The sequence below is a fragment of the Anticarsia gemmatalis genome, chromosome 27, assembly GCF_050436995.1.
Source record: "Anticarsia gemmatalis isolate Benzon Research Colony breed Stoneville strain chromosome 27, ilAntGemm2 primary, whole genome shotgun sequence".
Lineage (NCBI taxonomy): Eukaryota > Metazoa > Arthropoda > Insecta > Lepidoptera > Erebidae > Anticarsia > Anticarsia gemmatalis.
In genome coordinates, this window is record NC_134771.1 from 544362 (window position 1) to 674292 (window position 129931).

The 129931-nt window shown below is 36.1% G+C and overlaps 6 protein-coding genes across 10 annotated transcripts in view; 2 read left to right on the forward strand and 4 right to left on the reverse strand.

The window, feature by feature from the left end:
• The window catches only part of LOC142984354 (uncharacterized), a 26088-nt gene extending 18794 nt beyond the window's left edge, over positions 1-7294 (reverse strand). Inside the window, exons 1-5 of the mRNA XM_076131909.1 lie at positions 7224-7294; positions 5510-5638; positions 4903-5039; positions 3833-4537; positions 1-3051 (exon numbers count right to left, since the gene is read on the reverse strand). The exon at positions 1-3051 is cut by the window's left edge and continues 29 nt beyond it. Of these exons, the coding sequence (XP_075988024.1) occupies positions 1-3051; positions 3833-4537; positions 4903-5039; positions 5510-5638; positions 7224-7272 (4071 nt within the window). The 5' untranslated portion in view covers positions 7273-7294. The remainder of the gene's footprint in view (positions 3052-3832; positions 4538-4902; positions 5040-5509; positions 5639-7223) is intronic.
• Positions 7295-11929: 4635 nt separating this feature from the next.
• On the reverse strand, positions 11930-16763 carry LOC142984355 (uncharacterized). Its single transcript, XM_076131910.1, has 7 exons — positions 16365-16763; positions 15143-16223; positions 14038-14748; positions 13388-13480; positions 12927-13151; positions 12020-12304; positions 11930-11937 (listed from the first exon to the last, which is right to left on the reverse strand). Exons 1-7 carry the CDS (start codon positions 16761-16763, stop codon positions 11930-11932), a joined length of 2802 nt encoding a protein of 933 aa, XP_075988025.1.
• Positions 16764-20701: 3938 nt separating this feature from the next.
• Positions 20702-23880, forward strand: LOC142984591 (uncharacterized). The gene is made up of 2 exons (XM_076132329.1): positions 20702-21000; positions 23700-23880. Exons 1-2 carry the CDS (start codon positions 20818-20820, stop codon positions 23853-23855), a joined length of 339 nt encoding a protein of 112 aa, XP_075988444.1. The 5' UTR covers positions 20702-20817; the 3' UTR covers positions 23856-23880.
• A 654-nt stretch (positions 23881-24534) lies between these two features.
• LOC142984584 (uncharacterized) lies at positions 24535-28574 on the reverse strand. Its single transcript, XM_076132317.1, has 7 exons — positions 28409-28574; positions 27329-27707; positions 26903-27000; positions 26146-26286; positions 25414-25581; positions 24991-25141; positions 24535-24614 (listed from the first exon to the last, which is right to left on the reverse strand). The coding sequence occupies exons 1-7, from the start codon at positions 28511-28513 to the stop codon at positions 24556-24558; spliced, it is 1101 nt and encodes a 366-aa protein (XP_075988432.1). The 5' UTR covers positions 28514-28574; the 3' UTR covers positions 24535-24555.
• A 721-nt stretch (positions 28575-29295) lies between these two features.
• Positions 29296-86129, forward strand: atos (atos homolog atossa). The gene is made up of 12 exons (XM_076132320.1): positions 29296-29526; positions 74326-74493; positions 75273-75383; positions 76058-76176; positions 76637-76768; positions 77137-78394; positions 78793-78965; positions 79755-79888; positions 80640-80803; positions 81276-81409; positions 81959-82057; positions 82826-86129. The coding sequence occupies exons 2-12, from the start codon at positions 74326-74328 to the stop codon at positions 83139-83141; spliced, it is 2808 nt and encodes a 935-aa protein (XP_075988435.1). The 5' UTR covers positions 29296-29526; the 3' UTR covers positions 83142-86129.
• Positions 86130-86456: 327 nt separating this feature from the next.
• Positions 86457-120619, reverse strand: LOC142984589 (uncharacterized). Of its 5 annotated transcripts, XM_076132322.1 has the most exons (10): positions 120266-120619; positions 110160-110283; positions 103845-104209; positions 102251-102358; positions 99797-99912; positions 98943-99038; positions 92187-92282; positions 90656-90727; positions 88568-88666; positions 86457-88060 (listed from the first exon to the last, which is right to left on the reverse strand). In XM_076132322.1, exons 1-10 carry the CDS (start codon positions 120504-120506, stop codon positions 87968-87970), a joined length of 1410 nt encoding a protein of 469 aa, XP_075988437.1. In that variant the 5' UTR covers positions 120507-120619; the 3' UTR covers positions 86457-87967. The 5 variants fall into 5 exon arrangements, with proteins under 5 accessions (XP_075988437.1, XP_075988439.1, XP_075988438.1 ...); XM_076132324.1 differs by lacking the exon at positions 102251-102358; XM_076132323.1 differs by lacking the exon at positions 90656-90727.
• Between the last annotated feature and the right edge of the window lie 9312 nt (positions 120620-129931).

Genomic DNA, 129931 nt, shown 5'->3' on the forward strand with positions numbered 1-129931 from the left:
GTACCCTTCTTCATTAGCAGGTTCATTCCCATACGCAATTCTTTGCCATTCATCATTCAATCTATTGGTCTCATACTGAATTATAGATAACAACAAATTCTTATATCCATCAGGATTCTTATTGCGAGCACTCAATGCTTCATCATTCAGATTATTATCATATTCATTTATTATTAATATAGTAGGGTTTTTACAAGAAGTGCTATCTTGTAAAGTTATAATATTCATAGCATTTGTAACGTGTTCTGTATCTCGTGAATCTTTTTGAGGCTTTTTACTCAAACCAAGAAATTTCATGGTCGTCTCCAATTGTTTACTGAAAAAGCCTTTTTTACTCGGTTTGATAGTAATTGTCATTTTATTTGTCGTTGCTGTTGTTTTACCAGTTGTTCGCGGTTTTAAAGTGGTCGTTTTTGTTGTTGGTTTAGTCGTAGTCTTTTTTAAAGTAGTCGGTTTAGTACTGCGTTTTGTTGCTTTAGGCGTAGATGTACGTGTTGCACTAGTACTAGTTTCAGAGCCTGAAATTATAGCGATTTTTTCAGCTTCTTCAGCTTCAGTTTTTAATGTAGATGCTTTATTTTTTACGTTAGCAGTGGTTAACTCATTTTCTTTAGTAATATTGAACATATTTGAATGATAATGAGAGATTTTATCGTCCAAAATTTTTTGCATTTCATCCGTCGATTTTGGTATATCAAAATCGTGTTGTTTGTTTGTTTTTGTGAGTTTTTTTGTTGCCTCTGATATCATGGTCGTTTTTGTTTCAGTGACATCTGTTTTTTTACTTTCAGTCAAAGGTTTGACATCTATAGTAGTTTTAACATCGTCTTTATTGCTTACTTCAGTCATATTGGGATCAGCAGGCCTCATTTTGACTGTAGAATGTTTTTCACTTTTGTAAAGCAAAGTTGAATTTCCCAGACTGTTAATATCTGATTCTTGAAGACTGCCAAATAGATGGAGAAGTTGGTTAATGTTGTATGTTAAAAAATCCGTTGTGCTTTCGAAGTATTCTTTGTGCGTATTCTTGTAAAAACTCGGATCTTCTCTTATTGATTTTTCAGAGTACGAAACAAAATCACCATTTCCAAATGTGCTCGCTGTAACAGATTTTTCAGCATCCGTAATACTAAATTTATCACTTGTACTTTCTTCCAAAGATAATTCCGCTAATCTTGGTTTCTTAGTAGATGTGATATAATCTACCCAAAAGTTCATATTAGTGTTTTTAGACGGTGTCACCGTTCCAGATTCTATCACCGATCCTGTTACAGAATAAAAAGATTTTGGCGTTGAAGATGTTAGAACAATATCAGGTGGTTTCATATCTCTCGCTTGCCTGACTTCGTCTTTACCACGGTTGATATAATCGACCCAAAAATTACCACCAGTATCAGAAATCAAAGGCACTTCTATCTGACTCTCAGTCTCTCTTTTAAAGCTACGTTTAGATGACTTAGTGCTTTTATTCAAGCTTGTAGCACCTTTGTCTTTCTTATTACGTTTTGGAAATAAATTCCTTAAGCCTTTGCGTTTTTTCTTCTTATCAGATTTCTCGTCAACTGTATAATCGTATATCCCATCTGTAGTTCTTAAAATCTCTAAACCTGAGTTCATGGATTGTCCATAACTCTCGGTAGGATTACAAATTATATTAACATTGATACTATCTAAAGAATACACATTTTTGACAAACTTTTTCTTTTTAGTTGCGCATCGTTTTTGAAATATCCTACGAGATATACAACCGTTGAATGCACGCATCATTTTATCGCCGCCATGTTTTAATTTCTTATTGATACATGCCTTCATTGCTAATGTTTTGTTCAAATCATCTGCTACGGCTAAAAGATCACTCATAAGCTGCGTTACTACAGTTTCTTTAACAACTTTGAGCGTTTTAGTAACCTGTCGTTTGTCTATACAAGTACCAAGAGTCTTACAAGTCCTCCCTTGGCATTTACCACGAACTCGTTTCGAATAATCTTGCAAACTTCTATCAATCTTGTGAACAGCATCTCTTAACTTCAGCCCTCCACTCGGATTCATAGAGAAAAACGTTTGTATCTCAGTACAGTGGTCTTTCATATACTGTCCTAGGTTTTCAAATTCGAAAACTAGTTCTTCTATAACCGCATCACTGGCTGCGCAGGCTCTGCACATAGTTTTATTCGGCTTACATTTGCAATTACAAACACGATCGTTGTCACCAAAATATCTCTTAATAGCATCCCAATCAATAATTTTCTTGTACCTGTAGCCTTTTTTCTCAGCATCTTCATCTTTGTTACTCCTTGCTTGTCTTATATTACTGTTACGACTCCTAGTTATATTATCATACATTTCAATCAACTGTTTATTCACTGCTGCTATGAAATTCTTGCTAAGCGTCACTTTAGCTATGCTTTTCATATCGTCAGGCCTAGTCGTTTCACCATTACTTGAGCTATTAGCTAGCTGTCTAGGTTTGACATTAGATAAATCTAGTTTTGCTGTAACAGGCTTCAAAGCATACCCATCTTTAGGTTTATCAACTAGCAAATACATTCCTGGAGATAACGAATCTATAGCACTAGCATCAGTAACCGGGACTTCTCCGGAACTTTCGAAAGAATGCACTTGGTACTCCAAATCAACTGGTGTAGACATTTTTGCGGAAAAAACTTTTCTTACTCTCAAAGGTTCGAGTGGAGATCGTTTTTTACCGAATTGTGTGTCATAAGGTATTTCAATATGGACTTGGATGGAGTTGGTGCCATCTGGATGGAGAGGTACACCTTTCGTAGGTTTCCCGAAGACCCCACTGCCGCTCCAGTAAGTAGATATCTTGTCTTCATAACTGACAGTGTTTTTCATGAGGTCGACAATGACTTCTAATGCGGCGACGTCTTTTGCCGTATAAGTGTTTAATGGAGCGTCTCTTTTCTTTATAATGTTGTGTTTGTAGTGATCTGTCGTTTTTAGAGGTAGGGGAGTAGAGTATTGGCTTTTCTTTTTCTTTTGTATTCCTTCGTATATGAAGTTGTTTAGTGGGTCGCCTTCGTAGTAAACCTGGGGATGATAGGGTGGTTTTTTATTAGATAGAAGTAATCATTTTTGAATGAAAGAATTGGGGGACACAATATACAAACATAAGCGAAAACATTTTTTCGCAGAAATATGAGATCCACAAGACTGTTTTAAAGATACATGTTTCTTTAGAATATGTATATGGAAGTTACAGGCTGATTATATTACGAACTTTAATTAAACTTTAGTAATTATTTTGTAAAAATATACGTTATCATGTAGACAAAGGCTAAATAAAACTAGCTACGATTCGAACATATTATTATGTACTTTTCTTGCTTTATCTACATAATATTTATATATCTCGCTACATATACTCGCCTGTAATTTGTATAAAATAGTTGAAACAGTTTTCTAAGAAACAGCCTAAGAATCATCTTAACTATTTAACTTTCGAAAATAAAAAACTATTCTTAACAAAATCACATAGAAATAGCGCTTATCTATACTAATATTATAAAGCTGAAGAGTTTGTTGGTTTGTTTGATTGTTTGTTTGTTTGTTTGTTTGTTTGAACGCGCTAATCTCAGGAACTAGAGGTCCGATTTGGAAAATTCTTTCAGTGTTAGATAGCCCATTTATCGAGGAAGGTTATAGGCTATATATCATCACGCTACTACCAATAGGAGCAGAGTAACAGAGAAAAATGTTACAAAAACGGGGAAAATTTTGACCCATTCTCTCTTAAGTGACGCAAGCGAAGTTGCGCGGGTCAGCTGATAACTAAATTTCTACACATAAGTAAATTTAAAGTATAAATTACCTGATCATCCATCTGCTGTCCAAAATTATCCACATACATTTGCGTCTCATTAACTTTCTCGCTACCAACACGAGCCGGGAGTATAACAAACTCAGGTCTGGGACTAAATGGTACCGAACTGACACTTCTCGTCTGCCACGGGTACATTGCCCTCGTCGTACGCCACGGATACTTGTTACCTTTAGCCCCGGGAAGGGTGTATAGGGGACCCATGACTAGATCACCGTAAGATAACTTTTTAGCTACGGAGCCAAGGTCCATGAATTGTGACAAATCGAACAGCTGCGGTTGCGGTTTTGTTGAAGGTAACGCTCCAGGTCTTGTCTTGTCTTCTGCTTGAGTTGGCTGGCTCCAGCTTGGACCATGAGCGCCTACAGGTGTTTGAGGTTTTAGACTCCAACTAGGCTCTATACTCCCATTAGGTATCCCAGGGCTGAGCCCGAGATAATCGGTCGCATGGTCAGGCAGCAGTAAATCGTCATAATTGCTGAAATCTGTCTTTCCTGTAGGCTTGTATTCATGATATTTGTACTTGTATTGGTTTTTTGGTTTTACATTCAAGTTTTCTATGGGAGGTCTGATTTTCTTCATTATTTTGAAGGCGGGGGAGGGCGAGGGGGAGGGGGTTGGGCTGTATGGCACCGCGGGTTGGGAGGGGTAGTACGTGAACATGTCATAGACCAGGTCCTTCTGCTTTTCTGTTGACTGTTGGAGAAAAGTTTTTCATTAATAATAGTTAATATAGGTTGCTGGTACAATAGCAATAGTATAACAGGTGATCGAAAATTCTGGATACGAAAAAACCTAAGTTTTTTGGGTGCAGCTGAATACCAGTATTTTACATGGAGCGACTGCCTATCGGACCTTCAGAATACAGTTAAAACACGATACATCTCAGTAAGACTGGTTGTCTGACTTCCAAGCATCTGACAGCTGGTAACAGGCGGATCACAATTTAATGAGCCTTCCGAAAGCCGGAGGAACTCTGTTTGTATAATATGGCCACCCATCCACAAATTAACCTTGCCAAGCATAGCTTGACCTGTGACTACAAATGGGAATTAAATTACCGTGTACTTATCTCCTCCACTGTCTGCTATGACGTAGTCTCCGAACTTGATAACAAACTCTCCGGAGCGGTCCACGTAGAATTGTCTGGACTGTCCTAGTCTGTAGTCGGGAAACTCTTGCATTTGCATGAAGGGCTCTGTGGAATCGGAGACATTGTCTTATTACTTTTGTTACAAGAACTAATAAAAAAAAATCACCGAAATGTATTAGGTCGGGGAAAATGTCTTTTCGCATTATAGCATGTATGAAATTGTAATAAAATCTCTTTGGCTTCAAGAATCACAAATGAGTACACGGTTCATTAGGTTTCTTTCAGTGAGCTCGTGAGGTACCCAAATATCGAACTTTTTTGTGTAGAGAAAATATTATATTACAAGTTCATACATACTATAATGCGAAAAGACTTTTTCCCGACCTAATATTAGTATAGATAGGATAGCAGACAACTCGCATAACAAAAACACTAGGAACCTTTTTAAACACTAGAAGTTTGTTTATCCCGAGTTTCTATTAGAAAGCAAAATTTCATCGACATCGGTGTAGCGCTATAGTGACAGTAACGGACAAAACCTTTTGTTGCAATATTATTGAGAATATAGTTAATACCTGGATTAGGATATCTATTCGGATATCCGGGTGGATATCTAGACGGGTATCTAGTAGTTAGTAATGGTTTCTTCTTAGCAAATGTCATGTTACGAATCGCGTTTAGATTCAGTATATCGTTGTTGTTCACTGAAAAAGAAACACATCTATACTTATAATAAATCTGTAGAGAGGTCAATTCTGTACATTGAATATATTTAAAAAAAAACCAATGGGGGATGTTTAGTAACGGATACTGATACCGAATCTGCAATTTATAATTTTCTTTTCTGTCTGTCTGTCTGTCTGTCTGTCCTCCGTCTGTATGTGTCGCTATCACGTAAAAACTACCGGATATAATGCACTGAAATTTGGTATATGCATAGAATAAGTAGTGGAGCAATTTCTAGGATACTTTTTATAGCATAAAATTTCAAAGATTTTTAGAAAATTGAAAAAAATACGTAGAAATCGTTTGAACCTGCGTTTCCCTATAGAGACCATAGATGGCGTTACAATTCATTTCACAACATTCGCATAGTCGCGGCGCCTGCCGTATCGATACCTGTTGTTCGCACCAACCAATAGATGGCGTTATAAACCGCAACAAAGCATGTGTTTTCTAATTAATTTATTTTGATGGCTTTATTGTAAAAAAATTCCTTTGAAACATGCTATACATTTATAAGATTTTTAAACATAAATGTTATATGATATATTACACAAAAATGTTGGTTTACGTGGGTCCGGTGCGATCGGGATATCCTAGATGGCAAACCGAGTAATTTCGTTTGTTGTCGTTGTTCGCCGCAACTGACAGATGGCGTTGTTGTTCGAATCACGTAATATTTAATAACCAAATTATTTGGTTGCATTAAGGAAATAAATTGGATAGCTATGAAACAGACTATGTGGTAAGTTTTAAAAAATAAACAACGGAAGATATAAGTATAAAAAATAATTACGGGTTACGCGGTTTCGGACGTATCATCGCAAGTATACATTATTACGCGTCTGAAGAGCTCCGGCGCAGATAGGACCTGTAATAATATTCTGAATCCAGACGGGTAAGCAATGGTCAGTCTATTATAAGGTATTATATTTTACACTGTAAACTGCTACGGATACAGACGAGAGCGGAAAAGAAGGTAACCACAGGAAATCAGGCCTGCCTGAGCCTGTGTCACATTGTGCCTTTCGGGTCCCTTTCGTAAATAACCATTAGATGACAAAAGAGTTGTTAACATTTTTATGTGTAGGTGTATCGAGTGCTTCGCAATTCGCGTGCTCAAACGAATAAGCAACAGTACGAAATTCACGCGAGCGGAGCCGCACGGGTCAGCTAGTACATAATAGAACGACTGTTACAGCCAAAAAGTTCAGGCAAAGGCATATGAAATACACTCGTATTTCGCCATTAACAATGTTTGTCCCATGTAATAGCGAGCTTATAGCCATATACCACGTTACTAAACTCCGGACTACTATTGAGAAATATTCTAATCTATATAAGAAAATAGTCTTTCCTTCATTCTATTTTCACTAATGATTTGCCCGACCGCGCAACTAAAGCAAGCATTTTGACGGTAAAGGAAACCCTCCAGTTGAAACAGAATCGTGAAAACAGTTCTTGAATAAATGCGAGATTCCAATGTGCTTGCCAGCGTGGTAGACTATAGGCCTAATCTCTCTCTTATTCCGAGAGTGCAATGCCCAACAATTAATACAAACTCACCACTTTTAGCCCATCTGTTTCTCACCAAGCGTGCTGCATTATTGTTCATTTTATTGAGTGCGAACTGTTTCCTGAAAACTTTAAAACATGATTTACTATCAAATTCTTAAAAAAAAACAATTATAGTGGAGTAAGTAATATATAATTTTTTATCGTATGTTTAGTACCCAAAACCTAGTGTGAAATAATGCAATATCTATCTAGCCGACATTCGGCTACAGCGGCATTTCATTGAATCCAGCCAACTGTGCAGGACTTTGTATATAGTGCAGTGTGCACAATACACAGGTAAACTCTCTATTCTTTTACTCTCATAGTCCTGTAGATCGGCTAAACCGACACGACTGAGATCAGGCGCAGGACCAAAAGGTTTACGTTCTCTCCGCGACACGAAGATCTATGATCTCAACTTCGTAACTCTAAGAAATTACTTACAATACATAAAATTACCCTTCTTCCTAACAGGGTAAGCAAAGACCATAGAATTTCTTAACAGAAAAGTGCAGAAAATACGTTTAAGCCTGATTCAAACCCGGAACCTCTTGCATGGCAGTCGTATACACTACCGACCGAGCCACAAAGGCAGTCATATGCCATAACACTCGGCTTGAAAGCTAAGCCTACCCGAGGCTTCATAATTATATATCATGTAGAACTTACTTACTGTTGAAGCGGGAGTATTTTCTGTTTTTGTTCAGATGCCTTGGCGCCGGTCTTCTCTTGCGACCGTCGCAGTGTGCTGTTCTATTCGGTGATAAGTCTGTAACAAACATACATACATACAAACATACATACATAAAATCACACCTGTTATTCCCGAAGGACTTGTATGAAATACTCCTACGTTTCGCCATTAACAATGTTAGTCCCATGTAATAGGGGACGAGCCTATTGCCATTTACAAGGAACGATATCTAAGTGCGGGCTGTTATTGAGTAATATCCATACTAATATTATAAATGCGAAAGTAACTCTGTCTGTCTGTCTGTCTGTCTGTCTGTCTGCTACTCAATCACGCCTAAACTACTGAACCGATTTGCATGAAATTTGGTATGGAGATATTTTGATACTCGAGAAAGGACATAGGCTACTTTTTATCCCGGGAAAATGACGCATTTCCCGGGAAAATTCAGGTGGCGAACGAAGTCCCGAATAATCAATATTATAATGACATTAAATTAACAAAATTCCGTTGTCATGGCAACTGTTTTAATGACGGATATGCCTTAGCGCAACTTCGTTTCATATATGAAGAGATATAAATAATTTTGAGAACATTTTTCGTGAAAATAAAGCATATTTTGTATCATCACGCTACGGTCACTAGGAGCAGAGTAACAGTAAAAAGTGTTACAAAAACGTGGAAAATTCTGACCCATTCTCTCTTATGTGACGCAAGCGAAGTTGCGCGGGTCAGCTAGTCTTATATAAATTAGAAAAGACCAATAGCACTTTGCTATCGGGAATCGAACCCGAGACGTCGTGACGATCTGTTACTGTTCATTTCCAGGATAAAATCTATTCTATGTACATACTTAATAATACTTATATACTTCGGTCTCAAATAAAACAGGTAAAAGCTAATGATAGTTATTTCAAACCAAGAATACAATTTCATCAAAATCAGTTCAGTGGTTTAGGACAGACAGACAGAGTAATTTTCGCATTCATACTATAATTAATAAGAATGGTAATATAACTTACTTTCGTCTCCATCATGTTTCCCCGCATGTTCTTTCTTATCATCAAAGTAAATATCATACTTATAATGTTGACTACTAATCTGCACTCTCTTAGGATTCTGCGGCTCAATTCTGTGCATAAAATCGAAAGGACAATGACCTAACTTATATACTTCAAACGTCGGTTCCGTGAACAATGCCGGGTCATCAGTAATATTTTTAACAGTCGTAGAATTTATATCTTTTAGGATGTTTTTGTACAACAACTCATTGTGTAGAGGCGTTTCAATTTTGTACGGTTCTGTCTTACTTTCGATACTATCTTGCAAGCTCGCCGTATGGTCTTTACCCAACAGTTTAGATTCTGAATACATATTAGGATCTACTTTACTCAAATCAGACAGATCTATCCCAGTTATATCAACTTCGTTGCTGAAAGGATATCGTGTGCTAAATTTAGTATCCATTAATTTCAAATTCCTTCCCAATTTTGATTTCAAATCAGGTCCAAACGCATTAGTCTTCTTGAACAAAGTCTTTTTCTTCATTTTGTGTTGTTTGTTTTCTAGAGTGAGTCTTTTCGGCCTGTGATTTAAAACTTTCTTGGATTTAAAAACTATTGTCGTAGATGTTGGCTGTTTTACGCCCGAATGATGTCTGAATTTGTAAATTTTTGTCTGACCACCCATTTGGAGTCTCGGATTTTTCTGTCTGTATGAAGTGTGTTTCTTTAACTTCTCGTAAGGCATCCAGGTGGTCAGTGACACTAATGGGAGGGCGTTGAGTGGTGACGTCACGGACTCCACGTCCATGCCCTGGTCTTTGAGGAACTTGTTAAAAGCCATGGGTTTCATTGGCACTGGAGTCGCGTAGTACTGGATTGGGTGTTTGTTTATTTTTGCGATGGGCATGTCCTGGAAAAAGGGCTTTAGTTAAGGATTATGTTTCATAATATATGGCAACTACTTTCGTCGGATACAAAATAGCTTTTCCTCCCCGGTCGAAAACCTAGAAGACAGTTTTATACAAGAAGGGAAACTGTAGTGATGTGTATGTGTTTCAATCGATGTAATCAGGCACGGCTATCAATACCATCAGCTAAACTAACACTCGACAAATTCTTCGAGCTAACATAGATGTTTTAAATTCTTAACTTGCCTGGCCTATAGAGGAAATAAAAACTAATGATAGTTATTTAAAAATGAATACTTACAGCGGAAGTGTGTTCGAAAGCAAAACCAGGCTTATTGGACTTCTGTATAGCTTTAGCTGAAAACGTAAACGTGCATTAGAAAATGTGTAGCTGATGATAAAATAAACTAATAATATATATTACGATGTTTTCCTTCACCGTTAGAGCAAGTGATAATTATTTCTAATACACACATAACTTCGAAAAGTCATTGGTGTGTTGCCTCGGGTTTGAACCAACGATCACTTGCGTGGGAGGTACAGTCAGCTCCAAAAGTAGCTGGTCATACTCAATCTTTTGAAACCCTATATACTGAAGTGTGCACATTATTTCATGGAAAAAACATTTGCCATTGATTGAAATGTTTAATCTTAACTTGTTCTACCTGATTTTGATCAGTTATTTCTTAAAGTTACGTAGCACAGAGGTTTTGAATGATTGAGTATGATCAGGTACTTTTGGAGCTGACTGTACCAATTTATACCACTCGGCTATCGCTTATTAATTAATGAAGTCATCTACTAGTACTCACAAAGTTTCTTCAAGTTGAGGCCTTTGGTGACAGTGTCTACTTCATCATCATAAGACAGCAGAGATGTGTCTACCATTAAGGCAGGAGTTTCTTTACTGGACTGATCTCTTTTGATACCTGGATTAAACGTCAATTTAATTGTGTAGGTAGTGGTGTATGAAACACGAGCTATTCCTATTTAATACCAAAAAACGAATACCACTGGTATTAGTTAATTATCCCAGTGAATTTCTATTCCGAACGAATACCACTCAACCCTATCCCAAAATTAGTAACCTGATCTACCAACAAATACCAAAACATAACTCTAGCACAATCACAGAAAACTTTTTTTTTGCTTTTTCATAATTTAATGAAACCAACCAAGTTTTTTTGTATTCAATAGGAATAAGTCTGAATCACACTCTCGTTTCGCCATTAACAATGTTAGTCCCATGTAATAGGGGGCGAGCCTATTGTCTTATACCGGGCACGTTACCGAACTCCGGGCTACTATTGGAAATATTCTTTAATCCCCGGTTTCTGAGTACGTTTAGCGGTAGTTTATCTATTCAATAGCGTTTTTTTTTACTATGAGTTTTAACGCTATTAAATAAATAAACTACCCCTCAATGTACCTCAGAAACCGGGGGTTAAGAAATTCTCTTTATTGATGTTTGGGAAAAATACATTATCTAATAGTAAATTCAGATACTTGATAACGAAAACATTTTGTTCCCAAAATATAGGTACATACTTAAAAACATAGGCTACGAAAAATAAATTATATAACTAGAGGGCAAAGCTTCATGAATAACCAATCTGCTAAATAAATTGACAACAAATCTACAAAAACAACTGTTAACTTTAAAATATGTAAAAATGTTAAACAATTAAGTACCTTTAAGCCTAGGAATGTCTTTAGAAGATCGTCGCTCCAATACTCTCGTTTTAAACGGGAAAGGGTCTGTTTTCATAACACTCCTAGTTCTCGCCACACCATAATTATCTTCATCCATTGTTTTCACAGGGTATTTCTTAACACCAACTATATCTTTTCCATCATTATTCACAGTTATATGTCTTATAGGAATAATAGCTATTCGATTATTACTCCAACCTCTCAAATCACTCTTTTTAACCTTCAAAGCAGTTAAATTAGTCTTAGTAGTAGACTCTCCAGACGAATTAACAGTACTATAATTTGTAAAATCAGTGCTTGGTTTTTTAAATTTGAAGTATTGTGCTTCTCCTTTGATGATGAAATCATCGTTCGTGACTAACGCTGTGTCGCTCAGAGCAAAGCTTTTGATGATATTGTCTATTTCGCTGGCATGTGTCGATTTATCAGTTGGGAAATGGTTTAAAAAGCCAGATACGTCATTCAAATCGCTTATAAGGTTCCCTAGACTTGGTGTAAAGTGTAAAAAATCTGAATCTGATTTAAATTCTTTGAATAAAGGTTTAGGGACTTTGTCTAGGTGTAGTATATCGTTGTGCCACATTAGTAGGTCGTTGAAATAGTCGTAATATTTCAGTTTGGTTGTGTTTTCTTCTGTCTGGTCTAAAGGGGGGGTGGTGGGGGTGGTCGTGGTCGAGTCTGGTTTAGTCGTTTTCAGTTTGGGTGATGGCAGGTTGTCTTCTTGGAGGTAGTCGCTGATGAGACGGTCGTCGCTTACGCTTATGTAGTCGTCACCTGGTGAACAAATTAGTTTGTCTTGATGAATATTATTAAGTTAATATCTGCTGCGTAGTGGATGAGGCGCTGAGCTTTACTATTAATGAGTGGGGTCGCGCATTCAATTCCCATTGGAAGCAGATATTTATTTGCGTTATTCTCACAAGTGAGTTTTAAACTGTTTGTTGACATGTCTGTAAAAGTCTTAGGACAAATGATTTATTACACAAAAGTAATATTGAAAGGCAATGCATCTTATAAGTACCCCTCAGTTAAACGGCGTAATCATCACACTAAATAGCTCCAAGGTATCCATAATTTACTATGTAGTAAGTATATGAACGTGCTTACTCCTTGTTATATAAAACTGATGCTTTGGATAAAATTTTTGTGGGTGATAGAGTATTATTGTAAAAAAATAACAGGCAAGAGAGGCCATAGGATTTTTTTTTAAGACAACTCCCGCACAAAGAATTACTTTTGTGTCGCGGGGTCTTTTACAAACATACAAACAACGAACACAAGGAACAACCAGACCCGAAACAAATATTTGTGGAATGCACAAAAAATTGACCCGTGTTGGAATCGAACCCACGATCTCCCGACGCAATGGTAACAGCGTGACCAATAAGACACTTACTAAGCCTCTCCAAATTCTCCATCTTCTTCTTCTTATATTTCATTCTTCTGTGATAAGTCATCGGGTTGAGAGTCAGTGCGTTGATTCTGAACATTCTTCTCTCCGGCTTGTCCCGCCTTCTGGACAGCTTGTATCTAATCTTGTCTAGTTCTAAGCGAAGGTCTGCTAATGTCATGAGCCGGGGAGACTCTGTCATTGATACTGTTCGTACGAAATCCGGTTTACCTGTAATAAAAAAATATATTAGGTCGGGGAAAAAGTCTTTTCGCATTATAGTATGTATGAACTTGTAATAAAATCTTTTGTATACACAAAGAAGCTCGATACTTGGGTAGAAAGAACTCACTGAAAGAAACCTAATGAACCGTGTACTCATTTGTGATTCTTGAAGCCAAAGAGATTTTATGACAAGTTCATACATACTATAATGCGAAAAGACTTTTTCTCGAACTAATATTTACCTGGTTTTACATATACTGATAGTATTTTCCTGTCGCCTTCTTTGATACAGACTCGCTCAGCTGCTGTTGTTACCGGTGCCGCAGTTTTTATATCTGAAATTAATTTACTAAATTATGTTTGATAAAAACCATAGCTTTTACTATAATACTGTTTTTAGTAACCTCACCAAGTTTGTGACTACAGATAGTGTAACTTGCGCTGAAACGTCAAGTTAAAGGGAAAAAATTATGCAGACGTACAATTTATGCTAACACTATTTTTTACAGTATAAGTATTAAGGTAGCGAAAGTCTTATTAATTTTGGGAGCTTTAAATGTCTATAACTTTGGCCTAGCTTGGGATTTGTACCTGAAACCTTGTGATTAACGATCACACACACAGCTCTTAGGACAATCGACAGAATTGAAATACAATAATTCACATTTCCCAAACATGGAATAAAACCCGGGACCTTTTGATCAGCAATTACATAAACTACCAAACGAAAATATACCAAAATCTCCTTTGCCCAACCCCGGCATCAAACTATATCAAATTATGTAAAAAGGTTCATAAAATAAAATCAAAATTGACCCACCATCCTTCAAAATGAACTTAACCTATCGGGAATCGAACCCGAAACGTATACAATAACAACACAACAACTTACACGTTGAACCAACCGGTATAAGGCTCCGATCTGGATGTAAATGCAAGAAGTTCTTATTTTCATTCACTTTCAACAAGTATTTCTCTTTCTGCTTCGGAACGGGCAAAAAATCCGCTTTCGGCGTCGTAGTTATTGGCATACCGAAACTATCAATATTATTTATATCACTTATATTAGGCACCTGCTGTTTCATTTGCTCAATATTAATTTTATATTTCAAAGGTTTTAAATTATCAGCGTGACTCGTCAACAAATCGTAGTCTAGTGTGAAAGACGATGCGTTCGCTTTCGCTGACTTAGGTTTGAAAATCTCCTTGATTCTCTTTAAAGGATTAAACCTAGGAATCCTTGCATCTCGTTTAGGTTTCACCTTATGATGAGGAACTAATTTCTTAAAGAATTCTTTTATTCTACTCTTTTTAGTAGTCGTTGTTTTAGCTTTTTCAGCTACAGGTACCACATCTATATCCAGATAGCCGTATTTTTTTGTTGTTTCAGTCATTTTGGGTGTAGTTGAAGATTCAATGTCTTCTATAGAAGTAGCATTGTCACTTGCTCGCTTTATTCTTTCAGAATCAAATTGTGTTGATATTTCTGTGCTCAGTCTTTTGCGTTTGTGACGAAATATTTTGTGGACAAAGTTTAGTGGTATTGTGTTGAAGCCCATTATGTCTGATATGCCTTTTGTGGGACTTGTGGTTTGTGTGGTATCTGAAAGGAGAGAATAAATCTTTTAACTTTATATTGATTAGTCCGCTTCTGTTGGTCGTAGCGTGATGATAGACAGCTAAGTCAGTAGCTGTTGTAAACATTGTTTTTATTTGTTGATAATTTCAGAGTTCAGTGCATTTAAACAAACAAACTCTTTGTATTAAGTTATAAAATATAAAAACTGTGAGTTTGATTTAAGTAAAATTTTGGCAATTTGATAGCGTAGGTACGTAGAAATAGCATAGGCCAATATTTTTAAAACACCTTAAAGTATTTGAAAACGGTTCTCACCCGTAATTAGCTAACATGGTAGACTAAAGTCTCCAAACGCTTTAATTACAAGAAAATGGCCATATCAAATTGAAGACCACTAATTAATTCAATATTGTCTTACCTTCGATAGAATTCAAATTAGTTTTCCTAATCTCATCCAAAGACTTTGACAGTTCAGCCAAACTGATTTTAGGGGTCTGTTCTGGCTCCGGCGAGGTTTCTACCACATCATCATCGAACTGCATCATCATAGAACTATAAGGTTCCGTACTTGAAGCTTCAAACACACTTGTAGGAGTATCAAACGCAGTACTAGACGCCGGATATAAAAAAGTAGTCTCTACCTCATTTACAGGAGTTTTCAAAGGAACAGTTTGTGACTGATGAAATTTTTTCGTCGGGTCATTATCTATGAATATATAGAAATACTTTTTGAACCAAGACTCGTCGCTTTTTGTAGACATTTCTTGATCATCTATATACATATCTTCGAAGAATCTCCTGATTCTGGAATTAGGTATGGAAGCGTTAACTTCCGAAGGCAATTGTGGTATTTTTTCCAAGATATATTTGCCGATATCATCAACGCTGTGGTGTTTGTGCGCCTGGTACCTAACTAGAGCAGAAAAATTCTGTTTAGCTTGATCTTTTTGAAATTTTAAATAGTATTTGTATCCATTAACAAAGTCTTTATAAGAAATCTTATCACATAGTTCTTGGTAACTCGTACCGTCGGTCGTAGCGTAGTCCGATTCAGATCTTTCCGTGGGGGTATATTCAGTGTCGAAGTACGGAGAAGTAGACCCCGCGTAATCATAATCGGGTATCAAAATATCATCATCGTTTTTTTCAACATCTTCTTTTAATTTCAAATCGGTCAAAGTCTCAGAATTTCTTTTGGACAAGCCACAGTGTTGCTGCATTCGTTTCTTTAAAGGTAGTTTTGCAGTAGCAAGCATTTTCATGATGTTATCTTCATGAGTTTTTTCTAACATCTGTTCGTAAAGTGTCAGCATCATGTAATCATCCATTGTTCGAGGAGTCGGTTGAGAAGGTTTCACAGTATTCTTTGCTTTAACACTCTTCTTTTCACCTCTCATACGTTTAGGAGATGTAGTAGTTGCTATATGTGACGTCGTTTTCATCTTTGTAGCCTTGCTTGTAGAATGTTTCACCGTCAGTTTGTCCGGTTTCGTTAAATTCTTAATTTTATCCGCATATTTTTTAGTCGATGAACTTATTGTGCTTTTAGCTTTGCACACAGCTTTTGTATACTCTTTAACAACTTTATTTTTGACTTTTTTGTATATATTTTTAAGTTCTTTTTGCAATAAATCTTCTACATTATGAGCTATCGTCATTGTATCATCTTTTAACGATCTTGTAACTAAATAATGCGGCTCCGGGTCGATAACTAAGACAGGTTTGTGCAAACTGTCTGGATTTTCTCGTCCAAGTGTTCTGTGGCTGAAAATCTCTTTTTCAGTGAAACTTTGCTGTTCATCGTAGACTTCTGATCGAAGAGCTGAAGTGGATTCTTCTCTGAATATAACTTCAGTTGCAGTGTTAGTTATCATGTCAGCTAGAGTAGGCGTGTTTTCTACTACGCTTTGTAAAGCCTTAGCTTTTATATCATTGAGCAGTTCTTCAATCTCAGCCGTGCCAAGGAACTCGGGCGTCGAAGGGAACTTAGTTGTCAGTTTCGTCGTAGGTTTTGTGATGTACTCTGGCAAAGTTGACATACTATCAATCTTATATTTACCTTTCAAATGAGCTAGTCTTGTATTTATATTCGTAATCATGTCAGAAACACTTTCCTGTGATGTTGAAGATTTAGTATTCCCAATTAATTTAGAAAAAGCATGTCTCGGCGTAGGTGTTGTCTCGACTCGAGTTTTAATATTATAGAAATGTCTGATTTTCGAAGAGTTATTACGTTTAATCTCTCGTTTAGTTAGATTCGCACCCCGTCTCGATAGAAAAGGAATATTGTGTTTCTTTTTCCTGCTACTTTTACTCTCTCGCCTTTCAGAACGTGACAACCAGCCATGTTTCCCAGCTGTTTTTTTCTTATCCCTGATTTTGTCATCTTTTGTATCTTTTACTTGATCATGTCTGTGCTTCTTAATTTTACCTTTAAACCTTCGCCAGAAACCTCCCGTACGTTGTTTAGGAGTTATATTAGTGATTGTTACTGGCGTAGCTTTCACCGTTAATGGTGTTTGAACCGTCTGTGTAATAGGTATCGTAGTTTTAATAAATTTAGTCTGTTTTATCGTAGGACTTTGCGTTTTCTTCTCCTCTCTTCTGCTCTTATGGCTGTACAGTTTCTGATGTTTGTAGTTTCTGTTGCTTTCCAGGTTTATTGTGTTGGATATTTCATTCCTTTTATGGTTTTTGTCAATACTTTTAGATATAGTATAGCCGTTGCTAAGCACCATCAGATATAATAACCTGGAAATAAGAACGGCCGTTATTATTGTGGACAATATTTTAGGTCAGGAACGTAGTACTCGTACCCGGCAGTCATGACAAGATGTGTGGATGTGAATGAGGCAAGAGAAGTTTGTAAGGATTGTATCAAGCGGCGGTCTTTGATCTCTCTCTATGTGAAAAAGGCACTTAAGGAAAGGACATAAGCCTAGGTCGGGATCTTTCGTCTCTCATATTTGGTTTGTGCACTATGTAATGTAACTATTTAGTATATTAACGTCGAAAGAATAGGTAATTAATTTCTTGTTACTAAAATGTTTGAGTGTGCATGAGCATTATTTGAAATAGTACCTTTCGGACGAAATTAAGTGAAGAAGGACATTTGAGTGAAGATAATGTTTTGTGTATTTTTCGGAGTTGTAGCAATCATATATCTTTCTGTGGCCTTTTTATTTGATTTAAAAACACGTATTTCTATAGAAATAAATGCACGTTTGACGCAGTGGTGAACATGGTTACCTCGTCGCAATAACCGTTGTACCGCGTGTGGTGGGCTCAAATCCCACCCGGGACTAATATTTGTATAATATGCTCGAGGATCTGTTCTGAGTCTGTTTGTTAATTTATTTACATAAATATGTAATTAGAAGTATATAAGTATGTTGCTCATCACACAAATATTTACCCCGGATGGGATTCGAACCCACCACGTTGTTATTGCGGCGATGCCGCGATGTGACCACGTTAAGCTCTGCGCCGAACGTACCTTTGTGCCCCATCAATCACTCATTCGCTCCCCACTTTCGAGAGACATACATTTTTCAAAAATTATCTTACCATAAAAAATTGATAAATAACATTGGCTATGAATTAAAAAGCTCCTTGCTCGCATGATACCATGTAAAACACTATATTCTAACAAATAAACTAATATCAACTTTTACCGACACGATTATCTATTGTTTCTCGTTTGTGTCAAAATTTCGTGTCAAATTTAATTTTTGTCTTCTTATTTTGATCTATCTATGGACAGAAGGAGTTTAGATGGTTTGATAGAGTTTTTGAATCTATGGTTTTAGATGACGCTACGCTGAGGTCTTGGGTTCGAATCCCGTTTCAGACCAAACTTTTTGAGATATTTTTTCTCTCGCCCTAAGTATTGCTCTTGTGTCGCGGGGACTTTTACAGACAAACAGACAACGGACACAAAGTACAATTAGACAATCAAAAATAATTGTTCCGTGCGGGAATCGAAGCTCCCGACGCAATGGTAGCGGTGTGGCGACAGCTATTCCGTCAAGAAATTTCTGTCTAATTACCTATATTTAGGGTACAAATTATTGAGAATGTTCCAGACAATATTCTTCCACTGTGGCCGTATTCATTGAAACCAGCCAACTGAGCCGGACTTTGTTTATAGTATCCAAGTGTGTGCACAATACACAGGTACACTCTATTCCTTCACTCTCAAAGCCTGTTGGGAGCTGCGGAGAGCACGTAAAGCCGTCGGTCCTGCGCCTGATCTCTCACCAGTCGTGTGTAACGTCTCACCGGGCAATGAGAGTGATGTAATAGAGAGTGTACCTGTTGTTTGTTTGTTTGTCGTATGGTTAGTGGTCAACCTAGTGTCAAAGTTGTTCAAGCCGCCCGAGAGACCTTTGACGTGGCTTGACGACTGTTATCTTAGTAGACGACAGCCGGGACCGATTTTTACGTGCCCTCCGAAGCATGGAGACGCCTAGCTCAAATACCACTATGCCGTAACCTATCTATGGAATGACCGCGCCTACGGTTACTTAGCCCACAGATCGTTTACTGACCGGTGAGCGCAACTGGCCTGTGTATTGTGCACGCACTTGGGCACTATAAACAAAGTCTTGCTCAGTTTTAATGAAACTCGCCGCCATAGCCGAATATCGGCCAGGAAGGCATTACTTTATCAAAGTCAAAATAATATTATTATGTAGTGAGGAATAGATCTACGTAATTTACATATGACTAATCTAATTAATCATCTAATTCTAAGTTTTATTAGTCACGATTTTACGAGGAAAAGTGAAATAAACATATTTATAACAGAAATTGATTAATAGTTCATAAGTGTAAGGCGTTAAGGTTGATTATCGTTTGTTTTTAGTTGTTTATTCAGAATCACTGGTTATTACGTTGTTCTTTGTCTCATTTTCTTATAGTTCATGTTGTGGGAATATAATTAATGGGAGTTATTATGAAATGTCCTGTCTGAATATTAAACCTCTTATTCATAAAAATATACGAAGTTATGAAAGGCTTATAAAGTGTTTTGTTTCTTTCACTCCTTAGCGAAATGAAAAAGAGAAAACATATTATAGAAGCTTTTTAACTAAAATAGGTTTATAGTGTGTTTATGAATACGAGGGCAAAATTTTATCACTCTTAATTTTTGATTTTATCTTACTACCAGCACCTTTAAATTCCAGCATTCTAAGTGTTGATCAAAAAAAGCAAATAACCTATTCTTGATCACGTGATTTCAACTCATCATCAGTGTAGCCTTTCTTCCAACTATATTGGAGTCGGCTTCCAGTCTCACCGGATGCAGCTGAATACCAGTATTTAACATGGAGCGATTGCCTATCTGACCTCCACAACACAGTTACCCGGGTAATACCCCTCGGTAAGACTAGTTGTCAGAAAATCAAGCTTCTGACTGGTAACGACAGTCAAAGATCTATGCAAATCAATGTCAGCCAGGTCTCACAATTTAACGTGCTTTCCGAAACACGGAGGAACTTGGTATGTATAATATGATCAACCTCGGCAAGCTGTAAAAATGTAACCGACAGACATTCGCTCTTAGAAATTCTCGTAACGATTAAAATATCATTTTTGAAAGCAATTAACAATAACTAATTATAAACTACTAGCTGACCCGCGTAACTTCGCTTGCGTCACATAAGAGAGAGTGGGTCAAATTTTTTTGCCCCGTTTTTGTAACATTTTCTACTGGTACTCTGCTCCTGTAGGTCGTAGCGTGATGTTATATAGCCTATAGCCTTCCTCAATGAATAGGCTACACAACAGTAAAATATTTTTTTATTCCCACCGGTAGTTCCTGAGATTAGCGCGTTCAAACAAAGAAACAAACTCTTCAGCTTTATAATATTAGTATAGATAACATTCAAGAATGCCAGCCACATTCCTTATCAATAGCTTTAACCGCTACACACAATCAGTTGTCGATAACCAGTGGATAACTTATTAACCTATGTGCTCACAACTAAATTAACTATATAAGAGTACATACGTCTTAAGAATTTTATATAAAATAACCTAAACAACGTCAATAATTGTTTAAAAACGAAAATATAAGTAAAAATAACAATGAAAACGATATTTTTGCTAGTTTCAGTTCTTGTAGTGGTACACGCAAATCATTTAGTTATAGGAAATGTGTCTAATAGGGTAACGTTAGCAAATCATACTGTTATTGAATATAACGCGATACCTTTTGTCAAAAGAGTTAAGCAGTACTTTTATTCGCAGCCGGACCAGAGGTTGATTCAAGTGAGTACATTTATATTGATTTAAAACAGTTTTACAGCAATAGCAGTGATAGCCGAGTGGTATAAGTTGGCACCTCCCACGCAAGTGGTTGCTGGTTCGAACCCGAGGCAACACACCAATGACTTTTCCAAGTTATGTGTGTATTAGAAATAGTTGTCGCTTGTTCTAACGGTGAAGGAAAACATCGAGAGGAAACCTTGCATGCCTAAAAATTTTTCAATACATTTGTTGAGGGCATGCAAAGTCCCCAACTCGCACTCGGCCTGCGTAGTGGACTTCTAGGCCTAACCCTTCCCTCGTTTGGGAGGAGACCCTTGCCCAGCAGTGGGACAGTAATGGGTTTAAAAAATTAACGGTTTTATGGTAACGCCGTGAGGGGACGCCCTAGAAAAACATACACAGATCATATCGGTGATGTCTTGCGAAAAGGTCAGGTGCTACTCGTAACCGGCGGTTCTGTATGACAACATGTATGGATGTGAATGAGGCAAGGGAAGTTTGTAAGTATCGTACCAAGTGACGTTCTCTGCTGATGCGTGATTTTATGTGTTGTATTTATGTAAAACCGTTTTTGTAGAAATACAAAGTCTTACTTTGGTCAGTTTTCTATCATAAGTTCGAGAATTACTGTTGGAATTGTTTTCATATAAAATTATCATTAATTTTTAATTAATAAGCACCGAGAGTTATCTACTATGAAAGGTCGTTGTATGAAAACGTCATTGTCTGTTAACCTTAATAAATAACATAAATATCATTGGACAACTCACACACGGTCATCTGATTCCAAACTAAGCAGAGCTTGTACTATGGTAACCAGATAACTGATAAACATACTTATATACTTCTAAATACATACTAATACAGATAATACATTAACAGGCTCAGAACAGATACTCGTGCTCATCACACAAATATTTGTCTAGGATGGGATTGAAACCTGCCACACGTAACGCTATTGTTATTGCAGCTAGGTGGCCACGTCAACCATTGCGCCAAACGTGATGAGATGAGAGAAAGATGAGATTTGGCTAAGAAAAATAAGATATTCCGGTAAAAAAGCGGTGTGTCATGGATTCAATAGGTGCTTTTACACACACGCTCTATCGCGCGTGAAACAACAAAGGAATGCGCGTGTGGGTAAAGGCACCTAATGTTGCTGATAGGTCATACATAACTTTTTTTGTTAAGCATTTCTCAGAAATCGGAGTTAGGAAGATGAGCTCTGTGTCAGAAAAGACGTAAAGCTGTCGGTTCTGTACCTGATCTCTTAGAGCCCTGCCTCACTAGGACGCCATGGCGGCGTCGCTGGCTACGTATCCAAGTAGTTAATATTGAAATGTCACGTTGTTAAACTCTTACTAATCGTATCGGTTATCCGTCCCACCGGGTTATAAGAGTGAGGCAATAGAGAGTGTACCTGTGTATTGTGCACACACTTGGACACTATAAACAAAGTCCAGCACCTTTGACTAGTTTCAGTAAAATCGGACGCCAGAGCCATCATAGTCATCAGCTAGGGGAAAGTTATTAATATCTCAATTGGGTCACCCATTATAGAACAACTTAACAAAATTTAATGCTTCTCTTATCTTTCTTTATCTTTTCAATAGCGTTAAAACTCATATAAAAAAACGCTATTGAATAGATAAACTACCGCTAAATGTTCTTAGAAACCGGAGGTAAATAATATAATATATGTTTGTAAGTATTGGATAAAAAATCCCACGGCAATGGAATGAATGCGATAAAATTGTACTTTACCCGGACAAAGTCGGGCCTGTTTGCTAGTACTTATTATATACTTATTTAGGAATAGGTAAAACAACTCACCAGGATTTAAAAACGTAGATTCTCACCGTCCGCGGCCGAGTAGAAAGATGCTTGCCCCGTCTACCCGCGCACAAAATAAAATTGACTCCTACCCACAATAATTTGTGTCAAAATAGTTGCGTTCAGAAATTAAATAAGTATATTGATTCAATTCTCGATTGCATTCGACACATATATGTATAATGAAATAATTTTAGATAATTGTGTTAAACATATTTTTTCGATTTAGTTATTTATCATTAATTTTAATATCCAAATATTTTTTTATTAAAAATTATGTATGTGGAGAACCCAGTCCCATTTGATTTATTATATTTAGGGGGATTTGAAAGGAAAGGTTTTTGAAAGAGGCCTTTGCCCAGCAGTGGGACACTCAAGCAGTCTAAAGAGAAAAAAAAACTTATGTGCGTTGAAATGACAGATTAAGGAATAGCGTATAAGAGACTGTAGTGATTTGAACGAAGCACGAGTAACTGTTCCGAGCCTGGTTATTAATCCTACTAGTCCTACTAATATTATAAACTAGCTGACCCGCGCAACTTCGCTTGCGTCACATTAGAGAGAATAAGTCACAATTTTCCCCGTTTTTGTAACATTTTTATATAGCCTAAAATCTTCCTCGTAAGTGGTCTATTCAACACAAAAATAATTTCAATTCGAACCAGAAGTTCCTGAGATTAGCGCGTTCAAAAACTCTTCAGCTTTATAATATTAGTATAGATTTGGTTACCATAGTACAAGCTCTGCTTGATTTGGAATCAAATAGCCTTGTGTGAGTTGTCCAATGATATTTATTTACACACCTTCAGGTATAACATATACAGGCATGTATATTATTCTGTATTTAATATAGTTTCTTCTTCCAGGGTATCCAAGCACTGGACAATCTACACAGTAAAGCATCAATGAACATCACAGCGGGAGGGATCGGCTACTCGTTCGTGAATCTGCGTATGAAGAGCGAGCGGGGCCGCGGTCTGAGCTATGATGTAGGCATATATGTGCAGGATAAGAGTTGGTAGATGACAATATATTGATCAAAATATATTTATTGTGTTTTATTACATAGTTTAACTCATTAATGTCCCACTGCTGGGCAAGTGTCTTCTCCCGTAATGAGGGAGGGGTTAGACCTTGGGTCCACCACGCTGGCTAAGTACGGGTTGGGGACTTCGTACCTTCAAGAACTGTTCTAAACAACTCTCAGGCATGCTAGATTTCATCACGATGTTTTCCTTCACCGTTGGAACAAGTGATAATGATTTCTAATACAAACATGTCTTCTACTATTTATTATCTTTAAAATATATATTTATGACAAGCTTTCGATGAAGAAAATTATCGTAATGATCCCTGCATGATCAACAATTGTAAGTCATTTGATGGATCTCACAAGGTAACCCTTAACAAATTATATTCTAAAACCTTCCTCAACAATCACTTTCTGCTGGCGAAAACCGCATGTAAACTTGTTCAGCAGATTTACATATTTCGAGTCCATCACTAATAGACAGCGAGGGAACTTTATTTAATAATATGTATGTATTAGTATAAAAGATACAAAGTCTCAGGATCGATTCTCGAGTCAGGCAGCAGACATAAAAATAAAAATGTTCTATTAATGTCTGGGCTTTGGTGAATACAATAAATGCGAGTGCAGCAGATGGATAATGCTAGTTATCTGAATAAAAAGACGCAACATAATTTTAGCAGTTATTATATTTAAAAATCTCTTTGTAAATATTCACTGTACTCCTTTTCTAAGCTCTTGACTGCTGCTTCTGTAAAAGAGATAAAACATTTGGATAATAATGTATGGATGTGAACAAAGCAAAAGTATTTTGTAGGGAGTGGAGTGTTCTATAGTCTCTGCCTACTCCCATGGGGAAAAGGCGTGATTTTCTGTATATTTTGGATCAAAATCAAACATAGTTTTGAGTCTTTTAATCTTTTTGTTACTTAATGCATCTAGATAGACAAGAATCGTGCCCGAATGGACGCCAGAAGGTGAAATAAATTTTGGTGTCGCACCAAAGTTTATTTCACTTGGACTTGGACGTCAGACAGCCAATGACAGAAATAAGTTTTTAAAGAACCTTTGCCCAACAATGGGACAGTTAAGGTTAATTGAAAACGAAAGGGTTCCTTATAATATACCTGTGCTAAGTAAAACATTTTGTCGCCTTAAATTTTCTATAAGCGCCATCTGTTTGTCAATGCGGGAGGTTTGCGCTTTTAGTTTCGCTTCAAGCCGAGAGATGGCAGTCTGGTGTGATGCTGAGAGAGTGCGAGTGGAGTCACGGAATTCCTGAAATATGATAAAAAGATATTAAGAAAGTCTCTAACATTGAAATTCTTGCTTCTCTTAAAATTGCTCAAGAACGGTGGTTCCAAAAGGTTGTAATGTACAGTAAATGTTCATGCTAAATCGATTATCGTGTGTTCATTTGTCCATTTGTCACTCCAAAATAGCTGAACCGATTTGGATGGAACCTCGTAGAATGATAGATAACATTTTAATAAAGACCTAAGCTACATTTTTTACAAGTATAACTGTAGTTATAATTTAATTTATTTCACCTTTTCAGCTCTTTTGACAGTTTCGAGTTGTTGTGTTAAATGTTCAATAGTCTCCTGTTGAGTAGCGCACTTGGCTTCTAACGAGGTGGTGTGGGTTCGATTCCTTTTCACATCACAGGATAATTTGTCACATAGGCTGCGTTGTTCTAGGTAGAGCTTTTCTTTCTCCTGAAAATACAAATATATGAAATAAGATTTTTAAATACCTTTGTGGCGATGTCGGTAGAGTATCCGAATGCTGATTATGAGGTCTCGGATTCGATTACAAGGTCCAGCAAAGTAGGTACAATTTGTCTTTTTAAACATTTACAATATTTCTTAATAGTAGCTCGGAGTTTAATTTTGGAGCGGAGCTCGGAATACCTATGGCAATAGGCTTGGCCACCCATCTAAGGAATGACCGCGCCAAGGATTGCTTAACCCTCGGATAGTTTACCAACCGGTGATCGCAACTGACTATGAGCGCCTATAACAATCGTGATATTATGTATGTATACCCTATACATGCAATCTCTTTAATTTGGAAAACCGGACAAGACGCGCGAAAACCCCGGATTTAAGAGTCCGAAAGCCGGACATGTCAGCAAGAAGAGCAACCTTTTTTATTTATTGATCTTTTTAAACCCGGTCTACAAATGAAACCTTCCCCGGACGCTCCCCGGATGCCCTCTAAACTAGGACAAATCCGGGGAAACCCGGACGAATGGCAACCCTATGTATGTATGTACTTACTTCTAATTTCTTCTGTATCGCCATACACTTGGCTTTCATATCGGCCGTGCTGGATTTCATGTTGTTGCACTTGTTCAATAGTGTCATTCTCTCTCCCTCTAGTTCAGCTAGCTGGCTCAAGTGGGAGTCGCATTGGGATGCCTGGAAATTGTAACATACGAATGAATTAAACACGGTAAGGCAAACGATGTTTTGCCTTACAATTTACTAACCGTTGACGTGAAAACATTTCTTGGGATAAAACTCTCTGTGTACCTAATCTAATTAAACATTATTTACTACATTGACATTATATCTATACTAATATTATAAAGCTGAAGAGTTTGTTTGTTTGTTTGAACGCGCTAATCTCGGGAACTACTGGTTTGAAAAATTCTTTCAGTGTTATAAGCTATATATTATCACGCTATGACCAGAGAGCAGAGCAGCAATAAAAAATGTTACAAATTCCCCTACAGCGTGAATGAGCCTGTTTGAGATAAATTAAAATATACAGAACAGACTTCTAATGCCTGGTTTCTGAGGTACATTTAGCAGTAGTTTATCTATTCAAACCGTCTTGTCTATATGAGCATCAACACTATTGAATAGATAAACTATCTACTACCAGCTATATGTACCTCAGAAACTAGTTAGTGGTTTTCACCAACAGATAGAGTGACTCCCATCGGAGATTAAAGTGTTAAATAACTTATATCCTCGGCAGAAGCCAGGGCGAGACGTTAGTATGTAAGAAGTAAGGCACGATTGAGAATACCTTTTTATTAAGTGTGCTCTGCAGTCTATCAATTTGTTCTTGCATTAACTTCACTTTAGATGATAGGAACTTGCAAACACTCTCCACAGTAGGCCTGTCTGAAAATATACAAGTTAATTTATCATATGGTTTTTAAGACTTTTGATATAACTTTAATGATTACATTAATTGAAAAGAACTATGACTGACATAGCCACATACTAAGAAAAAAATAAATAATTTGATGTAATTTTAATTTCTTATTATTCAACTATAATTTTGCATTGATGACAATTGGCTCTATTTTTATAGTTTCTCATCAATAAATACTCAAAATAGCATAATAATATGGTAATTAAAGTAACAAAGGTCATCAGCCAGATTATTTTTATACCTGTCTGGACTACCTTCACTAATAATATCTACTTTTCAGTAGTAAGAACTCACCTTTCAAAAAAGACTGCGGCAAAACGTTATCCTTAACATTAACCGATACAAAAGCATATAAAAACTCTTGATCTTCTCCATTACTCTTATTTAAACAACAATCACAAACCCTACTTCTATTCTCTTCTTTTACTTCTAATTTAGTACCAATACCATCACTAGTGTCTGATTTAGTGTCATTTATCCCCGCAATATTGTCACTAGAACTTCTGTCTTCAAATTTAGTGCCATTCTTGGCTGGTTTAGTGCTACTAGTGGTCTTTTTTGCAATTTTTACTGGTTCCGGTGTAGACGGTTGATGGCATTGATGCTTTTTTTTAGTGTGAATCGGTGATAATGTTAAGCTTGAAGAGAATTCTGAGAATATGTCTTGTTTTTGCTGAAATGGTTAAAGCGGTGATGAATCAATGAAAAATATTGGTTATTGTTAGATGGACGAGGCAAAAGGTTTTCAATCCATGCATGATTAGTGATAGTGGGTCTAAAATTAAATAATAAATAACAAAAATTGGTAAAACTACTACTGGAAGTTATTTTCTTTTGTTATTAGTCCATAAAAGATTGGGATATCATAGTTTAGACTATGAAGTTTAATATCAGGTTTAAAATATGAATGATTATGCTTCAGTATAGTTAAGAAAGTTAAGCTAATAGCTTTCACAAAGGATAAGGATTGTTGCAATGAAAGGGCTAAGCTGGGTGCTTGCTTTAGGATGATAAGCATATCTCTCCTATTTTGCTCATACAACACAAAAAACTTTGATATCTAAAATATACCTAATAAGCTATTATCAAAATGATTCTGGCATTCTACATGGCTAGGAACGGGGACCATAATAAATAATTATTGCAGTAAGAAGTGGATAAGTAGTTCTTACTTCCTATTATGATTTGTATGCTAGGCTCTCGCTTTGTGCAAGACAATGGACAGCTGAATTCACATGAAACGGTTGGTAGACTACCTTTAGTGCCAATAACGTAGTTTGAACAATAAAATTAAGCTATAACACGTTGAATTCCAATGATTTGTGGTGAGATATACAAAGAAATTAATCGTAAAAATATATTCGGAATACTTACCATAGCCTGCTCGATTTCTTTCATTAAGCTTTCTGTTTTCTTTTCTAATTGTTTATTTAACTTTTTGAATTCATCTTCACGTGCTAATAAGTCCAGGGAATCCATTTTTTAAATAATTTTTCGCTGCAAAAATTACCACGAGTCAAGCAATTTGACGTTTATGTCATATGCGACTAAATTGAAATGAATGATGCGCTCTTTGTTTCAATAAATGTTATACGACTACAAAATTTGATAGGGTTATAGTGTAATCAAATAATATTCGTTTCTATGGTAACGTGTTATTCTTTGATCAAACGAAGCACTAGACACAACTTAGGCAAGCTCAAAACAGCTTCACTTTAAAGTTTTCTATCTAAATATAAGTATTTTAACAAAATTAAAACCATTATTAGTTGTTAATAATTGTATATTGATTTAATATGTAATTTTCGTGTAGATAAAATGATTGTTTTCTCTGATGTTATTCAGAATGTGCTGCCATCTATGACTGACGCTGCGAGACATGTATAAACATTACTCGTGTCAAAAACAGCTGTGCCCGGACCAATCAGAGAGCGTTTCACGGTTGTCAATATGTTTTCTTTGTTACGCACACACACACATACTCATACTTGTTGACACATTGCTTTGTTTCCCATATGATTGAGTCTGTGAAAATCCCGTTATTAATCACAAAAGAAACTTGACTCACATGAAAATATGGTCTAAAAATTATTATTTATCCAAAAGTTGTTCGAAAATATCGTTCGAATGGCTCAAAAATCTTATCAAGGTCGTTACACTATGAGGGAGAGATCCGATGTTAGAGCGAGAGGCGGATACAAATTAAAGTGTGCTACAGAGATTTTCAATCGATTTACCAATGAGAACAGACCTAACTCAGCTGACCTGACATTTTAGTGTGTTAGTGCTACGAGCGGGCATAGGACGCTCGTTGTTGCGAAAGCTCATTTTGCATATAAAATCTCAATTTTGGACAGCGTTTTCGCGTCCGGACATTGATTAAACAGTGTAATAATGTATTTTAAGAGAAAAAGAAACGATTACCGAAGTGTTATATTATAGCCCAGGTGTTTTCAAGTGGAGATAAACGGAATCGTTTGCAGCCTCATAAGGTAATTCTATTTTAAATGCAGTATGTAACATATGTTTAGTATTTTTTTCACGGTTTGTGTGTACAGTTTACGTATCGTTATTCCGTGCGTTAGAAAGTTAATAATATTTGACATGTACCTAGTTTTAATGGTATAATACTAATCATTTATGGTGTGCATCGCGTAAACGTATTTCGTCCGTGGAAAGTGGTTTTTCAAATCGGCAGTGTAAACCTGTATACAAGTTCTTTTTATTGCGTAAATAAGTTCACAAATGATATTTTACGCTTCAATTTAACTTTACAGTGTAGTTTTAAAAGGTTTTTTTGATAAATAATGAACGAAAATAATCATAATATAATCAGCTGATGCCTTCTGTATACTGAAAGGGCCATTTTGTTTTCTTTTTTTTTTATAAACAAGTCTCGGGCAGGTATTTTGGGTCCAGTTCCGTTAGTGATGTGCAACTATCGATATTCGCGTATCGATGTTTTACGGTTTTTCTTTGTTCGCGAAAACTAAAACTGTAATTTTAGATTTTTTATTTCGCGTGTGCTATTAGTGTTTTTATCTTTTATATTGACACTTGTTGAGGCGTTTTGAAGCAAAAAATTATAGGCATGGCGTCAATGTCTCGATAACTTAATTAGTGTTAAAGGCAATAAAATCTTTTATTGTTCAGTACTGGCTATTAAAGTTTTATGTTTAACTGTAAAGTCATTATACCTACCATTATCTGTTTTATGAAAACTAATTACCTACCTATATTATAAAGTGTTTTGACCGTCTTTTCGCATATTTTTACTTAACCATATTGTCCTATTTTAGGGCGATACGTTCCCTCTGTCATCGATCCCTATGGTGTCTTTCATTTCCTGTAATTGCCACATACACACAGCGTTGTACCTATGTGTCATTATGAACTGAAAAACCGTATAAATAAGTTTTTTTAATCTCGGAATGAATGACAATTGAAAACCGTACAAAATATTTAAAATTTCGTAATGATCGGTAACTATGTAATTTTTTTTAATGTTGTAGAAAAACAACTGAAAGTACATAAAAATACTAGTATTTCTATACATTTTGTTTGCTTATAGTTATTTAGTATGCCGGTTTACTATTAACTATGGTATTCCTGGTATTTTCTAGTTAAATTATGCGTTTTAACTACGACATCCTTTGTCCGAAACGGTACAAGGAAAAGGGACGGCCTGTAAATGATGAAATGTTTCATAGAATTACAGATGACTTGATGAAGTGATGTAAAAACGGTAATTTATGTTACATAATAAGTGCTTGACAAATGTACTAAGTATTTATTTAATTACGTACTAGCAGGCCACACCGGCTACGCCCGGGCTACATTTGGTCCACATTAACAAATAATATATTTAAACCTTCCTTAGAAATTTATACGTCTATTGGTGAAAATTGCATAAAAATCCGTTTAGTCCATTTGGAGTTTATGACGAACATACAGGTGAATATTGCTACTTTGGTTTCGAAGACCAAAAGTCCTTTGTTCAGTATGTGGGCTAACAATCCCCCATATTATGTGAAAATCTCTCTTTCCCTCTAAAACGCTCTTTCCCTGGTCTTTATACTGATAAAAAGTAATCCTTGATAGTCGTCATTGAATTAAACAATTCATAATATGTTATCCTTCGATGTTCATAGTTTTTATTAATTGAACCTACTGTTTTAAATATTATTTATAAGTATTATAAAACTCGCCAAGAAATTAACTGTCATACGTAATTAAAAGGCCTTCAAAAACACCACGCAACAATTCTAACAACAATTTTAATATTTGCCTTATTTTAGCTAGTTATATGGAAATATAACTATATTATTCTGTTTGTGGTTAGGCAGTTGATAAGCCGCATAAGTCCACAATGGGCTTGTACAACTTTGACACAAAGTTGACCAATAAACACCAAACTGAGCTAACAATTTCAAATACCAAAATTACATGAGGCTTATTGTCTCACAGTCAAATATCGAAATATACTCGTATTTCGGTATCTATACTCTGGCTATTGCAAAATACGAAAAAGTCTAATAGAATAACTATCTATCTATCGCCTATATAATATGACCAGCATCGGTAGAGATTGCTCAAAATAGAGAATTAGGGAAGTAAATAGTGTTTGGCATGCACTGGAACACAAAATAGGTCTGAAAAATAATGAAGGGTCTCTCACACAAAACATTATTTTTTTGCCGTTCTTATAGGCAGGGTAGGTAAGTCCCCAACACCGAATTGGCCAGCGTGGTGGACTCAAGGCCTAACACCCTTCTCATCACAGAGGAGACCCTTGCACAGCAATGGGACATTAATTGGTTTTATTTTCTTTTCTTTTCTTATAAGTAATAGTCTTTTATTCGCGAGTCCAACTCGTACTTGAGCGGTTTTATTTTGCCTTTTAGCTGCGGCTTACTTCTACTTAGAAAAACAATTTTATTCAAAGTCTCAGTTGAAAACATTACTGAATAATTATCTTTAGTGAAATGCGCTGTAAATATTTCACAAGACGTAGATTCAGCAGAATAGACGGATATGATTCAATCCAGAACTTTCTGTGACTAAGTTATCACGAGTTATCTAGTTACTGTTTATTATCTAAACAGTGTACATAAGTATTGTTATGTAATACATAAGATTAGCTTTCTCTTAGTAATTATAATTAATAAACTACTGCAAAAACTGAGTGTTCGTTTTGTTATTTATTTAATTTAATTTGTTGTTAGTGAATACGACGATATTTATTTATTTAATTGGGTAAATTATATTGCAGTTATTAAGTCTGCAGTAATTTTAAGCTCTTAAACAATGTTAATTACATACAAATTTAGTAGTTTCAACGTAGTGTGTAATACACATTTTACCTACGTTGTATGCTTGAAAAAAGCTACTTAGTTTGCCACCATAGTAATATAAGATTGTTTTGTACATTGGTATCGTAACTCCCTAAACCTGAGTTAAAGCACGATACCCCTCGGTAAGACTGGTTGTCAGACTTTCAAGCTTCTGACTACTGGTAACGACTGTCAAAAATCTTTGAAAATGACAGTCGGAACCCACAATACATCCAGGCATACATGGAATGACTGCCTATAGGACCTCCACAACCCAGTTACCCAGGTTATAACACGATTTACGTATAAAATTTAAACATAACGGAAAACATGGTTGTCGTGTTGCCGCGTCAAAAAATTCACTTTCACACTACGCTCGCGTGCATAGACATTGCTCTATACTTTCTACTTTTTGTTGCATAGGGTAAAAAACATGCCTGTATGTGAACTGGTTATTTTCAATAGAAAACAAGAACTGGATTGGAGCCATCTTTGGTGTGGTTCGTAAGAGCATATGCCGTTAAGTCCAGAAGAGATTTTACAGCCATATATATTATTATATATAGTGGTTAAGCCAAGCCTATCAATTCGCTATAACTAGTATGAGTTTAGTAGCTTTTCATTAGATACACACTTAAGTAAGTAAAAAGTATATAGATACATAAAGTCACGGCTTTTTTTCAGAGGGGTAGGCATAGACCAGAAAACGTAAAAATCCCCTGAAGTTAAGCTATAACTTCTAAATGCGGTTAATAGAGGTGCAGCTGTTTTGCTACTAAATGACTTCTTGGCCTTACTGACACATGAACTATGATATCAATGAAATTTGTACATTATGAAGGATCAATAACTATACAAAAAAGTGCACATTTCTATAAGCAATGTTTTAGTTTCTTCTCCATACATTATTTGCCAGAAATGTCAATCTTATACTTTGACAAAAGATACCTGATGGTGAAATACTGTCTGAGAGTCTATCGAGTCTTACTGCACAAATTACACTTCTAATCTCTATTACTACCAGTTACAATTTTTATATTAAAATTGTACTAAGAAGTAAACTGGTAGAAATCCATCTATATTTACCATAAATAATCATTCTAATCATTGCTTATAGCGCGAAGGGGTCGTCTATTCTTAGCGAAGACCACACGGAACGCCAATGCACTTACATTTTGTAATCTTATTACTATTTCTAATTTTACTTACACGTTTTTCTTCACAATCTTATAATAAGAGACTAGCTGACTTTTCATGTGTTGTTTTTCTGTATACTTAGACCTATTTAAAATCTACATACTAATCTTCTACAAAAAATAGTTCATTTCATTCTGAAATGTTGGACTACAAGAATTGTGACATAAGTGATTTGTATAGGTATTCTCAGTATTCATTAATTTTCTGGACTTTTTCCAGCCGGTTGGTAAAGTTTTCACTTAATAGGCTCAGATACTCATTGTAAGCTACGAGACTATGCAAATACTGATATTTTTACAGTTATAATCTGGATTATCATGTTATAAACCGGGAAATATTCCGACGCTGACGAGCCACAAGCAAAAGATAGTTAAAAATAATTTATAAAATCGCATCATATCCTAAAGAATCTTGAATCATACGAAAGGATTTTTTTAAAATCCAACAAGATTACGAAAGCTAGTTAATTTTATAAATACAACAAACATCTCTCAACCCACTTTTATCGGTATAAACCGGTAAAGGTGTCGACAAAAAGAAAAAACTATAACACTTTTACTATTCGTGCCACTTAACGAAACGTAATTGTTGTGTACAAATACCGTTATTTGCCGGAAATACCGTAAATTTCACGATGTCGATATTAATAACATGTTTTTAAGTGATTTCAGTCATTTTCAAACAGTTGTTGCGATAGTGTACTGAAGTGTTAACCGTGAGGGTCCGGGTTCAATACCCGCCTTGGGATAATATAAAGTACCTAATTGTTTTAATAGTTAATTCCCAAAAGCATTTACTTTGATAATGTATCTTGTGCTAGAAGTCGTAGGTTCGATTCCCACACAAAACATTTTTTTTGAGTCAACAATATCCAGTTCCATTTGTGTTTGTATGTTTGTATAACTCTCTGCGATATAAGAGCAGTTATTGTCAGCATCATTTATATTTTTAGAAAACAAAATGACAATAACCTCACTATGACGTCATATTATTCAAATGACCGATAAAAATTATATTGAGTCATATACACTGTTGTCTATATTTTTGTTAGAAAACAAGCTTTATATTATAGTATCATCTCCTGTTTCTGCTGAATAAGGGTTGCTGTTTTAAGAAGAAGTAGCCTATATTTGACCCCGGGTCTATAGTTATCTCCATGCAAAATTTCATCAAAATCCATTTAGTATGTTTTACGTGAAAGAATGTTTAACTTAAGTTCATTCTTACATATTCGCGTTTATAATATTACTAGCTTTTAACCACGATAACCTTCACGTGTAATTATTTTTCGGAGCAAGAAGTATTCTATATGTTAATCTAGGTTATAAACTATACTGTGCACTGATTTTCATCACAATTAGTTCAGTAGTTTTTGCGTTAAAGAATTACAAACATTCAGACTTTCGCATTTTATTAAGTAGGTTTTGTAATTAGTCATTGCAATGTAACGGATACGAATGATAAATATGTATGTTATTATTTTCATTGTAAGCAAATTTATTGCCAACTGAAGACACTACTGCCATTGTCTTAAACGGAAGTTCAAGGAACTAAAAACAATTTCGGTTCACTACGGTTTTTAAGTATCACAATGTACGGTTTGTAACCTTTGATGTTTTAAAAACCGGTAATGTATTTTTTGTTGTCGTTGCGTCATTAGTGTTAAAGTGACTTTGTCTGTACCGCTTTCCTGTCTGCATTGCTAAACGGATTTTGATTTACTTTATCAATACAATAGCTACAATCCCGGGAAAAAATGACTACCTATTTGCCAGGAATTGACCACGGGATTTATGCCCCTAGTAAACTCTATACTTTTATCGAAAAGTTGAAAATAATTTTGTCTGTGAAGAAATTTTCACCGAAATTACTGAACTGATTTTGATGAAATTACTCACTACAACAGTTTAAATCTCAGGAAAAGTTACTTAAATCCTATAGCCTATACTATAAAGAAGCACCTAAGTTATATTTTACAAAGAAATACTTAAAAACATGTAGTTATTAGCAAGTAAATTAAATGTATTTAGCAAAGCCTGTCTCGCCTTGACATCGTTAGCTAAAATGTATGGAAATGACACACTTTGTCTGGCCTGTTGCTATGTACTAGACATGTCTGGCTTATGTATTTATAAAGTTAGTTTCGTATGTGTTCTTCTAATCGTATGGTTAGTGGTCAACTTAGTGTCAAAGTTTAATGTATAATAGAATACGGGAATTAACGCGAACACGCATTTTACCTTAAAATGCCTAACGTTTCGGCGCAGGTTGCACTCGCCGTGGTCCCAGGCAGACTCCACGGCGAAACAGACCACGGCGAGTGCAACCTGCGCCGAAACGTTAGGCATTTTAAGGTAAAATGCGTGTTCGCGTTAATTCCCGTATTCTATTATACATTAAACATGCAACGCGAGAGTTTAAAAGTTATGATAGTGTCAAAGTTGTTCAAGCCGTACCCAAAGGCCTTCGAGTTTAATTTGAGTTATAGAAAACAGCCGGGACCGACTTTAAACAATCGCGGAACCGCTCTATAAAAATACCATTATACGGACACCTATCTATGAAATTACTGCGCCAAAGGTTGCTTAACCCACTGATCGTTTGTTGACCGGTAGCGCAACTTCATTCATAGCAATATATGTATTTTGATAATTAGCTATTAGAAAAACTGACCCTACTACCATAGGGGATTCATAGTATGGAAGAGAGTAGCCGCCCGCGACTTCATTCGCGTAGACTTTACTCCATTCCCATAAGTCATAGCGTGATGTTAGATATCCTATAGCCTTCCTCAATAGATGGACCATCAACACTTATATATTTTTTCCCAATAAACTCTTCAGCTTTAAATTATTAGTATAGATAATAATGTCCTTGCCGATATTCGTTAACGGGTGGGACAAGTGACAAAGTGGACTGTAAGAGTGGTAGAATAGAGAGTGTACCTGTGTATTGTACACTAGCTGACCCGCGTAACTTCGCTTGCGTTACATAAGAGAGAATGCGTCAAAATTTTCCCCGTTTTTGTTAAAAATTTTACTCGTACTCTGCTCCTATTGGTCGTAGCGTGATGATATATAGCTTATAGTCTTCCCCGATAAACAAGCTATCTAACACTGAAAGAATTTTTAAGTAAAGTAGTTCCTGAGATTAGCGCGTTCAAACAAACAAGCAAACTCTTCAGCTTTATAATATTAGTATAGATACGAAACTATGGACAAATACCTGCACAGTTTCCTTGTCGTATTAAAACAGGTTGTCGAAGCCAAATTTCGGTTAAAAGGACATTAAAGATTACTGTATTATAACTCCATCGAGGTGTTAGCAACACTTTAGTACAGAGGGAATCATCGCAAAAATCAGTCAAAACAAACTGTGAAGAACTTAAGCATAAAGTATGTCATTCGTTATCTACTGATAAGAACAAGACGAAACATTGTTATCAGTTGCTAATGATTTCCTTAATTATCATATGATTGTGACAAGTGATTAGCTAATGCATGAATCGAGGTGATTCGAGTGAATGCAATTTTTGGCTACAAACTCATGGGAAAATCGAATTATTTAGGTCAAATGCTGACACTTATGATAGTCAATGATACAGAGAGTGAATTTACCGCCAGTTCGGAAGGTAGGGCCAATGAGAAGAGCTGCCAACAAACTCCTGGCGACTCTTCTTAACTTATTGCTACGCAAACCTTTTGGTATAGCGTATAGTGACTACTTAAATTGAACATACTAATGACTTTGCCAAGTGATGTGTGTATTTAAAATAATGATTACTTGTTACAACGGTGAAGGAAAACATCGTGATGAAACCTTGCATGCCTGAGAGTTGTTTAACACAGTCCTTGAAGGTATGCTAAATCCCTAACCCGCTCTTAGCCAGCGTGGTGGACTCAAGACCTTACCCTACCCTCGTTTGGAAGGAGACCCTTGCCCAGCAGTGGGAATCACTAGTTTTAAAAAAATACCTTAAATATACCTAATAGGTAGGTTAAAATATAATTTCAAATAGGGGAAAATACCATATTGTTTTAGTGACTACATACATAGTTACTATATATGATAAGAACATGTTATATAGTACACTAGCTGACCCGCGCAACTTCGCTTGCGTCACGTAAGAGAATCATAATTTTCCCCGTTTTTGTAACAATTTTCACTGGTACTCTGCTCCTATTGGTCGTAGCGTGATGATATATAGCCTATAACCTTCCTCGATAAATAGGCTATCTAACACTGAAGAATTTTTCAAATCGGACCAGTAGTTTCTGAGATTAGCGCGTTCAAACAAACAAACAAACAAACAAACTCTTCAGCTTTATAATATTAAGTATAGATATATTTTGTATTCTATATTCTATATCTAACATGCGGATATACTCAAATAACACTTATCATTGGTCAAAGGTCATTTTGTAGGTTAATCATTGTGATTGCAGGTCCCGGGTTCAAAGTCTGGGTCGGGTAAAATTTTTCTGCTAGTTTTGTTTTGGGTCAATGAGAGAGTAGCGGGGAGGAGCTCGTGGTTAAATAACAACGCACGGATCGATCTCTGAGGTTAAGCTACGCTTGCCAAGGCTGTTTTTTGGATGGGTGACCATCTTATACATATCGAGTTTTTCTGTGTTTCGGAAGGCACGTTATATTGTAGGTCCCGGTTGTCATTTTCGAAGATCTTTGACGTCGTTACCAGTAGTCAGAAGCTTGAAAGTCTGACAACCAGTCTTACCGGAGGGTATCGTGTTATAACTCAAGTAACTGGGTTGTGTAGGTTCCATAGGTAGTTGCTCCATGTAAAATACTGGTATTCAGCTGCATCTGGTGAGACTGGAAGCCGACTCCAACATAGTTGGAAGAAAGACTTAGGCTCATGATGTATGTAAGTATGTATGTATGTATGTATGTATGTACGTATGTATGAAACCTTGAGTCTACTATATAAATAGCACTCTCTTTATCAGAGAGTCATAGTCCGGCTTCTACGCAGTGACTATTACTGTGTTTGATAACAGGTTATTGTCTTACCCGAGGATAAGTTAAGTGGTTTCTGATATGGGAGGACACAGACGAACAAATCTTATTTAAATCCGAAATGACGAAGATGTTGACGTTATTTGTGGCTCTGGCGAGCTAAAAGTGTGTTGTTGTAGGTATATCGTATATTTTAATTGATAAATAAATATCATTGGACAACCCACACATAGTCATCTGATTCCAAACTAAGCAGAGCTTGTACTATGGTAACCAAATAATTGATAAACATACTTATATACTTATACCTACATACTTATAAAGATACATTAAGAATCAGGTTCAGAACAGATACTCGTGCTCATCACACAAAGACTTGTCCCGGGTGGAATTGGAACCACACGCGACGCTACTGTTATTGCGGCGAGGTGGCCACGTTAACCACTGCGCCAAACGTGCAGTAAAAAGTATTGAATGCAATTTGATAAAATTTGGCTCGTAGGATGTTTACAAATAGGATACACGTGGGCAAATAACTACTTGTGAATGAAGTACATCATTTGCTAGCCCACTACTGGGCAAGGGTCTCCTTCTAGCTTGACGGAGGTGCCTTAAATTCACCTCTCTGGCCTAGGTAAGACCTAAGTCTATCACGCTGATTGAACACAGTTGGGGACGGGGCATTTTTTGTAATCTTTTAAGTTTCTAATGTATTGATTTAAAGATTTTTTTTTTAGCAAATGAAGGTTTAAGCCTAGTTTCAGTTTAAACTAACCTAACTCCTCATTACGGGAGCAGACCCTTGCCCAGCAGTGGGACAATAATGAGTTAAAATGTAATTTTCTAGTTTAAAGTCTCGAGAACTTTTTTCAATGTAGGTACAGTTGTGTGTTCGTGTATTAAAATATTGGAAACGTTGCCCAGCAGTGGGACATAAATGGGTTTATATTTTTATAAGTTTAAGTCCTCGAGAACTCTTTTTCAATGTGCAGTTGTGTGTTCGTGTATTAAAATATTCGAAGCGTATAACAATACGAAATGATATGTTAATTAATTAGTAACTCGACACGTGTGTGCGATGCGTAGTAACGTTCTTTGTTACGTTATAGAAAATCTATTGTTAGTTGAAGAGCGTACGTGTAAAATACTAGATTCTAGCCGCTACTTCGTTCGCGTAATTGCATTTCCTGCGGTAAAAAGTATACTATGAGTTAATATCTATACTTCTATACTAATATTATAAAGCTGACGAGTTTGTTTGTTTGTTTGAACGCGCTTATCTCAGGAACTTCTGGTCCGATTTGAGAAATTATTTCAGTATTAGATAGCCCATCTATTGAGGAAGGCTATAGGCTATAATATCATCACGCTACGACCAATAGGAGAGGAGCAGAGTAGCAATAAAAAATATAACAAAAACGGGTAAAATTGTGACCCATTCTTTCTTATGTGACGCAAGCGAAGTTGTGCGGGTCAGCTAGAAAATGTGTGCCAAATTTTAACCAAATATGTTCAGTAGTTTCGGCTATAAGAGTGACAAAAACATCCATATCTTTATGGATATACCCAAGTAAGATTTAGGGTTTTTTTTATAACAAATAAGTGACCAGGTTTATTAATTCTTAGGTTCAGTTAACTATAAGTCAAGGATTATAATAGTTATCGAGCAAAAAACACACCGACAAATTGAAAACCTTCCTCCTTTTTTTTATTCGGTTTAAATTGTATGATGTCAGTTTCTAGATAATGTAGAGTCTAGATTTATCACAGACACACCTGCACATAATTTATTATACTAACAAAAAACAAAGTTCTAAAGGTCCTCTGTCTGTGTGTTAGTCATGATATGAGTCAAATTTTGAGTCACATCCGCTATGGCTTAACGGTAAATATGTACTTGATAATTACTTGTGGGTTTGTGTGTTTGTTCAGTTAAATATCGGAAACTGAAGGACGAATAAGGATCAGTTATATGTAACTAGAAGACCAGTGCAGCTCATCTTATCTTAGGAGCTCATAGCTAGTTGTGCTCACCGGTCGGTTAACGATCGGTAGGTTAAGCAACCCTTGGCGCGGTCATTCTATAGATGGGTGACCGCGTAGTGGTAATTAAACTGAGTGTCCCCGAGCTTCGGAGGGCACGTAAAAAGTCGGTCCCGGTTGTTGTCAATTAAGATAACAGTCGTTAAGCCATGTCAAAGGCCTTACAGGCTTAAACAACTTTGACATTAGGTTGACCACTAACCATACGATTGAATGTGTCCCAAGTATGGTCAGCGCCTTGTCGCAAATATTTTTGTATGACCTGTCTTTGTTTGTTAGGTCAAACACCTTTTGACTAATGTTTTAAAGTTATAAATGTCTCGGACTGATTAGAGTTTCCTGAAAATGTGATTCAGACTTCGAAAATGGACTTCAAAAGAAAAGTGAGGATTTTCTGGAATTTTTCTCGAGCTTGGCTTGGCTTAGTTAACAACAGCCGCTCGGATCGATCTCTGAGGTTAAGCTACGGTTGCTGATTTTGTTCTGTGGATGGGTATCGAGTTGTATTATTCAAAATTGTGGGCCCCGGCTGTCATTTTCAGAGATCTTTGACAGTCGTTAACAGTAGTCAGAAGCTTGAAAGTCTGACAACCAGTTTTACCGAAGCGTATCGTGTTATTACCCAGGTAACTGTTGTGGAGGTCTGACAAGCATTCGCTCTATGTAAGCTACTGGTATTCAGCTGCATCCGGTGAGACTGGAAGCCGACTCCAACATAGTTGGAAGAAAGACTAGGCTGATATTATATCAGCTAAGACTTGGTCTTCGCATCCCTTTAAGACCTGTTTAAACGACTTATAAACGAAATATGTCCCACACATGACGCATTGATAACATTATTATCGGTACCTAATGTACCTATATTTATTTATATAAAAGCTACGAGGATAATTATGTATGTATGTATGTTTGTTAACTGTTCTGTTGCCAATTTAAAGTGTTTGTCCTTATTTCGTTATAGTTCGATTATCAGTATGTATAAAACTTTTCCGTTACTGAGTGACAACGCATGTCCGAAACTACTGAGTGTATAAATCTATACTAATCTATACTAATATTATAAAGCTGAAGAGTTTGTTTGTTTGTTTGTTTGTTTGTTTGTTTGAACGCGCTAATCTCAGGAACTACGGGTCCGATTTGAAAAATTCTTTCAGTGTTAGAGAGCTCATTTATCGAGGAAGGCTATAGGCTATATATCATCACGCTACGACCAATAGGAGCAGAGCAGCGGTAAAAAATGTTACTAAAACGGGAAACATTTTGACCCATTTGATAATGTGACGCAAGCGAAGTTGCGCGGGTCACCTAGTGTGCTATGAAGATTCCTTAGAAAGTGTAGAAAGTACTAAGAAAGGATTTTTGCAAATTCACATTCACTAGCTATAATTTCAGGAAGCCATACTCATGATGAACAGAAAATAAAAGCATCAGGCCTTTGGATAAAAATATACAAACGTTTTCAGCACTGATTCACATTTTTCAAAGAATTAGAAGTTATTTCAATACTGAGATAAGAATTTCCTGTAATCTAAAAGAGTCCTGAATTAATAAATCGCAGTCAATTCTAAGCCCTCTTTTCAGTTCTGGTTTGTTTTTAAGTTTGAGTACTTGTTATTCTGAAATCAAAATCTAAGCAGAGCTTGTACTGTAACCAGATTACTGATAAACATACCTATATACTTCTAAATACATACTTATGTAGATTAATTTTACAGCCACAAATATAAGACGGTACTCAAAACTGTTCTCAAAAGAGGCGACTACATAATACAGGTATATCATTTTCCCACTCAATGTCAAGTCTGACAATCAGTCTTACCGAAAGTATATCGTGTTACAACCCAGGTAACTGTGTTGATAGGTCTGATAGACAGTCGCTGCATGTAAAATACTGGTATTCAGCTGCATCCGGTGAGACTGGAAGCCGACTTCAACATAGTTGAAGGAAAGGCTAGACTGATGAATCAAAATTGCTCTGGAATCTAAGAGGCGACTATATTACTTTCCCACTCACAGTGTCAATCACTTAATGAGTATTGACACTGGTATTCATAATAATAAATATTATACACTACTAGAACATCAAGCAAACATTGTTCTGTTTTTATCAGAGCTCGATCATAGACTAGCTGACGCGCACAACTTTGCTTGCGACATATAAGAGAATTGGTCTTTTTTTTTCCGTTCTTGTAACATTTTTTACTGGTATCCTGCTCCTATTAGGCGTAGCGTGATGATATATAGCCTATAGCCTTCTTCGAAAAATGGGCTATCTAACAGTGAAAAAATTTTTCGAATCGGACCGGTAGTTCCTGAGATAAGCGCGTTCAAACAAACAAACAATCAAAAAAACAAACTCTTCAGCTTTATAATATTAGTATAGATATTATATCGAGTTCCACACTCTTCAGTAATTGATTCTCAAACCCCTGAAACCACTTGCTTTATTATAAAGAAGAATCTTTGTCCAGATGTGGGACGGCGACTGTTACAACTTTCTCGTAGTTGGCCATTAATCTATACTAATGTTATAAATAAGAAAATTTGGGACTGAAAATTCAAGACCAAGAGGCCTTTGCTCAGCAGAGGGACAAAGAAACAGACTAAAAAAAATATGGATGTTTGTTTATTACTCAATCAAGCAATACTACTAAAAGGATTTTAATGAATCTTGGTAGTATTGTAGCTTATATAACAGACTGTCACATATACTACTAATATACTTTTATGCCCGCAGTATGCTCCTAACATTTTAAGTTTAATCCACGCAGACAAAATCGCGGGCAAAAGCTTGTAATAACCTACTAAACACAACAAAACCTGTTTTCTGTTTAAATGAAACATAAGCCTAAATAAACCAACAAAACAAACCATTAAAATAGCCACAGAAAATAACCTGAATCAAAAACCGGTAACAATCGATTAACATCGATAATTCAGACGTATCGATTGCACATCACTACATTACATTTAGTATTAAATGTCTCATCCCTACGGGGTTTGTGACCTCTCGTGCAGTTTTTTCAACTCTCATGCGCTTATACTGACCGGCTTTTAAGACACGTTTGTATAGTGCGCCTTGTGGCTAAGTAACAACAACCGAGCGAACTCTCAGGTTAAGCAACACTTGCCAAGGTTTGTCAGTGGATGGGTGACCATCTTATACATATAAAGTAGCACGTTAAATTGTGGGCCCCGGCTGTCATTTTCAAAGATCTTTGACAGTCGTTAACAGAAGACAGAAGCTTGAAAGTCTGTCAACCAGTCTTATCGAAGGAGTATCGTGTTAAACCCAGGTGACTGTGTTGTGGAGGTCAGATAGGCAGTCGCTCCAAGTAAATTACTGGTATTCAGCTGCATCCGGTGAGACTGGAAGCCGACTCCAATATAGTTGGAAGAAAGGCTAGGCTGATTGATTGTCTAGCCGATGTTCGGCTGTCTATAAATCCGTAGGACTTTGTTTAAATTATATACTCTGGATTCGAACCCACGACTTCTGCTCGGTAGTCATACAATACCGACTCCGCCACAGAGGCCACCAGTCTATTTTTACTTGATAAAACTAATTGTAACATATTAGGTCGCGGAAAATGTCTTTTCGCATTATAGTATGTATGAAATTGTAATAAAATCTTTACTCTACACAAAAAAAGCTCGATATTTGGGTACCTCACGAGCTCACTGAAAGAAACCTAATGAACCGTGTACTCATTTGTGATTCTTGAAGCCAAAGAGATTTTATTACAAGTTCATACATACTATATTGCGAAAATACTTTTTCCCCGACCTAATATGTAGAACTATAGCCTATATACTTTTCAAAACTCATATGCTTCTACAAACTTCTGCTTGCCTAGTACATGGACAGTTATAACTGAAATACGTCATTGTAAAGAAAAACTACACAATGCCAATTGTCGCCAAGTTGTCTGGCAAAAAGATTGTATTACATCACTCGCGGTATTTTTACTTCGCGAGATAATATTTTACAATGAAGGAAAACATCGTATAGAAACTACACCCGAGAGTTGGTTATAAATGACTTTTAACTCATCCCACTGCTGGGCAAGGCAATATTAACCTAACTAAAAAAAATATATTATTGGACAACTCACACACGGTCATTTGATTCCAAACTAAGCAGAGCTTGTACTATAGTAACCAAATAACTGATAAACATACTTATATACTTTTAAATACATACTTATATAGATACATTAACATCCAGGCTCAGAACAAATACTCGTGCTCATCACACAAAGATTTGTCCCGGGTGGGATTCGAACACACCACACGCGGCGCTACGGTTGTTGCAGCGAGGTGACCGCTTAAACCACTGCGCCAAACGTGCAGTTATGAATGAATAAATGATTTGATTATGATTATCACTGCTCATCCCCTATACATTAAAAAACAAAATTGCGTCCTCTGAAAAATGCATACTCTGCTCCTATTGGTCGTAGCGTGATGATATATAGCCTATAGCCTTCCTCGATAAATGGACTGTCTAACAGTGAAAGAATTTTTCAAATCGGACCAGTAGTTCCTGAGATTAGCGCGTTCAAACAAACAAACAAACTCTTCAGCTTTATTATATTAGTATAGATAGATTGAGTAACAGACAGACAGAATTACTTTCGCATCTATTATTTTAGTATAGAGCTATTTATTTGTATATAGTATGGATACATTTCTTAAACAAATGTTCGTCCACGCAATTAGTAGTTATGTTACATAATTACCTATATTTATATAATCTTATTTACATAAGCCGATTGTATGTGTTGTTTGGTTTCCATATTTTATTATTGTATGGGTTCTGTAACAATTGTGACTAGGTGGAAAGATTTCCTGGAATTTTCCTACCATTTTCCTTAATGAAAAGTAGTTTAGTAGTAGACTGTAGCTCAATATTTTAACCTTTTGTTACTCATGACTGTTCCACTGCTGGGCAAAGGTCTCTTTCCGATCGATGGGTTAGGCCTTGAGTCCACCACGCTGGCCGAAAGCCGGTTGGGGACTTTGCATGCCGTCATTAAATGTGGTAAACAACTTTTGGGCATGCAAGGTTTCATTCTCATCACGATGTTTTCCTTCACCGTTAGAGCAAGTGATTATTATTTCTAATACACAAATAACTAGAAAAAGTCATTGGTGTGTTGCCTCGGGTTCGAACTGTCTACTTGCGTTGTAGGTTCCAACTTATACCTCTCGGCTATCACTGCTATCACAGCTTATCAAAATCGATACATTTTTTTTTCTCCGGCCTGGGAATCAAACCTGAGACCTCAGAACCACAAACAAGTCATTTTCACGATTTTTCTTTAAAAGAAAAGTGTATTTCTCCTACCGTTTCAATTAAAAACAGGTGTTGATATTTTTAAAATGTACCAGGCTAGCATGAATTATAAAGAGTTTAATGTCCAGTTCGCCGACCGGCTGTCGAACCGCCTCCAGTGGCCTTGGCACGGCTGTTGCACTCATGTTTATATCCTTATGCCAATTTCCTTGGACGTAGGCAGGTCACATTTGGATAAATAAATAAATATTTTTGACAATTTTTTGTCCGGTATAACCCCTCACTTATTACGGGAGGAGACCCTTGGCCAGCAGTGGGACAGAAATAGGTTAGTATTTTTGTAAAGAAAGTGCTCGCCCCTTTTCGATGGGACTAACATTGTTAATGGCGAAGTTTGGTTGTATTTCGTACACTTCTATCAACAGTAGTCAACAATTTTAGGTATTAGGTACAGGCGTGATTTTATGTATGTATGCAAATAAATTTTATTATCGAAGTATCAAATATAATCACGCTATTATTTATACCATAATGTGTAAAAAACAGCAGGATTTTTTTTACCGACTCGATATTCGAACCCTAGAACTCTCACAGAAACAGTTTAACTACAAAGTGGACCAATAAGCATAAGAAATAAAAAAAATAAGGTTAAAAATCTGCTTGTTCGTGATGGTCACAATGGGACTGGCATATCTATATATAGATAAAAGTCCCTAAATTTTATGTAACTAGAATAAAAAAAAAAGGTTAAAAATCTTGCGAAAGAATTTTGACAGTTGTTTTCATAACTCTGTTGTCACTTCATGTAGCAGATACATTATCTTACAGTTAAATATAAGCTGTAAAACTGGCCCTCAAAGACACATTAAATAACGCGCAATAACTAAAGGTGTACTTATAATATAATATCTATGTATTCATCAGGCAACACGCCAAACTAAAATGGTGCGGTACAAAAAAATATACGGTAAAAAAACCGTAACCTTGAACTTCGCATAGGACAGAATATAAATATACGCTTGTTGTCAATCAAATGGATGCTTTTGGAGTAAAAAGTACGCCACGCCTTTTGGATAAGTGCTGGATAGTGTATCTGACGGATAAATAAATAAATATCATTGAACAACTACACACACGATTGATTCCAAACTAAGCAGAGCTTGTTCTATAGTAACCAAATAACTGATAAACATACTTATAACATAAGTAATGCATATGTTACGCCTAGAATAGATGGATGCTGATTAAACTACCTTTAATATTTTTTATCTTAATTCATTTATATACTTCTTAATACATACTTAAGTAAGTATATAGATACATTGACATCCAGGCTCAGAACAAATACTCGTGTTCATCATACAACTATTTGTTTCGTGTGCGATTCGAGCCCACCACACGCGGCGCTACGGTTATTGCAGTGACCACGTTAACCATTGCGCCAAACGTGTTGTTAATATAATATCAGTCTAGCCTTTCTTCCAATTATGTTGAAGTCGGCTTTCAGTCTCAGGTGCAGCTGAATACTATTTTACATGAAGCGACTGCCTTTCAGACCTCCACAACACAGTTACTAGTGTTACCTCTTTGTAAGACTGGTTGTCAAACTTTCAAGCTTCTGACCACTGGTAACGACCGTCAAAGATCTTTGAGAATGACATCGGGGTTCCACTCATGCACAGTATGGTTAGTGGTGAACCAAGTGTCAAAGTTGTTCAAGCCGCCCAAAAGAGATACGGCTCAGCGACTGTTTTCATTAACAAAAACTGGGACTGAATTTTACATGCCTTCCGAAGCAAGGCGACACTTGAATACCACTATACGTTTAAATTTTATTCCTGCTTAAAAGTTTAGATTGTCAAATGGAAGTTTTATAGTTTTCGTACATTTGCTCTCACTTTATCTAGCTAGTAATCTGATACCTATTCATAACTAGCTGACCCGCTCAACTTCGCTTGCATCACATCAGAGAGAATGGGTCATAATTTTCCCCGTTTTTGTAACATGTTTTACCGGTACTCTGCTCCTTTTGGTCGTAGCGGGATGATATAGCCTTTCTCGATAAATGGGCTTTCTAACACTGACATAATTTTCAATTCGCACCAGTAGTTCCTGAGATTAGCGCGTTCAAACAAACAAACAAACTCTCCAGCTGTATGTGCTCTTTATAATATTAGTATAGATTTGTGAAACTGGCTCTTAAAACATTCCCTGGCCCTTAAAGCCTCTCTTCTCTTTAGTAACAAGTTCAATGTTATCACTGACGATAAGGTTATCAGTCATACCAATGATTCATTGTTGGAAATTCCCTGAAATTTGGGCCTTTTCATGAGTCCTTTAAATGACGTCATCGTAGGGCCTGACTAGCTAACGTGAGTCAGTAGATATGACCTCAAAAGTCTCGTTCCTCTTTTATTAGGGGAGGAGACCCTTTGCCTAGCTTTGAAACTGTAAAGCCCACTGAAATAAGAAATAATCGGCGAGTAAGAATTTAAGATTATTTTGTATGCTCTCTCTAGTGGGTACAGTTTTTCATATTTATATTTGTACCGACTTCAAAAAGTTGGTACTTTGTTAACTTTTTTTATGTATGTATTTTGACCAGCGTGGTAGACTCAATGCTCAATCTCTCTTTCGATCTGGAGGAGACCCTTGCCCAGCAGTGGGACTGTAATAGGTTGAAAAAAAGTCGTACTAGTTACTATTTCTATTCTTCTTCTATTCATCTGAAGACGGATTTTCAAAATTATTTTTTTCTTCTTTAATTTAATGAACTGCTTGTGCGAGTAAAACAATTATGACTTCTAATTTTGGTTATTTCATATGTATTAATTAAACGAATTTAAAGACAACTTGGGAATTTTTCTTATTTAAGTCAGTTAAAATAGCTTTAAAAGGAGAAGATTTTCAATTCGGCCGTATTTTTCTTAATTCCCCTATGTCACAATTATATAAATCTTCAGATTAAAACTACACAATAAACTACAAACATTAACTCCCAATGCATAAATAAAACTGCACGGTACTAGACTTGTCATCACAAAATTAATCTGAATCGAGAATCAAACCCTTACCAGCCAAATCAAAGGTATTTGACCTAGGAGATGAGAAATTTAACTTTTTCAGGGGTGCATAGACTATAAGCCACGCCCCCTATTTCAGTCTAGACGCTGCAACAATGTTTAGTAATAGTCGAGAGCTCGTACGATGCAGACGTGCGGTCCCAATAAAGGAAAGTTTTTTAGTATACGCGAAAACTGTGATAGAAATTGATTGTGATTTTTTTTTACTTTTGTACTGTGATTTTAGTAATAAGATGTTTTGCCTTTTCGGTACCAGTGAGTATTTTTTTTAGATAATTGGTTGTTTTGATAGTTTTGTGACCTCATAGTAGGTTAATTAAAGGCTTATTAAATAATAATGATGTTCTGTAGAAAATGATTTAAAAATCTTTGCTTAATTTTGAAAAAAAAAATTGTTTATGTAAATGATCTCATATCTCTTATTATAAATGTTAGTTATGAATAAAACTAATGCTTTAAATAGAGCATAATATACGCTTTCAAATGCTATTATTTTCATTTTATTCGGTCCAGTAGTTTCCGAATTATAGCTAGTCAAAACAAAACAAAATATTTTGAAAATATATTTTTTGTTTAAAGATATAAAATAAATATCATTTATTATGAAGCTTACATCTATTCTATATGCTAAGATAAACTTCAGTATAAAAATATATAAGGTATTATGAAAACATATGTAAACAATTGTCATCGTTGCCATAGCAACGGAAACAGCGCGATTGTTTGCAAGAAAACTTGGATATCGTAGTATAGAAAGAATAGAGTTTCATACTAATATTATAAATGTGTGTCTGTGTTGTTATGCTTTCATGACTAAATGGCTGGACCGATTTTGATGAAACTTTGCTGGATGGTAGTTTAGTTTTTCCAAATTTAGTAATAGTGATCTGAAAGTCTTTATGTTATGTTTACCCACCTAAATGGCCGGACCAATTTTGATGATATTTTTTTAAATGATAAATGATTACTTTTCTCGATGATCAAGTTTTCATCCGCTATTTTAAGTATTTATACTTAATTCTATATATAAACAAGTGTATTTGTGTAAAATTGGATATGAGTAGCACTTAACTTGAAATACATAAATCTTAGTAAAACTTTTGATGTCATTTGTCTGTCTGTGTCATCGTAACTCGGGAACGGATGTATTTCTTTTGTTTGAAAATTACTTTATGAGTCATGTTTTAATGAAAATTGATTAACTGTCTTATTGCTTCGGTTTCTTTTGTATTTGTTTAAACACTTTATAAGTAAACTTAAGTCCCCATCCCTCACTTGGCCAGCGTGGTGGACTCAAGGCCTAATCCCTTCCCCTCGTTTGGGAGGCGACCCTTGCCCTGTAGTGGGACCGAAATGGGTTAAAAAAAGAAAGAAAAATTAACTGTATAAGACATTCGGAAGGCACGTGAAATTGTGGGCTTAGCCTTTCTTCCAACTATGTTGGAGTCGGCTTCCAGTCTCACCGGATGCAGCTGAATACCAGTATTTTACATGGAGCGACTGTCTATCTGACCTCCACAACACAGTTACCTGGGTTATAACACGATATCCCTTAGGTAAGATTGTAATAATTACGGTAAAACAAAGATACAATAAAAATGATTCTTTTGTTTATAATTATAAATTAATTCGACCTTACTACACCTGTTCATACATATGTGTGTGGGCACGTGACTACGATAATATAGTAACACTATATTTTGCTGTGGCTTTAATCATATTTCCGGAGATTTATTTGGAAAAAAAATTGTTTGTTCATAACCAGTAGCGCGATTCTGTACAGTCGGTACTGTGGAGTATCGAAATTTTGACATTTAGAATGTACTGCCAAAATATTTCCTGCGACACCCGTCAGAGGCGCTGATCAGATTTCATACAAAATTTCTCGATGACAGGTCGGTTGTCGGTAGTCGATAGTAATAGAGAATCGTTAAGAACTATACCTTAACATAATAACAAATTCATCATTCCAATACCAAATCAACATATTCATGAAAAATCAAATATGCGCAACCGGGAATCGTACCCTGACCTTTGAGAATAATTTTGCAAATGTAATTTTGTTTATTGACAATGATTGACCGCTGCTAACTGAATTACTGTTGTTATGCTCAATTAATTAATTTTACGTACCCTTTAAAGCACTTACAGAAATATGTCACCTAAACCGAAAATATTTTATTAGTACTAAAATCAAACAACTGGTAAAACATACTTATATACTTCTGAATACATACTTATATAGATACATTAACAACCAGACTCAGAACAGATACTCTTCTGCAGGGCAAGGGTCTCCTCCCAAACGAGGGGGAGGGGTTAGGCCTTGAGTCCACCACGCTGGCCAAGTGCGGGTTGGGGACTTTGCATGCCCTCAATAAATGTATTAAACAAATTTTAGGCATGCAAGGTTTCCTCACGATGTTTTCCTTCACCGTTAGAGCAAGTGATAATTATTTCTAATACACACATAACTTCGAAAAGTCATTGGTGTGTTGCCTCGGATTCGAACCTGCGACCACTTGCGTGGGAGGTGCCAACTTAAACCACTCGGCTATCACTGCTCTCATACTCTTCATCACACAAATATTGGTTCCGAGTGGGATTGGAACCCACCACGCGGCGCTACGGTAATTGCGGCGAGGTGACCGTGTTAACCACTGCGTCAAACGTGCAGTTAAATGCTAGTTTACATGGTCGCCCATCTACTTACCAACCTCGGCAAGCGTAACTTAACCTTTGAGATAAAGCTGTGCGGCTATTGTTACTTAGCCACGAGCTCCTTATTAAAATTTGTCTGTTCTTGTAACCGGCGGTCCTGTATGACAACATGTATGGATGTGAATGAGGCAAGGGAAGTTTGTAAGGATCGTACCAAGTGGCGTTCTTTGGTCTCTGCCTACCCCTATGGGAGAAAGAGCTGTATGTATTTCTATGAGAGGAAGGCGTGATTTCATGTATATACAGGGTGTCCCAAAACTCAACGATAATCCGAGACAGGATGAAAGGCCAAGTCATACCGGCTATAGGAAAAATAAAAAAAAATTCCATATCACTTAGTTCAGCAATAATAGACACTTTTCAAAAAAGTTGAAATTCCACACCCTTGGTCGCATTTTCAAGTCCTGTGATCACCAATGTCACAATTTCGCTGTGTTTTTTTGAATTTCGTGATCTTAATTAAATATGCTATTAATCGGGTAACAAATTAATGCACAAAACATTGTTAATTTAATAAAAAAAGTTAAGTTTTAGTGAGTCATCTTTCTCAAAAATATCGTTAGTCAACTTTGACGCTTCATACTGAAAAAAAAATGTACTACACTACCCTTGGCAAGTTATTTCAAAAGTTGGCGCATTTAATCAAGATTTCAAAATAGTATAACACTTGCCACTTTTCTCGCCATTAAAAATGTTATTTTTATTTGAAAGAAGAGTATCCTCGCAAATGGATCGGACGCAGTGGTACAATTTAATGGCATCCTCGTTCCCCCTCTAGCATGAATTCAGGCTCTGCAACGCCTTACAAAAGACCTTTGCACCGGTCAATCAAAATTCCTTGCATTTATTTCCTCTGACGCTGTGTCAATTTTCTGTCTAAGTTATGATAGATTTTGTATTGATTTCGAATAAACTTTTTCTTTTATGCATTCCCAGTAAAAAATATCTACTGGATTTAGATCGGGAGAACAAGGAAGCCACAAAATTGTACCACTGCGTCCGATCCATTTGCGAGAATACTCTTCTTTCAAATAAAAATAACATTTTTAATGGCGAGAAAAGTGGCAAGTGTTATACTATTTTGAAATCTTGATTAAATGCGCCAACTTTTGAAATAACTTGCCAAGGGTAGTGTAGTACATTTTTTTTTCAGTATGAAGCGTCAAAGTTGACTAACGATATTTTTGAGAAAGATGACTCACTAAAACTTAACTTTTTTTATTACATTAACAATGTTTTGTGCATTAATTTGTTATACGATTAATAGAATATTTAATTAAGATCACGAAATTCAAAAAAACACAGCGAAATTGTGACATTGGTGATCACAGGACTTGAAAATGCGACCAAGGGTGTGGAATTTCAACTTTTTTGAAAAGTGTCTATTATTGCTGAACTAAGTGATATGGAATTTTTTTTTAATTATTCCTATAGCCGGTATGACTTGGCCTTTCATCCTGTCTCGGATTATCGTTGAGTTTTGGGACACCCTGTATATATATATGTATGTAGAATTTGTTTAAATATGTGTTTCCAAATATGTCCTTGTAAAGAAACCGTAAATTACACTTTATTAAAACTTCTACGCATTGTTATTTGTTCAGTTGTTTTCGAGATTAATACTTCAAAACAAACAAACGGTTAGATAAACTTCGAGTTTCTAATAAAACTTCATAATTTAGAACTAGGGCAGTTAGTTTCACCCGGAAATAACCTAGGACAAAATAATTACCTACCTAAAATCTTTAATTTTACAATCTCTACTATAATTATTAAAACTATACATTAAATAAATACTTTAAATAATAATTTTATATGTACAAACGAAAAAACTAGCTTTTAATTCATTTGAAGTCTTCTATTATTCATTAATAAATAAATAAATCTTAATAAAATAAAAATAAATAAATTTCATCTCATTAATGTCTCACTGCTGGGCAATGGTCTCCTCCCGTAATGAGGGGTTAGGCCTTGATAAAACAATATTAATATTTTTATTTATTTTTAACATTATGTCTGTTATACCCAAAAGTGTAGGCAGAGGTGTATGAAATATACCCACATTTCGCCATTAACAATGTTAGTCCCATGTAATAGGGTAGTTTAACGTAATTTTGAAATCAATTTAATATACTAACCTAAAAAAACTATTAGTTTAAATTGAAATCGAACCAAATCGAACTTCAAAAAAAAACTTCTTTTGATTGAACGGGAATTGAACCCTCTCACAACCGATTCAATGACCTTTATATATAGTAGGCTTACCCCCGGTTTCTGAGGTACATTAAACGGTAGTTTATCTATTCAATCGCGTTTAAACTCATACAAAAAACGCTATCAAAGAGATAAACTGCCGTTAAATGTAACTCAGGAACCGGGGGTATATAACTTTAAAAAATATCTAAAATAAAAATTTTACACCAATCCAAATTTGATTCCAGTTCAGTCTGGATTCTGGGGGAGTCTGGGGTAGTCTGGGGTGTGTCTGGGGTGGCGTCTAGACCTAGGTCAACGTTCAGACAACAAAAGACTGGATACACACCTGTTATCGAAATTTATGGATATTATAGACAAATTATTTTGAAGTTTGTAAAGATTGTAGCTAGTTTTCATTGGTCTGTCTGCTTACCTATGGAAAAGGCATGATTATATGCATGTATGTATGTTTGTCATTGTATGTGCTGCTATTATTATAAACTAGCTGACTCGCGCTGCTTCGCTTGCGTCACTAAAGAGAGAATAGGCCATGATTTTCCCCGTTTTTGAAACATTTTTACTGGTGCCCTGCTCCTATAAGTCGTAGCGTGATGTTATATATATAGCCTTCCTCATTAAATAGGTTATCCAATTAAATAGTAAAAATAATTTTTCAATTCGCCGTCCTGAGATTAGCGTGTTCAAACAAATTCTTCAGCTTTAAAATATTAGTTTAGATTCGAAATTTTGTAAGAATGTATGTATGTTTGTTGCTCTTTTACGTAAAAACTTCTGAACGGATTTTCATGACATTTGGATACAATCTTGATTAACACATTGCATACTTTTTACCCGACAAATCTTTCCACGTGGACGAAGTCGCGGTCAAAAGTTGGTAATACAAAAAAGATAAATAATTTGCAATCAATGTCTACTTATCTTTTCTATATAATAAAAGCGTCATGTTTTTATAAAAAAAAAGTATTGCTGTCTCTTTTCCGCACACACTGTGAATTTTCCATCTCACTCGCACATTTTTTTCGTCTTTTGTCTGAACTTTACATGTAATTCTTATATGAGGTACCAGGCTACTATGTCTACCGAAGAGGTAGTTAGTTTTAGAAACCGGTTTTTAGAATAATTAAAAGGTTTTTTAGCTATTGTCATGTGACTAAAGCTTTTTAGTTTTCATAGAGATTAGATTTCGTATAAAAAATACACAATAGGCTGAATTTAATTAATGTAAAGAAGTCGCAAACGATCTGTGGATTGAGCCTCCCTTGGTGCGGTTATTTTATAGATTGGTGACCGTAAAGTGGTATTTGAGCTGAGCGTCTCCGTGCTTCGGAAGGCACGCTAAATCAGTCCCGATTGTTGTTAATTAATATAACAGTCGTTATGCCATGTCAAAATCTTTTCAGGCGGCTTGAACAACTTTGACACTCGGTTTACCACTAACCATACTATAGATAGAAACCGCGAAACTGGCTTTTGTAATCTGCCAGATAAACTAAATCTTTATCTGGGCGGTAGGCCTAAATTTCCTTACTTTTTGAATAAGTACCAATTAATAAAACACTTAAAAGAGATTTCAGATATTTTCTGCTACTTTATCTATTGGTTAAGAAATCAGTCACTTATCCATCAGCCTGGAATGACGTTCTTCCCATCCTCCAGATAACCTATCCAATACTTGATTTAAGAGGTTAAGTCTATAGAGATATAATAAAAAAGATTTGTATGACTGCCTCTTACAATTTTTGATCTAGGTACCAGGGCATCATAAAATGTGAGTAGTTTGACACTTGTTGACAGTCAGTCTGGTACATTAGCCCAACCTTGAATGGCGGACCAAGGGCGGGGCGTGGGCTTACGATATTTAGTGTAATGAGCTGTGTCGCGTGGGAATAGGGCTGCCAGTAAAAATATCGTGATAAAAAGATTTTACAAGTGGTGGTTAAAAAGCTGAGTTTAATTTAGAGGTGGCTTTTAATTTTGAACTCAAATATTTTAATTTTTTCTGGATTTAGAAATTTGGAACATAACGATATGGACTTTTCGTACTTATGTGTGTATAAGAAATAATTATCACTTGCTCTAACGGTAAAGGAAATTTTCGTCGTTAAAAAATATTTAGTTCTTAACGGTATGCAAATTTCCCACACTTGGCTAGAGTGGTGGACTCAAGGCCTAATCCTTCCCCAGTTTGGGAGAAGACCCAAGAGAGCTGAAAATGATAATGTTTCGACATTTTCATAAGCAATACATTGCTGACAAAATTGTTAAAGCGACAGCCCTAATTTTATTCGTAGTACAGTCAATTTATGATACAAACATAACGTTGATGTTTATAAAACTGTTTTTTAAATAGATTAAGAAATGTCGCTTCCGGAAGTGTGACTGTGGAGTCCCGCGTTCAAATACTAGGTTTATATTCGATTGGTATATGGCAATTTGCTCGTCCCCTATTACATACACGTCGGTCTATACCTTCGAGTATAATAGGCGTAATGTTAATATATGTACTAGCGCCCCACCCCGTCTTCACACAGTTTAAACAGTTATTTTACAAAAAAAACCTTCACAACTTTTTACACATAATTCCTTCTCGTTGAATCACCCTATCTATCGAAAAAACTGCATCAATATCCGTTGCGTAGTTTTAAAGATCTAAGCATACATACGTACAGACGCGGGAAGCGATTTTGCTATATACTATGTAGTGATGTTATAAAGTTAAAAGCTATGTATGCACGTGCCAGTGTCTGACATGGTCTGTACATATGAATACAATCAGTCATATTAAGATTATTATTAGATATGACCTTTGGCCGCAATTAAAATGGTCTTTGACCCGTAAGGTCATTGTCCAAACAGATCGTATGACAAATATAAAATTGATTTGAACTTTTAAAGGTTTTTAAAATAACGTTATAGACATATTATGTAGGGATCTTAAAACTGCATTTGGACTGCATAAATTGCAGTCTAAAATGCGGTTACATTGCAGTTAAAAGCAGGTTTAGATTTTATTGATGTCGCGTTTATAGATTCATATGTTACTAGTAGTCAGAAGTTTGAAAGTCTGACAATCAGTCTTACTTAGGGGTATCGTGTTATATCCCAGGTAACTGTGTTGTGGAGGTCAGATAGGCAGTCGCTCCATGGTGGTATTCAGCTGCATCCGGTGAGACTAGAAGCCGACTCAAACATAGTTGGAAGAAAGGCTAAGCTGATGATGATGTGCTAATACAATAAGTGAACGTAATTTCTAAATATAAAATGACTTTTGACTAACAAAATGAATCAAGATTTTATTTATCATTAAAAAAAACTTGTGATCATAACAAATTCGAGTTTTTAATCATTTCAAGATATCAGACATAACCTTCGTACGTTTAAGCTACCAGGCGCGCATAAATACTAAAGAGTTAGCCGACACACATATTAATTTATCATTTTATTTGTTTCAGGTGAGTGTGTCAACGTATTCGGAACGGCTGATGATGAAATATTGGACGTGAGTTGAACTCCTAAGCTATGCTAATACCCTAGTACTTTAAAATCATAGTACTATCACCGGAGGTACTATTACGCTATTTATTTTTAAAGATAGGTAGAGATAATGAACACGTGTGTAAACTAGTGTCTTACCCCCGGTTTCTGAGTACATTTAGCGGTAGTTTATCTATTCAATAGCGTTTAAACCCATATAAAAAAACGCTATTCAATAGATAAACTACCGCTAAATGTACCTCAGAAACCGGGGATTAGTTGTTTAAGCTTAGCAATTTAAAACTATTTGGTTATTAACTGGCCTGACTTTGTCCGGGTATAGTACAATTTTATCCTGTTGATTCCATTCTCGAGAAAATTTTCGTCCCATTAAAACCTTGTCCCGACAGTTACAAATATTTAAAGAACAGAATAATACAATTTAATTTAGTTTTTTTCGGTGTTTTTTTTTATATATTTCTGCTATTAGGCTAAATTCTGGTAGAATATTTTCAATAATAGCTCGGAGTTTGGTAACGTGCCCGGTATATGGCAATAGACTCGCCTCCTATTACATGGGACTAACATTGTTGATGGTAAAACGCGTTTTATACTAATCTGATAATACAATTGGGTGAATTTAAGTCATTTAAATAAGTGACTTTAGCGTTAAGTCTAAATAAAAGCCTTTGGGCGGCTTGAATTGACTTTAGGCGTCGCGAAATCCGAAAGTCGTCTTTCAAAAAAGGTACCAGGGTTTTATAAATCAATAGGAGGTTTGATCTGTACAATGATTTGCGAATAGTAATATAACCTCTTTGGAGCCTTCGTTAACAAGGTCGACAGAAGTGGCTGAGCCGGTGAAAGTAAGCCAAGTCGGCCATATTGGAACTTGTGATTTATTAAACAATAATCGGGTTGTGGTATTTTTTGCATTCAAATTGACGATACACGAGGTATGATCACGAGGTTTCAAGTTCAATTCCCGGTTCGGGTAAAGTGCTATTGATTTTTTCTAATTTTTGTTAGAATAAGCAGACCCGCGCAGAATTTTCTGTGCATTTTTTTGTGTTTTGCTATTTATCAAAATCGAATTGGTTGAGACGTTCTTTAGAACAGTTCTTGAAGGTATGCTAAGTCCCCAACACTTAGCCAGCGTGGTGGACTTAAGGCCTAACCCCTCTCCCATTACGGTAGGAGACTCTTGCTCAGCAGTGGGACAGTAATGGGTTAAAAAAACTCTAGGCTACTGCCTAGAAATAGGTAGGGTGCCCGGTATATGGCAATAAGCTCGCCCCCTATTACATGGGACTAACATTGTAAATAGCGAATCGCGGGTGTTTTAACAATAAGAATACTGTATAATCAATGTTACCATGCGGTTTTTGGTAAAGGATAACAGGCCTTGGTGCCCGTAACCCACAAATGACATTGTTCATGATAACACTATATCAAACCACAGTGATATTGATATGACTATAAAATTATACACAGACTGTATATACAGATACTAGCAGACTCGCGCAACTTTGCTTGCGTCACATAAGAGAGAAGGGGTCAAAATTTTCTTTGAGTTTGTAACATTTTTACTGGTACTCTGCTCCTATTGGTCGTAGCGTGATGATATATAGCCTATAACCTTCCTCGATAAATGGGCTATCTAACACTGAGAATTTTTTTCAAATCGGACCGGTAGTTCCTGAGATTAGCGCGTTCAAACAAACAAACAAACAAACTCTTCAGCTTTATAATATTAGTATAGTTTTGTAATACACATTATCCATGGTATATTGTATTTATTTACACGCTATGGTACATAACACCATAACAAGTGGGTAAAAAGTAATTGACCGTTACTGAGTCACCGTTCAGCTACCAGGCTAGCATAACTGTGCGGAGATGACGTCATCGCTCTACAGATGTGACTTTTTGTTATAAATCGATTATAATGATGACGTAAATTTTGTTTTGAATTGAAAAATCAGGTTATTTCAAAGGTCATAATTCTAAGATCTAAATCTTAGAACAAAAAACTCTAAGATTTAGATCTTAGAATTATGACCAAAATGTGTTCGGTAGTGTTGGTAGGTAGCAGCTACTTACATCATCAATGTTTTATACCAGCATAAATATTGTTAAAACCATTCGGCGATTAAAAAGAGTGGCCAGAAGTTTGTTGCCAGCTCTTTTCATTGGCCCTACCTTCCGAACTGGCGGTAAATTCACTCTCTGTATCATTGACTATCATAAGTGTCAGCATTTCACCTAAATGAATAAATGATTTGAGTTTGATTAAGCATACTTTTTGGGAATACGATAGTTAAGTATAATTTTTTTTTATTTGGAATTCACATATTTTAATTCTGAAATACCCTTTTGGCTCGAAGTTTTCTCTTAATGTTTCACGAAAAACTACTAGACGGATTTTAATGAAATTTGGTACGCTGATAGCTTATAACCTGTATTAATTTATAGGATACTTTTTATCCCGGGCAATCTCCTCACGGCGACAAAATCACAGGCAAAAGCCACTTTTTTTTGGCGATTCGATCGACACTACATCAAAAAGCCACTCCCTTTCGTTTATATTTTACGCGTAAACTCGAAAACTGCTGAACCGGTTTAAAAACTCTTGCCCCGTTAGAAAGCTGCTACATCAAGATGGACATGGTCAATTAAACCTTATGTAAGAAGTTTTTTTGCTAATTGATTTCTTAAATTTAATTAGTGAACAAGGAGTGGCGGTGAAAACTTTAAAAGATGTATAGGTGTATGAAATAAACACGTTTCGCCATTAACAATGTTAGTCTCATGTTATAGGGGGCGAGTCTATTGCCATATACCGGGCATGTTACTAAACTCAGAGCTACTATTGGGAATATTCTAATATAAATTAGAAAAATCAACAGCATTTTGCTCGACCCGGGAATTAAACCTAGTGATCAACAGCCGTGTACACTACTGCACAGACTATAGAGGCTTTTGCCTGATGTTAAGTAAAGACATACACAGATCATATCGGTGATGTCTTGCAAAAAGGTCAGGTGGTACTCGTAACCAGCGGTCCTGTATGACAACATGTATGGATGTGAATGAGGCAAGGGAAAGTTGTAAGGATCACACCAAGTGGCGTTCTCTGGTCTCTGCCTACCCTCTGGGAAGAAAGCGTGATTTTATGTATGTATAAAGAAATAATTTAACATGGCTAAAACATTAAGGATGAATTTTTATTCACACTTTTTTTTCGTTAACCCAATAAAATACTCTATTGTCAAACAATGTTTCTTTATTATTGAATAGTACAATAACTTATTTAAATGATTGTATTTCTAAATATTCTCGTAAAACAATATAACAAAGGACATACAAAAAACTCGTTTGTTCAATCTTAAGTCATTGTTTTAATTAAAACTCAGACCGAAGTGATTAGTCGCCAGCTACTGTGGCGCAGTGGTTAAAGTGGTCGCCATGCCACTACCGGTACATGGTAGGTCGTGGTATCGATTCCCACACAAAACAAATCTTTGTGCGATTCACAAGTCAATTCGGGTCTGGTTGTACTTTGTGTCCGTTGTTTGTATGTTTGTAATAGTCCCCGCTACACAAGAGCAGTTCTAATATCAATGACCATTTTATACATATCGAGTTCATCCGTGTTTCGGAAGGCACCTTAAATTGTGGGTCCCGGTTGTCATTGTCAAAGATCTTCAACATTAGTTAACAGTAGTCAGAAGCTTGAAAGTCTGACAACCAGTCTTACCGAGGGGTATCGTGTTAAAACCCAAGCAAATGGGTTGTGGAGGTCAGATAGGCAGTCGCTCCATGTAAAATACTGATACTCGGCGAGACTGGAAGCCGACTCTAACATAGTTTGGAAGAAAGGGTCGGCTGATGAAAATGTATTTTTATAAGAAAACTAGCTGACCCGGCAAACGTTGTTAAGCCATATACCTAAATAAAAAACAAAAATAGATGTTGGCCGATTCTCAGACCTACTCAATATGCTCACAAAATTTCATGAGAATCGGTCAAGCCGTTTCGGAGGAGTATGGCAACGGAAACTGTGACGCGAGAATTTTATATATTAGATGTAATAAACTTTTAGCTGAGCCTTTGGGAAAGCCAAGAAAAGTATGGTGTAAATGAAAGCTTTCGTACCTATAGCAATGGCAATCTCCAAATTAAAATCGGGCCATTAATAAATGAATATAAAGATATGGCATAGTAAATGAACAAAATTATGAATATGTACTATTCGTGATCGAAGTGTGTATGTGTGCCAAGGTTTCTTGCGTCGATTTGAACGCACGCGCTGCTAGTGTTGTTCGTGTATCAATGGTTCATATCGATTGTATCGATTTTTTAACGGCGAAAATAGATAATTATTGCATGAATAATCGTTAGAAATTTTAGCAGTGACTGTGAATTATTGTATGAATGGTTCAAAGTTTTTTTTTCTTAGCCTGTTTGAATGTCTCACTGCTGGGCAAAGGCAAATCCTTCTTTGCCTAATTTCCCTATCGGCGGCAAAATCATTCTTCTAAAATGCGTTCAGGTCATAGTTTCATAATTATGGATTTTAAAGATTTCGTTTCGTTAGTTTATCTACCTTTCTTGACGTTCCGGCCTAGGCTAACTTGAGTACCCAGTGCTGAAACATCCAGCAAATCTAAGTAAAATGCAACCTCGCCTTACTTTCCTCATATTATTCTATAAAAAGTAATTCGGGGTTTTAAAAGCCTATTTTTGAGTAGGTTTAATTTCTCAATCATAATTTTACTAAGATAATAAATATAACAATCATGTTATAAACATGATTATCCGTCTGTAAGAATCAGACAATTTTATCTATAGCTGCTGAAATGATAATAGTGAAATTGCCGATCATAAGATTATGTCGTTGAAACGTTTATTGCTAATAAATCAATGCTGATTTCGGGTGCAAAATACCAATCGGTACTAATATCCCCGCGACTTCGATTGCGTCACATAAGAGAGAATAGGTTATAATTTTCCCCGTTTTTGTAACATTTTTCACTGGTACTCTACTCCTATTGGTCGTAGAGTGATGATATATAGCCTATATCCTTCCTAGATAAATGGACTATCTAATACTGAAAGAATTTTTTAAATCGGACAAGTATTTCCTGAGATTAGCGCGTTCAAACAAACAAACAAACAACCAACCAACAAACAAATTCTTCAGATTTATAATACTAAGTATAGATTTTTAAGAGTTATGGGGCTGAGATCTCCTTCTTTTGACAGTCGTTAACAGTAGTCAGAAGATTGAAAGTCTGACAACCAGTCTTACCGAGGGGTATCATGTTATAACCCAGGTAACTGTGTTGTGGAGGTCAAATAGTCTGTCGCTCCATGTAAAATACTGGTGTTCAGCTGCATCCGGTGAGACTGGAAGCCGACTCCAACATAGTTGGAAGAAAGGCTAGGCCGATGATGATGCAGTCAAACTACACTAATAACCCCCGATTTCTGAAGTACATTTAGCGGTAGTTTATCTATTCAATAGCGTTTAAACTCATATAAAAAGACGCTATTAAATAGATAAACGACCGCTAAATGTACCTCAGAAACCGGGGGTTAGTGTAACACAAAATTATCGCGAAACTAATAGTTTACTATCGATATTCAGTGACCAATGAACGCGGTGACCTGATTACCTATTAAAGGCTGCTTGGAAAACCGTTAATGGATTAACAAATTGCTAAATAGACGCTACAGGATCAATATTTGTCATTATAATGTTAAGACTGCCTTTGTGGCATGTTCCATAGAGTATCTGATCTGATTATGAGGTCTCGAGAGACAAAATTACTTTTGGTCCTTTCTCAATAGTAGCCAGGAGTTTTGTAACGTGCCCGGTATATGGCAATAGACTCACCTCATATAACCCAGGTAACTGGGTTGTGGAGGTCCGATAGGCAGTCGCTCCATGAAAAATACTGGTTACGTTGCCAGTAGTCAGAAGCTTGAAAGTCTGACAACCAGTCTTACTGAAGCGTATCGTGTTATAACCCAGGTAACTGTGTTGTGGAGGTCTGATAGACAGTCACTCCATGTATAATACTGGTATTCAGCTGCATCCGGTGAGACTGAAAGCCGACTCCAATATAGTTGGAAGAAAGGTTAGGCTTCTATATGGCCACTGATCCATAGGTAATTGGGTATAGTATATGAATGGATGTAAATATAATTTTACGCTAACCTACTTCTGATCATGAAAGGGTTCTTTGATATAAATATAGATGTGTTTTTTATAACTAAAAGTCTATTATCAGCTTTTGCCTTAGATATAGGTAGCTTAGTTTTAAGTTCTATCTTATATGACGACTATTTTTGATCAGAATCTTTAACAGAATCGGAATGCGACAAAAAAAGATAGATTAGAAGAAATATACACTTAGTGTCTCTTTCTTTCTCCCCCCTCTCTCTTTCTCTCCGTCTCTCTTTCTCCAAAATGTTTTTTTACGAGTCAAAGATCGACTTTCTGTTAGATATGAGAATCAAACCCGGGATTTTAATGATCAGTAATCGCATACACAAGTCACGTTTTTATCAAAAAACAAAATTAACACGAATTTTCGAAAATAAAAAATATCGTACAATAAAATTGGAATCAGGTCAACAATCTTACAACTATAATAATTGTCGTTTTAACTAATGACCATCAATTAATGAGTGCGATTACAAGTGACCTAGAAAACATCTGCGCGCAATAGTTACATCATTATGTAGAGAAAAATACTTCAAAAAATCTACAGGTTCATTTACATTTGTGGTGATTACTCAGCTCCTTTAAGTCGTAGCGTGATGTTATATATCTCAAAGTCTTCCTTATGAATGTAGCTATAATACTCTTTAAAATTATTTTCAAATTTGATAAGTGGTTCTGAGATATACGCATTCAAACAAGCTTCATGATCAATTGAACAAAAAGCATTGGCTGACTTACATTTGTGGTGATTACTCCGCTTCTGTAGGTTGTAGCGTGATGTTATATAGCTCAAAGTCTTATTTATGAATGTGACTATAATACTTTAGAAGATACATTTTGAATCCGATAAGAAGTTTCGAAGATATGAGCGTTTAAACAATTATTATGATAAATAGTAAAAAAGTCTTTGACGAAAAGAATTGGCTCACTATTTGTGGTGATTACTCCGCTCCTGTTGATCGTTGTGTGATGATATATAGCTGAAAGTGTTTATTCTAAATGTGGCTATAATACTCTTTAAGATTTAACTCAAATCAGATAAGGAGTTTCGGAGTTGTAAACGTTTAAACATACATAACGAACATAGTGAAAAATCTTTATGTAAAAATCTACATTGTACTCACGTTTGTAGTTATTTCTTTGCTCTCGTTGCTCGTAGCGTGATGTTTTATAGCTTATAACCTTCCTCGTAAATTTAACTATAATACTCTTGAAGATATTTTTGAAATCTGGTCAGTAGTTTCCGAGATATACTCGTACAAACAAAGAAACTCGTCAGTTTAAATATAGATGTCACGCTTTTAGTACTAGTAATTACGAATTAAGGAACGTAATTTTGACTTTAGTTACAAAAGGACTTAAGTGGACTTGGTTTTTAGTAACTATACGTCGTTTTTCCTCTAAAAGTCTTACAATTTCTTACATTGTCTTAATTGTAATTGCAGTATTAAAAGAGCATAAGTGCAGTACATTTAGTTTTATCTTATGACATTCTTACTTTTAACAGTTTTTTTATTGCTTGATATGAATTCGTTTAAAAACTGTTAGTGTTATTCGGTAGGACGATCAGTGAGTTAAGCAACGGCAGACTCGGATGTCTTAACGATGGGTGACCGAATTGTTTTTGTTTAGCAAAAAGTAAAATATTTTTTTGAGGAATTGTCAATTATGAATAAGTTACTAACTTGTAGACCTTGTGGAATAATTAACTTTTAGAAAACATTTATAAATAACAAATTCGCGAAACAAAAACAGGTTTTAAGTTTAATAATTACATTTTAATGTCATTTCTGTAGCAATCTTAATGACATATTTGCAAAAATAAAAAATGTGGGAATCGAATGTCCGACTTTATAACCTGTTCACCTTAACCACTGCGTCATTGCGACTCACTTTCACTCGCTAATCACTGTTGTGTTAAAAATATTACTTTACAACATTGCCAAAGTAATTTTTAAAACAATATGAAAGTCATCTTAAACAAAGGAAATTGAGAATTATACCGAATAGAACAAAAGAATCGATATTTATAATCTATACTAATCTATACTAATATTATAAAGCTGAAGAGTTTGTTTGTTTGAACGCGCTAATCTCAGGTACTACGGGTCCGATTTGAAAAATTCTTTCAATGTTAGATAGCCATTTTATCGAGGATGGCTATAGGCTATATATCATTACGCTACGACCAACAGGAGCAGACTGCCAGTAAAATTACAAAAAACGGGGAAAATTTTGACCCATTTTCTCTTATGTGACGCAAGCGAAGTTGCGCGAGTCAGCTAGTATTGGCTAATTATACAATAGTACGCCTATTATGGGCCTATTAGTAGCCCTATGATGGGCACAAAATAACGAAAATAATGCTATTTGTGTTTTAAAACTGAAATAGAAGGCATTATTATTTTTACTATCTATCTATCGTATGGTTAGTGGTCAACCTAGTGTCAAAGTTGTTCAAGCCGCGCAAAATGCCTTTGACATGGCTTAACGACCTATATCTTAATTGACAACAACCGGGACCGACTTTGTATGTGCCCTCCGAAGCCCGGAGACCCCCAGATTAAATACCACTATGCGGCCACCCATCTATGGAATGACCGCGCCAAGGTTTGCTTAATCCACAGATCGATTACCGACCGGTGAGCGCAACTGGCTATGAGCACTTCACTTATTTTTACTAATAAATAGACAAAATATGATATGGTTATAGTGTTAAGCCCCCTTACGCACTAGCGGTTAACCGCGGGAGCGGCTAGCCGCGCGGTTACAGTTTAATATACAACCGCCTGTGAACCGCAACATAACCGCCAACAATTTTGTCAGGCAACTGTAACCGCGCGGCTAGCCGCTCCCGCGGTTAACCGCTAGTGCGTACGGGGGCTTAGTCTATTGTACGATTAGTGCGATATACCGAATAGAACAATCGAATCCATACTAATATTATAAATGCGAAAGTAACTCTGTCTGTCTGTCTGTCTGTCTGTCTGTCTGTCTGTCTGTCTGTCTGCTACTCAATCACGCCTAAACTACTGAACCAATTTGTATGAAATTTGGTATGGAGATATTTTGATATTCGAGAAAGGACATAGGCTACTTTTTACCATCACGCATTTCCCGGGAAAATCCAGGTGGCGAACGAAGTCGCGAATATTCAATCAATTGCAATGACACTGAATTAACAAAATTCCGTTGTCATGGCAACTGTTTGAATGGCGGATATGACTAAGCGCGATTTCATTATATTATGAGATATAAATAATTTTGGGAATATTTTTCGTGAAAAAAAGCATATTTCATATCATCACGCTACGACCAATAGGAGCAGAGTAACAGTAAAAAGTGTTACAAAAACGTGGAAAATTCTGACCCATTCTCTCTTATGTGACGCAAGCGAAGTTGCGCGGGTCAGCTAGTAGATATATAATTGTTTATCGATTGTACAATGCACATCACTAGTCTAGCTCGACTAGACCATACGACGCCATATTTAAAACGTCACACCATATTCAATCGCTTTAAAATTAGAACGACTTTGTACCTACTATAAAGCGCTTATAGCTGCAATGATATTTTCCGCCTGACAACAACCTATGTAGGTCAGAAGGGCTCGGGGAGCGATGACGTCATATTGCATTCGAACGAACACCGCAATCGAAAAACGTAATATATCAATATAGACTACAATGAAATATGAATTCTATGTTCTAATAGATAGAGATTAAAATAAAAATTTTGTAATTTAATTACGGATTACCTTGCTTCTATTTTACTTTCTAAAGGTCGTATGTGTTGTTTGATAATTTGTGTCTTATTTGTTGTTTGTGTGAGTTGAATTTTGTTTGTGTTTGCGTTGCGATATGTTGGCATGTTATGAAGGTCTTATTAGCATACAAAAGCTCTTCTATGATTATTGGCTCCTGGTACTTTGCGCGCACTCTGTACCGTAAAGTCAAATTTATTTCGCGTAGTTTTTTTTACTATTGTATACAAAATCTTTGTTTATAATACCGCTCATACAAGGCAAGGAACATGTTTGAGGTTCGGAAAATGATGGGTGACCATTGACAAAAAGTATTTTACTACTCATGATACATAAATAAATCACTCCGTTTTCCCATATGGGTAGGTAGAGACCAAAGAACGTCACTTGGTACGATCCTTACAAACTTCCCTTGCCTCATTCACATACATACATCTTGTCATACAGAACTTAAAATAAAATTTGGATCAAAAATGACTTGTTTTTTTCAATAAAAATGTATCTTTATAATGGCACGTGCAAAGTTATGCTTTTAAAAATATTGTAAAGTAAAAATGCAATTTTAAAGTATTTTTATCCAATAAAAACATGAAAACTGGGTATATGGGTCAAGCTATTTAGGTCGTAGTCCATTTTTACACTACCTCTTTGTCATAGTTTCCTGGTATTTTAAACCTGTTTCCATAAATCTGGAAGGTAAAGCAACTTTAACTGCTGTTAGTAAACGGATGGGTGACCATGTGTAAATTCTGCCTCTAAAATGGGTTTCGGTTGCTATTTAAAAAAATTGGAAGTAAAGCAATATTAAACAAGACTAGTAAACGGATGGGTGACCATGTCTATATTTTTCTTTAAAAATGTTCAGATGATCGAGTTGCTTTTATAAAAACTTGGAAAGTGAAGCAACATTAGCGATGATAGTAAACGGATGGGTGACCATGAGTATTTTTTTCTTGTTTTATGTACAAGTTTTATTTCTCTGTCCGTACTATGAATGCAGAAAGGGACAAAACATCGATTAAATTACGACACTTTTTAGCAAAACCTGATAAGAATCTAACGTTTCATGAATACTAAGTAAAAAATGCACAAATGGTATGTTTAAAATCCAACTTTATTGCAAAGGATTAAGGTTCATATTTCAATACAGCGTTCATCCGAAGGTTTATTCAAATTAGTGGTTGACAACTCTTCGCGTTTCCTGGTAGCCTGGTATATTATCTACGCAGTTATATAATTTATTGCATAATTCTGCCACCTGTGTTTGTTTATTAAAATGCGCATATTCTTTGTTGTTATGTGGATGTAGAACGTAGAAAAATACGGTCCAAAGTGCGGGTTCGAGTCCGCGTTGAGGAAATCACGTGTCAGGGAAGGAAATTAGACTCTACTATATTTATTTGATACGTAAAATAATAAAACCTAGTTTTACTACTTCTAAATATCCTTTAGATAGCTTATCAGAACTTTATTTAACAGATAGGTTAGCTTAAACTTATTCACAGGCTATGAAACTGGTTTTTCGTATAAAGTTAAGGGATACTATTAAGGTCTAGATTATGATGGGTGGGCTTGTAATCTTAAAGATACCTACTGAATATTTTTAAATGCTTGGTAGTTATACATACTCACCGGTTAGTAAACGATCAGTAAGGTTAAGCAACATTTGATGCGGTCAATCTATTCATAGGTGGCCAAGTTAAAAGTTTATAAGAATTTTTCAATTATTTCTTTGGAGGTTACATTCAGAAGGTACATTTATTGAGGGCATGCAAATTCCCCAACCCGCACATAGTCCGCGTGCTGGACTCAAGGCCTAACCCCTCCCTCATTACAGGAGGAGACCCTTGCCCAGCAGTGGGACATTAATGGTTTATTTTGGACGTGGTAGAGTCTGTTTAAAGAGGGATTCAAACAGCTTAAACAATTTTATTGACCACCAAATAAATATTGTATTCGTATCTCATAGATCCCTCCTACCTTTTATGGTGACCTGGTACATCGTATAAAATAACACATATTTATTTATCAAGTGCCACATGCCGTGCGTGCGAGCGAGATGCAAGATAAACTCCACGTGTAAGAAAGAGACGTAAAATAATGTTTGTCAACACGACTACGCTATTTTTAGAAGGGGCTTCCGCGAACCGTATTTTAGATAATCATTTAGTATGTGAATTGAAAATGTAATTTAGTATTGTTCTTTTCAAAACTGTCTTTGAGTTACGTAGATGTATACAAACAAAAAAATGTATTAACTTCTGCCCCTGGCTTTGTCTATGTTAAAAGATTTACAGGTTTAAAAAGTATCCTATGTGTTAATCTAGGCTATAAACTATTTGTGTGACAAATTTCATCAAAATCTGTTCAGAATTTTTTGGGTGAAAGAGTAACAATCATATAATTTTTAGCTTAAAGGGGATTTTCTAAAACAGATAAATAAAGAATGCTCATACCGCCCACCCATCCAATTCTATACCTCAATAATATCCCTTTACCAATAACGTTAGAATTTCTATTAGTGAAATATTTAAAACAATTAATTCTAAGTCAATTAAGTCTCGTGTTGACTTATCTTTTGGCTTCAAGCCCTAGATATCGTCTCTATAGTAACAAAAAATTTTATTTTGGCATACTTTCCTATCATCAAAAACTATGCATGTAAGTATGTATGCACGTGACAGTGTGTGTCTGTGCCGCTCACTCATCTAAGGAATGACCCTCGAGGCGCTCATAGCCAGTTGCACTCACCAGTCGGTAAACGATCTGTGGGTTAAGCAAACCTTGGCGCGGTCATTCCATAGATGGGTGACCGCATAGTGGTATTTGAACTGGGCGTCTCCGTGCTTCGGAGGGCACGTAAAAAGTCGGTCCCGGTTGTTGTCTATTAAGATAACAGTCGTTAAGCCATGTGAAAGGCCTTTCGGGCGGCTTGAACAACTTTGACACTAGGTTGACCACTAGTCATACTATAGATAGATAGATAATGGCGAAACGTGGTTGTATTTCATAAACTTCTGCTTCTACCTTCGCATATAACAAACGTGATGTTATGTATATGTATAACAAACAATATATCAAAATTTTCGCGTAAATATTGCACACAAAACAATAACCTATATAATATTGTGATAAAAGCGGATACGTTATCATAATCCGGTTATCAGCTGATAACACAAGGCCGCTTAGTGATAATATTATTTTTAGTGATAACTGCATGAGTCCTAGCCAAATAGTCTGGACTATTATGGTCGTATATATCTTGAAAAGATCAGGTGCATCTACCACCCACGTTTGGCCATTAACAATGTTAGTCCCATGTAATAGGCAGCGAGCCTATTGCCATATACCGGGCACGTTACCAAACTCCGGGCTACTATTGAGAATAGCAAATTAGAAAAGACCCATAGCACTTTGTCCGACCAGGGAATTGAACTCGAGACCTCAGGTCAGGACAGTAAGTTATTACAGATTTTTTCTGTTTTAAGAATTATTCAGTGTTTGTTATAACCCAGGTAACTGGGTTGTGGAGGTCCGATAGGCAGTCGCTCCATGTAAAACACTGGTATTCAGCTGCATCCGATGAGACTGGAAGCCGACTCCAACATAGTTTGGAAGAAAGGCTAAACTGATATAAATTGATGATACGTCTTTAAAAACTGTACAAAAATATCCATTGTTTTAGTATCGTCGACCCCTGCGTGGGAGTGGCAAGTTATCAAAATAAGAGATAATGCTTTTACCTACTGACCAAATAATTGTTATCAAATATTATGGCTATTTAACTTAAGGTCAAAAGTCAAAGATAGACACAAAAATATGTGATACATTCAACTTTTTGATAATTGCGGTCAATTAGAAACCTGAGGGTGTCAAACTTTTAGTAGGCCAATTTCGGCAGTGGTTAGTTTTATTAAAACTAGCCAGTGGAGAAATTAAAATAATCTATACTAATATTATAAAGCTAAAGAGTTTGTTTGTTTGTTTGAACGCGCTAATCTCAGGAACTACTGGTCCGATTTGGAAAATTATTTCTGTGTTAGATAGCCCATTTATCGAGGAAGGTTATAGGCAATAAATACTATATCATCACACTACGACCAATAGGAGCAGAGTACCAGTAAAAAATGTTACAAAAACGGGGAACATTTTGACCTATTCTCTGCTATGTGACGCAAGCGAAGTTGCGCGAATCAGCTTGTGTGTCTAGTATCTATATAAGTATGTATTTACAAGTATATAAGTATATTTATCAGTTATCTGGTTACAGTACAAGCTCTGCTTAGTTTGGAATCAGATGACCGTGTGTGAGTTATCCAATGTATTTTTCTAGAAGTTCATAATATAAATGCAGGTCAACCTATTTCAGTGCATTTCAATATGTAAACGAGAGTTTGTTTTTAAACCAACCGTTAAAAATGATAGTTTACATTCGTAAGGGAATTTGGAATGATGCCAAAAACGTGTCCGTGTCTTAGTTATTTTGATTTTTGGATATAAATACATTTGTACACAACGTTACGGAAGTGTCTTGTTAAATTGTACTTGGTTTGATTCCTGGGTCGTGTATTTTGATTTTTGTTAATTTATAATTTTAAGTTGTTTTTACTTCTTAAAATTATACATCTATTTTTGGCTTTAGTTACCATATCACTTGTTTTAGTGTAAATAAAAGCACACAAGATTATTTCCGAGGATGTAAGCTATTAGACAGTAAAATTTGATCTTGATCGGTTCAGTCATTTTGATGTAAGAGAGTCAGACATAGTTATATTATATAAATAATGTTGATATAAATAACAACCTTGTCCATTACTATTTGTTGAAAAATATACATGTCCTTCCCCAGAATCTATCAGTCTTCAAAATTTTACACAAATCGGTTCAGCCGTTTTCGAATACATGCAAGACCATGATTTTAAAAAAATATACGTGTTTTAAGTAGATTTAGGTCTTGTACCCGACTTTTTATGACTACATATTCGATTCCCGATTCAAGTATTACAACATAATTTACTTAGTATCACATAAATATAATTATATTTAGTACTAAACACGTGTCTTGGAAGTAATAAACTCCATTTTGAAATTTATTACGTGACAAATCGCCGAAACGTATTAAAATTATTTATTGCACATAGCAACTGTATTCTTGAGTAATATTATTAAATCTATGTAAATTATATACTAGCTGACCCGGCGAACTTCGTACCGCCTAAAATATGCATAATTAAATGTCTATTTTTCAATATTTCTGAGAGATTTAATTAATATTTTTTCCGTAAGAACCTTCTCCTAATAATAACAAATACAACACAAAAAGAATTAGTAAAATCGGTCCAGCCATTCACGCGTGATGCCGTGACCAAGGAAAACGGGTTTCATTTTTATATATATAGATATACATATATAAAATCATGCCTTTTTCCTGTAGGGGTAGGCAGAGACCAAAGAACGCCACTTGGTACGATCCTTACAAACTTCCCTTGCCTCCTTCACATCCATACATCTAAATCTATACTATACTATATACTATAATATTATAAAGCTGAAGAGTTTGTTTGTTTGTTTGTTTGAACGCGCTAATCTCAGTATCTACTCTTCCAATTTGAAAAAATATTTCAGTGTTAGTTAGCCCATTTATTGAGGAAGACTATAGGCTATATAACATCACGCTACGGCCATGAGGAGCGGAGTAGCATCGAAAAATGTTACAAAAACGGGGAAAATTTTGACCCATTCTCTCTTATGTGACGCAAGCGAAGTTGCGCGGGTCAGCTAGTACTAACTCAACACTGGACGGCTCGGCTTGAAATTTGACATGCAGGCAGATGCTATGACGAAGGCATCCGCTGAGAAAGGTTATAGTATTTTGATCAATTCTACCCAATTAATGAGAATTGATGAAAATACTATCTAACTTCTAAATAAATCTAAATATAGGATGGAAGTTTGTATGCAAAATTCTGCCCGAAGTCACAAACCACGCGGAAGAAGTTGCGGGCAAAAGCTAGTCTTGTTATAAACAGGAACAGATAAGAAAAACTCCTTACTATTTTTCAAACATCGACCAACACAAAAGGCATATTTGACCTAAATACGGCAAAGCGCAGTTAGCAACAGGGAGGTTTTGCTCGGGCGTGGCGCGGCCTACCCTTGACCCACATAGGGGATGCACGAGCGTCCCAATTCTGTCCGACCTGCCCTCAATACCCCTGTAACCGGGTGGCTGTATATAGAGCCTTTAACAACTGCTTTTCATGAAATAACTTTTAAACTTGCATTGTGAAAAAAAATATATAGGGCCTTGAGGGTACCTACTACTACAGATTTTGAGAATAACGGAATGGAGAATGTACCTGTGTATTGTACACACACGCGAAACTATAATCAAATACCTTCACAATTAGTTTCAATTAAACTCTCTTTTTAAGGCAACTCCCGTAAAGAATTGCTCTTGTGTCGCGGAGACTTTGACAAACATACAAACAACGGTGGCAAAGTACAAGCAGACTGGAAACAATTATTTGTAGATGGCACAAATAATTGTTAAACCTACGACCTCTCGACGCAATGGTAGCGGCGTGGTGACCTAAACCGGTGGTGAAGGAAAACATCGTGATGAAACCTTGCATGCCTGAGAGTTGTTCAACAGTTCTTGAAAAGTTGTATAGTTGCACCTGTTCAGCGTGATGGACTAAAGGTTAACCCTTGTCGATTTCCACACTTCAAGTCTCATTGACGAAATGTCTAAGTACATAATGTCTAAGGCACATTTAGCGGTAGTTTATCTATTCAATACTGTTTAAGCTCATATACAAATTACAGTTCGAGTAGATAAACTATCGCTAAATGTGCCTCAGATACGGTATTAGACATTCAAGAAGACTTGACTAGAGGCAAGTCTGTCTTTCAGAGATGAATTTAATGTGTGTTTTCCGTTCTCCAGATGCACAGTAGCGAGCCAGCGCCGGCGCCCCCGGCCTCCGGCGCGAGCCTGCTCCTGCAGCTAGGCCGGCTCATCATCAGATCTCGAAGCTCCAGCCCCGCGAACAGATCCCACGACCGTCTGCTGCACGCCAAGCTGTTGGCCGCCAAACCGTCTACTAGCTCACAGGTATGCAATCCTGGTACTGTTATTCAACTGATGAATAATTGAATGAGAGATCTCTAGAATGAAAGAGAGGTCTAAGGAGGCGGTCTATCCCATGCCAAGCTGTTGGCCGCCAAACCGTCTACTAGCTCACGGGTATGCACTCCTGGTACTTTTCATTCTGATGTTGAATTGGTTACTTGACTGGGTTGACGAAAAATTATTAAACTTGTACTCGTAAAATGGTTCATCTAAAATGCTCAGACTATGTACCATTTTTCGTAAATAATGTTGAAATTGTAATTATTACAGACTGAAATATTTTATTAGACATTGACTTAATACCAACGAAAATATGACATAGTGACGTCACTACGTCGTATTTCTATACTCATCATCGCTTAGCCTTTCTTCCAAACTCTGTTGGAGTCGCCTCCCAGTCTCACCGGATGCGGCTGGATACCAGTGTTTTACATGGAGCGATTGCCTATCTGACCTCCACAACCTAGTTACTTGGGCTCTAACACGATACCCCTCGATTAGACTGCTTGTGAGATTTTTAAGCTCCTGACTACTGGTAACGACTGTCGAGAATCTTTGAATGTGTACCCACAATTTAACGTGCCTTCTGAAACACGGAGGAACTCTGTATGTGTATAATCTTGTCTCTCATTCAATGACCAACCTCGGCAAGTGTAGCTTAACGTACGAAATCGATGGCAGTTGTTGATTAGCCACGAGCTCCTCATGAATTTCACATTATGTTACTACGAGATCTTGAAATTTTTGTGTAACTGTTTCAGGTCCAAAGCCAACCTAAGCCGGAACCGGAGGAGCCGGCGAGCGGCGTGGAGGCACAGCTCAGCAACCATGTACAGGCGCTGTGGAACGAACAGATCCCTATCTGCATCGACGTAAGTTGCTCGTGCAATATGACCAATGACTATATTATCACATGTGTGAAAGTCACACCTTTTTTTTATGAGAGGCACTCACCTCCGGTTTCTGAATACATTTAGCGGTAGTTTATCTATTCAATAGCGTTTTTATATGAGTTTAAACGCTATTGAACAGATAAACTACCGCTAAATGTACTCAGAAAACGGGGGTTAGAGACTCAAGAATGACTGCCTCTATAGTCTGGGTGGTAGTAACATCTAACAAACTCTGTGAACTGCAAAAAGTGGGTATATTTCTTACACATCTGCCTGCGCAAACTTATAGCCATAACACAAGGCCTTACTCCTCCCCCATTCTGGTAGGAAACCCTTGCCCAGCAACGGGACAATAATGTGCTTTATTGAGTTACTAGAGGCCGCCCGCGACTTCGTCCGCGTGGAAACCCTTCCCGTGTAAATCCCGATCCCTCGGGAACTCCGGGATAAATAACCTATGTGTTATTCTGGGTCTTCAGCTACCTACATACCAAATTTCATCGTAATCGGTTCAGCAGTATTTGCGTGAAAGAGTAACAAACATACATACATTCTCACAAACTTTCGCATTTATAATATTAGTATATACTTCTTGTATGAAATTTTGCTTGAAGAGTAGACCAGTTCTTCAAGGTATATTATGTATGTTGCAGGTGCTCCTAGCTCCAGACTGCGCGGAGTGCTACGCGGCGTTATGTCGCGACGACGTGTACGACAAGCACGCGCGCGCGCTGCTACTCGAACGATGGACCATGAGAGCGCAGATCAATAGGTTTGTACACGTCTTTGTGATGTCTGATGTCCTGGTAGATGTAGGTATCGAGTTGACAAGAGGTGGAGCATATTTCTTGTGTAGTCTTGTGCCCTGGTAGGTCTAGGCATGGACCATGAGAAGGTAGATCAATAGGTTTGTATGACCACTTTGTATGTTCTGATGACCTGGTAGATATAAGAAGAATCTAATGGAGGTGAATTTTGAAACGGCGGTCTCAGAGAACTAGATTGCTAACCACAGTGAAAGAATAATTTGGAGACACACTTGTAATATCTTTAACTGCTATATATAAATGAAATTTTGATCACCCAATTAAGTCCTAAAAGTTAGATTTTCTCTGCAAAAAGAGGACTAAGCATTTTCCTTTCGAATCATAAATTATTGAGGTTATTTTTAGGGAGAATTTTTTTTACCTTGCCAAACGACTTATTCTAACAAGACATTCTCGTTATTTCAGGGGAGACTTAAGCCCATCATTCGGCACATCGCAGTGGCTGTTGAACGCGGTGAGATCTCAGCTGCACTTCTCACAGCTGTCGGCCTGGCTCGCCACCCTCAAGGAGACTGAGGATACTCCTACTGAACGCAGGTACAGTAACAAATAATATAACTAGTGGTTGGTCTCGGCCGGATTGCAGGAATAGCTAACAAATGACCCGTTTGTTTATGTTCAAAACTAAAATCGTCTTGTAAATTTCGTATGAACAAAAATACGTCAAAAGTGGCTAGAATTCTGTCAAAGAGAACCTAATTTTTATGCTCTTTCTGTATAAAATAGCCCTACAGCTAGGCAAAAATACCCTTAAATCTCATCCATTATTATCACTTCCAACTAAAAATTTCGTTGTGGGTAGATCATTCAGTCAATGTTGTTTGTAGGTGGACAAATTTGGCTAAAGTGTCTTCTTGTCTACTCACTTTGCAAGCATATTCTTAACTCATTATATTTCCTTCCAGACGCAAGCTGAGCCGCGAAACGTGCAACTTTAAAAAACTAGAAGCCAACTGTGATTCAGAGCCGAGCAAACGCAAACTGAACCTAGTTTACTCCATCAAAATATCCGACGACAACAAATCAGCCGACTTCGTAAAACCGCCTACCGACCACAAGTTCCCCGTCACAGACTTCGGCAACTTCTACCTGAACATCATACTACAAAGTTTACCGAGACTCGACGACATACCTAATATCAAATGTACGTGCCCTAAAAGAAAAACAAGCAAAGATTTACCCCAGAATTCACACGAAGACTTGGTCGGCAAGCTTAATGATCTCACCATAGGTAATAAGTACGATGGATCGCAAATCGACGATAGAATGCTAACCCCTTGCAGTGAAAACGGTAAACACAAATGCAACTGCGACGATGAATCAGACACCAACAGACCTAAGAAATTAGACGATAAAAGAATCAAAGAAATTGCGAAATACAAAAGGCGTTTACGTAAAGAATGTAAGATGAAAAAACTACACGATAGCACGTCGTCTGAAGGAGAAAGTTTACAGAAATTACCACACACATCCATACCTATACTACAAGCGTCGAGGTTCGATAGATTCCGTGCGATCGGTTGCTATAGAAACCAAACATATTTGACCTTACCGGCTAGTCGTATCGAAACAAAATCACCCTTTTTAGACACCGACAGCCTTCCGCCTACAGAATATAAGAAAACAAACACAGTCGGGACACAAACAGAAGACATTTATTGCAATTGTGGTACACAAATCAATTTAAAATGTGACACGTGCGACCGTGGGATGGTTAGATCTGAAGGCAACTATAACTTAGCATCTATAGAGAACGGTGCTCGAAGGAAATGCGAAGAAGACGAGAAGCAAATAAAAAAGCATAAATGTGATACAATATGTGATAATAATAGTTTTAATAATAGTGACATTATAAAAAGACCGAAGCTACGTAGGTTTTTTCCGATAGTGGATAAAATTGAGAAGATTGTGAGTGATCGTTTTGCGCAGAGAGAGAAAGATATACAAGAGCTTCAGTTAGAAAAAGAGGACAGTGTGTTTTGTAGGCCGAAGGAAAAGAGACAGAAGACATATTCGATAGGTGATGACGACTATGTGTTGTATGAGAAGTGTGACTATGGAACATTTGACCGGTGCGCTGAGAGCACGGAAACTGACTCGCCTAGTGATAAAAGTGATAAAGGTTTCAAATTCCCCGATCCTAAGAAAGGTGTTGATAATCAGGTGAGTTGAATTTGTTTTTATTATAACTAGTTTTTGCCCGCGACTTCGTCTATTGGTCTACAGACCACCACCAATCCAAAATATGGTCCGCAAAGGATTTTAAAATTTTCTGTATAATTATTACACTTTATTTTTAATATACTTACATAGTGGTCCCTGCTAACAACAATAATATAAAAGTGGTCCCGGACTAAGAAAAGGTTGGGAACCCCTAGTTTAAAGTTTCCATATAAGGTCACAGGTTCAAATCCTAGGTCGGGTCAAAGTGTTTTCTGTGGTTTGAAAGAAAACAATAAACAAAGTATATTAGATGTTATTTTCATGGGTATAAGTTTTTTGTAAACCCAGTGTTATAATACCCTATTTCGGTGGCACTAACTATACAACTTTGCCCCCAGGTGCCGTCCCCTAGCGAAATGGACAAGTTCCGTTGGCGCTTCGACTCGGCCGCGTCCATGGTATTCCACAGTAAGACGGGCCTGCCCCTCACGTCCAGCCCCGCGCCGCTACGACGAGGAAACAACTGCTTTGACTTCGACGACTCGATCAACGGCATATCGGGCATTAAGAGGTGAGTGACATAACTAATATGACCGACACAACACAATGGACTTGACCGACATGACCGTTGTAACTAGCATCACAACGAATGACCGATATTACCAGCATGACTCATGTGAGTACCAACGTGACCGACATAACTGCTGGGAGGACCGACACTGGCGATGTAACCGGCATGATCGATGTGAGCAGCTTGACCTATGTTAGTACAAACATGAGTGACAGTACTAGCATGACCGCTGGGAGGACCGACAGTCACTGACATCAGCTATGGGTCAGTACCATGGTCTTCCACAGTAAGACGGGGCTGCCGCTCACGTCCAGCCCCGCGCCGCTACGACGAGGGAACAACTGCTTTGACTTCGACGACTCGATCAACGGCATATCGGGCATTAAGAGGTAAGACATGACCGACTGACTGACTAACATGACTAACTGACATGATTGACGTGACTGACTGACATGACTGACTGACACGACTGACACGACTGACGTGACTGACACGACTGACGTGACTGACGTGACTGACGTGACTGCCGTGACTGACGTGACTGACGTGACTGACGTGACTGACATGACTGACATGACTGACATGACTGACATGACTGACATGGCTGACATGACTGACATGACTGACATGACTGACATGACTGACATGACTGACATGACTGACATGACTGACATGACTGACATGACTGACATGACTGACTGACATGACTAAACTAAGAAACTGCCCCTAAATCCAACAAAAAATTTAAAACTACTTCAAATATTTAAAGTTATGTATTTTTATTTCCAGTGCACTATTCCACCCCATATCACCTGTGTCGCCAGCGCCCCCGTCGCCGGCGTCCCCTCCCCCCGCCGTGGCGCCCCCTCCCCAGCAGACCACCACCCCCAAACTTAGGATGGGGCCCAGTACTGGACTGTTAGGTAAGAACAGTTAAGTCTCTGACAAAGGATTGCCTCCGTGGCGCAGTGGTTAAGGTCGCTACGCCGCTACCATTGCGTCGGGAGGTCGTGAGTTCGATTCCCATTGTTTTATGAAGCCCTTACTGGAACAATTATTTTTGTGGTCCACAAATAGTTGTTTCGGGTCCGGTTGTACATTGTGTTCGTTGTTTGTATGTTTGTTAAAGTACCCAGGACACAAGAGAAATTCTTAGTGCGGGGTTGTCTTTTTAAAAGAAAAAGCAAAGGAATGTCATAAACACATTTTAGTATCGAAATGTAATTCTGAAATGAGTTCCTAATAAAACCTTTCAGTCTGTAGTAATTACAATTTCAACACTATTTACCAGCAAGATTACACAGCCTGGGCATTTTATATGAACCTTTTAGGAATACAAGTTTAAATAAATAAATATTGTTGGACAACTCACACACGGTCATTTGATTCCAAACTAAGCAGAGCTTATACTATGGTAACCAAATAACTGATAGACGTACTTAAATACTTCTAAATATATACTTATATAGATAAATTGACATCCAGGCTCAGAACAAATACTCGTGCTCATCACACAAAGATTTGTCCCGGTTGGGATTCGAATCCACCACACGCGGCGCTACGGTTGTTGCGGCGAGGTGACGCTTAAACCACTGCGCCAAACGTGCAGTTTAATCATTTTTCGTTAACCCAGTCAACTACCCAATTCTGACTAAATAATGAATGTTTTTACAGGCAGCTTCGAAGAATCAGCGCTGAAAGGTCGGCTGGAGCCGGTAGCGACGGTACACGGGTTCAGTGCCGAGTTGGGCGCGTCAGGCTCTTTCTGCCCCCCTCACCTCAGACTGCCAGTCACTGTGTTCTTTTACGCCCCTGGGGGGACTAATGCACCTTATATGGTAGGTATACTCCTTACTACCTACGCTTGCCGAGGTTTGTCTGTGGATGGGTGACCATCTTATACATACAAAGTTTCTCCGTGTTTTAAAAGGCACGTCTAATTGTGGGTCCCGGCTGTTCATTTTTCAAAGATCTTTGACAGTCGTTAGCAGTAGTCAGAAGCTTGAAAGTCTGACAACCAGTCTTACCGAAGGTATCGTGTTATATCCCAGGTAACTGTGTTGTGGAGGTCTGATTATCAGTCGCTCCATGTAAAATACTGGTATTCAGTTGCATCCGGTGAGACTGGAAGCCTACTCCAACATAGCTTGGAAGAAAGGCTAAGCTGATATAAATAATGTGAATGAGATAAGGGAAGTTTGTAAGTTTAACAAGTTGTGTTTTTTGGTCTCTGCCTACTCCTACAAGTAAAAGTCGTGATTTTATGTATGTGTGTATGTAATTCAATAACCCTAACCCCGTTGTCCACAGGGTCACATCAACCTAGGTTCGTCAGGGTACCGCGTGGCTCGCTCGGGCACCATCCAGGTGTCTCTGTTCAACCCACACGGCACGCTCGTCAAGATGTTCGTTGTGCTCTACGATCTCACTAGAATGCCTGCCAGGTAATAAATTTGTTGATTGAACGAAATGTTGGCGCAGTGGTTAACGTGGTCACCTCGCCGCAATAACACAAACACTCGAGTGATTTACTCAAAGATTCAACTTAAAATTTTCACTAAATTTTTCAAAGATCTTTGACAGTCGTTACCAATAGGCAAAAGGTTCAGGTTTCAGTTATGTACTTACAATATTAATATTATAATGCTGCTTCCGTGGCGCAGTGGTTTAGGTCGCCACGCCGATACCACTGCGTCGGGAGGTCGTGTTTTCGATTTCCATACGGAACAATTATTTGTGCGATCCACAAATAATTGTTTCGGGTCTGGTTGTACTTTGTGTCCGTTGTTTGTATGTTTGTAAAAGTCCCCGCGACACAAGAGCAATTCTTATTGCGGGGGATGTATTTAAAAAAAAAAACAAAAATATATTGTTATAATGTATTTAGTTTTCGAACAGAATCAAACCTGATTTAGATTAAGACCAAATTAGTTTATTATTACAGGGAGTTGTCCAATGATATTTATATCTATATTTATATTATTTGTCGCTAGTGCCCGCACGTTCCTCCGTCAGCGCACCCTGTACATGCCGGCGGGCGCCGAGCCGCCCAAACTGCAACACAAGTGGCTGCGGTACTTGATACATCTTAGGTAAGTTATATGTACATAAAATTGATTATTTACTAGATATTATTATTGTCATATCCCATGTAATTAATATAGTAGAAGGTGTATGAAATATACCCTCGTTTTCCATAAATAACGTTCCCACTATGTCGTGACGACAGATAATCGTGTAGTTTTAAGTGTCGTGGCTTATATGTTTAAATGGAGGTGTTCACATATAGGACGACACGACTTACTGTCTGTTTTTTGTAGTGACGACAGATTATCGTGACAGTGGCGACGGCTAGATACGACAGTCACAAAACGATTACGACAGTCACGAAAGATTTTTGACGAAAAATAATCTTTATAATGGGAACAGCTAGAGCCGATAGTCGTCCAACGATAAATTAATCGTTATACATAGTTGGAACACGCCCTTAGTCCCATGTAATAGTACGATACCAAATTCCGATATCGAGATTGATTCCCGGGTTGGGCAAAATACTTTTACTTTTTAATTTGTATTAGAATACCTCTTGCGCCCTATTATATAAGATATGTATTATTTATGTATGTAGCTTTCGCCCCTGCTCAGAAGGGCTCAAATTATTGTAGAAATTGACCAAAAATTGTGACAAATATAGAGCCACAATCCACATTTTTATAACTTCTTTTTGCTGCATCAATTTTTTGTTGATATTAATTGTTCAAGTTAAGTTGTAAGTAAAAAAATTGCAAATGCGTTCTTAATAACACTCCTAAGCATCGCACAGTCGGGTAAAAACTAACCAAAACTTTTCTTCTTTCCAGATTTATGACATCAAAATCCGGTAAACTGTACCTACACACAGATATACGCATAATAGTATCAAGGAAAGCCGATTTGGACACGGCCACGGCCCATTCCGCCTTATTCCGACCTATATCACAGCCGAACTCGCCCGAGTCCGAGCCGAACTCGCCCGAACACAAGCCGAACTCGCCCGATCGAAAGCCGAACCGAGTTTTCGGTGGTTGTTCGGATTTCGACGATTTTAAGAAAGAGTTTGACAACCAGACTGGCGTTTCTTACGAGTTGAGGAGTTTTACCTATGCGCCTGACAACCCGAAATATTCGCCGAGATAGAATGGATTTATTGTAGTCAAGAGAGCAGGGAAATGTAGAATTATATGGCGTATATGTATTGTGGGAAATAATAAAATTTTGCTAGTGACAACTTTGCCACGGTTATCTTTGCCCATGACAACTTTGACATAGTTAATTTTGTTAATGTTAATTTTGACAATGTTAAGATTGATAATTTTTGCCACTTAACTTTGCCATGGCTTAGTTTGTTATTGTTAACTTTGCCAATATCAACTTGGCCATGTCTGTGTTAAAAGTTAACACAGACGGGATTGCTTCCAATGTCAACTTTGCCCAAGGTTTTCATTGATTTATTTTTACCGATTTCCTACAAACATGATCGTTTATTATTAATTTTTATGGGTTTTATTATTATCATACCACTTACGTGTAAATATGATTGTGATACATATATGCCATATATTAAAAAAATACAGACTTATATTCTAGTGTAATAATAAACTTACAGATTTTTAGTCATTGTGTAGATATTCAGCAGTATTGTAACTCACTGCTGATTGCTACGTTCTATTCCCCGGTTGGGCAAAGTTGTATAACCACTAAATAATACTGAGAAATACCAATTTCGGTACTTGGATTCGATTCCTGAATTACGCAAAATCTAGCGACCTCGCTGATGTATAAGCGACGTTGATTTATCCCGGATTTGATTACCGGATTGGGCACTACAAACTGACTTTCCAATTAATTAGTCTATGTTCAATCACGAAGACTCAAGTTTGACTCCCGGATTAGACAAAGCTTAACTATAGGGTACCTAATAAAGCGACTGAAACATTGTCCCACATTTGATTCTCGGATTCTCTAACCATTCAATAGGGTAAGCGGTTACCTTTCTAAAATTCGATTCCCCGGTCGTACACTTTTCTACTTCACTACACAACACAATAACAATCGTAATGTAATTCACTTCACTATTAAGTCTTAGGTTCGATTCCCAGGTTACAATAGTCTTAATCAACAAGCTTGAGGTGTCTGCCTGTAGAGGCCGAAACGTCAAGCGAATCAAATGATTATCGATATAGATAATAATTAAAACATGAGTCTAAAGGCAAATTTTATAACTTATGAATAAGTAATAGATTGCCTATCTGATAGATAAAACGACAGGAAATAAAAACAATTGTCTGAAAACCAGTCTTACCGAAGGATATTGTGTTATAACCCAGGTAACTGGATTGTGGAGGTCAGATAGACAGTCGCTCCATGTAAAATACTGGTATCCAGCTGCATCCGGTGAGACTGGAAGCCGACTCCGACATAGTTGGAAGAAAGGCAAGACTGATGAAGTTGACTTAAACGACAGTTAAAATTTCATCTGATATACTATCTACTACTTATTTAGAAGGTGTAAAAAGCCTAAATATATGAATTTTAAAATATTTAGATACTTCTCTGCTACTCTTGACTACTTTTAAGCCTGAAGTTGTTTAAACAACATTGTTTGAACAATTGTTTGTTTTGTTTAAACAACAAATTGTAGAGTTGTTTAAACAATTCGTCAATGGTTGCCTGAAACTTTCAAAATACAGATTTTTTTAAGAATGACAACTAATTGATGATGAAACTTTACTTGATTATACGTAGCACTTAAAATTTGTCTTATCTGGTGTCTGAGGTACATTTAGCGGTAGTTTATCTATTCAATAGCCTTTAAACTCATATAAAAAAACGGTTTGAATAGATAAACTACCGCTAAATGTGCCTCAGAAACCGGGGTAAGTGTTTTGTATTAAACAACGGATTTTCAAGTGCTGCTAAAATTAAGTCACGTTTTTATCATTGTTTAAACAATTGTCTACACTGTTGTTTAAACAACTCCATCGAAATTGTTTGACCGACCGATTGTGATCAGTTGTTTAAACAACTGATTTTCATAGGTTGTTCAAACAACTGGTTCTAGGTTTGATTAAAACAACTATTTGTCTTTCCTGTTTCTGAGGTACATTTAGCGGTAGTTTATCTATTCAATAGCGTTTAAAAACATTGACATGAATAGATAAACTACCGCTAAATGTGCCTCAGAAACCGGGCATAAATTGTTTAAACAATTGTACCTATATTGTTTAAACAATGCTGTATATTGTTTAAACAACTCTAACACAGTTTCAGGTCGGTGTTTGATGAAGCTTGTCAGTAAAATTGAAAAATATTTTGAATAAATAAAAGCCATAAGTTTAGTATAGTAATTGTATCAAATCGGTTTTATTATTCAATAACTACTGACAAATCAAAAATATCGACCTTACTATGACTATAGGGTTTAAATTGTTTAAACAATTAGCTCTCTTACTGTCTGAATATGCAAACTTGTTTAAACAACTCTTACCCCCGGTTTCTGAGGTACATTTAGCGGTAGTTTATCTATTCAATAGCGTAAACTCATATAAAAAACGCTATTGAATAGATAAACTACCGTTAAAAGTACTCGGGAACCGGGGGTTAGCGATATTATTGTTTAAACAAAATACACCGTTTAAACGATGTAAAAGTGGTTTAAAAACAATTTATTGTTTGAAATTGTTTAAACAATAGTCTGCCTAAAGCTGTTCAAACAATTTATTGCAAAAATTGCCTGCCTAGAGTTGTTTAAACAATTTTGTGTTAAGATGTTTAAACAATATAGCGTATAGTTGTTTAAACAATAGTCTGTCTCAAGCTGTTCAAACTATTTCAAAAATTGTCTGCCTAGAGTTGTTTAAACAATATTGTTTTAAGTTGTTTAAACAATATTGCGTACAGTTGTTTAAACAATAGTCCGTCTAAACTTGTTCAAACAATGTATTGCAAAAAATGTCTGTCTAGAGTTGTTTAAACAATATAGCGTACAGTTGTTTAAACAAGAGGTTGTCGTAGGTCGTTGGGTTGTAGGTAGCCGAGGAAGTCGGTTTTCGTTTTAGTGCCTGTGTATGATGTTTGTGTTAACAGTATGTATTAATGAGAAAATATATTTTTGGTTTTTATAAATATGTGGTTTTTTTTCGACCCTACTTTTTTAAAGACAACTCCCACACTAAGAATTGCTCTTGTGTCGGGAAAAACATACAAACAATGGACACAAAGTACAACCAGACCCGTCTTAGCTATTTGTAAATCGCATAAATAGTTGTTTCGTGTGGGAATCGAACCCACGAACTCCTGACACAATTATAAGCGGCATAGTGACTTTTACATTGCGCCGCAGAAGCAGGCTGGTAGTAGGTACTGTATGTTTATAGAACCATTACAAATAAATACACTAAATCATTTAGTGTTCGCAACACTGTTAAATTTGGGTAATTAACAAAACAAAAATATATATGAAATCATTTTATTGCAATAAATAGCACTCACAGAATCACACAATAAATACACACACTCTATGGCTTACACCTTACTATAATAATATTATTATTCTTAGGTATTAAAGTATTTTTAAAACTTGCAACACTGACCTAACGAAACGGCTAGCAACACTGGGAAAATTACAAAAGTAATATATTGTATAAAAACTTTAAAGACCGGTTTCACGTCTCATTGATAAGTCTTAGATAACCTAATTGATAGATAAATTGACAGATACTGTCAAACTACCATCTGATAAGTTAGGTAATACTTTTCTAAAAATTGTGAAACATGGTCTTATTAATAGTATGAGAGATAATTTTTATGAAATAAAATATTATTTTTATTGGATTTATAGCTAACTCCAAGCTTCTACTGAGAATTTTCCAATTAATGTCTTGAGCTGAGCATCAAACCGGGACTTTTTCTCTAGCATATCCCAAATTATTGCTAACACCAAGCTTCTACTAAGAATTTTCTAATTAAAATCTTGGTGTAGTCTTGGCCGAAGCATCAAATCTGGGACCTTTATCGGCACTTCCCAGAAATAATACTTGGCTAGGCATCAGATCTGGGACTTTGAAATCAACATTCGTATAATAAGGTACAAAGATGATATTATTAAAATAAAATAAGTGTTTTGTACAAAAACTAAATAAATATAAATTTTTCGTACTCTTAAAAATGCTAGACATTTGATACATTTTAAATGCAATTTTATATACTATTGAATCTATATAGAGTTGATTTTCCTACGACAGCCGAGTAACATTTATCGTATGGTTAGTGGCCAACCTAGTGTCATAGTTGTTCAAGTCCGAAGGCAAAACATGACTTAACGACTGTTATCTTAATTGACAACAACCGTGCCTTCCAAAGCCCTGAGACTCTCAGCTCAAACACCACTTTGCGGCCACCCATCTATAGACTGTCCGCGTTAAAGTTGCTTAACCCATAGATCTTCTACTGACCGGTGAACGCAACTAGCTATAAATGCTTTTAACCAAGTAGCTATTAACTGCATTAAAAAATATCAGCGCCTCTACCGGACAATTCAAGAACAATTTTTTCAAAGTAATTTTCAATGTCAAACGCTACTCGATTGTGTTGTAGAAAATCACACTACAAAATACAAAATTCTCATTTTTTACATTCGATAGTGCCATCTATTATATAAAAAGTTAAACTTTCAGGCACATGGTAGTGCAAATGCCAAGTTGATTTCAAATATTTTCAAAATGCTCATTAAAAATATGTAATTTTTTTTCGATTAGGATACTTTTCGATTCAAATAATTCATAAATAATTATTTAATTAATACACTACAACTATTCCTAGGTAGTACTATCAATATTTCGTGGGTTAATCGCATGCTAGCTAAATGCTGTGTACATGCTACTTAATAGCATGCTATAACATAATCTAGCACAAAAAATGCAATAATTTATACAATGACTGGTGTGAGAGGGACGGCGATATGTTTATTCGCGCGTTAGATAAGGACGGCTATATACGATCGGACTTCTCTCTTGAGCTCTGTATGGAGACACTTCGCTTGTTTCTGCTTCGGTTTCCTGAAAATAATAAATAAGATTTGTTAGAGCGGAAAGCATTGGAAGACCCTTTGAAGATAGGACGATGGTATGACTTGGACCCCAGTAACATAAAACAGGAAATACTGGTGTAAATGGAGGAGGAGGCCTATGCCCAGCTGTGGTGAAAGAAAAATTGTCATTAAATGATAAAATGAGTGTGTTTATGTATAAAAGAAAGCGATATTTTAAAAGCAAGTGAACATTTTAAACGAATGCGAATTTAATGAGTAATCTTCACTACCGTAGTTCTTCTAAGTTATAATTGTGCATACATTCTTGCAAGAATTATATTTAAAGGTATACTAGAAAAATTATTATTTGATCTAACGGGGAAAGAAAACTTTTTATTTCTGACAAAACTAGAAATAATGCGAAGTTTCATTTGGCCAGCGTGACTGTAGGCCTAAACTCTTTTTCATTTCGGGAGGATACTAGTGCACAATAATGAGACAAAAATGGGTTATTTAACAAGTTCAATATACTTACATCAGGGAATATACTTCTAGACCACGGTCCCCACCCGTGCGACTCCTCTTCTTCATGATCATAATGATGCTGATGCTGTGCGTGCTCATAGTAAATGATCTGCAAACAAACATACAAAAAATTAAGACCCAAATCTCAATTAAAGTCTTTGCGATCTATTTAACAAGACAATCATGAAAAACTATAATTCGTGCAATAAATATCACATTTAATGCACGAAAATACAGTTTTTCACGAAAATATTGTTTGTTCAGTAGTGTTAAACAGTGCATAACAAAAGTGGCCACGATATAATTTTAAGAAGCAAAAATATATAGACGTGAGATTCATGCAAACTTGCAAGAATAAACGAAAAAACTTTGCTGCATATTTTGGTGTGTAGTGTGTAAGAATAATTTGTCGACAAAAGTTATGATTTACTTTTTGTATGTTCTCTGAAACAAAATTATTCAAGCTGGTGGTGTAATAACTTGTACCTAATTCTACACAGTTTTAGAATTGAAGTAATTTCCAAAAATAGATAATATATCGACAAAAGTTATGGTTGGAAACTATTCATTTAATGGATGCAACTTGCAATTTTACACAATTTAAGAAAATATATCCTAGATTTAAAATATTCCAAGTAAAGGCACTATAAGCTTGTATAACAACTATATTTAGGTCTATAAAAGTATTTTTGACCCTTATTTGGGCAGCGGATTAGCCCGCTTCAATGCCCTTACCTATCCTCTACTTATAATGTAATGTATACTAAATACACGCATTTCATCTATAATTTTATCGTTTCTTTTTTTTATATCTCATTCAAAAGCGATTCTTATCGAAATCACTTAATTAAAGATCATTTTGACGTTAAATAAGATCTAGCAATCTATCTGTAATATTTGACCGTACTTAAAAAATGGCTGCAGGCACGATGGATCGTGTAAATTGCTCTATAATAACCCTAAATTTCGTAAACAATAGTGTTATATAGTAAGTCGTAGAAAGATATAAATAGAAACGTACAAATTACGGTTCAAATGTTTGTAGACAGAAATAATAATCAGTAAATAAAGTTTATAAGTAATTCATGCGAGCACGCTAAATTATATAATGAAATGACAAAATGTGGTATGAAAAATATGGTGAGAAAATTTATCATGCAGTATTTTTTTATAGTAATGGTCAAATATGAGTCGGTTTACAACCAGCGGTTTGTTCATATACAAAAACGACTTACCCCCGGTTTCTGGGGTACATTTAGCGGTAGTTTATCTATTCAATAGCGTTTTTTATATAAGTTTAAACGCTATTGAATACATAAACTACCGCTAAATGTACCTCAGAAATCCGGGGTAACTGTCTTACTAATAATCGTCGTGTTAGCTCTGGTTAATTATTATTTTGTCACTTTCAATCAATTATCATTGTGACATGAAACATTAGCAATTAAAGAACAACTTGAGTTTCTTGCCGTTTCTTTTCACGAGCAAGAACTTTTCCTAATCGGTGGTAGATTAAAATGAATTACGATTTCAAATAGTAGTTTCAAGTAAGTATCATTGGGCAACTCACACACGGTCATTTGTTTCCAAACTAACCAGAGCTTGCACTATGGTAACCAAATAATTGATAAACATACTCGTATACTTCTAAATACTTATATAGATTAATTAACAACCAGGCTCAGAACAGATACTCGTACTCATCACACAAATATTCGCCCCGGGTGGGTTTCGAACATACGACGGCGCTATGAATATAGCGGTAAAGTGACTACGTTGACTACTGCGCCAGACGGGCAGATATGAAATAAGGGTTTTTAAATTGGAAACTGTATATGAGTGAATAGCTACGCTAATAATCAGAGCTTACACAAAATTTATTAGTAAGATAGTTTAGCGAAATCATGCAATGTTTTACCTCCGGTTTCTGAGTACATTTAGCGGTAGTTTATCTATTCAATAGCGTTTTTATATGAGTTTAAACGGTATTGTTTAGATAAAATACCCCTATATGGTCCTCAGAGAACGGGTTTTTATGAAATGTAAATGGTCATGCTAATATGTCGATGATGATGATGCAATAGAACAACAGTCTCACGTCTTTGTCAACCCTTTTAAGGTCCTGTAGCCCTGTCTGTCTGTCAGTCAATACCAGCTCTCGACGCCAATCCTAAAAATAATATATTCATTAAACAATTTGAATAAACTTTGAGAAAGTAAAGAGAAGGTGACTGACAGATTTTTAATGTGTTAAAATCTTAAATCGTTGGTTTTTGAAAAGCTGATCATTGTGTTTATTTATATAATAATTACATTGATTTTACTGCAATTAAGTTTAGTTTAGTCTTCTGTAGTATTTTAGGATGCTTTATTTCATATTTTTCGTTTGTGCATATTATATAATTACTTTAATATTTTAATATGCAACGAAAAATGTAAATAAAAATATAAAATTAAAGTTCAATTTTAAATAAAATACATAATTACATTTTATAACCAATGATTTGAACAATCTTTCAAAAACCAAAGCTTTTCAAAATTTAAATTATAAGTTCAATGATTTATGTAAACCAGTTTTCGGTCATGCGATAGTTTGAAAATTAAAAGTACGATTTTGAACGATTGTGAATCCAATTTACATTCAACTCTTTCAGGAATAAAGCCAGCTGGTATTGTTTTTAATTACTTACGAGTATAATACCATGCATAAGAAAATTATCAAAACCTATCTATTTTGTCAGTTTAGTAAGATTATAGTCAGTTGTGCATCCGGTTGAAACGTCAAAAAATTAAGACAAAAAATGTATGTTTGTCACATCTCTTAATAATGAAATGAAACTATAGTTTTTGAAAGAAGGGCTTAATAATGCAAAACTAGTGAATAATCGTAGGTCATTTTTGGAATATTTTGTATAAGAATGTGCGCCCGAATAAGAATATTGTGGAAGTAGTTAGCAGTCGAATGGAGAAACATCTTTCAATTTAAAATTATACTCAAATAATAGGACTAAATTCAACAAGCCCCCAACCCGCACTTGGCCAGCGTGGTGGACTAAAGGCTTAACCTCTCTCCCTTGTTTGGGAGGAGACCCTTGCCCTGCAATGGGACAGTAATGGGTTTAAAAAAATCATAACAATAAAAACCACGTAGCACTAGATAGCTAAGATCCTAAGCAACAAATTTGTTTCACGAGTGGTGAAGGTCTCCATTGCGTCAGGAGGTCGTGGGTTAGATTCCCACACGGACAAATATTTGTGCTATCCACAAATAGTTGTTTCGGATCTGGGGGTCTATCAAGTATCTCAGTTGACAACAGTTTGAAAATCACTTCATTGTTGTCTCGATTAGGTTATAGTGTTTAACATTTTACATCAAAGCAGTAATGTACTGAATAGTGACCATCAATTTGACGTACACTAGTTGTCAACTGAGATACGTGATTAAGCCCGCTTTGTTGTCGTTTGTATGTTCGTTAATGTCCACAACTGCCACTTAAAGAATAACTCTTGTGTCGAGAACACAAAGGTAATTCATAAAGTGGCAGGTGTTTTTAAAAAAGAAAGATTCTTATGAACTTAATTGAAGGATGTTTCTACATTCGACTGTATATTTAATCGTTAATTTCCACCTTTCTTTCATTACGATCATCACATGGGTTAGCGTTTGATTCCAAATTGCATTTGTTAGTTGTAGGAGGGAATGTCGGCATCACGTATTCTACGATCTAGAAAATAAAATTGTTAGTAATAAATACATATTATATTAATAATAGTGTTATGTTAAAACTGTAAGCCTAAGTTAGGTCACACCAAAAATATACACATTGGAAAAATTATTTGCGCGCTCAACAAATAATTGTTTCGGGTCTGGTTGTACTTTGTGTCCGTTATTTGTATGTTTGTAAAAGTCCTCGCGATACAAGAGCAATTCTTAGTGCGGGAGTTGAAAAGACTAAAAATATTTCGAATAATGTGACATCGGATACATACTTACCCTATTATTCGTAAAAATGTATTATGAAGTTATGAAAGGCTTATAAAGTGTTTCGTTTCTTTCACTCCTTAGCGAAATGAAAAAGAGAAAACATATTATAGTAGCTTTTTAACTATACAGTCAACTTGGGTAACGTTGAAGGAATTTGAACTAGTTTCGATTATTTTTTCATATGAAACCAACACAATTGCTAAAAGATTGCAAAACTAAAATAAACCTTTATCAATTGTGTTGGTTTCCCTGTCACTGTCAATGTTACCCAAATGATTCAAAGGCACAGAATAAGTAATAGTACTACCGTATCAAAGGTACCCAAATTGACCTTAATATTATAATTATAGTGTGTTTATGAATAAGATGGCTAATGTTTTCAATTGCCATGTTTACTCATAAACATTGCCTAGTATTTGTTTACATTTAACCCTAAACGAGTTGATCCACCTCACGAGCGGGGTCACTTTCACTGTAGCCGGATGCCTCAGACGCCGTGACCCTGATCGAGGTCTCTCCTCACGAATACAGTGGTTTCTTTTACTTATATCTATTAAGGAAGTTCGACGATCCTTTGCACGGTCGTTCCGTGTGGTAGATTGTAATCCCGGGACAAATATTTGTGTGATGAACACGGGTATCTGTTCTGAGCCTGGTTGTTAATCTTTTATAAGAAAATAAATCGCATAATTCAGCGGCTAAACTAATTCGACTTATTGCTTTTATAGATTTTGTCTAAGACACGGGAAAGGATTTTAAGGAGAGAAAACAAAAAAAATGTAATGAAAATTTGTGACCGAAGCTACGCGGGTCAGCTAGTGTATCTATTAAAGTGTGTATTTAGAAGTATATAAATATGTTTATCAGTTATCTGGTGACAGTACAAGCTCTGCTTAGTTTGGAATCAGATGTCCGTGTGTGAGTTGTCCAATTATATTTATTTATTTATTTCATGGATGGGTCGCATTGGTAGGCATAAAGTCGGTCCCGGTTGTTGTCTATTAAGATAACAGTCGTTAAACCACGTCAAAAGCTTCGGCTTGAAATACTTTGACACTAGGTTGACCACTAATAAGAATTATAATAATATGTGCCTAATAATATGTTTCAATCACTAATAATTACAATTTCAACATATTTGCGAAAAAAATTGTATCGTGAGCATTTTAAATGAACCTTTTACGTATATAAGTTTAATAATTTTTCGTTAACCCTGTTAACTAGCCCATTAAAAGAATGAATCTTTGTACGCGAGTGATGCCGCGCGGCTCAGCTAGTTAAGTCAATAATAATTACTTGATGTAAAGGTTAATGAACCCAAGCTAGGCTCTTTATAAATAGACTACACTTGTTTTGCCGTTTCACTTGTATTTATACTGTTTATTTCGCTTCTATAGGTCGTAGCGTGATGTTAGATAGACAGCCTTCTTCATTAATAAATATAAGAATACTAGACCCGACAGACGTTGTCCTGTCTACACGTCTTTAATTTGAAAATTTTAAACTTTTTTTAATAATCTTAATCATTCTCATATCCCCTTGAACACACACAAAAAATTTCATCAAAATCGGTCCAGTCGTGTAAGAGAAGTTCAGTGACATACACACTTACAGAAGAATTATGTATATAAAGATCATACAGAAAAAATACTTTTTTTAACCTATTACTTTCAAAGCAAGGCTCTCCTCCCAAATGAGGAATGGGTTAGGCTTTGAGTCTACCACGCTGATCAAGTGCTGGTTGGGGACTTTGCATGCCCTCAATAAATATATTCAACTATTTTTTTATCACGATGTTTTCCTTCACCGTTAGAGCTAGTTATCATTATTTGTTCAAAAAAATATAATTAAAATCTGTCAAGCCGTTTCGCAGCGATCATAAACACCGTGTCACAAGATTTTCGTATAGATCGAAATCGAACCTGCTACCAAACAGCATACAAATTAATCGTTACCTGCCACCTGTCCCCGTGACCTGCATTCTCTCGTCATTTCCCACATATGTGTGTCATACGATACGTATCCAATACGGGTTCGAGTTCCGATTGAAGCAATATTATGGATCGAGGTATTTAGAGCGAACGTGCTGTGTATCACAGTTCTTTTTGAGGATAGCAGTTTTTGAGAAAATGATAAAACAATTCTTTTTTTGTTTATTAATTGACTGACATTCGGCTTTTGGCATAAGGTTTCTAGTTCGATTTCCGGGCCAGGTAAATAATAAGTTTTGTTTTTTTTAACACTGACCACGTAGTAGTTCAAGGTTCTATTCCCAGGTCGGGTAAAGTGCTATTAGTATTTTTTTAGTAGCCCGGTGTTTGGTAACGTGTGCGGTGTAAGGCAATAGGCTTGCCCCCTATTACATGGTACTCTTTCTTTTTTCTTTTATTTAAAAAGAAAACTCCCACTCTAAGAATTGCTCTCGCGTCACGGGGACTTTAACAAACATATAAACAACGGACACAAAGCACAACCAGACCCGAAACTATTTGTGGATCGCACAAATAATCGTTCCGTGTGGGAATCGAACCCACGACCTCTCGACGCAATGGTAGCGGCGTGGCGACCTAAACCACTGCGCCAATGAGACAGTCGAGAGATAAAAAAGTATGTATTAGTATGAGTGAATCATTATTTTAAACTAGTTTTTAATCTCAAACAAAAAATGACTGACACCAATTTCCTAATTAGGTCAGCTGTCGAATAGTGAAAGTATAACACTATGCGGATTAGCATTTTTACATGTTAATCTAACATACTTTCTTTACGAACGTTCATAATCGTTATAAATTATACTTAATTTGTTATTGCGAGCAAATAATTGTAGCTATTTGTTTGTCTTTAATACGCTTTCTACGAAACTGATGGCCCTTTAAGTCATTTATTTTTTTAATTACCTTTTCCTGTATACTTTATTTTCATTTACATATGTAAGGTAATGTGGCCACTTAAATCGCTGCGTCTCGAGTTAGAATCCCAGATTTAATATTATTTGTGAAATGAGCTCGAGTATCTATTCTGAATCTAACTGTAACTAATATTATAAATGTCTGTTTGTTACGATATCACAGCAAAAATGCTGAACCGATTTCGATGAAATTTAGCAAGGAGATAGTAAAAAGAAAGAGTTAAATTACTGATAGTTATATTATCAAATCAACCCCTTTGAAGCTAAAGGCCATATAGTGGTGTACGAGTGTCTCCGTGCTTCAAACGGTACGTAAAAAATCGGTTCCGGTTGAAGCCAATTAAGATTATGTCAAAGACTTTCGAGCTTGAACAACTTTGACACTAGGTTGACCACTAACCATACGATAAATGAATAGTACATTGTTTCTTTTCTAAAGCGACAGTGATTAATATGTTACGTCAAAGCAGCAATGCACTGCAATGTCTATCAAAGTGACGTACACTAGTTGTCAACTTGAGATAATATATCTAAACTAATAATAAAAAGCTGAAGAGTTTGTCTGTTTGATTGTTTTAACGCGCTAATCACAGGAACTACTGGTCCGATTTGAAAAAATCTTTCGGTGTTCGATAGTCCATTTATCGAGGAAGGCTATAGGCTATATTATTATATCATTACGCTACGACCAATAGGAGCAGAGTAGCAATCAAAAATGTTACAAAAGCAGGGAAAATGTTGACCCATTCTCACTTATGTGACGCAAGCGAAGTTGCGCGGGTCAGCTAGTAAATCATAATACGCATACGAACGACCGTGTCTCAACAAAGATTCGAACCTGTACTAAAACGACTACTTTCATTAATTTAACAGTGACATTCCACAACTTTCTTCAACATTGAATAGAACCCGAGACTCCACAGTCAGCAGTTTTTCTTTGCACTGTCATAAAAACATGACTCGGTATTATGACTACTAACATTATAATTGCGAAAGTTTGTGAGTATGTTTGTTAGTCGTTTACGCAAAAACTACTTAACAGATTTTGATGAAATTTTTAACACTGATAGCTTATAACAGGGGTTAATAAGTTTTTCTTTTTATTCCGGAAAACATCTATACACGGGCGAAATCCCGGGCATAATGTATGTGGTTTTAGCCTTTTTAAAATATTCTCAATAGTAGCCCGAAATCTGGTAACGTGCCCGGTACCTATATGACAATAAACTCGCCCCCTATTACATGAGACTAAGATTGTTAATGGCCAAACTTGGGTGTATTTTACACAACTACAAACGAATTGATAACATTTTCCTTTTCTTAAGTCGGTTAAAGAGCAGATGCTAAAATGACTAACTTTGTTAATGGAGAAACGTGGATATACATATTTCATATGTCTATAAGAGGCGCCAATAGCCAGTTGTGCTCACCAGTCGGTAAACGATCTCAGGGTTAAGCAAAACTTGGCGCGGTCATTTCATAGATGGGTGACCTAGTGGTATTTGAATTGGGCGTATCCGTGCTTCGGAGGGCATGTAAAAAAGACGGTCCCGGTTGTTGTCAATTAAGATAACAGTCGTTAAGCCATGTCAAAAGCGTACGGGCGGCTTGAACAACTTTGACACTAGGTTGACCACTAACCATACGATAAGAAAAAGAATAGGTATGCCTGTATACAGATAAATTGATAATCTCCTCCCTTTATTAATGCAGCTAAATAACCGAATGGCGTGTTAGCGATGAATACAAAAACAAACAGTAATTTCTGCCCATAATTTGATGATTGAATTCAAATATTTTTTACTTAATTGCTTGTCAGTAAAAACTACAGTGGTTCTCGTTTGGTATAATTATTCGATGGTTAACATATTTTATGCGAAACGTTCGCATATGTCGGTAGATATCATTGCTGAGAGCGTTTTTTATTGACAAAAACATTTGTTCGAATAACGCCTGTTAAAACCGAAGGTGTTTCAAGTACAGCCACGTTTCGCAATATTATAAAGCTGAAGAGTTTGGGGAACTACTGGCCCGATTCGAAAAATTCTTTCAGTGTTAGATAGCCCATTTATCGAGGAAGGTTATAAGCTATATATCATTACGCTACAACCAATAGGAGCAGAGCACCAGTGAAAAATGTTACAAAAACGAGGAAAATCTTGATTCTCTCTTATGTGACGCAAGCGAAGTTGCACGGGTCAGTTAGTTAACAATATTAGTCCCATGAAAATAGGGGACTGGAAGCCGACTTCAACATAGTTTGGAACTAAGACTAAGCTAATATAGTCCCATATAATAGGGGGCGAGTCTTTTGCTATATACCGGGCTTCCAGTCTCACCGGATGCAGCTGAATACCAGTACTTTACATGGAGCGACTGTCTATCTGACTTCCACACCCAATTACCTAGGTTATAACACGCTAAGTTAGACTGGTTGTCAGACTTTCAAGCTTCTAACTACCGTTAACGACTGTCAAACATATTTAAAAACGACAGCCGGGACCCACAATTTAACGTGCCTTAAAACACAGAGGAACTTGATTAGTATTATATGGTCACCCATCCACAGATCAACCTCGGCAAGCGTAGCTTAACCTTAGAGATTTATCCGTGCAGCTGTCGTTACTAAGCCACGAGCTGCTTAAAGTCTAAGTATAATTAATTAACTCACTTAATAAGAACAGATTAAGTTTTTTTATTGATGTCAACTTGAGATTACAAATGATAAAAGATCTTTGTAAATATAAGGTATTAAGGCTTTTCTTATTATCTGTTTATTTAATTATATGTATAATTATAGTACTGTAATTAGGCTTAAGCTTGTCTTTTAGAAAGTTCGTGTAATAAGTAGTTTGATATGAGGAAATTACTTTTTCCTCTAAGCTAATACGTTGTTAGGTTTAGACTGTAGAATGACGTCTAATTTTAGGTAAAATACAAATGTATATTTCGAAAATATTTAATGTATGAATGGTGACTAATTTTAGTTTTGCGATATGAATAAAAAGAACAAGCATTTGTCCCATGAAAACAAAATCACACCGAAATTAAAAAATAATGAATACCAAATGTCTAATAACTAAATACATAATGAAAATGTGCGAATGAAATTATGTAGTTACGTATATCTATACTAATATTATAAAGCTGAAGAGTTTGTTTTTTTGTTTGAACGCGCTAATCTCAGGAACTACTGGTTCGATTTGAAAAAATCTTTCAGTGTTAGATAGCCCATTTATTGAGGAAGGCTATGGGCTATATATTATCTCGCTACGACGAATAGGAGCAGAGTACCAGTAAAAAATGTTATAAAAACGGGGATAATTTTGACCCATTCTCTCTTACGTGATGCAAGCGAAGTTGCGCGGGTCAGCAATTTAAAAATATAATTAATACCAAATGAGACTGTTTGAGAAAATGTCTAGCGAATGAAATAATGTAGTTACTTATGAAAAATGTTATAGTTAAAGTATTTTGTTTGATCTTTCTTACCTTCTGTGGTTGCGAGCTGTTTTTATTTTTTAAGTCAAGCCAGAACCTGGCCACATTCACGGCCAGAGACAGCAGGGCTATGATGAAGAATTTCAGCTGAAAAATAAAGAAGTGCATGTTACAATTTGGAAACTAATGATCATACATACATAGCATTTAAATTCGTATTTTATTTAAAAAAAATCTAATATATAAAATTCTCGCGTCACAGTTTTCGTTGCCATACTCGTCCGAAACGGCTTGACCGATTCTCATGAAATTTGGTGAGCATATTGAGTAGGCCTGAGAATCGGCCAATATCTATTTTTCACATCCCTAAGTGAAACTATTTTTTTTTTTAAATTTATATGGCAAAACAACGTTTGCCGGGTCAGCTAAACTGAATATAAAAATTTGATCATAACGCAACCTTGCATGCCTGAGAGTTGTTTAACACAGTTCTTGCTATACAAATTCTCGAACCCGCATTTAGACAGCGTGGTAGACTCAAGGCCTAACCCCTACCCCTCGTTTGGGAGGAGACCCTTGCTCAGCAGTGGGACAATTTTTTTTTTCAGCTTAGCCTTTTTTTTAAGCTATGTTGGAGTCGGCTTCCAGTATCACCGGATGCAGCTGAATACCAGTGTTTTACATGGAGCGACTGCCTATCTGACCTCCACAACACAGTTACTTGGGATAACACGGTACCCTTCGGTAAGACTGGTTGTCAGACTTTCAAGCTTCTGTCTACTGTTAACGACTGTCAAAGATCTTCGAAAATGACAGCCGGGACCCACAATTTAACGTGCCTTCCGAAACACGGACAATAATGGGTTAGAATTAAACTTAGTCCATTGTTTTATAAATAACTTTACCTGGAGTTTATAACTCAAGAATTGCAACAGGAGACTGATCTTCGCTTTCAGAACGGAACCGAGCACCAACATCTTGAGGATGAACTTCTTTTTCTTCTTCTTCTTACCTCTTTGTTCTAGAAGAGTTAAGAAGAATGTTAATTACATAGTTAGTTAACTGTTAAAGTTATTATACTTACAGGGTTATTTGCTTAAAATTGTGATTTTGAAATTTTGAATTTGGAAAAGTTTTTTTGAATTTATAAGTCATACTTTTTAATTTGATTTCACAAAAATATTTTTTTCGCCTGGGAATCGATCCTGAGACATCCACATGGTGTCTACATAAATGACTAAGTTTCAGAAGTATTTAGTAGTGACTATGTATTAGTAGTTTCATAAAAAAATACTTCAATCAAGAATCGAACCTTGTCCACACGGAACGTAGCTTGGTAACTAGAAATATTATAAAAGTGTTACAAAGATCTATGATTTTTTTTACTTTTGCAAATAACTCTGTATTATAATAAAAATAAATTTAAAACATGCTTTTCAAACATTCAATATTTCATAACATATCATGCTTAAAAACATGCTAAGTAATAAACGAGCATAAATCTCAAAATGCTTGATACATGCTCAAGCAAATCTTGCGATATCCGAGCAGTAGTGCAATTCTCTACCACTATCGACTATCGACAACCGGCTAGCTATCGACCAATTTGTATAAACTATTTTAGAAGTAAATTTTAAATGTCAAACTCTCGATACGCGATAGTTGCCGACTGTAGAGAATCGCACTACTGAATAATCCAAATATCTAAAAGTCTTAATTGAAAGGGCATAAGAGATAATATCATGATAGTAAGCATACGGTATTTCAGAAACATCATTCGTTTCTTATATTCTAAGAAGGTCATGCTTCTTAAAGTAACGAACAGAAGAATAAAACATCATGCTTATATTTAGAATATTTTACCAGAATATGTTGTGAACTGTAATATAAAAGGATATAGTAATAATTAAGGTAGTAGAAACAAATCAATATTCAGAAGTGTTCTGGACGTTAAGAAAATATGTTAAAGACTATCTCAAAAATTGGGTAGTTGACCGGGTTAACGAAAAATTATTAAACTCGTACTCGTAAAAGGTTCATCTAAAATGCTCAGACTATGCTTTTTTCGTCATTAATGTTGAAATTGTAATTATTACAGATACAGACTGAAACATTTTATTAGACACTCATTTGATACCAACGAAATATGGCATAATGACGTCACTCACTACGTCGTATTTCTATACTAAAATCTATTTTTGACATTTCATAAAGAGTAGCTGATTTGACTGGTAAGCAACTACTCTATTAGGACAGGCTAACTTTGGTATTGGAACGCCAAAAATACCATACATCTATGGCAAAAATTTACACTATTTAACGTTTTTTATCATAAAAGTGTAGACAGAGATATTTAATAGTGTTTATTACTTTTAAAAGGGGGTGAGCCTTTTGCCAAATATCGGGCAGATTAGAATACCTAAACTATAAAAAAAACTGACTCGGCAAACACAGTCAAGGATTTGATACTGTCCCGATAAAATTAAGTTTCAATTATTATGACTACAGACTTAAATTCAAAATAGTCTCAAGCATAAATAGTCAAACGCCACTCTATCTTAAAATTTAGTGTTTTTTTGAGTAGTCGGTATAGTACTATAGTTTTTTTTATATAGCTTCGAACTCATATACCACACAGGATAATCGATCCATACTAAAAGAGAAAGTGAATTTTGAGAAAGCCATACAATATGGACATGAATTTGCAAAAACCGGATTCGCAAGGTGTCTATGACGAATCGGCATTATCGGTATTTCAGATTCAAACTATTCACCGTAAAATTACGGTGATTTATCTAATCGTAGATATGTACGGTTTTTCGAATTCGTGAGAATAGCGAAAGTGGATTTTTCGGTTATAGTTTCTTTTGGAAATTGGGTGTGTTTGTTTGATTGTAGAATAAAAAGTTATGAGGTTGTAAACTTTCGATAATATTGTGTTGTGTATTTGATATATGAACACAATTATAATAGAAAAAAATAAGTGTCGTACAACAAAACAGGACCCCAGAATTTAGAAATTCATTTCATAAGACGAGAATGAAAACATTCCAAATTGGAGATATTTTAGAGAAAAAATACCCAATTGGGTGCATTTTGAGTGCATAAGTTTAAAAATGTGACTTTAGAAGTGTTGCCGTACAAGGCATTTTGCACTTATCATTCAAAACAAGAGGAATTTAATGCTAAAAAGTGCTCCTATTTATAAGACATCTTGCTTGCACTGATCGATAGTTTATATAGTGTTTGATATTCAAAACTAGTGCTGGAATTGAATGATTAAAAAGTTTCATACAAGACACTTTGCAAATCAGTGCTTCATTTTACCAGAATATTAAGTGCTTAAATAAAACATTTACTAGGTTTTATAACGAGTTCTATTCCGGCCTCAGTATGGTTTCCTTTGATTTTGGTTGATAGTGATGTAGACGATACCACGAACAGTTTTCTAGTCGAATTTTTGGCAGCTAAAGAAAATGATATGTTATTTTTTCTGATTTTTCTAGCCTTTTCGGTTCTGCTTAGTTTGTATGCAAATTTGTATGTATGTAAACAAAATTATAGACTATTTACTACCACTGTTAAGTTATGAGTTAAATATGTATTTCACTAAATTATTTTCATTCAATTATTTTTTTGAAAGCTCATACAAACTCAGCAAAGCCTTAAGCTTTCGCGATGCATTTTGAAATAGTAGCAATTTCGAAAACAACTTTGTAAAAGATATAATAATAATATATTCTTAACTACTGGATAAGGCACAGTGTAATTGAGAGATATAAGCTAGAATCTAAATATGTAATGGTGTAGCTACATTATTCTATCGATCGCCGATTCGTGATCGATAGATAGTCCTTGCATTTGTTCACGATCTATTCATACAATACGACTGGTGGAGGCGTTTAGGGTTTGCCCAAGAAAAGGACAGAATTTATTTAAAATGGGGATGTGGATTCTGATATTATCAATGCGAAAGTCCGTCTGTCTGTCTGTTATGCTTGTTGCTATATGAGACGATTGTTGTTAAACTTGAGGATAGTCATAGACCTTATCTCAAGAGTTGGTAAATTATTATCCAGAAATACAGTAATTTTTATCATAATGGGAGTTGAAAGGTCTATATTATGATCACAGAAATGATCGCGTTTAAATTTTGCAAAGATCTGATAAATAAGTTTAGAAGACAGACAGCGGAAAAGTTATGGAACGAAAGAAGTTCGTTTATGAATCTTCTACCTGATTCTTCTCATAAGAGCTCCTCTCTCTTGGTTAGTGTTCAACCTAGTGTCAAAGTTCTTCAGGCCTGAAGCCCTTTGACTAAATGAGTACTGTCAAAAAATCACGAAGACGCTCAGCTAAAATTTTATCATGTAAAATCAAAATATTGATTAATTGAGGATTTTCATGTGAAATAAATTTATTGTACCACCAGTTCAGAAAATAAATGTAGATTTTCTAAGGGTGTTACTACATTAATCTATCGTTCATTGACTAATATATTTAAATTAGTTACAATCATAGAAACAATCAATCGGCCGTTTGTTGACAACCGTTATCGATTGTTTAGTGTAGTAACAGCCTTAGAAATAATATTACTCATTATAGTTTTATAATCTTTCTGCGAATCACAAATTAAATTAAATAATTTCCAGACTGGTGTTACTTTGAATAAATTAGAGACTGCGTTTAGTTTGGACTTTACTTTCGTATGACTGAAGTTACAAATTGCGCAAACACAAAAAAATTACGTTGTCAAAAGAGCAGCATCAAACCGATTTTATAAAATTTTGCACGTAAATAATAATTATCCCATTATGTACTACTTTTTCTACGTTTAATCAACCCCTAAACTATCAAATTAGGGAGTCACACTTTGTACTTTATAAAACCAAACTGAACACAACCTGAAAACAGCAAAAACCACAAAACACCACTCTAAAACCATCACCCTACCTTCGACCGAAGACCTATCACGGATGCCATTCTCCAGCTCTTCTCTCTCAATCACATCATCAGCTAACACATCCAGGGTCTCATGCCCCACATCCCAAAGTTCCGCCATAATACCCCTGCCCTCATTCCTGACTTCTTCTTCAGTGGAGTTCTCAGGCAAGGACCTTTCACCAATAACCCAGGACTGGATGGTGCCGAAGTTACGACCTTTTTCTTCCTTATTTGCTTTCCTCATGGGGACCATCATGGGGTGGACCAGGTGGATTTTTGGGGGCTTCTTCTTCTTCATTTTTTTCTTGTCTCCAGAGCCGGTTGATATCGTGATGGTGTCTATTCCGCCTTCGTGTTTTTTGCGTTCTAGAGCCCTGGGGAAAAAAGAACAGAATTAATTGTTGAAGAAACGTAAATAAGGAGAGTGAATACAAGCAAAATTATGATAAAGAGTTTATATATAGTTGTATGTATAATACTGCATGTAAACTTATATCAATACGACCTATGAGACGTTTAATCACCATAATGCTACTAGGCTGACAGCGTGTGACTGCACTCAGAATATCTTTGTCAAAATGTCAAACGAAAAGTAATTAACGGTAACTAGACAAGGAAAAAGCAGTGATCATAGAATGGTACAAACATGTGTCTTACACGCGAGTTGTCGACGATTTAAGGTAAAACCTTTGTAATTTGGGCTAGTTGATAAATTAATCTGTTACTGTTGTAATAAAGAGGGGGTTTTCTTGTAATTAATAGAAGATATTTAATACTAGGTCAGGGAAAAAGTTTTTTCGCATTATAGTATGTATGAACTTGTAATAAAATCTCTTTGGCTTCAAGAATCACAAATGAGTACACGGTTCATTAGGTTTCTTTCAGTGAGCTCGTGAGGTACCCAAATATCGAGCTTTTTTGTGTAGACAAAAGATTTTATTACAAGTTCATACATACTACATGCGAAAATACATTTTCCCGACCTAATATATTACTTGAGGGCCTGTAAAGTCCCCACTTGACCCGCGTGGTAGACTCAAGGCCTGCCCCTCTTTGGCTATGAGTAATATGCGATAATCTTCAAAACCACTGCACGTATTTTGAAAAATCTTTCACTATTTGCAAGCTACATTATAACAGACGGACATATGATTCATGTTACGTATGCAACTTATCTACAGCTAACATAAGCAAAGCCGTAGCGAGCGCAAGTGTCTAATAAAACACATTACTTGCACAGAGAATCGAAGCAGAGACTCGTAAAACTATTCGCACTTTCGCTCGCTCAACCAAACAGGTAATTTAGAGAAATGAATAATTATTTATGTTATACAAAATGTTTGTTTTCTATTACTTAAGAAAAGGCATAAATACTGAAAGCATTTTCAATTTAAGTAGATACATAATAAATATTTTACTGATGTAAATGAAATTATAATGTCTGATAATTTAAGATAATTGCGTTATCATAATAATATATTAATTGTCTTATTATTTATCTATCTATCGTATGGTTAGTGGTCAACCTAGTGTCAAAGTTGTTCAAGCCGGCCGAAGGCCTTTGACGTGGCTTAACGACTGTTATCTTAATTGACAACAACCGGGACCGACTTTTTACATGCCCTCCGAAGCACGGAGACGCCCAGTTCAAATACCACTATGCGGTCACCTATCTATGAAATGACGACGCCAAGGTTTACTTAACCCGCAGATCGTTCACCGACCGGGGAGCGCAACCGGCTATGGGCGCCTTAGTCGATAAATAAGTAGTATTAGGTAAGCGCAGTCACGAGTCAGTCCTAGTATTAACACATTGTTTTAAACAAACTGTATCATGTATATATGTATGTAGGTTGAGAGTGAAAGCAGCCGGGTTCGACGCCCGGCTGACGTATTTTGTGTGTTAAATAATTTCACTCGCATTTTTAATTGATTTGCTTAACCTTGATCTTTTGAGGTTGTTTGACTGAGGTTCGGTTCCCAGGTCGTACAAAAAAATTGTATATGAGTTTTTTTGAAAAGTAGTGTGGTGATTTCTATAAGTGTTTTTTTGGAGGTTACGTTTGCCTAATTAGTGTCTCAGATTCGGTTCCCCGGTTAGACAAAAAGAAGTCACTCTCTTAGAAAAATGTTTGGCGACCTTTTTATAAAATTTGCCGTACTGAGTTCTCAGATTCGAATCCCTGAAGTGGCAAAATAAATATTTCTTTATTTCTGTCAAATACATCTCTACTGTTTTTATAGAAGCATTTGCCTGACTGATGTCTTGGATTCGATTCCCAGAAGTAGCCTAATTATTTTTTTGAAATTATCTATCAATGAAATTTCCAGTCATTCTTCGAAGATCATCAAAAACATTTCAGCAAAACAAAAATGCATATTCGTGTTTCTTCCCTTATAATATTTTATAACAGTCATCTTGGCCTCAAACCTGCGTCCACACTCATACAAACTGGTCATTTTACAACAAAACTTTCACTGTGTAACACATTTCACTACAAACATACAAACATACAAACATCGGAATATTTGTAGATAATTGTGTGAAATACTAACATTGGCTTGGTTAGTTAACCTTAGTTTACCGGCTATGGTTTCAATAACTTATCTATACTAATATTATAAAGCTGAAGAGTTTTTTGTTTGTTTGTTTGAACGCGCTAATCTCAGAAACTATTGGTTCGAATTGAAAAATATTTTTTGTATTGAATAGACCATTTATCGAGCAAGGCTTTGCGCTATATAACATCACGTTACGGCCATTAGGAGCGGAGTAGCAACGAAAAATGTTACAAAAACGGGGAAAATTATGACCCATTCTCTCTTATGTGACGCAAGCAAAGTTGCGCGGGTCAGCTAGTCTTTAGGTAAAGATTTTTATTTGGATAGAAATAAAAGATATGGGAGATGGCAAAAGATAGACTTATAAATTAACTTTAAGTGGGTAATGTTTCCTGCTATAGGGTATATATTTTTTAAAAGACATCTCCCGCACTAAGAATTACTCTCGTGTCGCGGGGACTTTTACAAACATACAAACAACGGACACAAAGTACAACCAGACCCGAAACAACTATTTGTGGATCGCACAAATAATCGTTCCGAGTGGGTATCGAACCCACGACATCCCGACGCACTGATACACCCTTATATGTGGATCGCACAACTAGTCATTCCGTGTGGGAATCGAACCCACGAAATCCCGACGCGCTGATACGTCCACGCGGACGAAGTCGCGGACAGCTGCTAGTTTACAATATAAATCAACTAAGGAACTAGTAAGTAGCATGTAATAATTACGATTTACGATATAATTGCGCTGCCGCAATAATTTATACGAACAACGAAACTAAGAATGTACGTTTCTTTCCTACATACATACATACATAATACAATTTATCAAAATATCATTTCACCGCCAATTACTAGCCAATTGCGTTCACTTTTCAGTAATCGATCCGTGAGTTGAGCAACCGTTGGCGCGGACTTCCAAAGGATGGGTGACCGCTCTGTGATATTTAAACCAGCGGTTCAAGATACGTAAAATAGAATAAAAACCATCAACTATGACGCTGTTGGCTTCCAGTCTCACCGGATGCAGCTGAATACCAGTATTTTACATGCAGCGAGTGTCTATCTGACCTCCACAACACAGTTACCTGGGTTATTATAACACGATTCACCTGGGTATGACTTTCAAGCTTCTGACTACTGTTAACGACTGTCAAAGATCTTTAAAAATGACAGCCGTGATAATTTAACTTGCCTTCCGAAACACGGAGGAACTCAATATGTACAAGTCGCGAGAGTTTAAAATCGTTAAGTCTACAGTATGGTCACCCATCGATTGACAGACCTCGGCAAGTGTAGCTTAACCTGAGTGATCGATCCGCGCGGCTGTTGTTAACTAAGCCACGAGCTCGTCAATTACATGCTTGATACAGTGTGATAATGAACGTTTACTAACGTCAGATAAATCAATAAAAAACCGGCCAAGTGCGAGTCGGACGCGCAAGAAGGGTTCCGTACCAAAAAAAATACGAAAAAATCACGTTTATTGTATAGAGACCCTCTTTAACACATATATTTTTTAATTTTTGGTATTTGTTGTTACAGCGGCAACGGAAATACATAATTTGTGAAATTTTCAGTTCTGCCTATTACGGTTTATGAGATACAGCCTGGTGACAGACGGACAGACACTTGGCTTAGTTAAAGGAGTCCATTTTTACCCTTTATACATACCGAGTTCCTCCGAATTTCGAAACGCACATTAAATTGTGTGTCCCGGCTGTCATTTTCAAAGATCTTTGACAGTCGTTAACAGTAGACAGAAGCTTGAAAGTCTGACAACCAGTCTTACCGAGAGGTATCGTGTTATAAGTGTTATAATTCAAATTTTCAAATTCAAATTCAAACGATACCCCTCGGTAAGACTGGTTGTCAGACTTTCAAGCTTCTGACTACTGTTAACGATTATCAAAGATCTTTGAAAATGACAGCCGTTGCTCAAAATTTAGCGTGCCTTTCGAAACACGGAGGATAACCCAGGTAACTGGGTTGTGGAGGTCCGATAGACAGTGGGTACGGAATCCCAATAAGATTATGTACAGCTCTTATTTAAGCAATCATTCCCACATCATGTTTGTAACATGCGATAGATGTGACATTTTATTGATTGAATACACGAGATGCGAAAAATATGTTTTTTCAATTCAATACAGTCACGCACTTAGTTCGAAGAACGAAAGTAAATACAAGTCTAAGTATGTGTACTTATCTATACTAATATTATAAAGCTGAAGAGTTTGTTTGTTTGTTTGAACACGCTAATCTCAGGAACTACTGATCCGATGTGAAAAAATCTTTCAGTGTTAGATAGCCTATTTCTTGAGGAAGGCTATATATCATCACGCTACGACCAACAGGAGCGGAGTAGTAACAAGAAATGTTACAAAACGGGGGAAATTATGACGCATTCTCTCTTCTGTGACGCAAGCGAAGTTGCGCTGGTCAGCTAGTAATACATAGATACAGGTAAGTTTGACTGCTTCCGTGGCGCAGTGGTTTAGGTTAGGTTTGATTCCCACACGGAACTATTATTTGTGCGATCCACACATAATAATAATTGTCAGTCTTACCGAATGCCACTAAATACTAGTACTTTACATGGAGCGTGCCTATCTGACTTCCACAACTCAGTTAGCTGGGTTATAACACGATACCCCCCTGGTAAGGCTGGTTGTCAGACTTTCAAGCTTCTGACTACTGTTAACGACTGTCAAAGATCTTTAAAAATGACAGCCGCGACCCACAATTTAACGTGCGTACCGAAACACGGAGGAACTCGATATTCATAACATGGTCACCCATCCACAGAACAACCTCGGCAAGCGTAGCTTAACCTCAGATATTGAAGCGGCTGTTGTTAACTAAGCCACGAGCTCCTTCATAATTTATCTTGCGAGTGACCTTTCAAATTACACATAACCTTATATTATAGTGAAGAAACAGAAAGTTGGACAAAAAAGGTTCTCAAAAAAGGTTTTTTTTTGCTTCGTTAAGAGAAAAAGTTTCATACATACATATGTTAGGATTTTTTACTTCTATAATTAGATAGTTTCTACAATTTTTTGTTTGCACTTTCGAAAATGTAATGTTAGTAATGATTGATTTGGAATTAAATAAAAAACTGAGTAATTTGAATTAAAAGAAGGTCAGTAGTTTGTCGGATAGATTTATGAATTAAAAATTATAATCCTCTTTCATTCAGATTGTAGTTTGTGCGACTGCAGCGTAAAAAATCACGGTATATAATTCACTAGCTGACCCGCGCAACTTCGCACATAAGAGAGAATAGATCATAATTTTCCCCGTTTTTGTAACATTTTATCAGGTACTCAGCGCCTATTAGTCGTAGATGATATATTATATAGCCTATAGCTTTCCTCGATAAATGGGCTATGTAACACTGAAAGAATTTGAAAACTGAAATATTAGTATAGATTCATGTTTTTTTAAATTAAAGGTATGCAAAGTCCCCAACCCGCACTTGGCCAGAGTGGTGGACTCAAGGCCTAACACCTCCCTCGTTTGGGAGGAGACCCTAGCCCTGCAGTGGGACAGTAATGGGTTAAAAAAAGTGTATAATTTAAGCCACGTCATAAGGTGTAGGAACCCAACCCACGTCCTCCTAACGCAATAGTAGTGGCATGGCTACCACCATTGCGGATATAAACAGGTTCAGTTATAAAGTAATATTTACCTGGCTACCATTTTAACCACTGCGGATATAAATAGGTTCCTCTATAAAATAATATTTACCTAGCTACTCCTCTCTCAAGCGCATCAGTGATGGAATTGAATGAGTCTGTGATCTCTCTGCCTAGAGCCGACGGCATCGCTTGTAACGACCTGCCAGATGTTCGCACTTCGGCGTCTGCTTGCTCTGTGAAAGATAGAAAGACAATTAATTAATTATACAGCCTCTCTGGACATGTGGAGACACGAAGCAACTATTTGTAAAGTCTACAAATAGTTGCATCGGGTCTAGTTGTACTTTGTGTCCGTTGTTTGTATGTTTGTTAAAGTCCCCGCGACACAAAAGTAGATCTTAGTGCGGGAGTTGTCTTGAAAATAAGAAATAACCCATGAAAGTTGTTTGGTAAACATAAATAATGGTTTGACGTGCCTTACGAGGCACGGCGACTCAAGGCCTAAGTTTCCTATGTGCAATTAAGGAATCAATCAATCAGCCTAGCCTTTCTTCCAACAATGTTGGAGTCGGCTTCCAGTCTCACCGGGTGCAGCTGAATACCTGTATTTTACATGGAGCGACTGTCTATCAGACCTCCTCAACACAGTTACCTGGGTTATAACACGATACCCCTCGGTAAGAATGGTTGTCAGACTTTCAAGTTAAAATACAGAATTACTAAAGCAAAATTTGACAAATATCTACAACTATTGTGATCATTTCCCAGTGCAGTTACAAAGAGTGACAACATGAGAAATATTTTGATGAAGCATTGAAACGTAGGTATTTATCGAAAGTGCTCATTGTTCACGTGAGAACATTTGTTCTAAGATTACTTTCTTTAATGCAAGGGAAAAATTGTGCAACGTTGAATTACTGCTTTTATCTACATCATTATTTATCACTAGCTGACCCACGCAACTTCGCTTGCGTCACATAAGAAAGAATGGGTCAAAATTTTACCCGTTTTTGTTACATTTTATATTGCTACTCTGCTCCTATTGGTCGTAGCGTGATGATATATAGCCTATAGCCCTCCTCGAGAAATGGACTATCTAACACTGAAAGAATTCTTCAAATCGGACCAGTAGTTTCTGAGAATAGCGCGTTCAAACAAACAAACAAACAAACAATCAAACAAACAAACTCTTCAGTTTTATAATATTAGTATAGATAGTATAGATTTTTCTTGTTTGGATTATCCAAATTACCGCCTGGAGAGGAAATCTCTTCTTTTTCTTTTAAAAGACAACTCCCCCACTATTTTTCATTTACATCCATACATGTTGTCATACAGGACTGCCGGCTATCAGTACTACGCATCCTTGCTTTAAAACATTGCCCATATAATATTATAATATGTAACCTAAAGATATAGGTATAACTCAAAGGTGACTGACTGTCATAGTGATCTATCAACGCACAGTCCAAACCACTGGACGAATCAGTCTGAAATTTGGCATGCAGGTAGATGTTATGACGTAGGCATCTATTAAGAAGGGATTTTGATCAATTCTACCCCCAAGGGGATAAAATAGTAGATAAAAGTTTATATGAAAATTCTGTCCTAAGTTACAAACCACGCGAACAAAAGGCTGTTTTTATAAAAATAAGTAAAGCCCTATAGCTCTTTGCGTGACATGGGATTTCGAGATTGATAGTAAAGTACACTACCGTCCAAACAAAAGAGGCAAGCCACGTATAAGCTTTTTTTTATTTAAGTTTTTTATTATTAAACAGGCAACTCCCCCACAAAGAATTGCTCTTGTGTCGCGGGGACTTTTAAAAACGTACAAACAACGGACACAAAGTACAACCAGACCCGCAACAATTATTTGTGGATCGCACTAATAATTGTTCGAGAATCGAACCCACGACCTCCCGACGCAATGACAGCGGCGTGGCGACCTAAACCACTGCGCCGTGGGGGCAGACAGTCAGAATAAATATCAGTGATCGAATCGGAATGACCTAACACATGTCCGTTCCACTTTCACGGCCGATCTCATAAACTTGTTTTTAATATATCAATGTATAAAGACACGCTTTTACTTGAATACCGTTTTGAAAAGAGTTTCACTTTTTTCGACAATTGCATCATTCATTTTACATTGGATCTTCATTTTTGAATTAATTTTGGAAATAGTATGATTTGCGTAACCGGCGGTCCTGTATGACAACATGTATGGATGTGAATGAGGCAAGGGAAGTTTTTAATCGTTCCAAGTGGCGTTCTTTGATCTCTGCCTACTACTATGGGAAAAAGGCGTGATATTATGTATGTATGTTATATGGCTTTTTCAGCCTTTAAGAGTTAAATGGTTTTGACAACATTCCTGGTAAAAGACTCGCCCCCTATTACATGAGACTGGCATTACATGGTTCGAATTCGTCCCGGGACAAATCTTTGTGTGATGAGCACGAGTATTTGTTCTGAGCCTGGTTGTTAATTTATCTTTATAAGTATGTAAAATATAAGTATGTTTATCAGTTATTTGGTTACCATAGTACAAGCTCTGCTTAGTTTGGAATCAAATGACCGCGTGTGAGTTATCCAATGATACTTATTTATTATTATGTTATAGTTAATGTTCAAAATAATATTTTTTATAAACACCTCTGCCCACACGTTCAGGTATAACAAGCGTGTTATTTCTGATAGATTTACGAGAATTTAATTATTATTACTAGTTTTTATTTCATCGAATATAACAAGACTTTGTTTAGTGAATGTAGGAAGTAAAGAAACATAGGAACGATGCGTGCGCGTGACACCACGCTATTCTCATAGTGCCGCGTATAGTTGGTTCGATTCCGACACGCAACAAACATTTTTTCATGCAAAATCTACAAATTATTGTATGATATCTATATACTTGCATTTTCGTTGTTACCCGACTCCGTGGTAAAAGGAGGGTTATGTGTTTAACAGACAATGTATGTATATCCTTAATTTAATTAGGAAGAGGTGTATGAAATACACCCAGGTTTCGCCATTAACAATGTTAGTCCCATGTAATAGGGGGCGAGCCTATTGCCATATACCGGGCACGCTACCAAACTCCGGCCTACTTTTGAAAATATTTAACATTTTAACATCCATACTAATATTATAAATGCGAAAGTAACTCTGTCTGTCTGTCTGTCTGATACTCAATCACGCCTAAACTACTGAACCAATTTGCATGAAATTTGGTATGGAGATATTTTGATACCCGAGAAAGGACATAGACTACTTTTTACCCCGGGAAAATGACGCATTCCCATGGATGAATTCAGGTGGCGGGTGAAGTCGCGGGAAAAAGCTAGTAAATTATAAAAGAGCAATAGTATTATGCTAAAACAAATTTTATTTATTTTAATAGTATTTTTCTCTATCCAGGAATCGAACCCGAGACCTCGTGATCAGTAAGCCCAATACCCTCTCGCCTAGACCACAGAGGAAACTTCAAATTTTTTTTTATATCACTGGACAACTCACACACGGTCATTTGATTCCAAACTAAGCAGAGCTTTGTACTATGGTAAACAAATAACCGATAAACATACTTATATACGTCTAAATACATACTTATATAGATAAATTGACATCCAGGCAGACAGACAGACTTACTCGTGCTCATCACACAAATATTTGCCCCAGGTGGGATTCAAACCCACCACACGAGGCGCTACGGTTATTGCGGCGAGGTGACCACTTTAACCACTGCGCCAAACGTGCAGTTGTCATATAAAAGTCACCAAAGTGATACTAATACGTCACAACTAAGTTTTCATTCAATAATATCAAAAAAGAAATTGTTCTCAATATATGTATGGTACCCGGAACTACGTTGATTGAATCAATCATTACCAGTAATAGATACAATATTATTGATTACTGTAACCATTGAAACATGGATCCGTGATCAAATTATATTGGAATATCTACTAAGTGGTACCCAGTTGCGCTCACTGGTCGGTAAACGATCGGTTAAGCAAACCTTGGCGCGGTCATTCCATAGATGGGTAACCGCGTAGTGTTATATCAACTGGGCGTCTCTGTGCTTCGGAGGGCATGTAAAAAGTCGGTCCCGGTTGTTGTCAATTAAGATGACAGTTGTTAAGCCACGTCAAAGGCCGTCGGGCTTGAACAACTTTGACACTAGGTTAACCACTAACCATACGATAAGAAGATGGCTATGTGACTGGTCAGGAAAGTCTCTATCTTTGGATCAGGGGTGTTGTGGATACTCGTATTCATATCCGTGAAGGATTGGAATAAAATTCTGACTGCCTCCGTGGCGCAGTGGTTTAGGTCGCCACACCGCTACCATTGCGTCGGGAGGTCGTGGGTTGGATCCCCACACGGAACTATTATTTGTGCGATCCACAAATAATTGTGCCGGGTGTGGTTGTACTTTGTGTCCGTTGTTTGTATGTTTGTAAAAGTCCCCACAACACAAGAGCAATTCTTAGTAACGATCACTTGTTATAACGGAGAAAGAAAACATCGTGATGAAATCTTGCATACCCTCAAGAAATGTGTTAAAGATCTTTAAGATATATGGTAAAGTTAAGAAAAACAAATATTTCCTTTTAAAAGACAAGACTTTCTAATTAAATAAATGTTTAAAATTGTTCAAGCCGTGACCTAGGGTTGTCACAATGCTTTTCTCTCAAGTTAATGGCGACAATTTAACGCTAACCGCGCCACACTTATGATGATGATAGGGTTGCCACGTGTTTAATATAAGTAGAGTTATTAAGAGTAACTGTCTTGTTTATGTGTAAATGAGGTTTGAAGTTCGATGTCTGGAAAGGTGTAAAATTAGTGCAGTGTGGTTTTGTAGAAAAAAAAATGTTATTGAACAAAAATCTTTTGTGTACTATTTTAGAATATTTATGAAATGGATTTATAAAAAATGGTTGCTTTTAGCGATGTATTTACTCGCACTTGGCCAGCGTGGTGGACTCAAGGTCTAACCCCTCCCTCATTAAGGGAGTAGACCCTTGCCCAGCAGTGGGACAGTAATGGGTTAGATATAATATTTTTTTTACCACATTGGAAAGAATTGTATGCTATTAAAAAGGTTATAATTTGTTATCTACGGGAGTTGAATTCGTAACAGTTTAGTGATAGAAGGTTTTCACGCTACAAAATGGGTCATAATTAATTTTATATAGAAATTGATAACTTTTACGAAATTTGCAGTTAACAGGACATTTTGACATACTTTCCAAAAAGACGCTTAACTGTAATACCACTAAGCGGTCACCCATCCATGTCAGTCCGCGGCAAAGGCTACTTAACCCACTTATCATTTACCAAACATGTCTAAATTTTAACTACGTCCAAAATTACAAGCCAAAATTTCAAAGACTTTCTCAAAAAATCATATTAACATGTTAAATATTTCGTGAAAGTGTCAACCCTATTAACAGCGGAATCATCAAGTCGAACGGTAGTAACCGCACGCTTATGGCCGCGTGTCACATACCGGCTGAACCGGGTTCGATACCCGGGCCATAACTTGCTACTTACCCAGTGTGCCACTCATCATTCTTCTATATAAATCCTACTAATATTATAAATGCAATAGTTTGTGAGTATGTATGTTTGTTACTCTTTCACGCAATACTACTGGATCGATTACGATGAAATTTGGTATATAGGTAGCTGAAGACCCAGAATAACACATAGGCTTTTTATCCCGGAGTTCCCGAGGGATCGGGATTTACACGGGAACAGTTTTCACGTGGACGAAGTCGCGGGCGGCCTCTGGTTTACGATATTTATAAGGTTTTCTAAAGAAACCCCAGTTTCAAACTTTATTATATAAAGAACCGCACGGATTGATGTCTGAGGTTAAGCTACGCTTGCCGAGGTTGTTCTGTGGATGGGTGACCATCTTATACATATCGAATTCTTCCATATTTCGGAAGGCACGTTAAATTGTGGGTCCCGGTTGTTGTCTACTAAGATAACAGTCGTTAAGCTATGTTAAAGGCCTTCGGACAACTTTGACACTAGGTTGACCATTAACCATACGATAAAATGAAATAAAAACAAAATAGTTGTGAGGTAACAAACAGTCTCTTTATGAAGTCGGCTTTTCTAAATTCGCACTTTTAAATGTCGAAATATTTTCCGGATGTAAACTTTTTATTGAAAAATGTAATAATATTTACATACTTTGAATTTTAAATAACATTTAAATCATTAAAAAGTATTTTCAAAGCTTTATTTTCTTTTCGTTATATAATTTAGGCCGCTTTTTAAATTCTTTCTTTCATTTTACGCTATCTATGGTATTTAAAGAAAGTTTTATCTTTTATCCTTATCTTTTATAGCACACAAGTTTTGCCCACGTGATTTTGGACAGAATTTTTATATTATACATTTCATACCAGTTGCACTCACCGGTCGGTAAACGATCTGTGGGTTAAGCAACCTTTGGCGCGGTCATTCCATAGATGGGTGACCGCAAAGTGGTATTTGAACTGGGCGTCTCCGTGCTTCGGAGGGCACGTAAAAGGTCGGTTGTTGTCAATCAAGATAACAGTCGTTAAGCCACGTCAAAGGCCTTTCGGGCGGCTTGAACAACTTTGACACTAGGTTGACCACTAACCATACGATAAGAAGAAGATCCAATATGTTATACCCTTGGGGGTAGAATTGATAAAAACTCTTTCCTAGCGGATGCATACATCTATTAATGCCTTTTTCCCAAAGGGATAGGCAGAGATCTGTCAAACAGTTTACGGAAAGGCGGTAGTTAAAACAATCTAATTTAAATCAGTTTTAGATTAAAGCAAAATCAAAAATCAAAATCAAATCATTGACTCATTTAGGTCAGGTGCTGACACTTATGATAGTTAATGATACAGAGAGTGAATTTACCGCCAGTTCGGAAGGTAGGGCCAATGCGAAGAGCTGACAACAAACTCCTGGCCACTCTTTCTGATGAGTGTAATTAATGCAGTTTCACTAATTAGTATACATTATTACTAATTTCTAGTACTCTATAATAATATTAATGAACTGGGACAGGAAGTTTATTATATCATAATTAATACAATTCCGCAGAGATTGCAGTGTATTAGAAATAATGATCACTTGTTCCAACTGTGAAGGAAAACATCGTGATGTAACCTTGCATGCCTGAGAGTTGTTAAGAACAGTTCTGGAGGTGGTGGACTCAAGGCCTAACCCCTCTCTCGTTTGGGAAGAGACCCTTGCCCAGCAGTGGGACAGTAATGTCTACGTCTTTTGGGTTAATTTTTTTTTCAGTGCAATACCAATTATATTAATACCATTGGATTTGGCTAGCAGCTAAATACTGGTATTCTACCAGTAGTAACCTATGTTACTACCTCGGTAAGACTAGTTGTCAGACTTTCAAGCTTCTGACTACTAGTAACTTATCACAGATCTTTGAAAATTACTGCCGATACTATTAAACGTGCTTTTCGAAACACGGTCACCCATCTACGGAAACACCTCGGCAAGCGTCGCTTTATCTGAGAGATAGATGTCTGCGGTTGTTACTTAGCTAGGAGCATCTCTAATCTATACTAATATTTTAAAGCTGAAGAGTTTGTTTGTTTGAACGCGCTAATCTCAGGAATTACTAGTCTGATTTGAAAAATTCTTTCAGTGTTAGACAGCCTATTTATCGAGGAAGCCTATAGGCTATATAACATCACGCTACGATCAATAGGAGCAGAAAAGCAACGAAAAATGTTACAAAAACGGGGAAAATTATGACCCATTCTCTTTTATGTGACGCAAGCGAAGTTGCGCGGGTCAGCTAGTCTAATAGAAAACTTGTTTATATGCTGTATAGTTAAAAATAGTTAATAATGTTACTGTACGACATAAGCAAGTTTTCTATATAAAACTTTCGCATCTATGATGTTAACTATATTCTTGTGGTTCTCCTCGTAAAATTAATGCTATCTCTTTCCAATACTTAAAGACAGAGAAAGATAGAATGCGTTTTTTAGTTATTAGATATAGTGCAGCTCAAAACAGCCTGCCCATCCAATTACAATCCTTGATTTAAGTTGCTTAACCTCACGGATCGTGCTCACTGCTATGAAATCATCAGAGAAAGTGCTATTCCACAATTTTTTAAACCCTTAAAAAAAGAGGGCATAAAAGAAAATTCAGTGATGCACGGTCACCCATCTCATTCCAATCCTAGATTTAAGTTGCTTAACTTTGCCCATCGATCGGTGAGTGCTATGAAATCATCAGAGAAAGTGCTATTTCACAATATCAATAAACATTCAAATACTAAGTTTTTATGTATACAATTGGAAATTAACACTTTTCATTTTTATTTCACACGATTTTTTACGTAACAAGGAAAGCAACATTTTCGATTCTCTACTACTATCGATTATAGGCGCTCATAGCCAGTTGTGCTCACCGGTCGGTAAACGATCTCTGGGTTAAGCAACCGTTGGCGCGATCATACTATAGATGGGTGACCGCATAGTGGTATTTGAACTGAGCGTCTCCGTGCTTTGGAGGGCACGTAAACAGTCAGTCCCGGTTGTTGTCGATGAAGATAACAGTCGTTAAGCCATGTCAAAGGTATTTCGGGCTTGAACAACTTTGACACTAGGTAGACCACTAACCATACGATAGATAGATAGATCGACTATCGATTGTGGACAACCGAATGGTTTTTTTTTCTTTTAAAAGACAGCTCCCGCAATAAGAATTGCTCTTGTGTCGCGGGGACTCTTACAAACATACAAACAACGGACACGAAGTAGAACCAGACCCGAAACAATTTATTTATGTGTCATATTCACCACCGCCCCGACAGGCTCAAATAAATGTAGGATTAGTTTCGTAATTAGGAATCGAACCACGATATAACATCTAGAAATATGGCGGTCTAACAAGAAGAATGAAAGTTTTAGAAAACGATAAAAAATCATACAAATGTGTGAACTTTCTTATAATTTGTTTGTACCAAATTAATTTCGTATTTATGTATGTCTAGCTGATCAACTACATGCAAAGTTTCACCCCCTATTTAGACCACTTAGGGGTAGATTTTTAAAAATTAATACAGCCCATCTTTGACTGCAGATTTTTAACTATCTTCGAGGTTAATTTTATTAAAGTCTATTCAGTACTTTTAGTGTGAAAGATCAGAAAACATTCTTAGATTCTTACAAACTTTCGCATTTTGGAATATTAATAGTACTGCGATTTCTTCAGTAAAAAAAGATTTACCGAGATAAAAAGTATCCTATGTATGTAATCTAGGTTATAATCTATGTATTTTACCAAATTTTATTAAAATCCATTCATTACATTTTACGTAAAACCTAGTTTCTTATATACTTTCGCATTGATCATGTTAGTAAGATGGTGACCTCCTTAGCTTCGAAGATCACTCAAGTTAAGTTCAAGGTTATATTAGAAAATAGACATTTATACTAGTTTTTATTTAGTTCATGAATTGTATTTTTTTATTTAGTTCTGAAATGTCTTGTATTTTTAATTTTCAAATGAGATCTTACCCGGTTCCGATGGGAATGTGCACAAAAATCTTTTTTATTTATTTTGTATACGTTGTTTAAAATAATGTAAGTAAATCGGAATATTTATATATTAGAAGTAATTATATAGGTATAGATTTTTTTGAAATTGGAAATAAGTAAGAATAATTGAAGTGCATTTTTGGATTAAGAGAATATATAAATAGGTACCTTAGTATCTCAGAAAAATTAAAGTTTTGAAATTTTTAGAAAAATAATCGTTTAAAACAGAATTTTGATTTAATAAAGTAATTTATGTAAGGTAACTGAGAGAATTATTATGAAAAAACGTATTATGTTATTTCTTTCACATAATTGACTGTCTAAAAATAAAAATGAAAAACAGCACTTAAAACCCGCAAAAAACTTAACTTTCTTCAAAATTTGGTTACAAAATATTTAATTTTATTCATTAAAATTAATGCATTTCACAAAGTTTGAAACCCATAAATTATTGAAAAGTAAAATTTTATTTTAAAATATATAGCAACATATTTTATTAAATATCTACAATTTGAATTTCACAACAATTTGCAAACTCTCGCGACTTTTACTAATTTCACAAAACCGTTAAATTTTTATCACAAGATCCCCATTTAAAAAAAATAAAAAAAACATGGCGCCTTACCTTCCCAAAGTCGTCGTTCCTTTTCAACATCTTCTCCCCAACCATCCAACATTTTTCCCGCTTTTTCCCTCGCACAACCCCAAGGCTCTTCATCCCCCACACAATCTAATATCGACAAGAAATTCGGTGCAAAATTCTTCCCCAAATTCATTAAATAATCATATCCTTTTTCCAAAATGGTCGCACTCTGCACGCTCGTGCAAAAAACTAACAAAAATATCAAACTACATTTGGACGCCATTTTTAAAAATTAGTACATTTATTTTTTTTATTTTTGAATTTGACGTTTGTGTTTTTTTTTGTTGTTTTTTTTTATGCCGTGGTGTTACTTTCTCGTTCAAGGCTATACTGAGAAGCGCGGTGACTAGGCGCTGTTTATAAAGACACCTACTTTCTTTTCAACCGGTATGGGAGGGACGGGTTAAGTTCAGGTGTGTAAGTCGTGGAATTTGATGGGTGGGTGGTGGTTTTTAATTGTTTTAAGACCATTAAATAATTAAGAAATTGTGTTACATAATTAACATTTAATGCAACAATTAAAAATTGAATTAAATTTTCTTTTTAATTTACATTGCTTGATATATTTTTTAGTTATTCTTAATGTCTCTAGTTCGATTTCTGGGTCACGCAATTTTTTCAGGTTTTTATATTAGGATTTATTTGATCGTAATAGTATTTTTAATGCTTGAAAATGGCACAAGCAGTAAATAGTAGTTTGGGGTTTGATTCCTAGGCCACGCAGGTTTTTTTGCGGTTAGGACCATACACACACAATATCACGACTGTTATACTTGTGTAGGCAGAGATGTATAAAATTATTAAAGAATATAAATTTAATTTTTCCATTTATGACAACATGTATGGATGTGAATGAGGCAAGGGAAGTTTGTAAGGATCGTTCCAAGTGACGTTCTTCTAGTCTCTGCATACCACTATAGAAAGAAGACATGATTTTATGTACGTATATATTAATTTTATTAAATAATGCAGCGTGCCTAAGATTTTTAAACGTAATAAAATAAGAAATTCCTAAAATTGAAAGTGATTTTTGAAAACTAGTTTTAGTCACGCACGCATATTCAAAATGTTTTCAATTTTACATAATGGTTAACAGGCTTTTATATAAAATAAAAGAAAACTTAATTCTTTGTTTTATTTATTAGGAAACAGTGATAGCCGAGTTGTATAACCCCCCCAAATGCTTGCCCCCGGTTTCTGATTACATTTAGCGGTAGTTTATCTATTCAATAGCGTTAAAATTCATACAAATAAACACTATTGAATAGATAAACTACTGTTAAATATACCTCAGAAAAAAACAACACACCAATGATTGTCTGACTGAATGATTTTCCAAGCTATACATACGTCGCTCACAGTTAAACAATGACCTAAAATTGATAAAAAAATCATCTTTTGTAATATTTAAGACATTTACTTCCCCATACCTCTAAAAAATCAATGATTCTGACAAAATCTAACAGACATTTAAAATACTTAGATAAGATTTTGTATTTCAGATTGTCTATGTAATCTGTTTCTATTAATTTCTAAAAATATACCTGAACCAAAAAAAAACTTTACCCAACCGGGGAAGTAAACCACGAACTCCGCACAGCATTCCTTTACAAGAATAATTGTAAACGAACAGGTTTATACATTGAGCAGAATACAGCCTTATTGTGGAACCTTACAACCTGTTACTTTCCCTTACATGTAAATAATACGTATTTGACCTTTGAAAACGCTTTCATTATAAACTCCTTGTGTTCTCAAGAAACGCCATAGAAACACATACAAAATCAAATCATTTATTGATTTAGGTCAAATGCTGACACTTATGATAGTCAATGATACAGAGAGTGAATTTACCGCCGGTTTGGAAGGTAGGGCCAATGAAAAGAGCTGGCAAGAAACTCCTGGCCACTCTTTTTAATCGCCAAATGGTTTTAAATAATCATTGATGATGTATGTACACAGATCGTACCAGTAATGTCTTTAAAAATCTAAATTATATATCTCAAAGGTGACTTACTGACATAGTGATATATCAACGCACAGCACAAATCACTGGACGGATCGGTCTGAAATTTGACATGCAAGTAGACGTATGCATCGGCTAAGTAAGGATTATGATATATTATGTATTTCTACCCCCAAGTGGATAAAATAGAGGATGAAAGTTTGTACAAAAATTCTGTAAAAATAATAACGAAATAACTGATAAACATACTTATATACTTCTAAATATATACTTATATAGATAAACTAACAACAAGATTTTTTTATATAGAAAAGAACAAACCAAAAACTTTTTGCCGGACCGGGGAATCTAACCCGAGACTTCGTGATCTGCAATGGCATACGCGAACGACGTTACAGGCATCAACTAGTTTTATGAAAATGAAAGTTGTCTATCATCTTAATATTAGAGATTATAGCAAAAACTAGTTAACTAAGTGTAGAACATCATCAATCAAAATGGACATACATACATGACTGACAAATATTCATATAGGTATAATTCTTGTATGACAACATGTATGTATGTGAATGAGGCAAGGGAAGTTTGTAAGGATCGCACCAAGTGAATGATGTTCTTTTGCCTCTGCCTGCCTCTATGGGAAGGAGACGTGATTTTTTGTATGTATGTATACTGAGCGTACACAAAAATGTTTTTTGCAATGAATATGAATGGGTGCAAATTTAGTCTAAACTAAAAGTGAAAAATATTGCTAAAACTACTTTAAAGGAGGCTTAATGCTGTAATAAATAGTAATTGCTAACACATAAATTATACTATAAACAAATAACATGCTGCGAGAATACTAGTGCTGCCATCTAGTTAATAGCGATTGAACTATCTATTCACTGACTTTAGCACTTATAAATTGCAAACTATCATTTATCGTAGAAAAGACGTAAAAATAATTTGTATAAAATAAAAATTGATTTTGAATAAATAATGTGACTACTGTCAAATATTATTTGTAATTCAGAATAATCTATACTAATATTATAAAGCTGAAGAGTTTGTTTGTTTGTTTGTTTGTTTGTTTGTTTGTTTGAACGCGCTAATCTCAGAAACTACTGGTCCGATTTGAAAAATTATTTCAGTGTTAGATAGCCCATTTATCGAGGAAGGTAGAGAGGTAGGCTATATATCATCACGCTACGACCAGTAGGAGCAGAGTACCAGTAAAAAATGTTACAAAAGCGGGGAAAATTTTGACCCATTCCCTCTTATGTGACGCAAGCGAAGTTGCGCGGGTCAGCTAGTAATTTATATATTGTAACGCTGCGTGAGGTGGGTTTGAATACGGGACAAATATTATGTTCTGAGCCTGGTTGTTAATGTATCTATATACCTAAGTATGTATTTACAAGTTATGTTTATCAGTTATCTTGTTACAGTACAAGCTCTGCTTAGTTTGGAATCAAATAACCGTGTGTGAGTTGTCCAAAGATATTTATTTATTTGAAATAAAGTGTCTTTAAATGTATGATAACATCATCAGCCTAGCCTTTCTTCCATCTATGTTGGAGTCGGCTTCCAGTCTCACCAGATGCAGCTGAATATCAGTATTTTACATGGAGCGACTGTCTATCTGACCTCCACAAATGTACTATTATGATGACAATTTGTCAAAATTTTAAGTGGTGATGGTCTTCATGTCGCAGTTTCGTACATTAATTTGACCTATTAAGACCAGTTTTTTGACCTTCTAAATATGTATATATTTATATGTATATATTTAGAATAATTATATAATAATCTGAACGTATTCTAATTTTAGCTAAATGGCAGTCGTTTCGGTTGTAGTTGCGTTAACGACCTTTTTGATATTAAATGCTTGAAGATTGTTCTAGACCAATTTGTTAGATAATAACTTTGTTTTTTAGTTCAATTTTGAATATATTATTATTTGTGTATAAAAAGTGTCCAGGAGTTTGTTGGCAGCTCTTCTCATTGGCTCTACCTTCCGAACTGGCGGTAAATTCACTCTCTGTATCATTGACTATCTCCGAGGCGCAGTGGTTAAGATCGCCACGCCGCTACCATCACGACGGAAGGTCGTGGGTTCGATTCCCACGCCCAACAATTTATTTGTGCGATTCACAAATAGTTGCGTCTGATTGTACTTTGTGTCCGTTGTTTGTATGTTTGTAAAATAGCACATTCATGCGAGGGTAGTCTTTTTAAAAAAATAGTTAATCCTACTATCCTACTAATATTATAAATGCGAAAGTTTGTGAGTATGTATGTATGGATGTTTGTTACTCTTTCACGAAAACACTGCTGAATCGATTACGATGAAATTTGGTATGCAGATAGCCGAAGACCCAGAATAACACATAGGCTACTTTTAATCCCGGAGTTCCCGAGGGATCGGGATTTACACGGGAAGGGTTTCCACGCGGACGAAGTCGCGGGCGGCCTCTAGTATGACATGAAGGAATACGTCTGGCCCTCTCATAATAAATTGTTTGTTTATCGTATGGTTAGTGGTCAACCTAGTGTCAAAGTTGTTCGAGCCGCCCGAGAGGCCTTTGACGTGGCTTAATTACAATTATAAATTGGCCTAAAATATTATCTCATCCTATTAGTAGGTATTTACCTACTATACTATTTCTTTCTTACCACTAGTTTAACCAAATACATATCATAGACCAACTCATCATATAAATGTAGATTTTTTATTCAGTTGAAAGTTTTAAACCACTTTTTTGTGCGATACCTTTCGAGATATGTAAAAAATTCTTGAATGTGTATTTTGTAGGTCATAAATCATAAAAAATAACTAAGATGAAAACGAAAGTAAATATTTGAGAAACATAAATAACTAACTTAGGCTCGTGACTTTCTTCGCATGAGAAACAATGTTTAAAGCGGAAAAAAGTTTTTTAAATTAGGCACCTATAGTTACAGTCTGTAAGTCCGGCAGTTCGTCAGTGCGTCAGTCCGTCAGTCCGTCAGTTCGTCAGTCCGTCAGTCCGTCAGTCTGTCAGTCCGTCAGTCCGTCAGTCCGTCAGTCCGTAAGTCTGACAATCCGTTTTAATGGCAGTTTTATTTTATTTATTTATTGACTTCATGTATGTACATAAGTTTACAGGTGGGCTTAATGCCTTAGGCATTCTCTGACAGTCTACCCTAGAGTGGGGCGGAGATAGAACAAAATATTATGAGACAAACAAACAAACAATATTAACTCAATATTGATATAATAAATAATAGTCGTAATTACGACTAGTAGATTTCCAACTAGTCGTATCGATTAGTCGATTAGCGTAACGAATGCGTTACTAGTTAGTCGAGTTCAAACTTGTTTAGTCAGTTCTTGTGTAGGCCTAAATTTAACGCCTATTATTTTAGTAATTACATTTCATTCAACAAAGTATTTGTGAGTTGTTTTTGCAATATAAATAGCATACAAACATACATAATATCACACCGGTAACAACCGAAGGTGTGAGCAGAGGTGTATGAAATACACCCACGTTTCGCCATTAACAATGTTAGTCCCATGTTATAGGGGGCGAGTCTATTGCCATATACCGGGCACGTTACCTAACTCCGGTCTACTGTCGAGAAATATTCTAACATGAATTAGAAAAGACCAATAAGTGACTAACCCAGGACTCGAACCTGAGACCTTCATGATCAGAGTCAAAAACTTTTGTTTAACTTAAGATAGAGTTTGAGTTTTGAAACAACATCACTACATAGTATAAAACAAAGTCGCCCATTTTGTCTGTAGCCCCTTCGTATGCATAAAACTTTAAAACTACGCAACGGATTTTGATGCGGTTTTCACTAATAGAAAGAGTATTTTCTCCGACAGGTTTTTATATGTAATTGAAATACATTGAAACTATATTAGCTGAGTTATAGCGATTTATGTCCAAGAAGTCAGAAAAAAAATCTAATTGAAGATTGCATTTGTGCGTGCGCCGCTTATACCGTTGGATACAAGTAAGAACAATGTATAGCAAAAACATTGGTCTTTATTAGTTCTACAAAAAAGTCCGCGATGACATATATCCAGCTTTTTTATTTAAGTCACAAAAACTACTTTTCTGTATTAAAAAACATTTAATTCGTTGGGTGATGTTTGACTGGTGATATAACCAATAATACATATATCCTTATCAAAATAAGTAAGTTCATCATCACGAGCATTTAATTTAGATTATTTTTGCAGTTTACAGTGTGTTATTTAGACATATAGTTTAGGAGATATCACGATATTAGTATTGCGGCACGGTACGGGCCGGCCGCGGCGGCGGGGGCAGCGTCCCTATAAATATTATCCCCATTAGCACTTTGAAATTGGAAGCGATCGGACGCGTTTATTTATCACAGCTCTTTGAGAAAAATAAAACGTGCTTTTCAGCGCGACAACAATAATTGTATGATAATAGTAGGTATTGTATTCTAAGCTTAGTATTAAATCGCACTTAGTAGTATTTCAGTGTTAGATAGCCCATTTATCGAAGATGGCTATAGGCTATATATCATCACGCTACGATCAATAGGAGCAGAGTAACAGTGAAAAATGTTACAAAAACGGGGAAAATTATGATTATCTTAAGTGACGCAAGCGAAGTTGCGCGGGTCAGCTAGTTAACTATATTTAAACAATTTTCTTCTTAATATTAGGTCGGGGAAAATTCTTTTCGCGTTATAGTATGTATGAACTTGTAATAAAGTCTTTTCTCTACACAAAAAAGCTCGATATTTGGGTACCTCACGAGCTCACTGAAAGAAACCTAATGAACCGTGTACTCATTTGTGATTCTTGAAGCCAAAGAGTTTATTACAAGTTCATACATACTATAATGCGAAAAGACTTTTTCTCCGACCTAATATAAATACAGTATGAGTTTGAATACAATCCTAACTATTATTTTATATATTATTTACCCCCGGTTTCTGAGGTACATTTAGCGTTTATCTATTCGAAAGCGTTTAAACTCATATAAAATAAACTCTATTGAATAGATAAACTACCGCTAAATGTACCTCAGAAACCGGGAGTTAATTTTGGCGGTAGTTTATCTATTCAATCGCGTTTAAACTCATATAAAAACGCTATTGAATAAATAAACTATCGCTAAATGTACCTCAGAAACCGGGAGTTAATTTTGGCGGTAGTTTATCTATTCAATAGCGTTTAAACTCATATAAAAACGCTATTGAATAGATAAACTACCGCTAAATGTACTCAAAACCCGGGCATTAGCAGTCTAATACACTACCGATCGTATTCAACACATACCCAAGGAACCTGATACCTTTTAGTATTTTTACCCGTTCTAAGAAATACTCCAAAAAGTCTTGAAGACGTCATATTAAAGCAAGGCCTTTCAAACAACACATTTAAACTAGGAAACGACCATGAAAATAAACGAATGCAGAATCAACTTTTATCGAATAATATTATAATGTGACGGGTCTTAAACGCGATTGAAAATTAAAGGTCACCTTATTTGTTTACCCGACGTTTCGATCGAATTACATCGACCGTGGTCGCGGGTTAACATGTGTATCTGACAACCAGTCTTACTGATGGGTATAGTATTGTTTTTGACACTTTTTACGATATACTCTTTGTGTTTTTCTTCTTTTAACTTGAGATTGGCCGATTGCGTTAACAGCCATAGAATTGTGAGTATGTATGAATCTATTATGAGTCACATTTTGACCCGAACTGTTTATTTTCATCTAGTTCTAATTTAGACACGCGGCGTGTCAAGCCAAGTTCAAGCAAAGGAACTGCCGGGCCATCGCCGAGTGTAATATTACATTAACCATTTGGTGCCACTTTTGACCCCTCCATAACTCAAAACCTATTTAACTTAAACACATGAAACTACGTTTAATTATGTTCATAGAGACAACTTGACGCCCAAATTTCATGAAGCTATAAAGTCAAATCTAAGCTACTTTAAAATCTTTCATCTATACTAATATTACAATTCTGAAGAGTTTGTTTGTTTGTTTGAACGTGCTAATCTCAGGATCTACTAGTCCGATTTGAAAAATTCTTTCAGTGTTAGATAGTCCATTTCCCGAGGAAGGCTATAGGCTATATATCATCACGCTACGGCCATAAGGAGCGGAGTGGGAACAATAATGTCCTCCTAGCCGATATACGGCTACGGCGGTCAGTTTCATTGAAACTGGCCATCTGTGCAGGACTTTGTTTATAGTGTCCAAGTGTGTGCACAATACACAGGTACACTCTCTATTCCATCACTCTCATAGTTTGGTGGGACGGATAACCGACACGACCAGAGAGAGGTCAGGCGCAGGACCGACGGCTTTACGTGCTCTCCGAGGCACGGAGGTCTTCGAACTCAACTTCCCAACTCCGGGCATCTCTAAGAAATTCTCAACAGAAAATCTCAGAAAAGACTTTTTGGCCCGACCCAGGATTCGAACCCGAGACCTCTCGCACGGCAGCCGCATATACTACCGACCGCGCCACAGAGGCAGTGAGTGGCAACAAAAATGTTATAAAAACGGGGAAAATTATGATCCATTCTCTCTTATGTGACGCAAGCGAAGTTGCTAGTTTAAAATAACAGCAATTGTTTTAAGTATCCAATAAAACGTAGAAATTGAGTTTTATACTTGTTCATCATGTAATTTTGTTTCTATAAATACATATTTGGATTATGTACAGAACTTGGCATTCATTTAGATCTCCATCCTGTTTGCGGCGAAGCCCACAACCAAGTATAGGTTGTATATTTAACTTGGCTTTTCTTTTTTACATTTATATTTTTGGTGGGATATAAATTAAAAAATATACTCTGTTCACGATCAGCAGTCAATATAATTATGAATACCTTGTCCATAATTACATATCTTTAACCGTTGAATGGAAAACCCCATCGTATTCTATGTAATAGCACATAATTGTGTATCTATTAATAGTTGATAATACATTAACTTCACCATGGACTGTGACCAGGAAAATTACGATGGAAATGTATGCTTTATTAATTCTACTAATAATAAGTTAGTCTGTTACGTTGTTATGCTAAACGACTGAAACGATTCTGAGGATTTTTCAAAAATGTCTAAAAGTCTAGACGGCTCTCTTTATTTTACCCAAATTGATATGAGCAGAGCCACGTTGATTAGCTAGTGTTATAGGTGTAGATTTGGGTACAATTTTGGATTTGAACGTGAGATGAAAATTTGTATGCGAGCAACATTTTTTTTTAATGAGGAAATAGACGTTTTTAAGTATGTATGTACGATTATAAAAAAGATAGCCAAAACTAAAACTATGATCTTAATTTTTATTAATTACCAGTAGCGAGAAGCTTGAAAGTCTGACAACTAGTGTTACCGAGGGGTATCGTGCTATAACCCAGGTAACTGTGTTGTGGAGGTCAGATAGACAGTCGCTCCATGTAAAATACTGGTATTCAGCTGCATCCAGTGAGACAATAAGTCGACTCCAATATAGTTGGGGTAAAGGCTCGACTGATGATAAGTCAGCGGAGCCAGGGCAATCGGTTAGTAAATCAACATATTATAGTATACATTTACGTGATATTATAATATAATTTATAAGATTATTATCGTCACGTATAAATACTGTTTGAAGATTTTATCACGTTCGTAAATACAACAATAGTTCAAAAACC

Excerpts from the sequence above, each read along its gene's own strand:
- LOC142984589 (XM_076132322.1), bottom strand. The coding sequence starts at position 120,506 with ATGGCGTCCAAATGTAGTTTGATATTTTTGTTAGTTTTTTGCACGAGC. Across the intron at positions 104,210-110,159 it reads CTTGAGAGAGGAGTAGCTAG|GGCTCTAGAACGCAAAAAAC; the intron begins GTAAATATTATT and ends TTTTTTCCCCAG. Across the intron at positions 99,039-99,796 it reads TCTTGAGTTATAAACTCCAG|CTGAAATTCTTCATCATAGC; the intron begins GTAAAGTTATTT and ends TTTATTTTTCAG.
- atos (XM_076132320.1), top strand. The coding sequence starts at position 74,326 with ATGCACAGTAGCGAGCCAGCGCCGGCGCCCCCGGCCTCCGGCGCGAGC. Across the intron at positions 76,177-76,636 it reads ATGAGAGCGCAGATCAATAG|GGGAGACTTAAGCCCATCAT; the intron begins GTTTGTACACGT and ends TCGTTATTTCAG. Across the intron at positions 82,058-82,825 it reads CGGTACTTGATACATCTTAG|ATTTATGACATCAAAATCCG; the intron begins GTAAGTTATATG and ends TCTTCTTTCCAG.
- LOC142984584 (XM_076132317.1), bottom strand. The coding sequence starts at position 28,513 with ATGGATTCCCTGGACTTATTAGCACGTGAAGATGAATTCAAAAAGTTA. Across the intron at positions 27,708-28,408 it reads AAGAAATCGAGCAGGCTATG|CAAAAACAAGACATATTCTC; the intron begins GTAAGTATTCCG and ends TAACCATTTCAG. Across the intron at positions 24,615-24,990 it reads AAATGTTTTACTTAGCACAG|AAGCAGCAGTCAAGAGCTTA; the intron begins GTATATTATAAG and ends TCTCTTTTACAG.
- LOC142984591 (XM_076132329.1), top strand. The coding sequence starts at position 20,818 with ATGAAAACGATATTTTTGCTAGTTTCAGTTCTTGTAGTGGTACACGCA. Across the intron at positions 21,001-23,699 it reads CGGACCAGAGGTTGATTCAA|GGTATCCAAGCACTGGACAA; the intron begins GTGAGTACATTT and ends TTCTTCTTCCAG.
- LOC142984355 (XM_076131910.1), bottom strand. The coding sequence starts at position 16,763 with ATGTCAACTTTGCCAGAGTACATCACAAAACCTACGACGAAACTGACA. Across the intron at positions 16,224-16,364 it reads CAATGACGATAGCTCATAAT|AATTTAACGAAACCGGACAA; the intron begins GTAGAAGATTTA and ends GATAAAATTAAG. Across the intron at positions 12,305-12,926 it reads GGAGAATTTGGAGAGGCTTA|GTGACGACTACATAAGCGTA; the intron begins GTAAGTGTCTTA and ends TTTGTTCACCAG.